The 144,179-nt window shown below is 35.9% G+C and overlaps 11 protein-coding genes and 1 pseudogene across 15 annotated transcripts; 4 read left to right on the forward strand and 8 right to left on the reverse strand.

The window, feature by feature from the left end:
• Window positions 1-2,899: 2,899 nt before the first annotated feature.
• On the reverse strand, window positions 2,900-3,693 carry LOC112026649 (F-box/FBD/LRR-repeat protein At1g13570-like; annotated as a pseudogene).
• A 1,379-nt stretch (window positions 3,694-5,072) lies between these two features.
• LOC112026632 (inorganic phosphate transporter 2-1, chloroplastic) lies at window positions 5,073-9,779 on the forward strand. Its single transcript, XM_024059322.2, has 3 exons — window positions 5,073-6,148; window positions 8,263-8,454; window positions 8,890-9,779. Exons 1-3 carry the CDS (start codon window positions 5,381-5,383, stop codon window positions 9,712-9,714), a joined length of 1,785 nt encoding a protein of 594 aa, XP_023915090.1. The 5' UTR covers window positions 5,073-5,380; the 3' UTR covers window positions 9,715-9,779.
• A 1,391-nt stretch (window positions 9,780-11,170) lies between these two features.
• Window positions 11,171-16,400, reverse strand: LOC136070907 (beta-arabinofuranosyltransferase RAY1). Its single transcript, XM_065781509.1, is given in 7 exon segments — window positions 11,171-12,922; window positions 13,273-13,519; window positions 13,903-14,138; window positions 14,141-14,675; window positions 14,755-14,783; window positions 14,786-15,006; window positions 16,285-16,400. Coding segments are annotated over 7 exon segments (1,824 nt in total). The 3' UTR covers window positions 11,171-12,482.
• A 3,929-nt stretch (window positions 16,401-20,329) lies between these two features.
• On the reverse strand, window positions 20,330-31,575 carry LOC112026650 (uncharacterized). 2 transcript variants are annotated; one of them, XM_065781508.1, is made up of 13 exons: window positions 30,931-31,573; window positions 30,526-30,574; window positions 29,202-29,423; window positions 28,986-29,123; window positions 26,106-26,458; window positions 25,808-26,011; window positions 25,531-25,719; window positions 25,274-25,348; window positions 25,131-25,197; window positions 23,923-25,003; window positions 23,785-23,841; window positions 20,938-21,012; window positions 20,330-20,788 (listed from the first exon to the last, which is right to left on the reverse strand). In XM_065781508.1, exons 1-13 carry the CDS (start codon window positions 31,330-31,332, stop codon window positions 20,743-20,745), a joined length of 2,958 nt encoding a protein of 985 aa, XP_065637580.1. In that variant the 5' UTR covers window positions 31,333-31,573; the 3' UTR covers window positions 20,330-20,742. The 2 variants fall into 2 exon arrangements, with proteins under 2 accessions (XP_065637580.1, XP_065637579.1); XM_065781507.1 differs by having other exon boundaries at window positions 25,808-26,008; window positions 28,986-29,423; window positions 30,931-31,575.
• Window positions 31,576-34,781: 3,206 nt separating this feature from the next.
• On the reverse strand, window positions 34,782-45,418 carry LOC112026657 (ABC transporter B family member 26, chloroplastic). 4 transcript variants are annotated; one of them, XM_065781513.1, is made up of 18 exons: window positions 44,651-45,418; window positions 44,446-44,573; window positions 43,662-43,704; window positions 43,083-43,127; window positions 42,865-42,987; window positions 42,672-42,775; window positions 42,208-42,262; window positions 42,046-42,116; window positions 41,781-41,883; window positions 41,005-41,215; window positions 39,485-39,558; window positions 38,841-38,897; window positions 38,679-38,753; window positions 36,553-36,627; window positions 36,197-36,478; window positions 35,986-36,050; window positions 35,852-35,912; window positions 34,782-35,397 (listed from the first exon to the last, which is right to left on the reverse strand). In XM_065781513.1, exons 1-18 carry the CDS (start codon window positions 45,113-45,115, stop codon window positions 35,317-35,319), a joined length of 2,118 nt encoding a protein of 705 aa, XP_065637585.1. In that variant the 5' UTR covers window positions 45,116-45,418; the 3' UTR covers window positions 34,782-35,316. The 4 variants fall into 4 exon arrangements, with proteins under 4 accessions (XP_065637585.1, XP_065637583.1, XP_065637584.1 ...); XM_065781511.1 differs by having other exon boundaries at window positions 44,435-44,658; XM_065781512.1 differs by lacking the exon at window positions 43,662-43,704 and adding an exon at window positions 43,359-43,401 and having other exon boundaries at window positions 44,446-44,657.
• An 8,016-nt stretch (window positions 45,419-53,434) lies between these two features.
• LOC136070911 (uncharacterized) lies at window positions 53,435-57,742 on the reverse strand. Its single transcript, XM_065781532.1, has one exon. The coding sequence runs from the start codon at window positions 57,740-57,742 to the stop codon at window positions 53,435-53,437; it is 4,308 nt and encodes a 1,435-aa protein (XP_065637604.1).
• A 1,097-nt stretch (window positions 57,743-58,839) lies between these two features.
• LOC112026652 (uncharacterized) lies at window positions 58,840-65,761 on the forward strand. The gene is given in 6 exon segments (XM_065781514.1): window positions 58,840-59,526; window positions 59,650-59,802; window positions 59,946-59,988; window positions 59,991-60,044; window positions 60,047-60,149; window positions 65,394-65,761. Coding segments are annotated over 6 exon segments (1,047 nt in total). The 5' UTR covers window positions 58,840-59,040; the 3' UTR covers window positions 65,602-65,761.
• A 1,186-nt stretch (window positions 65,762-66,947) lies between these two features.
• On the forward strand, window positions 66,948-68,127 carry LOC112026625 (protein CHLORORESPIRATORY REDUCTION 42, chloroplastic). Its single transcript, XM_024059314.2, has 2 exons — window positions 66,948-67,561; window positions 67,744-68,127. Exons 1-2 carry the CDS (start codon window positions 67,263-67,265, stop codon window positions 67,844-67,846), a joined length of 402 nt encoding a protein of 133 aa, XP_023915082.2. The 5' UTR covers window positions 66,948-67,262; the 3' UTR covers window positions 67,847-68,127.
• A 1,852-nt stretch (window positions 68,128-69,979) lies between these two features.
• Window positions 69,980-71,215, reverse strand: LOC136070912 (NAC domain-containing protein 41-like). Its single transcript, XM_065781533.1, has one exon. It carries the CDS (start codon window positions 71,213-71,215, stop codon window positions 69,980-69,982), a length of 1,236 nt encoding a protein of 411 aa, XP_065637605.1.
• Window positions 71,216-82,130: 10,915 nt separating this feature from the next.
• On the forward strand, window positions 82,131-82,788 carry LOC112035426 (large ribosomal subunit protein uL15x). Its single transcript, XM_024068253.2, has one exon. It carries the CDS (start codon window positions 82,224-82,226, stop codon window positions 82,662-82,664), a length of 441 nt encoding a protein of 146 aa, XP_023924021.1. The 5' UTR covers window positions 82,131-82,223; the 3' UTR covers window positions 82,665-82,788.
• Window positions 82,789-92,101: 9,313 nt separating this feature from the next.
• On the reverse strand, window positions 92,102-108,221 carry LOC111997202 (protein DETOXIFICATION 29). The gene is given in 9 exon segments (XM_065781498.1): window positions 92,102-92,258; window positions 92,601-92,687; window positions 92,942-93,060; window positions 93,230-93,340; window positions 93,343-93,467; window positions 93,578-93,634; window positions 101,698-101,784; window positions 106,418-106,959; window positions 107,070-108,221. Coding segments are annotated over 9 exon segments (1,554 nt in total). The 5' UTR covers window positions 107,418-108,221; the 3' UTR covers window positions 92,102-92,180.
• Window positions 108,222-135,589: 27,368 nt separating this feature from the next.
• Window positions 135,590-143,734, reverse strand: LOC112035431 (protein DETOXIFICATION 29). The gene is made up of 8 exons (XM_065781515.1): window positions 143,275-143,734; window positions 142,627-143,168; window positions 141,126-141,212; window positions 137,022-137,078; window positions 136,685-136,923; window positions 136,395-136,513; window positions 136,051-136,137; window positions 135,590-135,859 (listed from the first exon to the last, which is right to left on the reverse strand). The coding sequence occupies exons 1-8, from the start codon at window positions 143,596-143,598 to the stop codon at window positions 135,782-135,784; spliced, it is 1,533 nt and encodes a 510-aa protein (XP_065637587.1). The 5' UTR covers window positions 143,599-143,734; the 3' UTR covers window positions 135,590-135,781.
• Window positions 143,735-144,179: the final 445 nt, after the last annotated feature.

A 144,179-nucleotide genomic window follows, 5' to 3' on the forward strand; every position in this document is an offset into this window, starting at 1 on the left:
CATTTCATCCTCAAACTGATGGTCAAACTGAGGTGGTTAATCGTAGTCTAGGCAATCTCCTTCGGTGTCTAGTGGGTGAAGCCAATAGGAATAAGGATTCAATTCTTTCTGTAGTCCAACTTGCATATAATAGCTCTGTCAATAGGTCTATAGGCGCTAGTCCTTTTGAGGTTGTGCATGGATATACACCTAGGAAGCCCTTAGATCTTTTGCCTATGTCCCCACATGTTAGGGTGTCTGAGTCTGCTGAGGCATTTGCACGACATATTCATGATTTGCATAATGAGATTCGCAAAAAAATTCAGGCAAGTAATTCTCAATATAAAATTCATTCTGACACTCATCGGCGTCATGCAGAGTTTCAGGTAGGGGATTATATCATGATTCGGATTCGACCTGAACGGTTTCCCTCTGGGACTGTTAAAAAATTGCAGGCTCGTAGTGCCGAACCATTCAAGGTATTGAAACGAATGGGCCCAAATGCATATGTCATTGACCTTCCTCATGATTATGGTATTAGCTCCTCCTTTAATATTGAGGATCTAGTTGCTTATAAAAGCCCTACAGCTGTTCCTGATACCCCTTTTGATGAGTCTTTGCCTAATCCTATTGATGCCCCTATTCCCACCCCTTTACCCTTAAATTTACCTTATGCAGATAAAAAATCTATTGATGCTATTTTAGATGAGCAGATTGTTTCTACCAGGGATGGAGGAGTTCACCGTTTCCTAGTCCGGTGGTGAGGGCGACCAGATTCTGATTGCACTTGGATTACTCGAGATGAGCTATAGCAACTAGATCCTGACTTGCTGGAGTATTACCAGAGCTCTTCAGATTTCCACTCGACGGGGTCGAGTTCTTCTCACCCGGGGAGAGTTGGTGCAGACACGAGGTACAAGCCCCCAATTACAGGCACGTATAGGAGAAAGAAGACGGCCCAACCTGTGGCCTTATGGATGGAGCCTATCAGTTACTAGGCTTGAGTTTAAGCAAGCCCAGACATTTAATAATTAGGGTTTCTTTATGCCTTATTGTTGTTAGCTATTTAAACACTTTTTGGGATTATTGTAAGACAGTTTTGAGAATAATTAAAAAAAAAAAAAAAAAAAAACTTGTGTTTTCTTTTACTGGTGCCAACTCCAGTTTTGCTTGGTGCTAACTCCAAGCAACCCTTAGATGCTGACTCCTAGGATTTATCTTCTTATTCTATTGTTTTTGTGGTTGTCCTACGTCACTATCAACATTACTTTTAGTCACACGAATTGCTTAAATAATACAAGTGGATAGTTTATAAATTACAAAAACCCTGTCCTATTTGCAAATAAACTTCAAAATATCATTACAATAGAAAGAAACGTAAGCATAATACAACAAAAAATACAAATCTTCAAAATATCATTACAATAGAAAGAAAACATAAGCATACTACAACAAAAAATAAACCCCGTTATGCTGACGCAATTTGGATGTAGATGCTAACCAATTCCAGCTTCCATCCGTAAAGCCAAGTACTAGAGCTATTAATATGAACAAGGTAACTTTCCTAATCTATAGGCTAGAAACTATACTGCATTCAACCAAACAAAAGTTGCAAAAAACTACATGAAAAAACACCACTTGAAATAGGCATATCATTTTTATCCTATGCATTGAATGTCATGCAATAAAGAATGCACTGATTTTATTTGCAACAAACACTCAAAAAAAAAAAAAAAAAAAAAATCGTAAGAGAGAATGATCCACAACTTGCAAGTTCCCTGTGGACTGATTCAATTTGCTAAAAACATTAAAACATGATATTTGCTTTCAATGAAGGAAAGAAAAATTCTCACACAACAAACAAGTTGAGTGAGAGCCTTAGCAATTCCACACCAAATTCATGACTGAATCTAACCAACAAAACATGAGTTAGATAGTTGTACTTCCACTAGACATGGTTCACAATACACAATAAGGGTGGAACAAATACCCCAACATAGAAATGATTAGGATGAAGCTAAATAGAATGTAACCTTTATCAATGCTATGCATGCCATGATAATTGTCTTTTATTTATTATCTAATCCATTAAAACAATTTTTTTTTTTTTTTAAATAATTGATAGTTGAGGGATGAGGGATTTGAACCTTGGACATCACTGTTGGAAAAACCATGAGGTAATAATTGAGCTACAATGCCCTTGGCATGTTCAAGGCATAACTTTTAGTTAGTTAACTCTAATCACTTTGATATTGCAAGCATGTTGCATGATGATATAATCAAACAATGCCAACAATGGATTAGTCAACAAACACATTCATTTAAAAGTTTTTTTTTTATTTATAAGTGAACATTCATTTAAAAGTTAGTGATATTACAATGATAAATATTACACCAGGTGTGACTTAAACCAAGCCAATAAGCTCTATAGACAACAAAAAAAACACAAAATAAAAATGACATGGTAAGGGCTGTACAAGTAAATGACAAAAGGAGTTTGATAAACAATTGAGACAACAATAAAACATTACGTGGGACTTATCTACAATTGATACTTGATAGCAAAGCAAATATGTGGTTACATAACACATATGCATACTAAGATAATAAAATATACAGCTTAATTGAAGATGTAGATAATAAAATGTTAGCACAATAAAATCTACAACTCTAAATTTATAAGAGTTACCTTGAGCACAATTCTTTGCAACATAGGGGATGCCGTAAGAAAGGAAGTGCAACAAAGAATGCCATCCATGAAAAGTCGATGTATATCCAATTTCAGTAGCCTAAGATTTCTTAACTTAGGTAATTTGGGGAACCTGCAAAAGTGCTGAAAAATTGAACCAAGAAAAAATAGCACATTCATAAACAAACATTATCAGTATGAGAAAAATAAAATTATATATATATATATATAATTGGGAACATCACCTAGAAGGATCCTTGTTGTCCCACAACCAAAATATTCAAAAGAAACCAGATTTATAGCATGAATCTGAATGTGTTCGAGACATTGGCAGTATATTATCTTTAAATGCTTTAGCTTGGGCAAAGGGCAAGAAGTCTTTAAATTCATTAGAGTCCTTGATGCCTCCACATGTAATATTTCAATGAATGGGCAATTAGATAAAATATATTTGAGAACTTCACCAGTCACTTCCACGTTAGTCAAAGAGAGGTCTGTTAAGGATTCAAGACTGTAACTCTGAAGAGGCTGACTAGCAAGAGAATATTTACGACACCCAAGCGTCGACAAATTCAATGAAAGCTTTTTAACTTTTTTTCTCATTGAAAAGCTTATCCAATTGTCAAGTACCGTCGAGAATGTCCCGTCCATGTCAAAGAAAACTCTAAACTCATCTATAGTATCACCTTGATGCAATTCCAATACATCATTCACCCAAACAATAAACTTAGATCTTTCAGAAGACAATGCCGTCCTAAAGTCAGCAATAGAAATCTCATGACACTTGAATTTCTCCCACACAGGTTGCAACCTTGTTTATCGAAAACCAAGTTACAAGTCACAAATGTCCACAAATATCTCCACCTTCTTGACAGAATACTTGTTCTCTGACTTTCTTCCAACTTCAATAATGACAGAATCGAGACAAGAATTTCATCTGGCAAGTCACTTAACCGATCTTGGGATAAATTGGTTCTCTGAATATTAGAGGCAGTGAATATTAGCAAAGAATATACTAGTAACATATTTTTGTAACTTTTAATCAAATAACCACCACAAAAAAGAGAGTCAATAAAATTTTGATTTCGGGTAACGAAATTTATCACCTTTTGGTGTGTAATTTTTGAGCTGGGAATATACTAGTCTGTCTTTTCGCCATCTAGTATAGGACTTTAATAAATATAATAAAAACTGCAGCACAAAGAAAAGAAAAGATCAAAACTTTAGTCGATATTGGCTGAGACCAGAGTCTATCAGCCTTGGAGCTGGCGCCGCGCTGAACAACAAGAGGGAATTTCTGAATTGCTTATGCGTAGTGGACTGGATATGTCAAGACGGGCTTTAATTATGTTTCTTTTCTTTTGGGCCATAATGGGATGAGCCACTTAAATTGTTACTTCTTGAATCTAAATATTATATAATAAATTTTATGTTCTATATTATAATTGTGTTAAAAAGACCTCAATTCTTCTTCTATTTTTCAGCATTTTTTTACATTATTTATTTATTTACATATTTATTTTATAGAAAAAATAAATTCGGTACATTATAAGAATATAAGTTTTAAGTACATTAATATTATTAATAAAATTGTTTTTCAAAATGAAACTCTATTATCAAATTTCTAGATGTTTGAAAATGATTATTCCAATTTAAATTATTCTATTAATCTTCATAAGTTTTTGTGTTAATAGTAAAATTTTGGTCTCACGTGTCATGTTTTCATTTTAATGTTTGATTTCATATTCATATGCCCTTTATGTTTCAAATTTTTTTTTTTTTCAGTTTTTAGCCTTTTACATTTGATTTAGTCTTTTTGTTTGTTCATTCACGAAAATGAAAATTTTAAAACATAAAATGTCACACATAAAACTAAACCGAATATAAAGAGCCAAATAAAATGTCACGCATAAAACTAAACCGAATCGAAATGAAAATTTTGAAATGTAAATAGCTAAATTGGAAATGAATCAAATATAAAGGGCTAAAATAAAATTTTTGAAATATAAAGAGCCAAAATGAAAATAACTCCAAATTGTAAGAGCCAAAAGTTTACTTAGTCTTAAAATATTTTATATTGTTCACCTGCATTTTTTTTTTTCCTCAAAAGTTTTATTTTATATTTTTATAAATCAATTGTTACACCAAGTGGAAAAGAGAAATTCGAACATTGATTCTCCTCAAAAGTTATACCGTCCTTAAACACCTATATAAAGTATATTTCATGCAAATCATCTTACTTTCTTAACTTTTAATTAATAATCAGTTAATCATTTAATTTTAAGCAATAAAAGCAACGAAAATAGTATGTAACTATGGATAAAGCAGTTTCTCTCTCTCTCTCTCTCTCTCTCTCTCTCTCTAGTGGATATGGTATCTAATATCCAATTCTCAATTTTCTTATATAATTTTTCAGAATAGGACGTGTGGATTGTGGTGGTGATTGGTTGAGAGGCTCTCAAGAAAAACCACCACCACTCGTTCCAATCGACCAAGAGCAAGCAGCCAAATCCACTCACTTCTACCTCCCTTTCCACACACACACACAAAGAGAATCAAAATGGAAAAAAGAAAGAAATCCAATTCAAAATGTACAGTCTTCCATTCCTATTCCACCACCTAACCCTTCACCAAACTCCATGGCCAAGAATCTACCTGAATAATAAAACCTTCCATAATATTCCACTCTCTCATCCACTTATCTTTTGAGAAATGACTCCCTCTTATTGCTTATCTTCAACCAGAAACACTACTACATCTGGAGCAGCAGCATTCTTTCTGCATAATTCTCATCTCTACCTTCCCAAACATCGGTCTCTCTTGGTTCCCAATGAAACCCAACTCCCCAAGAGGGAGACTTTATTTCTCAAGCCTCAAGTACTATCACCCAAGTCTTGTTTTCCCACCTTGAGGCTAAAAAACTCTAACTTCGTACACCCTTTTGCAAGCATATCGTCTTTTGCTGAAGCTGAAGGAGAAGGAGAACAAAAAGAAGAAATCAAAGTTAATGAACATCGTCATGAAGTTGCGAAAAGTACAAAGGAAGATGAGGATGACTTGCCTGGAATGGCTCAGGCCTTTCATATATCTTCAAGCACTGCTTCTGCTATAGCTATATGCATAGCATTTATGGCTCTAAGTCTTCCACTGTTCATGAAATCTTTGGGGCAGGGTTTGTCCCTGAAGATCAAGCTGTTATCTTATGTAACTCTGCTATCTGGGTTTTACATGGCTTGGAACATTGGAGCCAATGATGTGGCCAATGCTATGGGGACCTCAGTGGGTTCAGGGGCATTGACACTTCGGCAGGCTGTGTTGACAGCTGCGGTGTTGGAGTTCTCTGGGGCATTGTCGATGGGCACACATGTGACAAGTACAATGCAGAAAGGTATTCTTGTTGCTACTATGTTTCAAGGAAAGGATACTCTGCTTTTCGCTGGCTTGCTGTCTTCTTTGGCTGCTGCTGGTACTTGGTTACAGGTACATCAATATATATTGTGGTTTTGTAAAGTATGTTTTGCAATTTAGTTGTGATTTGTGAAGTTGTGCTGGTTGTTAATTACTTTCTTTGTGGGATGATACATGGCTATCACCAACCAATCATGGCAATGCAAATCAAGTTAATCCAATGCTATAATTTTAGGCTATATGCTTATAAACGATTATGGGAGTCTAACGTCCACAGTCTATGATTGAAAAACTAGGAATTATATTCTTTTTTCTGCTTGTGGAATTACTCGATTAATTTGATTATCATTGGAGTAAAACTTAGATACAATTTGCAGTACATTAGGTTTCACAATTAAATTTAAACACATAACTACATTGAATTTAATTGTTATTGGGAAAGTATTACTTTTCATGTTTTATTGGTCAATGCAACTATGATTGAATATAATTGAAAAACTTAGTGTCTGTTTGAGAATCTTATTTAGCTGAAACTAAAAACTTTTTGCTGAAAATATTGTAGATAGAACTAAAAGGTAGTTAAAATAGTACAATAGAATTCATGAATAATACCAAAAAGTGTAATGGAACCTATGAATAAGAGCAAAAATAAGCTGAATAAAAAAAAATAATAAAATAAAATAAAATAAAACTAGCTTTTTAAACATTGCCAAACGCACACTTAATATATAAACCTAAATTTTATCCTGGTAATCAGAATATATTTGTCCGAATCATTGAAAGTACTTGCACACGTGCAGTCATGCTATATCATATTAGTTTCTTGTTCAAATTAGTATGTTCTTTCGTATTAGGTTGAAATTCTATCATATATTAGCATCTTGTTCGTTACAATTCCTTGGATTGTTGTTGTTTTTTATGTTAATCGCTAGATACTTATTAACAGCTTGGTTAGGTTGATTCTGTCTTAGGCCGTTTCGTTTGCTTTAAACTTAATGGAACTAATCACTCAACGAGACAGAAAGTGAATATAATAATATAATATCAATAAGTTTTGTGGATATGGCACAGATCTAAATGGGAACAAAAACTATGCGTGACTAAGAACATTTTGTTATATAAAAACTGTTCTCTATGGGATCAAACACAGTAGTTGAATACTAGGAATTCGTGTCTATTTATGTGCATGCGCACAGGAGTTTATTATACTGGAGGTAATATGTGGTGCTAGTCTTCCAGCTATGTCTGAAATTCCTTAAATGAGCATTTCCTTTTAATTTCCATAAAAAAATAAAATAAAATAAAAATGTATCTACCTTTAAAGCTATTTGGATCTTAAGAATATAAAGTTTCTTTAGTAACAGACTAAAATAGTTTACAATTTCTTTCATCTCAGGGCATTTTCATTTATTTTTAGTTTACTATTTATAGGCAAAGACCATAGAAAGGAGCATCCTGATACTAAGATGCATTTTTCTTACCTTGAAATCATCAGCATGAAAAATTCCTTGAGATCTACATCTGAAGACAGACGGGAATAACAATGAAATTTGGTTAAATGATCTAAACAAGTTGCTTAGTACAGCTTGTTTTTCTTAGCAAGATATGTCCCTATTCAAAATTCTTCCAAGGGTACTAGGAGTTTCATAATCTCATCGTGGCCTTGCAAGTCACTATTTTGGATATGAATTGCAGATTGATTTCTCCAAAGCTGCATGTATTCTTTAAGAAATGGAGAAAAAAGAAAATATGTCTTTGAACTTTATGAAAGTAGAATATAATTTTCAACATTCAACACTAGCATTTGTACCAGAGACTCCGGCTTTGAATAACATTCTACTAAATTCTTGATTAAACTTGTATTTCCTTTCTATAGTTCCTTTTCCATAGAATGAATATCCAGAACTAATGGCACCGAAGGAGGATGAACATCCTAAAATTTCATGATAAATAGTTATTGGAACTGCAATAATAGTCAATCGCTTCCTGACTCACAAAACATTATAAAATTTGTACATTTCAGCATTACTCACCAGATCAATATAGAGACTCCTCTAAATTAGAAAATTTACTCTTAGGTGTACTTGCTTGTCAGGTCACATGGGATATGCTAAATACGACTTCTCTTTAGTTTTACAGTTGAACTCTAGTCTTTGATTTATAATTATTTATCGGGGGTTTTGCAGGTTGCATCATATTACGGATGGCCGGTCTCTACCACACATTGTATAGTAGGATCAATGGTCGGATTTGGACTTGCATATGGAGGAGTTGGTGCCGTTTTCTGGAGTTCACTGGCAAGGGTGATTTCTTCATGGGTGATCTCACCGATAATGGGAGCACTGGTGTCATTTCTTGTCTACAAATGCATCCGTAGGGTATGTTCTCAATCTCCGGGACTTAGATAATAAGAAAGCTCACTTCCTTGCACCCCATGTGGATTTACCTTGACTAACCTGCCTACAGCGCTTCTGTAAGGAAGCATAAATCCTGCTCCTTAGTTTGCTGACTTTGAAACCTAGAGTCATTTTAGGCATTGCATGGAGATACTTTGTCAACAACAAAAAAATTATATATCAAATGACAAGAGGCTTGAATCTTAAGACTCCTAAAAAAAATCATAATCCATAAGCATTGTGGGTGACTTGTTGTACCTTATGCTTCCTCATTATAACTTTCAACAAGCGGCACAAGCCAAACATAAAGAAGCTACTCCTTAATCATAAAGTATGTATAAGCAGCTATTAGCTTTCATTGAAACATGAGTTATTGACAAAATAATTACATTCTTACAATCCTAATTTCTTTTCCAGTTTGTGTACAGTGCTCCAAATCCAGGACAAGCTGCAGCTGCAGCTGCACCAGTTGCTGTGTTTGCTGGTGTAACTGGAATCTCTTTTGCAGCCTTCCCTCTTAGCAAGAGCTTGCCTTTGGCAATGACTCAGGCTTTAGCCTTTGGAACTGCTGGGGCGGTCCTTGTAAACAGGATTATCCGAAAACAGCTAGGCCATCTCCTTCTTCAGCCAACTACATCACTAGCAGAGCCAAAAGAGGGAACCGTCTCCATCAAAAATATAGGGTTTCTCTCTGATATTGCAGGTCCGAAGGGTACCCAACTAGAGATAGTATATGGGGTCTTTGGGTACATGCAGGTACTATCAGCCTGCTTCATGTCATTTGCCCATGGAGGAAATGATGTCTCCAATGCAATAGGTCCTCTGGCTGCTGCATTATCCATACTTCATGGAGGTGCCAGTGGAACTGAGATTGTTATTCCACTTGATGTTCTTGCATGGGGTGGATTTGGTATTGTTGCAGGGCTTGCAATATGGGGGTATAGAGTGATTGCAACAATTGGGAAGAAAATAACAGAACTCACACCAACTAGGGGATTTGCAGCGGAGTTTGCTGCAGCCTCAGTGGTTCTATTTGCATCAAAGCTGGGACTACCCATCTCAGCAACCCATACTCTAGTGGGTGCAGTCATGGGGGTGGGGTTCGCAAGAGGACTTAACAGTGTTAGAGCGGAAACAGTGAGGGAGATTGTGGTTTCTTGGGCTGTGACAATTCCAGTTGGTGCTATTCTTTCTGTTCTCTATACATGGATCTTGACCAAGCTTTTGTCTTATATTTTGTGAGTGTACATTCAAAAGATTTTAAGCTACCTGCATGATTAATTAAATTACAAAAACTTTTTTTTCCAGTGATTTGTAGAATAATGTACTTGTCTGAGCTAACATGCTTTCCTCCATATGGAAGTCAAGTGTCACTATATATTTGGAACAGAGTAACAAATTTGGTTTTCTTGCATAATGTGTTCAAAAACCGTTCTTAATATCCTACAGTGTGTGATATACCTATATATCGAGCACCTTTTAAAGGACCACATATATATATATATATATATGAAAGCTACCAATATATAATAGCTATAACTGTCTCTAAAATTGTCATTCGAAACATTACATATGTTGGAAATTAAGGACTAAGAAGATATGACACCCATAAATGTTACATGGTAAGTTATCACTCTAGCAAGGAATATGTTCAAGTATCTGATAGGTAAGATGAGTTATCTATTTATTTCTGTTTTAGCCTCCAAATACTGTGTTAAAGTCAAGAGGAATGACTGTCAGACAGCATCTAAGTTTCATTCATTCCTGTTTAGATAATCCTCTTCGTTTTCTCTTCAACTTATGCACAACTATGACCTAGTCACATAAAGGGTTTCAGCAGCAGTATGGTGCTTTGCGGATAATTGTTGTTATCAGAGACAGTAGTAATCTCTAAACTACAAGTAAACTACAAGTTGATTTCAGCAAGCTCATGCTCTATATATGGTGCAGAGCAAGCAGGTTCAATGGCCAGTAGAGCTAAGAATGTAGTTTTTGAAGACACTAGGAGCAGTTAAATAAGTACTATCTCAACATTGTTATCATTGCTAAAACCCTACTATATTCACAAAGAGAAACCATTGTGATCACTTTTGCTAAACATCTTTAAACTGCATGTCATTAAAATCCAGTAAAGCTTGATATTAAATAATGATCTAAATTCTTAATAAAATTTCCATATATTTGGACTACTTTTATGTTTCTTGAACTCAGATAAATTAATATAGGCAACCTTGGAGCCATGCTGTAGGACCATATTTCAAACTATGGTACAAGAGAACAATTCCTAAAAGAGATGAGCTAGTTAGTAGAAGCTAGTACACTAGAAGCCAAGCCATAGCTACAAGGCTTTCATCCTAGGCAGAAATTTAATTTTACTAGATAAACTACCTCTTGGTCCAAAAATTTAAGCTCCTACTTCAATACTATGGTAAAATACCACTAATCTCAAAAGTTTAAGCTAATAGGAAATGATGAATTTCACTGTATAACAATTTTTGTTAAACACATTTTATATTTTTTGGGACAAGCAGGATAAGTAGACAAGGAATAACACTAGTAATATGTGTCATATAAAAACTACCATAGGAACAAAATGAAACCAAATGGAGGAAAATTAAACAAAAAGAAAAAGAATAAACACTTAGAGATCCAGTGAAATTTTGGGATACCAGAAGATTTTGACAAAATTTATCTGTAGTGTCTAGAAATATGGTAATAAATATTATAAATAAATAAAAAAACGAGTTTAGAAATATACTGATGAGGCCTATAATCTAGGGTACAGCACCTTAAGCAGATTATAGCACTGAAAATAGTGAACTTTCAATTCATCATAGTGAGTACATTTCCCTCTCAGGTTTCTCCATGCATTTTTTTAAAAAACTGTATAAATAATCAGAATTTTATTCAAAAGAGGAGACTCCTTACGTACACAAAGCACATATAAAAGCTCTCGTAACCTTCTCCATGCAATCAACACATTTATATTAGCAATTCACTTGCTCAGAAAGACCACGTACCACATGTGGAGAAGCATCTCATAGAACCAAGTCATGGAGAGAGCTCCTGTACAGAAGTTAGGCTGGGCTCCCATGGAAATCCTCTGAATGATTTTGCCTTTGGGAGGGGGGGTACAAAAGGTGTTTTATTTCTTATACCTTTTTTCTTTGAACATTTTGACCACCTCTCCCTGGAGAGATAAAATTCTTTTGCCGAACAAACAGATTCCTCCATACTTACTTCACCTGCATCAATGATGATCTTTGAATCCCACTCTTCTTCTTCAGAAATTTCTTTGACTTGGGCCTTCTCTAGGTATCTACACTTCAGTTTCTGTACAGTCCTGGATGGGATTATATAATATTTCTGACCAGGCAAGAGATTCTCTTCTGGGTGTAACAGGGACTTATGTGGATTTGTGAAAACTTCTGTCCGGGCAACAAACATCCCAGGATATTTTTCCATCAATCGAGATGCAGGAACTGCATCTTGATACCACTCCTCTCACCCACCTGCATGAACTATCCTCACAAAAATATTCTTTGATTGTAGGCTAATGTCCAATAATATGGAAACTCCCGATATTCTTCTAAATTCTGTGTCCTTGGAAGCTCCTTCCAAGTATTTCTTCCTTCAAGTTTCTCTGTTGTGACCCATCCCCAGCAACTGAATACACCCCTTCATCATAGCCAGCAATCAAATGTCGTATATCCAAATGTTTCATTATATGCCACTGGCAGGGAATACGGAGCACTTTTATTTGCCAGAGGTATACTAGCACCAATAAGCATTGACAAATGTATATTCTATTTTATTTTTCATGGCCGGCTCTTATAATTAATAATTTCCAATAGGCAGCAGTGATGAAACCAAGGCTCAGCAAAGTCAAAAACATGGAAGAAGGAACGGCTTCATCTGTATCTCTTCTTGGAGTAACTTTTGTCTCTTCTTGGAAGTGAAAACCAAAGTGACCCCTGTAGAAAGGATGATAAAGCATCACCTAGGCCCCATTAGCTTGTCAATTTGAAATTGTGCCAACTTTGCAAGCACATCCTTGTACCAGACTCATAATCCCATAAGCCTGACAATACTTGGCGTTCCAGCTTCTTCAGTCTCCCACTAATCCAATTGTTGTGGAGAACAAGACAACCCTTCTTCACACAGGCAGCTTTAACATTTTTCTTCCTCCACAGATCTAGGTAAGCACCATTGGGGAAGAGGTCTCTGTCCAAAAAATAAACAGTCAGATTTGTTTTGGGTTCCACACATCTATTGTCACCCACACGATAGGATCCACCTTCCCCACATAACGTGTCATAGAAGCTTGGCTGCTCAGAGAGGCCAGAAGTTGCTGCATGCTTCACCACCCTCTCCATAGCAGCAATTGTTGAATCATCACAACGAGCAAAGTAGAAACCAGAGTTTAAGCGCCTAGGTAAGTTTATTGGTCCTGCATATTAGCAAAGAGGGATGAGCATGTCACACTAAATATAAATTAATCCTCATAATGGAAGAATCACTAAAAAGTGATCCCACTAAAAAATATTTCGGACTATGAAGAATAAAAATAATAAATAAAAAATAAAAATAAAAACTCCATCTATTTCTGTAAACCTACCAAACAATAGAAGAAAAAAAAATAAGAAATTTGATTTTTAAGTGATCACACCAATGTCAACCAGATATTCAAGTTATCCAATCAATTATTATTTTCCTCCCTTAACTGTATATTTGTATTCTGTACCTTTTACCCATCCAAAAAGGAGTGATTATTATAAGTTTAAGATGCTTAGAGTATACCTGTTGTTTTATATTCATCTGACTGTGCCACAAGAAAAGCAGGGCCAAAAGTGTAAAGCAATGGCAATGGATTTTCAAACCAATATACATCCACATCACTAAGCAGTACATTGTAACCAAGCTTCAGTATCGTCAAAACCAATCTGGACTTCACTTTGGTCACCCTTTGAAAGCATTTTGTTCCGAAGTGGCAATCATTGAAGCTGATGTTACTTGGAGCTAATGGATCCTTGAAAACTGGCAGGCCCTATCAGTAAATATAAAGTACTTAAATTTAGATTTCACACACCTTAGGGGCAATCTTCCAACAGCATGATGGAATGCAAGGCACAACTCAACTATTCCATTTGGACCCATTAGAAGCTATTTCCCCCCCAACCCCCCACCCACCTCCCCCCCACAAGTTTTCCCCAGACTTGGCTGCAATATGTTGTCAACCCAACTCACTCTGCTTGATGAATACACTAGATTCCTTTTTTATTTGAATGTGCATATGCATGTACATAAACACGTGCAACAAAAGAAGTTGTTTAGATAAAAAAGAAAGTCAATCAGCAAAATAATTAAATTTAATTATCAAAAAAGTGCATAAATAAATAAATAAAACGAACAGCAGTGAAGCAGAAATACCTGTAAAACAGAGAACTGATAGGTTTCCTGGTCAAGAGCACAAATCATAAAATTTGTAATCAGGAGTGGCGTGAACCTGCACACCCAACTCATTAACATGTCCTTGTAACTATATCCAGCAACTGCAAGAACAATTGTCTTGTTCTTGTCTGCAATAAAAGGAAGGAGCGACTCCAAGGAGAATGAAAATTCTAATGGTGTTGAGAGCTTCATATGATCCTTCAGAGAGCAATCCGGTATTTTTCCAGTGAATTAATACCATCAATACAAGCCATGATCCTCCTTTTCCTCCAGGGATGCAAGATCCTTTCCTTCCATAATCTGAATGAACTCTGGTATCCATAAGGATAAACAAAGTTTTCCGTTGGGTTGAAGAAAATATATTTTCTGTCACACTTCAATAGTTTTACAAGGCTAGAATAATTAGCTTCATGATACAACAAGGATCCATACAGTGCCCCAATATGGGAATTTCCAACATACTCCCAGCTTCTCATCTCAATACCTGAAACTTTGGAATTTCCGACTACTCCACTAGACCAAGGCTCTGGATCATATAGGTGGAAACTTGAGATGGTCCAACTGGAGTCAAACACAAACCTGAAATCGGATGACATGGCCTCATTAATAAGCCAATTGTTGTGAATCCCTTTCCCATACAAGAAAGGAGGAAGAACTCCAGTATGTAAGGGCAAATCCCCGCTGTTCCATGCCATAAGCATTCTCCCTTTACAATGATTCCACTGCCAACTTTGACATAGTATCTCCTGCAACTGAATGAACAGAGCACAATTAAATAGAGTTGTCTCACATGGCCCAGTAACTTTCAATCTGGAACAGGTTCTTTTGTACCTCCTGGGTTCTCATCCACTTGCCATCCCTCTTCGCCAACGTTTCCCAGCCTCATCCAAGTAGAATGGGAAGTGGGAAATATTTCGTGAAGAAGCAACAAGGAGCCAATCACGGTCAAGTTCATAAGCATAGTTAAGAGTGGAAATGAAGTCATTGAGAAGAATGGTCTCAGGATCGATAAGAACAAAAATATCTGATGTGAATGACCGCGATCTTGCTATCATGGAATGGAAGAATGGAGTACCAAGAAACCTAGATACATACAGGCAGATCATAAGGCAACGTATTCAATGTTTTTCCTATTAAATAAGGCAAGAAACAGTTCACTAATATGCAAGAGTACAAGATCATAACCATTATCTATCATATCTTCTCATATCTTCTTTAAATGTTTTTTGTAAAGTTTAATTATAAAAAATAAAATAAAATAAACAATGTTTTTTATAAGAAAATCTCATAGGATGCTGTTCATTATTGTCTATAAGATTGTATAATATAAGCATCTGGGCATTCAGTTCATACGCCTGGTAGACTTGCTCACAGGATATATTGTTTTAGATGTTTCATGTATTTGAAATCAAATTAAATCAATAACAAAATCTTTCCTAAAACAATATATATTTGTAGATATCATAACAGGGGGAATTTTAGTTCAAAATGACACAAGGTTAAACTAACTGTGCAATAGAATCTGAACACCAACAGGCTTTTAAAATTATAATTATACAGTAATGTCATAATATTGAACAAAATCAAGTTTATTTTAAACATGCTACCTGCATACATCTTCTCAAGGACTACTTTGCCCTAGTATTCTTACATAACCCATATTTGTTTATCCTTATGTCAACACCAAATTGTTTTATGTATATACTAGGGTCTTTGAATGTAGAACCTAATGCTGAAATTTCTATCAAACATATTTGTTTACCCATATTTGGACCACAGATTGATGCTGTGCCTGCTTTGTCTTTAATGAAACCTTAGAAACAATCTAAAGCAACCACAGCAGACTATCTGTGTCAAGCACATGTCTAATACCATTTCCACCATGAATTACAGAAAACATAAAGGCTTTTTATCTTGAATCTTCTGATGTACATAATATCAACTTCTATATTCATCGGAAAAAAAAAAAAAAAAAAAAAAAGGTATCCAAAATCTTGTGCTGGAAAACAAATTACTTTCCCGTTTATAAAATACCAATTATCCTAGAAGTGTAAGCTGTTAAGAATTGGTAAATGTAATCATTTATAATACTAGAACAAATTACAGACTGTCCCAAAAACTTAAGCGGTTAGGACGTAGGTAATTTAATCACCATTATTTTAACACTATACTGTCCCAGTCAGACAGCAGTCTGCTATGTTAGCAACTAGAGGGAACTACATCCATATATAAACTCATCTAGTTATTCTGAAGCCCAGCACAAGATACCAATTGAAGCTCTATAATATAGCAATTGCCTTCAAATTAATCAGTCAATCAACTTGATGGATAAAGAAATCAAAAACTAACTCATTTGCTTACGTGAAATCAATGTTGGGTTCAACCAAAACCCGTGAACCGAAATCACCAGCGAAGGAAACAACAGAAGGGTGTTGGCTGAAGAGAACAACAGTAATTTGTGGGACAAAGCAAGCCATGACCNACCCCCCACCCACCTCCCCCCCACAAACAAAAAGAAAAGAAAAGAGCAAGTACTATGTGAAGATACTGCACTAAAGTAAGAACAGCTTTAACAATGATTACAAACATCAGATTCTATTAAAAATATGAAGACATATGGAGATTAGTCCCAAGCCCCAACAACACAAACAAGCTTCAAGATGTGAGATCAAGCAGAGTGTTCGTAGTAATATAGTACACAAGTTTCCCCAGACTTGGCTGCAATATGTTGTCAACCAAACTCACTCTGCTTGATGAATACACTAGATTCCTTATTTTATTTGAATGTGCATATGCATGTACATAAACACGTGCAACAAAAGAAGTTGTTTAGATAAAAAAGAAAGTCAATCAGCAAAATAATTAAATTTAATTATCAAAAAAGTGCATAAATAAATAAATAAAACGAACAGCAGTGAAGCAGAAATACCTGTAAAACAGAGAACTGATAGGTTTCCTGGTCAAGAGCACAAATCATAAAATTTGTAATCAGGAGGTGGCGTAACCTGCACACCCAACTCATTAACATGTCCTTGTAACTATATCCAGCAACTGCAAGAACAATTGTCTTGTTCTTGTCTGCAATAAAAGGAAGGAGCGACTCCAAGGAGAATGAAAATTCTAATGGTGTTGAGAGCTTCATATGATCCTTCAGAGAGCAATCCGGTATTTTTCCAGTGAATTAATACCATCAATACAAGCCATGATCCTCCTTTTCCTCCAGGGATGCAAGATCCTTTCCTTCCATAATCTGAATGAACTCTGGTATCCATAAGGATAAACAAAGTTTTCCGTTGGGTTGAAGAAAATATATTTTCTGTCACACTTCAATAGTTTTACAAGGCTAGAATAATTAGCTTCATGATACAACAAGGATCCATACAGTGCCCCAATATGGGAATTTCCAACATACTCCCAGCTTCTCATCTCAATACCTGAAACTTTGGAATTTCCGACTACTCCACTAGACCAAGGCTCTGGATCATATAGGTGGAAACTTGAGATGGTCCAACTGGAGTCAAACACAAACCTGAAATCGGATGACATGGCCTCATTAATAAGCCAATTGTTGTGAATCCCTTTCCCATACAAGAAAGGAGGAAGAACTCCAGTATGTAAGGGCAAATCCCCGCTGTTCCATGCCATAAGCATTCTCCCTTTACAATGATTCCACTGCCAACTTTGACATAGTATCTCCTGCAACTGAATGAACAGAGCACAATTAAATAGAGTTGTCTCACATGGCCCAGTAACTTTCAATCTGGAACAGGTTCTTTTGTACCTCCTGGGTTCTCATCCACTTGCCATCCCTCTTCGCCAACGTTTCCCAGCCTCATCCAAGTAGAATGGGAAGTGGGAAATATTTCGTGAAGAAGCAACAAGGAGCCAATCACGGTCAAGTTCATAAGCATAGTTAAGAGTGGAAATGAAGTCATTGAGAAGAATGGTCTCAGGATCGATAAGAACAAAAATATCTGATGTGAATGACCGCGATCTTGCTATCATGGAATGGAAGAATGGAGTACCAAGAAACCTAGATACATACAGGCAGATCATAAGGCAACGTATTCAATGTTTTTCCTATTAAATAAGGCAAGAAACAGTTCACTAATATGCAAGAGTACAAGATCATAACCATTATCTATCATATCTTCTCATATCTTCTTTAAAATGTTTTTTGTAAAGTTTAATTATAAAAAAAAATAAAATAAACAATGTTTTTTATAAGAAAATCTCATAGGATGCTGTTCATTATTGTCTATAAGATTGTATAATATAAGCATCTGGGCATTCAGTTCATACGCCTGGTAGACTTGCTCACAGGATATATTGTTTTAGATGTTTCATGTATTTGAAATCAAATTAAATCAATAACAAAATCTTTCCTAAACAATATAGAATAGCTAGACTCTGCCTAGCGCCAACAGAGCCATTAAATGGGCTAGGAGCTGAGAAAATGGTAATTCTGGGTTTTCCCAGATCACCAAGATTGAGTTTTGGCACTTTGATCCGATCATTGAGAGAAGGTAACCTCTGAGTAACATAGAGGGAGAGAGCAATCAACACAAACCCAGATAGCCAAATTGAGCATAGTCCAACTTGGAATACCTGTGAAACAAAAACAAACTGCTTAGCAACAATGCATATGAACCCAAAAAAAAAAAAAAAAACATAGAGAGAGAAGTGAAAAGAGAAAGAACCTTCATTGTTGTATTATGGAGAAGAATGAAATGAAGTTTGTGATGGATTTGTTTTGTTTAGTTTATTTATGAAGCCGGTGCTGAGTTAGTGGGAGAGAGAGAGAGAAAGAGAGAGATACGGAAATGAAACTTTAACTGAAGGAAACAAAATGGACAAGTGACGAACTTGCCACTACTGTACTATGACTATCAGCGCCACCAAGTCCGGCAAGACCATGAGCCATGTGAGGGCTTTGTCGTTGTGGACACGTCAGTTTCCACTTTCCATTGAAAAGTGAACCTTCTTTTTTCTTTTTTTTTTCAATTGAATAATCGAACTCCATCAACAAAGTCAGAGAATGAGATTTTTTTGCCCGACGGAAAAATGATATGAAATTCACTACTTTTATCATAACTCGCACGTGACAAATTATGACCCGTTAGTGAGGAAGAAAAATTAGTAGGTCTATAACTTCACTCACAATTCATCGCATGGGTGAGTTATGGCAAAGTTGTGTTTTTAGGATTGTTCTTGTTTAAGAGGTAGAGCGGGTTTGAAGTTCGGTAACGGCTCTTGTTTTTGACAAAATAGCTCTGGTTTTTGACAAAATAATGTGTTCGAATCTTGTCTAACTAAAAATTAATACCAAATCTTTTTATACCCAAAAAATAAAATCATTTTACATAGTTCCTTAAAAAAAAAAAAAAAATCTTTTTACACATTTCCTGTTGCACACTGTCGTACACTTTTTGTAAAATCATTTTAAAATTGTGAAATTTTGAACTTGTGTTTTAAAAACACAATTTTAATTGAAACACAGCAGTTTGTGTTCGGTGAATGCCAAAATATGTACAATTTTGAGACATATCTTCATAGAAGAATAGAATGAATAAATTATTGAAGAATGAAATGAGATGATATATTCAATTTTGTATAAGGGAATTTATAAAAGGAGATGAAAGTTAATAAGTATATATTTTTACCATTATGCTCAATGAGATGCGGATTGTTTTGAAGTCGGTGTCCTTTGTATCTGCTACCAATGTTACTAGCCCGGTCTATTGTGGCTGATTGGAAGGCCATTGTCCAAGTTTTTAAGGAAGCCGAACTCCAGCACTGCTACAGGGAAGTTAGAGGCTGCTGATGCCCTTTCCAGAATTGGTTTTAGGCAACCAGAATCTTTTATTGCCTATTATCACCCTCCTTTCGTGTTTATGGAGGCTTTACATTTGGATTTAAAAATACAGGGATAAAGGTATAATTTGATTACTTTCTCTCAATTAATGAGGGGAAACGTCAAAATTCTCATACAATGAAATATATGTAAACTATTTCCTAATAATTATTTCTCATTTCATTGGAAATAATTATTTCTCATTTCATTCCATTCATTTCGCAGTTTCCCTTTAGGCCTAGTAGTGTTGCAGAGGTGGGTGAGGGGAGACTGGAGAGAAATGAAAGAAGTTGGGTCAAAAGAATCAGAGGTAGGGCGTGGACCTTGGGTCGCAAAAATGGACGTAGTAATTGCGATTGAAATTGAATGAAAAGATTTTTTGAAGCCAAAAAAAAAAAAAGAGAGAGATAATGAAAAGATTATTATGATTGTGAATCAAAACAAATTTTGTGTTTTGTTCTTTAAAAAATGTCCTGTCCTAATCTCACACACCCACACACACATATATGATGTTGGTTTTCTCCTTCAAGAACAATTTTTAAGAACATAACAAATCAAAATAAAATGGAAATACAATAACCAAAATCCTCTGGGAATGCCTTCCACGCTGTAGATACAGTTACAAATGATAAACACTAAAAAAGGTGCAATCCTAAAGACCACAAAACTGGAATACAAATTTCTCCAGAAGTAGGAGAGCTAAGAGATAGACATCTGCCTACCTTGATGCATCATTAACCTGTCTAAAATGTAATTTTCATGCAATTATACTACCAACTAAAGATTACAGGATACCAGGACTCATTCAAGTTCCCTCACATACACCCACATGATGTCAACCAAGTACATCATTCAACCCCCGATGCGCACCAGATTTACAAGTGCAACTCGAGCTTCAAGGCTGATCTAGAAAATATTTCCACCAGAAATTCCCATCAAAGCCCATAATCTTTCCTTTTCTTCAATTATCTATGCCGTCGAACAGGTGATCTGGATCTTGACCTTCTTCCCCTGCATTTAAATTCGTAGCATAAATAGACTAGATGATGTTAAGAGTTAAAATTCAGAAGCCTAACACTTTCACCTGATTTGCTTATTGTTATGATGATGGGTGTGTGTGTCACAAAAATAACACAATCTTAATTTAAGAGACAACATACCTGGTGGTATCAAGAGAAGAGTAGGGAGAATGCCTGCGCTGAGAATGCTTGCTATGTGGGGACCGCGAAACTTGTCTAGAAATGAAAACACCCATCATACTGATTTGGTGAGTTAAATGTATTCAGAGGAGAAATGTTCAACCTTTTGCATAGCCAAACTTGATAAGCAGCTTCCAGTTAGCATAAAAATATTATGCTTCTAATTATATAAAACTGGAGATATATAATTAAAACACCAAAACGAAAAATGGGAGCATGTTGCCAAATCCTGGACAAGAACTGTAGATCCACCTACTGAGGATTTTTGGCTTAACAATCAAATGAAAACATGAGAAATTTGCTCCATAGAATCCAGCTTTCACATTTACTAAGAATTGCACTCACTTGCAACTGTCCATATACTTTAGCCTCAAGCACAAATGACACCTCATTCCCTTGTAAGAGCAAGGTGAGGGTGACATCATAGGTTTGAGACTCAAACGTGTGTGTATAGTTACCAATAAAACAAATTGTCCATTTATTATCAGACAGAATAAACCACATGCACATGCCAGATGCATAAAAATGAAATGACGAAACTGTAGATATATAATGCTGTCCATACCTCACCATATCACTAAATTTATGATGATCAATTTTTAAGTAGAAGAACGCAGTGAAAAGGTAAAACCATAATCAGTAGCACCAAGAGTGGTAGAAATTATAATAATAATAAGAGATTAATTGATTTAAGAAACACCCCAAATTCACCAAAAAATAAAGAGTGTCCTCTATAATGATGAGGGGGAAACTGGCCTCATGCCTATAATCAGAAATTTTTTTATATTAAGTAAATTATTTCAGTAGAAAGTGCAAAAGGGGCATAACCATGGTTTCGAGGACTGGACCCACCAGTTTGACCCGTTCCACTGTGAACCAGCTAGTATTCCAGTCCGATTATCAATAAAAATTGGAAATATCTCAGAATTGCTGAGAACCGGAGAATTTACAGTTGAATCATCAAAACCGAAAACTGGACAGGTCAAACAGGTTGTCAAGGCAGAGTGATAACTAAGAAATTATCAGATAACCTAAAGTGAAGAGGATCCAGTGGAGAGTCGGTAAAGTCTTGCCCTCCTTATCAAGAAAATCACAGTCAATCCCAACTGCATGGACTCTACCATTGCTTGGAGAGTCAATCCAGAGGAGAATTAACTGCTATTACTAGAGATTTCTTGGATCTGTTAATTGGCAACACCTTTCTCAATGGTGACAATCCCATAACTTCCATAGTGGTGGCGGCTTACCAGCATGCTTTGTGGAGTGCATCTGTGCACTGTGACGTTCAAAGAAACAATTGTGGCATCTCAGGAAATTAAAAAGTTAACCTAAAGTCTTATTGTGGGTGGCTTTATATTGGCCATTGGATAGGAGTGAAGTGGGAATGGAGGGTGGAGACTAGGATGATATTGTATTTGTTTAATATTTTTTAAATATAACCGTTTGTTATATATTTGTTTTTGGTTAAAATAAATGAGGATTTATTGTTTGCCACATTTTCTTTATTTGGACAGTTAGAATATATGTATTGATTTAAAAATATATATTATTTTTCTAATGATAATTTGGTTATTTATAGTTAGTGTTTTGTTATTTCCACTTTCTTAATTTAATAAGATTTAAGATTCACTTACAAATTGTTTTTAAGTTTTTGAATTTTTTGGTAAATATTGTTAGTAATTATTTAGTTAATATAGAATTATTTACTAATTATTAATTAAATTATTTTATTTATGACATCACCGGTTCGATCACCAACCTTGGTTGAACCAGAAAACCGAGAGCCACTCTATTTTCCAATTCTTTGTCCGGTCCAGTTTTTAAAACCAGTCCACTCCATACAAGATATACACCAGAAACTAAGAAAAAAAATAACAAAGAACAAGCATTTCAAGTAAATTGAAGAAGAAAATTTTCCCTGAAATGTTCATCCACTCAAATAAAGATTTGAATAATGAAAGTTTCAGGTCTATAATTGAACAGCTATAATTAGAATTTCAAGATTAATGTTGAGTGTTTATATATAAACAGAAGGGCATGGGTCACTATTTGCAACCAAATAAAAATAGTGATGTAGGGGGGAGAGAATATGTATGGGAAAGAGAGAGATTTGCCAACACCTTATGCAGAATTAGCAAATATATAAGATATAAGAAAATGGTTAAGTCAACTCAACTAGGTCTTATTCATTTAAAACTAGGCATAAAGTAAGTCTTTATAGCACAAACCTCACAACTCTCACAAATCAAATAACAAAAACTTCTTCTTTTTATAAATACAAATCAGATAACAAAAAACTAAAACTGAGACCAATAATTCTGTTTTCATTAAAATGTATCTCTATGCAAGATTGCACCACTAGCTGCCTCCACAGAAAACATGATTGATATCATAAATTAATGATAAATCTGCCTTTAAATAGAATTTAAAAAATAAACCTTTACTGAAAATTGAATGTGTATTACCACTAATAAATGTACCGAATCGATTAACTTCCCAATTTGAAACCACAAAAGAATTTGCACATAAATTAAGTAATATGCTGGATTTAAACATTGAACAGATGTTGAACTAGACCATTGCATTTTTGGTTCCTTGAAAAATACAAAATAATAAAGCTATTCAACCCTTTTTTAAATTAACTTGGTGACTATGATAATAGCTCCATGTCATACAATCAAGTATTTTGTTTTTAGTGCTACTTAAAATATGGGCTCAATTTGATATTCATAGGATGTCCAAACACTCCCTTGATGTTTCACAATGCAAACCTGGATAAAAAGTAAAGAGATCTTAATAAATACATACCTTCTCCTAGACCTAACAGGTGATGGTGATAAGTTACGTTTTCGCGATTGCAGCTTCCTGCAGTATATGATCATGTATAAGGACCATATAACAAAACAGAAAGAAGAGAGGCAGAATCAGAAGATTTTAATGGTGAACCTTTTAGAATTGTCTGATGCATCATCACTTGAATCATTGGCATGACTAACTGAGTTGTCTTTACTGTTTCTACCCTTACTGCTGATGGAAGAAGAACGCCTTCTTTTGTGCCTGCTTGAATCGCTTGCATTTTTATGTCTTGATCTATCTTCCTCCTCATCCTTTCTGCGTTCTTGTTTTCTTTTGGTATCTTCTTTAGCACTAGCTCTATGGAGCCTCTCTGTTTCTTTTCTGTCATCCTTGACCTCAAGACGGTCAGACCTTTTTCTTGACTCAGAATCCTTTGTTTTTTCCCCAGGCCTAGAACTTTGAACTTTCTTTCTCTCCTTTGACCCATCATCTTCTTTTTCCCTTCTTGAATGCCTTTCATCTTGTCTCCTGCGTTCATCTCCATTCTCATCTGCCCTTATCTTACTACCATCTTTCCCAGAACTCTTTTTACTCTCGTGTCGATCACTTTTATCTAACTTCCTTCTCGATTCACTGTGGTGGGGATCATCTGTCGATGCTCTCTTAACATTGACATACTCTTCAGGATGTTCAGATTCCATTACTCCAGCAGTGTTCTTCGATCTAGAGGAACTGGTTCCATCTAGCATTTTTCCACTAACACTAATTCTGTCATCAGTATCTTCAGAAACCACTTTGGAAGAATATGAGTGTCCCATATCTCTATCCACCCTATTATTATTCATCTCACTAATAGTATCACCATTGTTGCTCTCCTTTGTTTTCTGACTTCTATTGTCCTCTTTCAGTTCTACCCTGGAAATTCCATTCTCAGCGGCACCATGTGCATCTTCTGAAAGCTTTTCAATGCTTGACTGCTGAAGAACAGGATTAGAATTTGGTACACTGGAGCTCTTGATTTCATCATCTCCATCATCATCATCAGAAGCATAATTTGCAAGACCTAAAATATTTCCTGGGGAACTGGTACTAGATTTTTCACTGACACTTTTAGTGTCAGAATCCTTTGCTAGGGTGGGAATTAGAACTTTTGCAGATGGCTTAGGAACTGCGACTGCTGGGTGAGATGATGGCGATACCTTATGATTGGAAGTGACAGTGTTCTGATCAACTATAACAACAAAAAATCACATCATAATCATTATTTTTTTTTAAATGGCAGAGACAGAGAACTTCAAATCCAGCATCAAAGATATATAGAGACTGACAGAAAAGTTAAGAGGTCATGATACAATTACCATCAGCTGTTAGATCATCTTCACTAAGAACTTTAGTTGCAATTTCATCAAACAGCTCGTCAGTAACCTAATAAAAACATTAAAGTTAGCACTACGGTAGAAAGAAATTAAAAAAGGCAAACATCACTCTCAGCAGCTGTAACCTTTAAAAGAACTTCAGTTAGAACGCGTTTTATTTCCTGGTTAATTGCTGCTGTTCTTGCTGCTTCCACATAATCCTGCAGAGCAATTATGGAAACTCAATAACCAAAGACTAATGAGTGCAACCAATAACTATATTATAAAGGGGAAAAAAAAAACCCTAAACCAAAGAGGGAGGGAGGGAGGGGGAAAGCAAGGGAGTCTTTTTTAATATAGATAAACAACGGAGAATCACAAGGCAAAACAGGTAAAATAAAACCTCATCATCATCATCTTCTTCAGTTGACCTAGAAGAATCAACGCTTTTACTATCTGCCTGATCAGCCTTCCCAAAAGATTTATCAATGCCTTCATCCTCATTGGATTGTGTTTCCTCCTTAAGATGGTCTACAGAAGTTGTAATGACTGCTTTCTTTATTTCTTCTTTAATCCAATTAGGCACTGACGGCTGGCAACAATTCCAAAACATTTTAAATAGTGAGATAAATTCAACAACAGCTATGCCGCTTTTAAAGCATTAACACTTACAAAATTACCTTTTTAGGGCGCTCAGGAATAGTTGAAATTCCATATGCATCAGCAGAGAAGGCTGTTGTAGGATGAAGTGCAGTTCCAGCACTTAGGGCAAAGGGTGCACCACCAGATGGAATTGTAGGCTGACCTGGTCCAGGGAATCTTCCAAATGGTGGTGCAGCATGTGCAGGAATGGAGGAATGCATGGCTATGGAAGGATCATGCTGCTACATGAAACAAATGTCAGCAAATTCTTTGATACGAAGGTTCTAGAGTCTAGAGTCTAGAATTGAAGGACAACTCAGAAAGCCAGAATAAGACCTGTGCCCCTGATGCAATATCTGGAGAAATTGAAGGATAAAGCAAACCAGGTGTAACAGGGGGAGTCCAATTATTTAATTGCCCTGCTGCAACAGGGTCAACACCTCTTACAGGTCCAACTGAATCATGATGAGCATAACTGGATTGCATGTGTGAATCATAATCATGGTTAAACCTAGGCACAAAATCCAAAGGCTGATCAGCAGGATTAACTGTGGAATCAGCCGACTGATTGCCATACATGAAGGGTGCAGACAGTGGATGCACATGGTGCTGTCCCTCCTGAGCTGAGGAATTTGGAGGAGGCAACAGTTTGTATGACTGCTGATTTTGATCTGCAGTATCTTCTTTACCTGCCAATTAAGTGAGTAGTCAAAAAGCAAACAAGAAAAAGTATCAGTGTGTGCACGTGCCTGTATTGGGTGGAGTTATGGGGGATTGAAGTTCAAACGGCTATCAAGAATCACAAACATAAGGGTAATGAAGACAAATCTTGGCTTTTTTAGACTTCAAATTTTGATGTGATTGAAAGTCGAGTGAAGTAACTTTCCTCTAATGAAATTCTCTGATGTAGGCCAATAGAAGCTTACACTGCTTCTCATCATAATTACAGCAAAAGTTGTAATTAAACTTGAAACATAAAATAATTTCTTTTATAAGTGTAAGAACAAAGTTTCTCTCCAAACTAGTTTAGAGAAACTCTACAAACTCCTCATATATCTCTATATTAAGTGTGAATTTTGAAAATCTAACCATTAGATTGCATGTTCTTATTATATTTTTCATGCATGTAAAATTTCAAGAAGATCAAAGATCAATTGCTATCTCATCAAACAATGTTAAAATTTCAAATTTTTATTATCTAAAATTGTGTATAAAAAATAAGTTTATTGATCGAATAGTAAATAATATCCAATTTGAACGAAATTTAACATGCATGTTAAGAACATAAGGAACATGAAATTCAAAAGTTAGATTTTCAAAATTCACCAAAAATAAATATATATATATATATATATGAGAAGTTTGAAAAGTTTCTCTCCAAACTAGTTTGGAGAGAAACGTTGTTCGTAGTCAAGAGTACAAAAGAGTCAATAAACTCGTACAAAGTTGGAGGTCTACCCCCATCCAAAGATATCCAAAAGAAAGAGACCAAACAAACTGAGATTTCAATCTTGCCCCTCAAAAATCCTCATTTTCCTCTTCCTCCAAATTTGCCACAGCAAGCACAATGGCACCACATTGTCTACACGACTACTGAAAGATTTAGGACTAAAACAAAAGCAATGAAGCAATTCACAAACCAGTCTTCAGCATAACCCATTTCACTCCAAAAATTACAAAGACAAAGGCTCATAGCTCCCTTGCTATTGAGCAATGCAACAACAAATGATCAACAATCTCACCACATTACTTACACATACAACTATGATTCACTTTTTTTTTTTTTTTTTTTTTTTTTTTTTAATTATGAATCACTAAAGACATAACCCATTTTACAAGCTTGTTTATAGTTAAAATCTTCCCCAATGAAGCAGTCCACAAAGCTACACTCAAAGAAACATTCACGCACCATATTGCCTTCCATGGAAAATCTAATAGGGTCAGACCCTCTTAGCACCTCATACTATGATCAAACACTAAAACAGCCAATTTTGCTCAACTTTCACCACATATCTTTCCTCTCTATTCTTGCACAAGCTGAATACAACATCTAAAAGAAATTGGCACAAATCCACTTCCCAACAGGCCTCACAAACATAAAATAATTACAAAAGAAGGCAGGTCTCTATAATCTGTATAACCCATTTACATTGCCATGCATCAAACAAAGCAATTTTCCATTATTATAAAATAAATAAAAAATAAACACTAATGCACCATTATTCCATACATTCATAAATCTTCACCACTAGTTGAGTCAATTCCACATGGATAATTTTTTTCTAGGAACAAAGATCAGTCTTCACAACTTTGGATGTTCTAATATAATGCCAGTTAACAAACTCAACGCTTGTTACAAAATAAAAATTGTCAAATTATTAAATTTTATTTTTTATAAGTAAAATTATTAAATTATTGTAACAAAAAGGAATCCACATATGGGATGTAGACCTGCAGAAGAGTATGTCAATGTAAAACATCACAAAGCACTAGATAACATGATATCACTAGTATAAATTATTCTACAAGAATTTCCAATTGTAAAACTGCATGTAAAGAAGAGAGCATGAATCATGCATAGAGCACAAAGAGAACTAAAATAATGCAAATCATTCAATATAAGAAGGGCAAGACTTAGATATAGTATTTAGATGTTGTTCCTTAGGTTCCCTTTTTAAGATTCTGCTATGTGGATTTTTTCTTAGAGGGTAGAAGTGTATTTTTTAATTAAGTAGCCACATGGTAGAATCTTAAAAGGAGAACCAAAGGAACAGCACCTAAGATATTGTACCTAAGTTTAGTCCATAAAAGAAAGTGTCACAAGTGTTTAGGATAGTAATAGAGAACTATTATTTCAAACAAACTTTAAGAAAGAAACACTTCATACCACAGCTTAGATATCTGTTAAACAACCACTCGCCAATAACCATATTAAATAAAGGACGGAGTGATAGAAGGAACTACAGAAGGAGAACCAACATCACCCCATCTCCAAAACCCACCAAAAATAAAGGTGAAAGGAAATTCCAATTAAATATAACATACATGCACATAAGAGTCTTGAAAGTCAAAAAATTCATGCGCTTCAGTGATTGCTCTATGAAAGTCCCAATTATGGATTAATGACAGAATTGGAAATATAGAATTAATTAGTAATAGCAGCATTTCTTCAAAACAAGTTTCACATGCAAGCTCAATATGCTAGTGAATTATTACCTGTAATAGAAGAATAACTAGAAGGTACCTCCTGCTGATGAACAGATGAACTTGCAGGCATATTTCCTTGTTGGTGAAACATAGCACTTGAATCTCCAGCCAAAGTCCCGTCTCTAACATTGTAAGGCAGATGTGCATCTGGAACATGAGAAAATGGTTCAGAACTGAATGCATTCTCCTGGGTATGAAGTACTGATGGCCAGAGTAGAGGCGCACCTGATACTGGAAACTGTTGATAGCTTGATGCAGGATGAGATTGATTTTGAACGTCTGAATAATGAGAATCAACAGATTGTGGATACTGATCATAATAATGACTTTGGTCTTCTAGCCTGCCAGCTGGTGTAAATTGAGACTGTGAATGCTGATTCTCCATTGCAGTTTTAGCATCTGCCCATGCTCTAGCCCTAGCAGCCCAATCTTCTTCATTGCTATGAACTGTCATTATAAAGATCATGAAAAGTTCAAGCCAATTTCATTGACATACAGAAGGGGATGCCCAATTTGAGATAAACCTAATAAAAGTATTACTTAAAAGGTAAGATATGGCTCACCCTCAAACCATAAGTAGCAGAACTAGATAATTGTTTCACATTAAGAGTCTAACAGATTGCAGGTCAAACCACTTATATGTATTGGTTATTGTGATTAGAAATTCTTTTTTGATATATAGGATTCTCACTGTGAGAACCTATAGAAAGTAACATGTATGATGAACATCACCACTTTAATAATCAAGCCCTCTCTTTTACCTATCAAAAAACTAAAACCCCACATCCTTCCTTCTACCACATAAACATCAAATAACTCATCAAACCACTTATTAATTCCTAACACAACCACAAAAACACAATCCTTCACAATACTAAACTTTAGACCCACAAGTTCTCCTAACCCTAATTCCACCCCAAGCACACAAAGACAAATTTCCCTTTCCCTATTTTTCCTACATCAAATCAGGGACATCTAGAAATTCTGATAACATTGGTGCAGTGCATATTCTCACCATCAACACCTTAAACACATTGCATACCCCTAAAACTTAAGAAAATAAGGGGTACCAGAATATGTCAATCATTCATTTCTACATCCACAGATATCAACCCAACTAAAGAGATGCCAATTTAGCAATCACGCATGTTATATACATCACCAACACTCATCTCAAATGATGCAGCCATCCTTCTCAATTTCATTCAAAACAGAACAACTATCATTCAGTCATTTCAGAACAAGCTACCGACACATCAGTCCAGATGCAGAGTTAAGACTTGAGACAAACCAATAGCAAAGTTACTCAAAGGGCCCAAATTTGACACCAAAATTTATGTTTTCCATTAACTTGCAAGTTGGTCAAGGGAAAACATGGTGAACAATAACAAAGCAATGCATTTCCATGTGAACATGGCGAAACAACTTGTATACAACAAATTGCCAGGATAATTCCACAATTTTTGGTCAAAGGAAAACATAACAAACAATAACAAAGCAATACATTTCCATGTGAAAATGACGAATAAACTTGCACACAACAACTTACCAGGATAATTATAACTTTGTTGTTGACCCCAATTTGAAGTACCCCATTCCTACAAAACAAGATTATGAATTAAAAACCAGTCAATATGCGAAATTACTTAAGATTCAACTAAAAGAACTAACAAATCTACCATTAAAAAAAAATGGCTACTAATCACAGCTCAATAAAGTTCATAATCAATTTATCAAACATGAAAGTCTAGAGATTGATAGATATAAATGACAGACTCAAGTCAACACCAGAGTCCTTAACATACATAGCATTATGAAAAGAAAAGAAAAGAAAAAAGAAAACTGGTAAAGAAAACTAAAACCCTAGAAAGAGAATCACAAAGGCAAGATTAGAATAAAGCCAAAACCAAAGGGTAAACGACAAAAAGTCTTTAAAAGAGAAAGCAGGTAGTACCTGATTAGGATAAGACTGAGGGACCTGGGAATGAGGTGGCGGAGGAGGAGGAGGAGGGAGGTGTGGACGAGGCGGAGGAGGAGGAGGAGGGAACTGGCTGTGGTGGACGGGGTGGTGCGTAGGATAAGGGTTAGGTGGAGGTGGAGGATAAGAAGGAGGAGGAGGGAGGTGGTCGGAGTGAGGAGGAGGAGGAGGAGGTGGTGGTGGCCACTGTGGCGGAGGCGACGGGGACTGGGAAGGGTGGTGGTACTGGAATTGGTTGGGGAACCACGGGGCTTGTGGCCTCTGCGGCTGGAATTGTTGGTGGTGGTGGTGGTGGTGGGGATCCGACGTCGATGGCGGAAGTGGTGGCTGTGGCGGTCTCATATTCATGTACATCTGAGACTGTTGGTACGCGTCCATGCGGTTTCAGTTTTTTTTTTTTTTTTTTTTTTCAATAGTGGGATGGGATAGCTTGGAGGGAAGGGTTTACAGGAGTGGTAGTGCAGGTGGTGAATGGATGAATGAAACAACGAAGGTTAAGGCAGAAAGGGATTATTAGGGGGTGAGGGAGTAGGGAAGTTTTCAGTAAGGTTTACAGTTTGGAATTACTACTCTTTTACAACTTTGGAGGACTTTTAGGCCTACTAGGTCAATGGACCATTTTTTGGAATCCTATAATCACATCCTGGGATGGGAGTTAGGATGGATTGATTGATTTAGATCAAATTACTTTTTCCTGTGATAATCTCTCTTTCCATTGCCCTTAGAGTTGCGTTTGAGCTTATTTTATTATTTAGATTATTTTTATTTTTGTTATTATTTATAAATTTTAACTTATTTTTATTTTTATCTATGGCATTTTTAGCAAAAAAAATTTTAATTCCAGTTAAATAAGCGACAAACCGTTAACTTTCTAGAATTATCCACAATTCAGCACAAAAAAAAAAAAAAAAAAAAAGAATTATCCACGGTAATCTTTTACCTCATTGTTTGAGCTTATTTTATTATTTAGTTTATTTTTATTTTTATTATTATTTATAATTTTTAATTTATTTTTATTTTTATTTATGGTATTTTTAGCAAAAAAATTTTTAATTCCAGTTAAATAAGCGACAAACCGTTAACTTTCTAGAATTATCCACAATTCAACACCAAAAAAAAAAAAAAAAAAAAATTTCCACGATAATCTTTTACCTCATTGCATTTAACTTTCTAAAATTATATGAGTTCTGATTAGTTTAACTAATAAAGTATCTTGTAGTTCAATAAGAGATTTGAAATTCAATCTCTACTTACACCAATACCAACTGGTATCTTGATGTGATGATAGAAAGCAATCATCAAAAGCAACATAAGTCAAAATTATATCTTTTAAAATAAAATAAAATTTATAGAATTAAAGTTATAACTCTATTTTGATGTTCCCTACATTTTTATTTTGATGTTAAATCTGACACAATTGATGTTAAATCTAACACGATTTAGTATCGAGAAACCAAATTACCCCTCTTTTCCCATAAAAATTAAAAATAAAATTGACCCCTCTTTGTCTTAGTAAAAACGTGACTCACTAAAGACAAATAATGTTTTCATCAATTTATCACCTCCATTACAAGTCTTACAAAAGCGCGCGCGCACACACACACACATATATATATATCCCTGCAAACAAGCGTGTTCATGTTACCAATTGCACTATGTGATGAGATGACTTCAATGGTTCATAAATTTTGGTGGGGGCAAAATCAGAAGCGATCTAAAATAACATGGCTAAGTTAGGACAAGATGTGTCTACCTAAGAAAGCAGGAGGTTTGGGGTTTCAAGATTTAAGGGCATTCAATACTGCCTTATTGGCAAAGCAAGGCTGGTGTTTACAAACATGCACAAATTCTTTGGTTCACCGAGTGTTTAAAGCTAGATACTTTCCTAATGGTGACTTCATATCTACTAAATTAGGTCACCACCCATCATATGCTTAGAGAAGCATTTTCTCGGCTCAATTAGTTGTCCATAATGGTCACCGGTGGCAAGTGGGGAATGGGGAATGTATTAGGGTTTGGCATGATAGATGGCTTCCAAATCCATCCACTTTCAAGCTCACTTCACCACCGGTTGGACTCCTTTTTGATGCACGGGTAAGCTCCCTCATTGACCCTTTGGATAAACGCTAGCATATAGACATGGCTAGACAAACTTTCTCTCTCTAATGATGCCACCTCAATCTTAGGCATCCCCCTGAGTGCTATATTATCAGCTGATCAATTAGTATGGGCTTATTCCACCTAAAAAAAAAAATTCACGATTTACAGCACATACAAGGTTGCTTTATCCTCTACTTTCGGTTCGATTCTCGGACCTTCTAATGAGCAGAACAGTAGAGCACCCTGGAAATCTTTGTGGGACCTTAATGTTCCTAACAAGATTAAAAACTTTGCATGGCATGCAAGCCGTAGTATACTTCCAACCAAAGCCAACCTTTGTCATCAGAAAGTCTTAGAAAATCCAACATGTGAGGCTTGTGGAATGGAAGCAGAAAGCAATGAGCCCCTATTTTGGGAATGTGACGAAGCTCGAGAAATATGGACAACCTCTGGAATTCAATTGACCCAGGTGGGGTACATTTCAATGAATTCGTTGATCTCTTATGGCATTTAAAGTTTGTGCAGCATGTTGGTGATGAAATCCTAGAATTAGTCATCACTATTGCTTGGAGCATTTGGTTTAATCGAAATCAAGTTTGGCAAGGGAAAGCTGATCAATCGGCTAATATGATTATTCACAAAGCCATATCAGTGATTGAGGAGTTTCAGGTGGCAAACTTTCGCCCTTCAGGATCATCTATGAAAGAAGTGAAACTGTGGATCAACCCAAAACCTCCATGGTATAAAATCAACATAGATTGAGCGGTTTTTCTTCAACAGCATGCAACGGGTGTCGCCGCAGTTATTCGTGATCATGAAGGCAGGGTGGTGGCTGCATTAAGCAAGAAGCTGCATTACCCTTTGGGGCCTTTAGAAGCTAATGCGAAAGCAATGGAGGAAGCTGTGGAGCTTGCTTGGGATGTTGGTATTCAAGATGCGCACTTTGAGAGCTACTCACTTATACTCTCTAATGCTATTCAAGGCCTGTGAAATCCACTAGTAGCCATCTCTAATGTCGTCACTAGGATTTGTCATAGACTGCAAGTTTTTAGATTTGTGCTTGTTTCCCATGTAGGCATAGCAGTAATAAATCCACGCATATTTTAGCTCAAAATGCCAAAGGCTTTAGTAGTTTTTTTTAACTTGGGTGGAGGAGAATTCAATTGTCATTGAGTCAGCTTTGGCTCAGGATATATTGAATTTCTCTTTATCTTAATAAATTTATTAGTCTTTTCATAAAAAAAATAAATTAAAAAAATTACAAATAGTATGTGCGACCACATATCCGGATCACTAGTTTCACACTTTCACAAACAAAAAAAATTAAAAAAAACATTTCTGGATCACTAAAGCGGCTTGACTATTGATGGGATGATTCCACGAATAATTTCTTCCGCACGCTCTGCAATTCATTTGGTAATTTTGGCTGCTGTTAAAGAAGAGAAAATGTTTGTGTTTACCAAAAAAAAAGATGTTTGTGCTATAGGTATAGAAGCAACTGATCTATTCCAAGTGTATCTACACGAAATTTCATAATAATCAGAAGTTGTAATAGCTAATTAAAAAAATTATCAAAATATGGCAAAGAATCATAGTGTGCTGATTCTGGAACATCTGACCAAAAAACTTGAGTCCACAAAATTATCAAATCATTTCAAATTAAAACTGATAACAATATCTGAAAGAAAGAGACCATGAGCCAAAACCAGATTGCCACAATCAGCCAATCATATGAACTTTTAGCATTTGTATAATAACTACGTTAATTACTCAGACAAGCTTCCACAGTGACTAGTGAGTCTTTGTACAAAGCCTAATGGAAGTCGAAAGTATGATTATACAATTACAACAAAAAATGACAGTGCAATAAAATCAATGAAAGCATGATCCAGGGACCAAATTACATTTATCAGCACCTGTACGCCTGATACATATGCTGCTAATCAAGATTTGACGGTCATACTTGTCTTGCCTGGCTTTCTTACCTTGGCATCATAAATAATGAATTGAGAATATGATACTGCATATTCTGTTGAAGCTGCCTCCCATAATCTATGGAGGCTAAAAATGCATAGCTGCAACTGCTTCAGTAATAAATTTGTATACACTCCTTTCCTCTTTTCCAAACCATGCCGAGTTTTTTTTTTTTTTTTTTTGGAATATTATGAATATATGTCAACAGTGAAAATGATGCTTGAACCCTATGTCACATCAAAGAAGCCTGTGTAGAAATAAAAAGGGAACATCTAACACAGTCCAAGATCATGCCACGGCATCAGCCTGTCTTCTAGTCAGTCTAGCATATATGCCATCTTGGAGGAGAAGATCCCTGTGACTGCCCATCTGAGCATTGGAATAGAGGTAGAAGTTACATTCACAGCTTACTTTTTTTTTAGGTGGGTTTGGGGGAGAGAATGACAGGGGCACATTAAATTTAAAGCTTACACTACAGAACAGAATAGAATGTGCACAAAAGACAAGCCATCACAGTTTTTCAGTTATCTCACTGTAAAGCCATGTAGCTCATGCTTATAACTCTTTCCACAATCTTATTATATTATAAGAGGGCAACCCTAATATGAGTTCTATATCTACTGAAAAAGGACTATGACACAAATTATTGGCTTCATTGTCCAGTTATATCTGTCTCAAGTTTAGGAACGGGGGAGTGCGGGATCAATTCCCAATAAGGCTTTTTGGGCCTCAATGGACACTAGTGATACCCTTTAAGCAAGGTTTCCCTTGGGTGAACTCTGCTTTGTTTTAGAGATTCAAAATAAATGGACAGAAAACCAACCTCAACAACTTGACCACCATCCATTACCACAATCCGGTCAGCGGCTTGAATTGTAGAAAGCCTGTACAAAATGGGTAATGAAAAATTCAGGTTCAAAATTAAAACACTTGAAATGAGCACTTTTGAGAACGCACCTGTGTGCAATAACTATAACACTTCTCTTTGTCGATAAGTCACTTCTGATAGCACGAAGAACACCCTAGACACAAAGGTAAATGATACATCAATATCTTGCTCCATTTTTTCATAGGTAATGATACAGAAATATCTCTCTTTATTTTTCTTCCATGTGAGAATCTGAGTGTGTGAGTGTGTTGACATGGAGTTATTGCTAGACGCAGCTACCTTGACATTGTGCTCACTCTCTGCATCTAATGCACTAGTGGCTTCATCAAGGATCAATATGGTAGGGTCCCTAAGAATGGCCCGAGCAATAGCGATTCGCTGCTTTTGTCCACCACTTAGCAAATCATCATCAACGAGTGTTTGGTAACCATTAGGCAGTGACGAGATAAAGTCATGGGCATATGCCTGCTTGGCAGCCCACTCAATATCCTCCTGCTTTATATCTCGAGTACATCCATATCTGATATTTGAACTAATATCCATACGGAAAAGTCTGGGTTCCTGTTCAAAATTCTTAGTAAGAAGAAAATATCTAAAATTAACTGAATTTATTTGTGTTGAAATTAGATCAGAACCTGTCCCACAAATCCAATTCTTTCCCTCCACCACATGACATCCAACTCTTTAAGAGGGAAACCATCTATCAAAATCTGCAATTAAAATCACAATTACAAATGAAAGAATCAGCTGATGGGCATCTGGACACCAACTATTATAAAGAAAGATTAATAAATGGCTACCAACGATTATATCCTAAAACCCTCCAAGTAGAGCAGCAATCAAAATCTAGAGTTACTAGTAACTGGTAATTAGAGGTTCAACTGATGGACATCCACACCCTGGTTACTTGAGTGTAAGTAAAAACAAAGAAATGTTGGAATTTGGGACTAAAGGAGGTGTATTCACACAAATAAGAAATTATAACATCCACATAAAACAAAAAAGTTTGACGCAGTTCATCCATGTCTGAATCCACGGGTAATACTATATAAAAAAAACAACTATCAACTATACAGATTAAAATTACACTCAACCAACCCTCAGAAGCTATGCTCACAAACAATACTCATAGACCTCATAAACTTAAACACACTCAAAACCTCTCACAAACACAATCCAAATCCCAATTCACTGAAAATAAACTATCCATACCAACAAACAATCTCACAAAAAAGATACTCAAAATCCCAAAACCCCAGTACACCCAATGTTACTCTCTCATTCAAAAAGAATAGACAAAAAAAGCTTTGTTACAAACCTGATTAAAGCAAAGACCTGTGATGAAACTACTGAACTCTTTAGTTCATGTGGTACCTCCGCGAGTACTAAGTGCTTGGGGACTAAAGGGTTCATGTTGTAGTAGGACATTTCTAACCAATATATAATAAAATAAATAAATAAATAAATAAAGACGATCATATGCAAAAGAGCCAAGCGCAATTACATAGAATAGGAAATACTTAGAAACCCGTTCTTCATTGCTGAAGTTAGGTCCAAGAATTTTATACATGATGACTTGGTTGAGAAGCTGACATTAATATGTTTGTGACCAAGGGTAATCCTCAACAACTTACTCTTAAATGATTCAAGAAGTAATATTTAGCGTAAATACCATATCCTCACGTAATTATTTGCTTTCTTTTTAGACCTTTTCCTAAAAACACAAAGCAATTATTTAAACACAAAATCCTTTCAATTTGATATTATTAGAATTGTGGTCAAGTGATTAAATTCACCATTTCACAATAATTTAAGCTTTTTGGACAATTAATAATTTATCATGATATCAGATTAGGTGATCTTGAGTTAAAAAATAAAAAAAAATAAAAAAAAAATCCCACATGTTGGGCGCAGTGTAGTCAAAGGAAAGCCGAATGCTAGCCTAGATGCCCAGGTGAGGCAAGGTGCAACTAAGGAGCCTTAAAGGCTCTAAGGTGAGGCTCCTTTAATGAGGCCCTCGCCTTTTCAGCCTAGGCGAGCAAGGCGACTGCCTTAAGCCATAAATAAGGTGCTAAGGCAAGAGCCTCAATGTTGTTTTTTAATTTTTTTTTTTTTTTTTTTAGTTTTAAATTTTTAATAGAAGGTTGTTGTAAAACCTATCATTAGATTATTAATTTTAAAAAGCATGTTATAAAACCTATTGATAGATAAATTAATTTACAAGAGTTTGTTGTAAAACTTATTGTTAGATTAATTAATTTCTAGTAGAAGCTTGTTATAAAACCTACTGTTAGAATAACTAATAGAGCCTAGACTATTTAATCCTACTTTGAAATCATTTGATAGATCTAATTTTTCACGCAACATATTCAAAAACACTTTATTATAATACTTCAATACACTAGGAGTTGTATATGTATAATAAATATATTTAGAATTTGGTGTCTCACTTTACTCAGGCTAGCACCTTTTTGTTGCCTCACGCCTCGGGCAATAAAAGGCCTTGGCGCCTTAAGCTCGCCTTTCGCTTTTGACTACCTTGTTTGGAACCCACTTATTAAGGGGAGTCTAAATTCACTCTTGAGGAAATGACTAGAATTATGATTAAGTGATTAAATCTCCATTATTTCCTAACAGTTAGCTTTTAGAACAATCCATAATTCATCAAATATGCTAGTGATAAATAACTATCAAAACAAAAAATATATTATATATATATATATATGCTAGTGATAAATATTACAATGGCTAAAGAAATTACCTGACCATTTGTTGGCTCATAAAGACGAAGCAAAAGATTCACCAGTGTGCTTTTTCCACTACCACTAAGACCAACCTAATCAATATTAAAACATAAGTTTATTTCTTATGATCATTGTGGGACACAAAGGATCAAATAACGCAAATAGGAGCACTTTCTTACAATTGCAACTACTTCACTAGGATGCACTGAAATGTTTACATGTCGCAGCACAGGTACCTGTACAGATGTCTAATTATTAGTTCATTCTGAAGTAGCCACACTAGCAATTTTGAGCAAAAGTCCAATCATATATCCAATTCGGATCAGGTAGCCTAATCAAATAAAGCAAGAAGCATCAGAAGTGCTAGTGGAAGACTCTTATAGCCTGAATTATTGGATTTAACCATCAGCTAGTTTGAACTAGGCTAGTGCCAGATGAACTATGTACTGTTATGATAGGAATTCTTCCCACTAAATGCATTGCAACGAGAAGTAATGACATAGCATCCTAAAGCACTATTGGAAATGCCTTACAGACTACATGAAAAGCTAATTAGCTCCTAGATAATTAAAGATAGTCCTCTTGATATTGGCTATGTATGCATGTTCCTAAGACAACCAACACATTGAGATACTCTACCATTTGACTAAAGTTTTTCCTGCACCATAGGCTAGGAAACATCTTCTGAATGCAAGTATTCTTTTCTACTCTAGCACCTCAAACTCAAAGATGTTGTAGAGCATAAGAAATGTTATTGAAAACAGGGGTTTTGAAAATCATAAGTCAGATGGAGTATTTATAATATTGAGCATGGGAAAAGTACCGTTGGCCTTGAAGGATAATGAAAAGAAACATTTACGAACTCAATATGTCCCAATATCCTATGCAACTTCAACCCTGTAAAAAAATGACATTAAAATTCACAATTTCACTATTTAAAAAAAAAAAAAAAAATCTTATAAGTACAAAATAAGGATTTCTTTCAATTGATTGAATTAAAATTTTGATGCCTCTTTTTTTCCCATATTTATGCCTCAATTTCCTGTTACCAAGATATTAAGTACCCTACTAATAAGTCTTCTTACTGGAATCATCTTACTGAGATAAATATTCAAATTGTAATCTTAAGCATCATGTGCAAACATCAAATGAAGTATGGTCACCTCAAGTATCCCATTATAAGTTAGCATCATGTCTAAATGGCAGCAAAATTATTTTATTTAAATACAGTTATATAATTAAATAAATAAATAAAGTTAAAGTTGTTCAGTGCACTAGGTCAATTAGAGAAATGGAGCTTTTTGAACATGAAATTTAAAAAAAAAAAAAATGTTGATTAGTAAGTTTATATTGTTTGAATTCACATGTTATCTTCTTCCTTCTTATATCTTTTATCAATTATTTTTAAATATCAGTTCCCTGCTTCATTCATGCAAGCGCCTTTATCATGTCCTGCCTTAGGCAATCTTGGGACCTATAGCCGCAGGGCTGCCTTCCATCTTTGAGTTTTTGATGTTCAAGAAATTATGTTGCCAAGGAACATGCAATGAGGAAATATTTCATGAGACGTACACATTCCAGCAGAAAAACAAAAAATGCAAAAGGAATATTCCAATCCAAAATATATAGGATAAGGCTATGATGGCATTTAACTAAGGCAGGACTATTACGTGATGGTCTACATTTAAATACTTGTAGTTCCCTGCTTCATTCATGCAAGCGCCTTTATCATGTCCTGCCTTAGGCAATCTTGGGACCTATAGCCGCAGGGCTGCCTTCCATCTTTGAGTTTTTGATGTTCAAGAAATTATGTTGCCAAGGAACATGCAATGAGGAAATATTTCATGAGACGTACACATTCCAGCAGAAAAACAAAAAATGCAAAAGGAATATTCCAATCCAAAATATATAGGATAAGGCTATGATGGCATTTAACTAAGGCAGGACTATTACGTGATGGTCTACATTTAAATACTTGAAGAACTTCCGAAGAAACAACATTTTGACCATGAAAAAAAAAGACTGTTTAAACTGAAAACTTAAATATAATTGACAGTTACATATTCCTAGTTGGAAAATACTTCAATCACCAATACTTCTTTCACAGTGGTCATTAAGAAACATGTTAAACGAATGCATCAACAGCACATTTGTTCCTCAATTTGAAAAACCATTGCGATACAAAAGTTAAAGGAAGAATTAAGAATGCATGTGCAGTTTAACTCCACAATTCATAAAAGATAGGTCAATAAATGAATTAAAGAAAGCATGGAAAATGGACTAATTCAACAAAAAACAATTTAATTATGTGAGAGCTTCCATTTAACTCCATAAAATCCTTACCTTTTGATACGAATTGATTACTGGGCAAGAGATCCATCAATTGGAAGACTTTTTCACTTGCCCCAACCGATTGCATCAATGATGATAAATTGTCCCCCACCCACCATGTTGAATAAATTAGCCATTCACTATACAATATAAACTTTGTAAGTTGCTCTGCTGTTATATGACCAGCTAGAATAGATGTTCCTCCTAACAGAACAGCAATAACCTATAAATCAAATTCGCAAATGAAATTATAAGTACCAAAACTTAAAATGGACCCAAAAACACAGAAAATAAAATTCTCATCTGAGTCATCTGATTTTTAAAATAAGTAATATTCCAAAGTTGCTAAAATAAGTAATATTCCAAAGTTGCTAAAGCTTTAGCATTTATCCATCAAACTATCCATTCATTCATAATATTTGATTTTTTATGCACTAATGGCGAATTAAACATGCTTCTTTTTAAGTCCAAAAGATTGCAGCAGAAAATTATTTCTTGGATCCAAGAAACACTTTTCTTAAAACACGATTAGAGACAATAAAAACAAAAACATATTAGCTGATAAATACTGCAACATAGCTCTATCTGTACCAATAAGAAAATCTGATTTGAAGCCAAAATTCAGAGCAGAAAGCAAAGACTTACATTTAAATCACATAGATTATTGAGTGTCAATTGAAACTTTTCATTCAAGAATTTTGAAAATTTTGAGCAGGAAAAACATGCAGAAGTGATTATCTGAAACACTAAAAATCTTTTAATTTTGAAAATCACTCAGAAAGCAAGACCTGTGTTGAGTGATAAAGAGTATTGAAGCTCAGGTTCCAAAAACCATATGCAACACTTTGTCGCAAGCTTATATCAGCTAACTTCCCCAGCCAATGCTTGTACCTATACATGTGTTTGGATAATTATCTGTCAAAATCAGTTAACAATACAGCACATGCATGTTTCCATATGTTTCTAATTAAAATGTTTAAGTGCACTGTGGTACAGAAAATTAAGTTTGGAATCGCCATGGAAGAAAGACATGACCACTAATAGCAATTTTACCTTCCAAGTTCATCTTCCTCTGTTCCATAAACGCGAACAGTTCTCATCAGAGAGAATGTCTCTTGAGCAACCTGAAATAGATAATGAAATGCAGCCTTTATAGAAATCATTGAGGAAGCAGAATTTTCAATAACAAACTATAGACAAGGAGTCTTATTCTACTTCATTAGCAGAAGCAGTACATTCTTGGGTTAACTTTGCTGCCTTCTTCTGGTAACTACAAAAAGGACACATGAAAAGTCAACAAAATTTCCGCAGAAACAGAAACAAAAAAAATGAGAGAGAGAGAGACATTGAAGGAAATAAACAACAGATAAGTGTGTGCGGATGTTTTGTGTCTCAGCATGTTCAATCAATATCTTCCATAAAGTCAATAGGCATCCTTTTCTCTTAAGCCTTCCCTTCCCATCTCTTTGGGAATCCTATAATTTGTAGAAAATTTACACCTTAAACTGGAATATTCTAGTGTCCTTTACACACATAGGTCATTTCTAATTTTGGATTTTCTTATCTTGACATGCTCCCACCTAACTCATTCAGATCACACCATGTTATTTACAAGTACATTCTTTAAGGTAAGGTCACATTCAACTTAGAAAATCTCAAAAGACAAATTAAAACCTTACCTGCCATAGAGCAGCATAATTGCTGCTAAAGTAGAGCATATCAACAATGTACATAAACCAAGTGGCCAAGACAGAATTATCAAGTAAATCAATGCACCCGTTCCCTAAAACAGAATAATGAGAAACAAAAAATTAATCATCAAATTGAATGCAAAATCTGAAAGGCATTAATTATTTGATCAGTGAAAAAAACCTGTAAGAGATTGCGTAATATCAGATTAAGATCATTCCCAATAACCCGTGACACTTGCTGACAATCTGCCCCAAGCCTACTTGTCAAATCACCAACCGTTTCAGTGTCAAAAAAGGATATATCCTACAACAAAGATACTGCCAAAATAAGTTAAACTATGCCAACTCTAAACAGATCTAACTTGCTTGATAGGTGCAAATGACAGCATATTTCAGAACCTGTAGGAGAAGGCAAGAATATAATGTTTCCCTCATTCGCTTGACCTGTGGAATGTTATAAAAACTCTGGTCACTATCAAGCCAATAATTAAAAATTAATGTTTGAACACAAGTAGCAAGTGATGGTAAGATAGTGAAACAAAACAGAAACTTAATTCATTTCACATGACCTTATACATGACTGCACTAAGAACAAAAAATGGCATAGCAATTTACAATGTTGAATATTTCTTGGATAAATAAAAAAAATGGTAATTTTGGTTATAGTAGACTCACAAGAATCATATTTGCAATGCCAAAGCAGCAACCTCGGACACCACTGAAGTTCAAATAAACAGAGTATGGGGTCAGCAACTCAGTCACATCATTCATCAAGATGGCTCAAATTTCACGCATTGAGAGTGATAAGTATTATTATACACAGCACAAGTTCAAAGCAAACAACATAAAATAATATCAATAAATAGCCCATCATAGCATGTATATTCATGTTCAAAATCCAAAAAAACTGCAGAAATGTTCTTCGGTACACACTTTTTAATTTAAAAAAAATGGTAATTTTGGTTATAGTAGACTCACAAGAATCATATTTGCAATGCCAAAGCAGCAACCTCGGACACCACTGAAGTTCAAATAAACAGAGTATGGGGTCAGCAACTCAGTCACATCATTCATCAAGATGGCTCAAATTTCACGCATTGAGAGTGATAAGTATTATTATACACAGCACAAGTTCAAAGCAAACAACATAAAATAATATCAATAAATAGCCCATCATAGCATGTATATTCATGTTCAAAATCCAAAAAAACTGCAGAAATGTTCTTCGGTACACACTTTTTAATTTATATTTTTTATATTATAAAAGAAATTAACAGATAAGAATAGGTAGGTATCGTACATAACTTCATGTAAAAAAAAAAAAATGTGTACCATAGAAAGATGACATAAAGAATATCCCCATCCGTCAAATCAAATCCTTAGTAGGTTGTAAACTAGGAAGCACGGACAATTAATTTAGAATGTTGTATTCATATCGTACCAGTGTCATGCCGGCGTCGTATCGGCTATTTCATATTATAATTTTTTCAGAAATTTTTTAGAAATTGTTTGTGTCACTGTATCATACACATCCGTGTCCATGCTTCCTAGGTTGTAAATGAAGTGAGCTATTCATAAACAACTTGGGTTTGGCGCAGAAAAAAAAAATCATGCTAGGTTCACAATGAAATGAAATAAAATAATAATACAGGATCCACCACAACTCAAAAAAAGTAAAGTTTATCTCGAAAAAAAAAGAAGAAAAAAACAGTAGTTTGACCAAACAAGGAAGAAGGGTACTTTGACCATACAAGATTTTGACCTGCATATTCCTGAAGTGATACACAACACAATCAAGAGACGCACATTCCGATGGAACACCGCGATTTCACGACTCTGTGCCGTAAATATTGAGGCAGTCAAGTAATGCGGTATCGAAATCTCCGAAAGCTGAACCGCCACACAAATTATACCAATTCAATTCCAAGCATTTTTCTAATAGAAATATGTTAACGATTTACAAAAACCAAAAAAAAAAAGTACGAAACCACGCACTTAGCAAAAGCTGTAAAAATAACCCAACGGTCTTGCGCAACGAGGTGCCACATTCGAATAAGAGCTTGCAACACGGTGACCGGTTTGGCCAATAACTTGACGTCGACGTCGTCGGAGAAGCTCCACCAGCTGCCGCCGGGGAGGACTGTCCTAGCGGAGCCAATCCACCGCCGAACTCGCTCGAATAGCTCGGCATTCCGGCGGTCTCTGGAGACTTCCGGAGCGTTCTGGATGGGGAATCCGTTGATTGAAGAAGCCGATTTGAGAGGAGGCAGGAGAACGCGTTTTGGAGCAGCGGAGGAATTGGGGCTGGGAAGAGAGAGACGGGGTTTTAGGTTGTTGGTGGTTCTAAAACGGTGGCGTTTGTGGTGAGTTTTGAAGATAGGAAGAGAAGAGTAAGGGGCGGCGGGGTGTATATTGCAGAGAAGCAGAGCCATAGCCGGCGAAATGTAAAGCGCGATAGAAATGGAAGTTAAGGTGGAGAGAGCGAAGAAAAGTGAGATATAGAGTAGAGGAGATATGGGTGGTGCAAGCGTGGCGGAGACGCAAGAAGAAGAAGAAGAAAATTGGGTTGAGGAATCGCTGGCGTGCAAGAATTGCTAGCTTGGTTGCTAGTTGCTACTATTTTCACGCGACAGTAGCTACAAAAGAAGAGAAGAGAGGCAAGAGAGCGAGGGACCCGGTGCGTTGGTCGGTCCTATATTCTGGGCCAATATTTTGTGTTATTTGACGAGAGGGGAAGATGGAGTGACTTTTTTATGGTTCGTTTGTTTTTTTACAATTTTTTTTTTTCAGGAACGTTTGTTTGTTTGCGCTTACTTTTGTTTCCAGAAAGATTTTCCCATGGCGGAAAGGTTAAGTGGACTCCGTTTTTTTGGTTTTTTTAAAAAGAAATACGTGGCCTACTTGGACCCGTTTACTATTTAATTTAGAAAAATTTAAGTTCCGCTTTTTAATCGTATGTTTTTAGTTTTTTTAATAATATTATATGTATTTTTTATATACTTTTTTTATCTATATATATTTTTAAAAAATACAAATGATGTTATTAGAACAACATTATCAAACGATCATTTATTTTTTAGACTAATATTGTGAGAAACATATGGAGATTTGAGGCATCCTTAGGGGGAGAATTAGTTGAGAGAGAGAGGGGGGCAGATCGTTCACAAAAAATACCGGATTGGTGACACAGCTCAACAGATTAGCAAGAGAGAACTTCAGTTTTGATACTTGCTAGTTTGATTTGCACAAATCGAGCTCTGGGGCTTCGAAGGTTCAAGAGAAAGAGAGGAAACAAGAAAGAAAAAGAGAGAAAGCAAGTTGGAAATTTTTTGGCAATGAAGATGAGGGTAATGTTTGGCGGTGAGGATGAGAGTAACTTTCGGCGTGGAGGTGGGTGTCGGTTCAAGCTCTCCTCTCTATTCTCTCTCTCTTTGTTTCGGGTATGTAAGAGCGTGAGTGTGATAAGTGAGGTTGAAAATGAAATGTAGGAAAATAAAAGTGTAATTCATTTCACACCAAAACTAACTCTATTTTACAGTCAAAGAGAAAATGTTTTTAAGTTGACTAGATTTTTGGTCCAACCAAACACTTGTAAATGTGTAAAAATGTTTTTTGTAAAACCTTTTCAATCGAACTATACACAGCTTTAGATGTGAAACAATAATTTTTCAATTTTTAGACCTCAAAAGTCAAAAAGCCCAAATTTTACATTTCAATTGTCTTCCTAGTTCCCACCAACGGAGTAGGCAACAAACCAACGCCTTTTCATAAGCATCCATCCTTCCAAAACTCCTTCCAGAGTGAATGCTTGCCATTATTTCATAACCCTGCATATTTTGTTGGATCTGTGCGCATAACATTATCCATTTCAACTTCTATATGTGCCGATGAGTACCTATCCATCAAAGATTTGGCCTAATAACGTTTCTATAGTTGAACACATTTTTCTCTTGTGGACAACTTGGTTTCTATTAAACCATAAAAGTTAAAACCCACATACTTATCAGAATGTTGTGCTGTGTAAGTGTAATCCTGGCCAGTCAAATTTTATCTGCCCAACTAGTTTTCCAGCCATGAATTTAAGGATCCATAGTGGAACATATCAATCCTTAATGCTAAATCAGATCCCGCCATGTTGCTCTTGAGAAAAGCCATTTTAATAATAAATGCTCCAAGGATTTCTCTCCCATATGCAAGTTAAACACACAATGCACTTACAGTTCTCACTATGTTAAATAAGTTGCAAACTATGTGGTCTAAAGTGGACCATTTAAAACACCACGTTTAATATTAAAACATAAACATCTTATATGTTCATCTAAAATACTTTTTGTTTGTTTAACTCGAAAAAATGCCAAAATTTTAATTTCTTTTAAATTAATAATGGCATGGCATTTTTATAATTTTTAAAAATGAAATTTAGCCTATGTTTGGATGGAAAGAGATGAATGGAAAGAGATGAAAGGAGCTTAGATAAGAAGAGAATGAAAAATGACTAGATTGTACTAAATTTTAATATATTCTAACCAGATTCCTCTCTACTCCATTTTCCCTCTGTCTACTCCAATTTCAAAACATGCTACTATTTATAGTTTGGACTTTGGATTCAAGGATATTATGGTTTAAGAGTTTTTCAATTTTCAACATTCATAATCTATTAATCATATCCAAGACAGAAGTCCCTCATATACAAAAAAATTTTAAACCACAGGCTACTCATTTACGAATCAAATTTTTATATATGAATCTGGATAGTGAGTGTCGAGCAACTTTCAGTTAAAAATGTATTTTTTTTTTTTTATGATCTTTTACAACCTTTCAATGCAATCTTTCCTATTGAGTGCAATCAAATAACTGTTGTAAGGACTCAATTTGGAAAGGCCCTCAAAAATCAAAAGGAAAATGATCCAATAAGCCCAAACAATACATTTTTAGAGAGTGGGTTCAAGAACTAGGCCCTAACAAACGGACAACGCCCAAAACAGGACTCACACTCGTTGAAGGTCGGCGTGCCAAAGTTACTCCTCAAGATTTCTCCTCGGCACCGATCCGAGGAGCTTGACAGAGGTCCCTTCCTTTCCTCTTTTTTTTTTTCCTCTCCCCCTAACTGTTCTGTTGGTTCCCCTTATATAGTCCCCTTCTCACCATCTCTCTTTTCCACCTGTTGATCATCCACGCACTTTCCTCCTAATTACCCGTCCCCACCGCTGCATTATCAGTGCTCGTGCGATTTGCAGTGGCCAGGGTTGCCATGTCCAGGAGTCACATCTCCATTAATGCGGCCAGAAGGTTAGGTGAGCGCATTTAGTGTGGAGGTGACAACCTGTACTGGACTCTTTCCCCCACTTGGTGTTAGTCTCGGTCCACCGAGGATAGGGCCATCCTCAGCTAGGGTCCTTGCAGCTCAGGCCTTCATACGATGTCCTCGGGTGATTCTTCATCCTCGGCATGGGCCTTGGGCTGGATGTAAGATGGGCCGATGCTACTAAGTTCTCAGGCCCCACACTTGTTAACATATATTACTAGTATAAGAGAGAGGTCCCTCTTCAGTAGTGGCTCCAAGATTATTTTATAGGGGGTTCGATAAGAAACATAAGCTATACAAAATTTCAAATAGAAAGATAAATTAAATATATCGACATCACAAAAAAAAAAAAAAAAAAAAAAATCTTAATACATAAAGTTTTACAATTGTCTTCTACGATGTTTCGTATTCTAAAATTGTTGCATGATATTTTCATTATCAATCCTACTAGCTATATCTGTTTCAATGTACATAGTCAAGTAATCATTTATCTATTAATTTTCTATTTGATTGATTTATTTAAAATTTGTTAAGATTTAAATGAGCTTTTTCTAAGGTTTAAGATTAGCAAATTCTAGTTTTGTTGTTGGGCTAATTAATTTTTTTTCCATATTTTAGATCAACTTGGTTTATTATTGAGATTTTTCTTTATGTTTAAAAAGGTTAAGATATTGTAAAGAATTAAGATGATCATATTTAAGTTTTGATGAAGTGTGACTTCGTCAGTCGATGAATGCGACTAGAGACGATCTTAAACCTCGTGCAAGACCATTTCCTGAAGGATGGTCACCGGTGTGGTGCCTGCCACAACGTCTCCGATGCTAAAGTCAGTGTCAAGAATTATATGAGAGCAAAACAACCAAATAGCATCAATGTAAGAGAATGTTCCTACCTCTCTCGTGGGGGGATGTGAGGGATTTATATATGTTGTTGCAGTTTTTAGCCGTTGGGTGATTTATGGTGCTTTAACTTCCCTCTGCGTAACGCCTGCTGGCATTATTAAGTGGCTTTAAGTTGGTCCCAACGGTCTGTTCGTCTGGATGTGTAACCGCCCCTGTCATTTACTGATGGTAATGATGGAGGAGCTTTCCTCGTCATTAACGTGTGTTCACGTCACTAAAGACTTTCCTTGTCGTCAGCCTTACCTCTTGTAGGATCTACTTCGTCAGTCCCATCAGTTGCCCCCAGATTCCATGGTCGTTATGACGCGTCGTGTTGACCAAGGAAGGTGAAAGGTTTCTGGGCAGTAGGCGGTTGGGTTTTTGAGCCGCATTTAATGTGCTGCGGCGGTTCCTTTTGGGTTGTGGCCCACGTGGCACCTTTTGGTTGGAGGAGTTAAGGCTGCATATGATGAGCCTCCTTGATTTTCCCGCTGGTTTTTCAGCTTCCCAACATTTGGTTTTTAAACTTCCCCTTTCCCCATAATTTTCTTTTCACTTTTTCGAAAACTCCCTTCCATCGTTGCTCTGGTGTTCTTCTTCCTTTCTCCCCAGCGATTTTCTGCGCAGCGCCATAGTTGTCTTCTCCGAGGTAAGTTTTTTCCTTTGGCTTTCTGCTTCCCTTGATCTCTTTTGTTATTGTAAATTTCTGATCTTTTATTTTTTCCTTGCTGGTTTCTTCTTTGCTTTTCTTCTTCTTTGGTTTTGGGGTGCTTTAGACCTCTTGTTTCCTAGCTTTCCATGTGCAGTAGCTTTAAGGTTAGGTTAGAGTGCCCTTCGATTTCATTCTTTTTCGCTCGATTAGGGGGGGCTTTAGGGACTTTCCCTCACCTAGAAAACTTTATTCACGAGGGCAATAGTTTGGCTGTTGTGTTGGCTGATTTATTGCCAATCCTTCAACAACCCGTCGAGTGGTTTGAAGAATTAGTAAGGGAAAGGACGATGTCAGAAGTTAGGTCTAGCGAGCTTGAGACTGGGCTGTCGTCTAGCGGCGGCCCAGCAGAAAGGGATACGGCTGTCTTCGTCCCTCGTGAGGTTAGGGCTTTTCATGCCCTGGAGGAGAGGTGTGGATTGGACGATGATACCCTTAGGAGATTTCATGATAGATTCCAATTCCCAGATCGGGTTAGGGTTCGTCTGCCCAACGAGGAGGAACGGGCTTGCCACTTCTTTCCAGGCGAGGTGTGCTTCTATGAGTCGGCCTTCGTCTGTGGGTTGAGGTTTCCCGTCCATCTTGTCGTGATGGAGTTACTGAATCAGTTTGGTATTGCTCCCGGGCAACTCATGCCAAATTCGTGGAGAATATTGGTTAGTTGTATGGGCATATGGCTGGCTGCCCTGGACGGAGACATGCTTAGCGTAGACGAGTTCAATTATTTGTATCGTTTGAAAGCGTCAAAGGAGCACGGGTACTATGAACTGGTGCCGTGGGAGAGGAGTACTAGGATCGTCAAGAAGTTACCCTCGTCCTTTAGATACTGGAAGTCCAGGTTTTTCTTTGTATCTGGGGACGATTTCGAAACCCCCTCGGGCGAGGTTTGGGGTGATCTCCCGAGATTGCATCGTCGGTGGGGAACCCCGACTTTAGGTGCGTCAATATTCCCTTTGATATACTAATCCTCCTCGCCTATGTCCTTATCGTCACTGAATATCTTGCCTCTTTTTTTTTGTGTAGTTAAGAGACGACCCAAATTGAAGAGCAGGTACAAGAGTCGAGTTCAGAAGGCGATCGAATATGCGCAGACGATCGAATACTGGGACGACTTGGTTGATCCCAGGACACTCGCCTTCTATTGCCTGGGGCCAGATCCGTCGGACTACGTTCTGCGAAATATTGAAATTGAGGGAAAAAAGAGTAAGTATTGAGTTCGTCGGTATTTATACCCTACGCAGCAGTTTTTTTTTTTTTTTTTTTTTTTTTAACAAGTGTTTCCTTCTTTGCAGAAATGATGACAAAATTTAACAAGGAGTTGTATGCTAAAATGAGATCCAAGAAGAGCGAGCCTTTGTCTAATTTAGGAAAAAAGGCTGTGCGTGTCACCGGGAAGAGTAGTTCGGCGCTTCCTATTTCCTCTGTCAGCCCAGTCGTGTCAGGGGTCGCGACGACGAGGACCGCTTCTCCCACGACCTCATTGGAGGAGATTGAGGCTACTCCAGCTTCAAAAAGGCCGAGGTTGTCTGAGAAGGAGAAGGAGAAGAAGAAGAGTGTGCCTCGTCCATCTACCCTCTGGACTGACGAGAGGCTGGCCGTGGATAGGGCCCACGAGGTGGTGACCGCTGCAAATCTGAAGGTTTTGTCAGGTGTCCCGTTTAATGACGTGGCGGCTCGACACGTCCATAAGCTCGTACAGGTAAACTTGTTTATGTTCATTCCTTTCTCCGTTCTCCTCTTTGCTTCATTTCTTTTGTTAACGATTATGAACGTCTTTCTTCAGGTACTGGGTGAGAGTATGCACATAGCTTCTGAATATCTTACTCAGGAGACGAAGGTAGCATCTTTAGCGTCCAGGATGGAGACCTAGGAAGCGGAGAATTCCACACTGCGGAAGAATCTCATTGATTCTATGGGCGAGTCCGCTTCCTTAAAGGAGAAGTTGAAAACACTGGATGACGAGCTGAGGGTGGAGCGTCAATTGACACAAGAGAAGGATGAGCAGCTTATAAGTACCAGGGAATCGCTGAAGACGATAGCTGCGAGGTCAGTTGAAGCATTCCAGACAACTGACGAGTATAGCACCGTCTTGTTCAGCTGGTACTTCAAAGGATTTGAGCTATTGAGGAGGTACTTGCTGAAGCATCCTTCTGGGGTGGATATGGAGAAGCTGGACTTGGAGGAGGTTGACCAGGAAATGGCAGCTGACGAGGCTGGCCAATCTTCTGCCATCGTGCCTTTTGCCCGTGAGGATGCTCCTGTTGACGACGCTCCAGCTGATGACGGTGCTACCAATGCCTGACCCTGATACTTAGGAAAACTTTTGTTGTGAAAATTCCACATCTTTTTTTTTTTTTTTTGGGTGCCCATTGTGTTTTCGGGCCAGATTTTTGAACAACTTTCTGCTTATTTTATTTTGGTAACCCAATGTTTATGGGTTTTATGTAAAAACAATGGTAATTACCCTTCAGTTTGGGGTTTAACTGAATTTACCTCGTACTTACTTAACTTTGTCATATGCCTGACTGTTCATATGTTTGACGAGTTTTGCTCGGGTCCACATGTTATGAAGGTTTCTTATTCTAACTTTCCTCTTTCCCGTCAATAGCCGTTCTCTTGCTACTTAGCCTTTTTTGTCTGTTTAGGGATTTACAATCGTCAGTAGTTTACATTCGTCAGTGCGGAATCTTACTACTTAGCCAATTTTTTGGCTGATATAACTTGTTATCGTCAGTAGTTTACATCCGTTAGTGCGGAATCTTACTACTTAGTCAATTTTTTGGCTGATATAACTCGTTATCGTCAGTAGTTTACATCCGTCAGTGTGGAATCTTACTACTTAGCCAATTTTTTGGCTGATATAACTAGTTATCGTCAGTAGTTTACATCCGTCAGTGCGGAATCTTACTACTTAGCTAATTTTTTGACTGATATAACTTGTTATCGTCAGTAGTTTACATCCGTCAGTGTGGAATCTTACTACTTAGCCAATTTTTTGGCTTTTGTTAAATCCATTAAGCGAGCCTGTATAAACACAAATATTGGCTGAATAATCTGTTTATTGAGTATTATTGATGAATACGTCCTTACATTACATCTACTGATGGTATTTCTTCAAATGTTCAATGTTCCATGGTCTTGGGAGTCTTTGTCCGTCTAAGGTCTCCAGATGGTAGCTGCCTTGTCTAGAGTAGTGGATGACTTTGTATGGTCCTTCCCAAGTAGGGCCGAGCTTTCCTTGGGTTGGATTTTTGGTTGCCGGGGTTACTTTGCGCAGGACGAGGTCTCCTATGTCGAGTCGCCTGAGCTTCACCCTTTTGTTGTAGTATTCTGCCATCTTCTTCTGGTATTCCGTCATTCTGCTGAGGGCTTCGTCTCGTACTTCGTCAAGGAAGTCTAAATCAACTCGCAACAAATCGTCATTCTCTTCTTCGTTGAACGCTTCCCGTCGAGTACTGGTGACTCCGACTTCGACAGGGATCACTGCTTCTGTACCATATGTAAGTCTGAAGGGGGTTTCTCCCGTTGGTGTCCTGGCCGTGGTTCTGTAGGCCCACAGGACGTTGGGTAGTTCTTTTGGCCAGGCACCTTTCTCATTGTCCAGCCTGGCCTTTATGATCCTGAGCAACGTGCGGTTCGTTACCTCCGTCTGTCCATTCGCTTAGGGGTGGCCTGGTGATGAGAATTGGTTCTTGATGCCTAGGCCTAAGCAGAAGTCTCTGAAACCCTGGCAATCAAATTGTCGTCCATTGTCTGATATGATCGTCCTTGGGATCCCGAATCTGCATATTATATTCTTCCAGACAAAACCCTGGATTCTGGTTTCGGTGATGGTCGCCAATGCCTCTGCTTCAACTCATTTAGTGAAATAATCAATAGCAACTAGCAAGAATTTTACCTGACCTTTGCCCTGGGGCAGAGGGCCAACAATGTCGATTCCCCATTGCGCAAACGGCCATGGGGATGTTATCGTCGTCAGCTTTTCTGATGGCAGGGATTGGACATTCCCGAACCTCTGACATTTGTCACATTTCTTGATGAACCTTGACGCGTCGTCCTGCATGGCTGGCCAGAAGTACCCAGTTCGCATAATCTTTCTTACCAGGGATCTCGCCCCAGCATGGTCCCCGCAAATTCCTTCGTGTACCTCTCTCAGGATGTATTCTGCTTCTCCTTCGTCAACGCACCTCAAGTAAGGCATGGAAAAACCTCTCTTGTATAGGGCGTCATTAAGAATCGTGAATCTGGCGGCTCTTTTCTTGATCTTCCTGGCTTCATCTGCGTCCTGGGGCAGGTGTCCATCCTGGAGAAAAGACATGATGGGCGTCATCCAGCTGCTTTCGCCTCGGACTGCGAATGTTAAAACTTCTTCTATGCTGGGGTTTTTCTGCGTCTCCATCATCAGGTCTATCTTTGACTCTGCTTCGTCTGATGAGGCTATTTTTGACACTTCGTCTGCGGCCCTATTCTGGCTTCTTGGAATTTGGGCGAACTCCACTTTTTCGAATTCTTTTGTCAAGTGGTTCGTCAATTTGAGGTATTTCTGCATTCGTTCCTCTTTTGCTTCATATTCCCCTTTTACCTGACCGTTTACTAGTTTTGAGTCGTTCTGGATCAGTAGGTTCCTGGCCCCAAGCTCTTTTCCTAGCCTTAGGCCCGTCAGGATTCCTTCGTATTCAGCCTCGTTGTTAGTCGCAGGGAATTTTAGCTGGACTCCGTACTTCAATATTTCTCCGTTGAGGGTAGTTATGACTACCCCTACTCCCCCTCTTTTTTGGGCTGACGAGCCATCAGTTTGTATCATCCATGTCTCGTCTTCGTTGGCACGATTGGACTCGTCTAGATATGTAAACTCGGCTATGAAGTCTGCTAGAGCTTGTGCTTTAATGGCCGTCCTTGGATGGTACTCTACGTCGAGTTGGCTGAGTTCGACCGCCCACTGGATCATCCTCCCCGCGGCTTCTGGTTTGCTCATTGACTTCTTGATGGGCTGATTCATCATCACTAAGATTGGATTCGCCTGGAAGTATTGCCTGAGCTTGCGCAAGGCTACAATTAAGGCGAATGTGATTTTCTCGATCTTCGAGTACCTGGACTCAGCCCCCTGGAAGGCTTGGCTGATGTAATAAACTGGGAGCTGTTTCCTATCCTCTTCTTGGATTAGTGCTGCACTGACTGCTGTAGATGATACAGCTAAATACAAATACAAGTTCTCACATTTCTTTGACGGGCTCAGGAGTGGCGGGTTGCTGAGGTAAAGTTTGAGCTCCTGGAATGCTGCTTCGCATTCGTTAGTCCATTCGAAAGCCTTCTTCAGGGTCTTAAAGAAGGGTAAGCATTTGTCCGTTGCTCTAGAAACGAACCTGTTCAGCGCGGCAATCCGGCCCGTGAGCTTCTGGACCTCCTTCACGGTCTTAGGGGAGGCCATGTTGATTATTGCCTGTACCTTCTCAGGATTCACTTCTATCCCTCTTTGGAACACCATGAATCCCAGAAACTTTCCTGAGGCAATGCCAAAGACGCATTTACCAGGGTTCAGCTTCATCTGGTATTGTTTGAGTGTTTCGAATGTTTCCCTCAGATCGTCCAGATGAGCAGGCTCTTCTTTTCTCTTGACGAGCATATCGTCAACGTACACCTCCATGTTCCTGCCTATCTGCTTGACGAACATTTTATTTACCAATCTCTGGTAAGTTGCTCCAGCGTTCTTCAGTCCAAACGGCATTACATTGTAATAGTAGAGCCCTTGACTCGTGATGAAGGCGGTTTTCTCCTGGTCCTCGTCAGCCATTTTTATCTGGTTGTACCCCGAGAACGCGTCCATGAACGTCAATAGCTTGTGTCCAGCTGTGGAGTCTACGAGCTGGTCTATCCTTGGGAGGGGAAAGCTGTCCTTCGGGCAGGCCTTGTTTAGGTCCGTGAAGTCTACGCACATCCTCCATTTCCCAGTGGCTTTCTTTACCAAGACGACGTTTGCAAGCCAATCTGGATAATATACTTCCCTGATGAAGCCTGCCGCCAATAGTTTGCTCACTTCGTCAGCGACAGCTTGGTCTCTTTCTGGTGCAAAAGTCCTTCGTCTCTGCTTGACGGGCTTCCTTTCTGGATTCACATTCAACCTGTGTTGGATGGTTTCGGGAGATATGCCTGGCATGTCGTCATGGTTCCAGGCAAAGACGTCCAAGTTCTCCCGAAGAAACTTTACGAGCTTCGTTCTCATCTCGGGACTTAGGGTCGTCCCTATTCTGGTTGTTTTTGTTGCTTTCCCTTCAATCAACTCTACCGTTTCCAGTTCTTCCACTTTTTCTTCCTCTTTTTCTTCTACGATCCACGTGTGGTTCTCCTTAGCTACGAGAACAGCTTGATAACATTCTCGGGCCAGCACTTGGTCTCCTCTGACTTCGCCAACATCGTCATCCGTTGGAAATTTCATCTTCAAGCAGTACGTGGATGTGGACGCCTTCCACTTGTTGAGTGCTGGCCTTCCAATGATAACATTATAGGATGACGGACTGTCTACTACCAGAAAGTCTATCTGACGAGTTAACTGTTTTGGGTCCGTCCCTACTGTGACTGTCAGCGTCACTATGCCCCTAGGATACACTCTATCACCGCTGAAGCTGACGAGCGGAGAGTCGAATGGACGAAGTCTCTTGGGTTCCAGCCTTAGCTGTTGGAATGCTGAAAAGTAAATGATATCAGCAGAGCTGCCATTGTCCACGAGGACCCTCTTTGTGTTGAACCCTTCTATTGTGAGCTTTATGACCAGGGGGTCATTGTGGGGTTGTTTCACTCCTCTGGAGTCACTCTCGTTGAAGGTCATATCTTGATAAGTCCGTCTCTGCTTTGGCAGGGGTGTCATGTGGACGCTATTCACTTGCCGTTGATGTGTTTTCTTGAGTGACTTGAATGAGCCCCCGGTGGTAGGTCCCCCTGCGATAGTCTGTATTTCCCCAACCACATTTTGAGGAGGTAGTGACCGACGGCTGTCGTTCCTGGACGATGACCCATGTTGGCCCTTGTTTTCATCTCGAAATTTATTGTTTTCCCCCTTCTTTATGAATTTCTGAAGTTTCCCCTTTCGTATCAATTCTTCTATCTGTTCTTTGAGATCCCTACAATCTTTGGTGTAATGGCCATGATCTTTATGGAATTGACAGTACTTGCTTTTGTCGCGGACGTTAGGAGATGAGTGCAGTGGCCGTGGCCATTTAAGGTAGTGCTCGTCTTTGATCTGCGTTAAGATTTTATCAACAGGCATAACGAGAGGGGTGAATTTTACCGTTCGCGGGCTTTTCTCGTCTTTCCTTCTGACTCCGTCACTGACTCGACGATCTGATCGATCCCGCTTTTGCCCTCTACGATCGTCCTCTTTTCTTCCTTTGTCTCCTGGTCTGTCCTCATCCTTGATAGCAGCCAACGCGTCCTCGGCGTTCATGTACTTCTGCGCCTTGAGGAGCATTGCAGCCATCGTCTTTGGGGGATTCTTCGCGAGCGAACTGACGATATCTCTGGACCTCAATCCGGCCTTGAAGGTCGTCAGTTGCACCATATCGTCGGCTTCGTCTACCTCCAATGTTTCCCTCGTGAAACGTTTTACATATGATCTCAAGGTTTCCTTTTCCCCCTGCCTGATGGTGAGCAAGTGGTCGGCGGTCCTCTTTGGTCGTTGTCCTCCAATAAAGTGACGCAGGAAGGAGCTACTTAGCTGCTCGAACGTATCGATTGACGATGTTGGCAACTTCGTGAACCATTCTCGGGCAGCTCCCCTAAGCGTAGTTGGGAAGGAACGACACAGTATTTCGTCTGGTGGCTGTTGAAGTCCCAGGGTCGTCTTGAAGGTGTTCAGGTGGTCTTGAGGGTCTTTTAATCCGTCGAAGGGCTCGAGCTGAGGTAACCGGAATTTTGACGGTACTGGGTAGTCGAGGACCGCCGTTGTGAATGGTGAATCCGTCGCCCGGACCATTCGATCCACGCTCCGGTCTGTTTTTTCTTTGATGGCATTCCTTAGTTCGTCCATTTCCCCCCTCATTTCCCGAAGAGTTTCTGAATTCGGCTCGGCGGGAGCGTTTAGCCTTCGATGGTCGCTTCTTCCGTTGCTATCTCCCTCATTTTCCTGGTTACCCCTCGAACGATTTTCTTCCTGCTGAAGCCTCAGCCTCATTTCTTGGTTTTGCCTGGTCAGTTCTTCAACTGTGTTCGCAAGGGCTTGTACTTGCTGAGCTAGAGCCGTAGAATCTTAATTGGACTCCATCCCAGAGAAAATAAAAACAAGGAACTATTATTTCGAGTTTGAACAAGAAAATGTCGTTTCCCACAGACGGCGCCAAACTGATGAAGTGTGACTTCGTCAATCGATGCATGCGACCAGAGACGATCTTAAACCTCGTGCAAGACCGTTTCCTGAAGGATGGTCACCGGTGTGGTGCCTGCCACAACGTCTCCGATGCTAAAGTCAGTGTCAAGAATTATATAAGAGCAAAACAACCAAATAGCATCAATGTAAGAGAATGTTCCTACCTCTCTCGTGGGGGGATGTGAGGGATTTATATATGTTGTTGCAGTTTTTAGCCGTTGGGTGATTTATGGTGCTTTAACTTCCCTCTGCGTAACGCCTACTGGCATTATTAAGTGGCTTTAAGTTGGTCCCAACGGTCTGTTCGTCTGGATGTGTAACCGCCCCTGTCATTTACTGATGGTAATGATGGAGGAGCTTTCCTCGTCATTAACGTGTGTTCTCGTCACTAAAGACTTTCCTCGTCGTCAAGTTTATTTCGGCAGGGCTTAAGGTTAAGGTTTTTAAATTTTTATCCGAGGTGTCAAAACAGAAAAAATTAGAAAAAAAATATTATAATAAATTTTTTTGGGTCCAATTCAGGGGTTCATTTGAACCGTTGCCCCCTGGGCTCCAAGCGGATCCCCCCGTCCCTCTTTCCTCTTTAAAAAATAGTCTCTCTGTGGGCATCCAGTAAAATTTGGAACGTGAGGAATAATCAAACACAGAAGGGACTGGAACATCAATCACGGGACGGCGCACACACAGGTAATTGGCGCGTCAAACTTGATCATTAGACTATTCATTTCATGACACTTGAACGACGTCGATGCATCACTGTCTAAAACGGTGTCGTTTGTCCGATTCGCACTTCCACAGTGACGTGTTCAATTCAACGTAATAGTAAAGCTTCCGTTTCCGTAAACACAAAAGCTCAAAGGCCGCAACAGTTGCCACACGGCTCTCTCTAGTCTCGCCTATATAACGCCACGTTCACATTTATGTTCCAGACAATAACACCCTTATCAAATCCACAATTTCCAAAGCCATTGTAAGCCAAAAAAGGGCCATTTAGTCATTTCGAACTTCATCAACTACCCAAATATCTACCCCAACTGTCTTTTCAGCGGGAAACCCCATCTCTCTCCCTTCACTCTCTCTCCCTCTCTCTCTCTCTTTCTCAATCCATGGCCGTGGTTATCGGAAATCTAGCTCTGTTACTAGACGTGATATCGCCTCGTACCGTAATACTAGACCGAAGAACTCGCCCGGTGTCGCTCGACTTCGTTTTGAATTTGCCGAAGAGAGACCCTCACCACCACCAAGCTTACTACGCTTCAATTGCTTCCAAGAGCTTCGATTCGGACGGCGAAGCTCGGCACCAGCGAGTGGTGGCGCGTGGAAAATCGAACTCGAAGGTGAACGGCGTGGACTTCGACGCGAGCTCGAGCGACGAGGAAGGGAATGGAAACGGCGAGGGAGACGAGGAGAGTTTCGATTGGGAGAAGGAAATGCGGAGGAGAGTGAAGGAGATCGAGGAGAGGAGGGAGTTGGAGAAGAAAGCCGAGGAGTTGCAGAGTCGAATGGAGGAGGAGGGCAGTGAAGGCGGCGACGAAGGTAAGGAAGAGACCGAGGAAGAGAAGAGAGCGAGAGTGAGAAAAGAGCTCGAAAAGGTTAGCTAGCTTGTAAATTAAATTCCTCTTCACGCTTTGTTTGGTTCCTCAGAAAAAAAAATTGCGAGAAAAAAGAAAAGAAAGTAAAATTCAGAGTCTTTTTTTTATGTATTTTCTTTGCAGGTGGCTAAGGAGCAGGCAGAGAGGAGAGCAACGGCACAGTTGATGTTCGAATTGGGCCAAAAGGCTTATGGGAAGGGGATGTACGGACGGGCAATTGAGTTTCTTGAAGGTGCCCTCACTATTATCCCTAGGCCCACACTATTAGGTGGTGAGGTTGGTTTGAATAATTTGATACCCACTACGGATTTTTTTTTTTTTTTTTTTTTTTGGGTTTTGAGATGTTTGATGATTACCTTACTGATAACCGAAAGATGTGTTTCGATTGCGGTTTTTTTTTCTGTTTCTCCATTTTGCAGATTCAGATATGGCTTGCTATGGCTTATGAGGCCAATAATCGCCACGCGATTGCATTGCTCTTTACAAGCAATTGGAGATGCAGCACCCCAGTGTCAGCATCCACGCCAAGCTTCAGAACTTCGCTACATTTTGCAGGCACCAAAGCTTAAGATAACTCAAGAGGAGATGGTTACCATTCCTCTGATTGGTTCTACTTATGACAGGTATGTTTGGTTTTTTTTTTTTTTTTTTTTGGGCTAATTGTTAGGATTTGTTCTAGTGTTTTTACTTTGTTGGTGCTAGAGAAATGGATCATGTGAGGCTTGAAGTCACGTTCGAGAGTTTTTCTAGAAAGGAGGGGGATAAGAATGATTTGGTCACCTTGTACCCTTTCACGAAGAGTTTCACTGTCATGAAGGGTTGCAACTTTAGGAACAAGTCAACCCTTTGTAAAGGTCACCTCTATTCAGTAGAGAAATAAACTACATTAGAAGTTATCAGTTATCACCCCTTCTTTAAGAGACAGAGCAGGAAATCTAGTGTGAGGGGGTCCACTATTATTATGGTGTGATCGCTGATCCCCCCTATAATACAAACATCTCTCACTTGATCACACTATAACGATTGGTGATAAGCTATATTTGGTTGGCATGAATGCATTGATACCATCTAGGCGAAAATGCTAAATCTTATCTATGACTCATCATAGATCAGCATTGGATAGTGACGGAGGCCATACATGCGCATACTATTATCAGTTTTGATTGCAACTTTTCTAATATACTTATTTTACTAATAGCATACTTTGGATGTCTTACAATTCACTATCATTCAAGCGATCAACATCGGTTTTCAGTCCTATTAAAAGCATGCAACCGAATAGTAAGACCACAACAGAACACAGTCCACACTCTTTCAAGAATTAAAAAAAAGTTAGTCTTACACACCAAGCTATGTGTCTATTTCTGTTTTTCAAGTACTTCCTCTAATGCCCAATTGACAAAAGTTTTCATTGAACATCTTATCAATGACTTTGGCACAGCTTGGGCTTAGATATCATCCGGTATCATCATAATTTAATTAGTGGAATTTTTTTTTTTTTGGATAACAATTAGTGGAATTTAAATCCATGTGATCTGTGAAATCTGTACTCCTTCAGTGTCCGTCTGCCTTTAACTGGCCAATTACGTCCTCCCGTATAAGATGCATAGAATTGTTCATCCAAGCATCCTTGGATCCCTCCAACTATGCAGCCATCCATTAATCATATGGAACATGTAAATTCAGCCCTCACTCCCTTGAGCCGTGTCACCATGCCACTTCATCATTAAACATGTTATGCATTATACTCCTGCATCAGATTCAATCTGTTCTATTTAGTATTCAAGTCTATTGTTTCTGTTTATTGCTGAATAGTATGCAACTGTATTAGATCAGTGTCTTTCTGCTCTCAAAGAGGGTCTTTTTTGATGATGTGGAACCTCACCAAGGCAGGGCCTTTTGGACCCATCCTTTGGGACTAAACCATGGATACACAACCCCATTCGCTATAACTGTGTATCAGGTAATCTAAGGAAACTCTTAGTAGGGCTCAAAGTCAGGATGTCTGGGTCTGTAGCTCATTCTAAGCCTCCAACTACTAGGCTGCATCATGACGGGTCTCCCAGAGCTGGTTGTTAAAGACATGGAGCAGAATTTTTGTAGTTTTCTTTTGAATGCTTGGATGGCATGACCACTAGTGTTAAGGTGGCTGGGAGTGCAGTTTGTTGCTCAAAGAAGGAAGTGGTTTAGGTTTATAATGATTGGGGGATTGGAACAAGGTGGCCATCATGACGCACATTTGTTTGCACAGGCTGGAGCCTGAATCTATTTGAATTGTCTAGGTTAAAATTTGGTTGTTAGAAAACAAATTTCTGGTGTGTTCCCTCAGAACTGTCATGGGGTTGGGAGGAAAATTCTAAAATCTCAGGGAGTAGGTTTGGTCCTTCCTAATGTATCAGGTTGGTGATGGGGCCAACATATCCCTCTGGCATGATCACTGGCACCAAATGGTGTCCTGTATTTTAGATATGACCATTGTGTGATCTATGATGTAGCTAGCAGTTTTAATGCTAAGTTGTCAAGTGTCCTGCAGAACTGAGCTTGGATGTAGAGGCTAGTAAGTTCAGAAGCATTAGTAATGATCCAAAGCAAGCTCCCAATGGTGCCAATCAGGGAATCTGATAGGACGATTTGTATTACTTCCAAAACAGGAGATTTTTCTTGTGCAAAAGGTTGGGTACAGATTCCTTTTAAAGCTGCTGTGGTAAATTGGTGGAAGATGGTCTGGATTTCCAAAATAATACCCAGGCATGTGTTTAGTGGTTAGCTTGCAATGAGAAAAAATTTATAACAAAGGGTAGATTGGCAGCCTGGGGGACTATAAGGGTGACTTGCTGTGTGTATTTTACAGATTAAAGATGGAAAATAGAAGCCATCTCTTCTTTTTGAGTGACCTTTTTCTAAGAGAATTCAGAAGGCAGTTATGCATCTATGCCTTCTTGAGGACCCTAAGGTTGACTGGGAGAAACTTGTTGAGTGGATGTTTACACCTGGAAGGGAAAACACTTGTGATCTTTGGTCTGCAGGTTGAGCTTAGGTGCTGTCATTTCTAATGTCTGGAAACAGAGAAGCACTATTAACTATCAAGGGTCTATGTGTTCTGAAGAGAGGGAGGTAGCTGCTATTTAAGCATGAAGTGTAGGCAAAGATAGAGGAAAGTGGTACTTAGCCAGAGTCTCATCATAATAGGACTGTTTGTTGTAAATGGGGTTGCTGCATTTGTTATTTAAGAAATGGAAGGTAGCCTTTGTAGCTGTGTTTGTTCCTCACAGGATATCTAATGAGAACTTGTTCATAACTGTTTGTTTGTTTCTGGTTTCAGCGTGTTAATAAAATCCTTCTTGCCAATTAAAATAAAAAGTTTGGGCTTAGAGAGAACTTTCATATTCAGAGTCAAATGTGCCCCCTTTATCAATATTGATTGGATCCAATTTTGTAAGATTTCACAAACATGGCCCAATGACTTAAATGTTGACCCATGAATCAAAATGGCATGTCCGTTCATCAAAGCATCCAACCAATTCGGTTGTGTACTCTTGAGCATTTTCTTCTTTTCTTATGTATGTACTATTATGTCATTCATCACCAATACATCTTTTCCATCAGTTAGTCTCACCATCCTGCTCCCCATGCTTGCCTCCTTTCTGCATCTTTAACTGGCCTTTCTTCTTCATCAGTCCAGCATAATTCAAGACCGGTTTTTTGTTGGTCATCAGTTCTCAAGTACTGTCGTGTCTTCACCTTCACTATGTAAGCGACTGTTAGGCCCTTCTCCATCGTGGTGTTCTTCTTGGCCTTTGCAAGTGCCACGCAGGATTCATCACAAACACTTCAACCTAGATGATTGTGGTTTATTTAAAATGGTTGCTTCCATACTTGTTCCTCATTTTCCTACACTCTTCCTCATCATCTTCTCCCAACATTATCATCACACAACACTATTGTGATTTCGTTCTAGACGGTCCATAGGTTCCATTGGTTGTGGTCCACTTCTTTCCTTTCTCTTTGTCTCACCGGACTTGAATGGCAGGTGGCACTTTGAGTCAAGGGCTGTTGTACTTCCACCAATGCCCATCAACCCCATGGATTTATGGTGCCTTTTGAATTCACAGATTAGGACTGCTGTTATTCACATGTTCTCCATCATACAGTGCTGTCGTGCGTACCATGCAAAAGTTTTGCAGTTGAGGTTTATGATATCTTCTTCTAATTGCCCCTCTCATCCACTTTTTCACTACACATGCTTGATGGCATTACCAACACATGCACAGTAATGGTTGCAACAATTCTTGTTAAAGACATTGTGTCTGAAACCTGATACTCTAATTCCCCTGTTGATCCTAGAGAAATGGAAGTCTTGTGAGGGTGGAAATCACATGCATTGAGTTTCTCTATAAATGAGAGGGGGAAGAATAAATTCTCCTGAAGACTTGGGGTCTATTTATAGACACCCTTGTATCCTTTCATTAAGAGTTGCAACCCTTTAAGGCTTGCAACTCTAGGAACAAACAAAACCCCTTGTTAGGGTCATCCATTTACTAAAGAAACTCACTGCATGGGAGTTATCACCATTTCTTTAGGAGACGGAGTTGGAAATCTAGTGTAAGAGGGGTGCAATATTGTTACGGTGTGATCACCCTCTATAATACCAAAATGTTCACATGCACTGTATGATACTATTGTTGGTTCTAGTTATGACAGGTGACTTAGATTCTGTATGTTGTTCCATCTTTATTGGGCTATGGCTGTGCCTAAATTGCCTACTGAAGGTTTCTTGTCTTACCCAAAAATCCCTAGTGCCCGTGTCAGTGCTCTCATTTGTCCGTCGGTAGCATTGTCGTTGATCAACCTGTCAATCATCAAGCATGAAACAGAAATTTTGTGGTGCTAAAATAGCTAACTGAAGCGCCCCCAACCCCCCCCCCCCTCTTCTCTCTCTCTCTCTCCCTCTTCAATTTCCTCTCATTGACATGCCCATCTTGTCTCAATTCCCCCACCCCCCCCCCCCCTCTTCTCTCTCTCTCTCTCCCTCTTCAATTTCCTCTCATTGACATGCCCATCTTGTCTCAATTGACTCTTTTAGTATGTAGGTCCTTGACCAGTCAATGTACTTAATATGTAACCAGTTTATTTCAGAGGCTTGCTCCATCAATTCTAGAACTTATGAGAGATGCTGTTCCTTGTTGGTATTATTTTGTGAGAAGATATGCTGTATATGATATGTGTTTACTTGACTTGAACAGTGTTTGTAGGCAGCCACCATAACTGAACCAATGAGAAGTATCAAGGACTTCAAGTGGCTCCAAAAATGATATAAACTCATCTTAGGGTTACCCAGTTACTTGGATACTACTATAATGCCTTCTAGTGAAAAACAAATTCATTTTTATGGACCATCTGCAATTTATATCAAACGTTAAGACATGTGATGAATAAGTGAATACGACATTCTTGGATTATTTACTGCCAACAAGAGGGAGCAAATGGCGATGACTTCTATGTTACTTTGTGTATGAGTTTTATTTCTCTGTGGAATGGGGTGGGGGTTGTCCTGGTGACTGGTGATCAAAGTTGCTGTAAGATTACTGAACTTAAACATTATTTTCTTTTTGGTTGAGTTTATTTATTAAATAGAGGATCTGTGTATATTACCTTTTGCAAATACTTTTCATCAGTTCTTTTGCTTGTTCATAAATTGAATGACATTGGCCTTGATTAATGCCATCCATGACTTTGTCCTTGTACTTTTACATCTGAGAAGTATTTGAATGCACGTTCACTGACCGGACATATTTCAGATACTGATTTTTGTGACTTTGATTACATTCCAAACTAATTGGATATGTTCTTTTGTATGATTATTTTAGCTACGCTGGAACATGGACTGATAAATACAAGGACAAGGATGAAAGGAGAATTGGGTCAACAACCAATCAGCTTCCATCATCTAGAGATTATCTAGGGGACTTTCTGGTTTGGCGACCTCCTATTGGATTGGAGAAAAATGGAGCTTTCTGGGCAGCTTTGACATTATGGTTGGGCTTGGTTGGAGCTGTCATCTTTCTTCAGAGATAGATCATACTTACATATGTCATTTGTATTTGTCAATTCATCGTATGTGTCCAATCAAAATTATAGTAGTTGTTCTCAAGTTCTTTGTGTAATATTATGCGTCTTTGTGAAAAAGTTGTATGTCTGAAATAGAAAGATTGTTTATATCTTAGTTTTCTTATAATGTGTGTTCCGTGTGTATTCTTTTCATCTACTCTAATAAGTTCCTTCTTTACTAACACTAGCATCCCTGAAACCTTTATTGATGCACGGCTGAACTTCTTCAAAGAGTGTCTAATTTTGTGAAGGAATTCTTAGGGCATTCACAACAGACTCCAAACCCCAAACCCAAAATTTGTGAAATTTACAGTGCCTTGTTCCATCGGGCAAGACTATAGCTCAATATTTATTTTTGTAATGGTTTTTTCCCACAAAATTTATTTATGCTAATGATTTTTTCTTCTCTTAACCATTAAAAATGAGAATTTATAATGCAATTGGTTAGGTATAGTATCACCATAAAAATATGTAAAAAGCCCCATCCCCATGGATCCCATTCGTTGCCTCTATTGCCCTTTCCCATGGATCATCCAAATTTGTAGCCTCAAAATAATTAAAAGACTTAAATTCATTCTCTGGCTCCTCACTAGGGAAAATTTCCCAACCAACATGACATTAGGCGGCAAGTTCAATGTCTTCACTCTTCAATACCCTTAGCACATGCTGCATTGATCAGCCTAAGACTCATGAACACACTTTTTTCTTAACTGCTTATACACAAATCATTGTTTGGCACAGCTTGGTAGTATGGTGACCATACTATGGTCCCTTAACCTGGCCTCCTTCCAACCCAGACCAGTCATTGTATGACTCACTTTCAATTAAACTTATGTGATTGCTTAAAATTCTAAATAGCTCCCTTTCAATTTAAATATTGCCTCTCATAAAAAAAAAAAATAAAAAATTTAATACTGCCAAATTAATAGCAAATTGAAGAGAGTTTTTGTTACATCTTGTTTAATTGCTTATTATTTTCGGAGTGTTAATTTTTTTAGTTATGATTTATTGTTTGTTTTTATTTTTGGATATACGATATGAAAACTTAGTGGAAATTGTTTAAATTTTTTATTAGATAATTTTCAGGAAAAAAATATTATTTGTTATATTTATTTGTATTATTGAATAAAACAGTAATTTACTTGTTTATGATGTTACGGATCGGTTCAACTGATCAGGCTAGAAAATCAAAAATCACTCCTTTTGGTTAAAGATGTCCAAGTCCCTTTTGTCATCACCCTATTTTGAAGCTCTAATTTTCTTAAACTATTTCATACTATTGGGTGTCATAAAAAATGACATTTCACCAAGAAAACCAAAAAACATTTTGAGGTTTAACTGAAAATTCAACTGTTTTATAATCGGAGTAAAAGTGATTCCAAACCAAAAAGTATTAAAAATTTCTTTCGGATTTGATAATTCAAAGTTCAAAGTAGGATTTAAATATATAACTAAAATAAAGAAATTAGACAAATTAGCCAAATTTACAATATAAAAGACTATAAAATGTGTTGTTCACTGCAGATATTATAAGACTGGTATGAGCGGTATAAAAAGTTGAAACATTAGCTTCTTTTGACAACCACATACATAATATCCTATTTCTTTGACAGATAGATTTCCTGCTCATGGCTGCATTATCTCTATCATTTACTACCTTTATTCCATGCTCTAAGTTTCGTAGTTGTTCAACATCACAATTTGATAGCTTAAACAGTCAGATTCGCCGTCCAAGTGTGGTTACATTTGCAACAGTGTGTGAATCGAAAGAGCCACCAGCTGAGGCAGGGCTGCCGGGAAGAAATTCAAAACTTGAAATAGGGTCACCTGTTATTGTCATTGAGGCTCCCAAAATGATAAAGACTTTTGCATCAGTTCCATGCCTTAGGGTGAATTCTGGTTTAGTAAAGCCTGGTGATGTGGGAAGGTACTCTTATATCTATCTCTTCAATGTGTGAATTGTTGGTTTTTTTTTGTGTTGTCTTGTGGTCTAGCATTGTGGTTCATAGTTAAAGTTTTTTCAACATGAATGTGAAAAAACTACATCAATGTGTGAATATGATGCACACTACATATTATTACATTCTTATTCAGGTGAGACTATTGCAGGATTGTGTCAAGAAAGCCTAAAGATGTATGGGCAGTTCGTCTTACCATTGGTACGTATCTCATAGACGGGAAATATTTCAAGCCCTTGGAGCTTGATGAATGATTTGGTAGGCTATGAAAAAAGTGGATTATTAGAGGACACCATCTTCAAGCATAAGTTGTGACAAACTTTATGGGTAAAAGATGATGATATTTTGGGATTGTTTTCTTTCTGCTCTAGATTTTAGGTTTTTTATTTTATATTTTATATTTTTATTTTTTATGGAAATACTTTATACTAGTTGTCCTCCTATTCATGCATTCAAGGCTCACGGCTGAGCCCTTTGTTTCCACAGAGGCACATAGCATGTAATTCGTTTTATAAGACCTTGTTAACATGATGCATTAATGGTGCAAATATCTTTATTGATGTATACAAAAAAATGCGACATACTATAATGTTGACTAAAAAAAATAAAACACAGAAAACTAGTTGCAAGAGAGTGGCCTCAAAATATAAATCTATTTCGATGATGATTCCATCATGCTAATTAGCCAACTAAAGTATACTCAATACAATTGTCAATAAACAAATTATTGTTTTTCTAGAGGCTACTGTTTTTGTATTTAAAGTGGCTTTACCTTTGTTTCCTAAAACAAAAATTCTCTTCTTGTACAGTTTCATGTAACTAACTATTGACTCCTGGACAAATATGCCAGAGTTCCAAAGATTGATCATCTGGTTACATCAATGATGGAAAAAAATAAAAAAATAAATAAAGAACTAAAACTGAAAAGAACAAAGAATCCGTCCAAGACCGAAAAAAGAATCTGTCCAATACCATAACAACTCATAAAGAAAATAATCAACTCAATGCTTCATCCGGGATGTGAGATCAGCAAACCATGCAGCAAGTTATTCATCAGTATCAGCATTAGCAACAGGGTCAGATTTGGATTGACTGCATACTTCAACCAGGGGCAGTAGATCAGAAAATATTTGAGTCAATGCTTCATCTGGGGGTGTGAGATTAGCAATCCATGCATCAAAATCTTCATCAATGTCAGCATCAAGAACATGGTCAGATTTTGATTGATGACATACTTCAACCATGGATGGTAGATCAGAAAATATTTGACTCAATGCTTCATCTAGGGGTGGGAGATTAGCCATCCATGCATCAAGCTCTTTATCAATGTCAGCATCAAGAACAAGGTCAGATTTTGATTGATGACATACTTCAACCATGGGTGGTAGATCAGAAAATATTTGACTCAATGTTTCATCTGGGGATGGGAGATCAGCAGTCCATCCAGCAAACTCATCATCATCAACACCAGCATCCAAACTTGGCATCTCAGGCTCAAGGCGAAGCCTTTTTCTGTGTTCTTGGGCTTCGGCATCTACTTGTTCATGTGATATCACAGCAGTTGTATTGAAGCTTGAGGCCTCTTCAGCAGCAGCAGCAGCAGAATAAAAACATCTTTTGAACCCTCTTCCTTTGGCCTCCTCACAAACTGAACCTTTATTTTGTTGATCACCAATATTCCATGCAACAAGTTTTTCACAACTTACAAAAAATGCGACATACTATAATGTTGACTATCAATAAAAAATATATTAAAAAAAAAAAAAAACAGAAACTAGTTGCAAAAGAGTGGCCTCAAAATATAAATTTATTGCGGTGATAATTCCATCATGCTAATTAGCCAACTAAAGTTACTCAATACAATTGTCATTAAACAGATTATTGTTTTTCTAGAGGCAACTGTTTTTGTATTAAAAATGGCTTACCTTTGTTTTCTAAAACAAAAATACTCTTCTTCTACAGTTTCATGTGACTATATATTTCTGAGTTTAATATGCATTTTAGGTATATCAATATATTTTCACAGGCTTCTTCTCTCTTAACTCCATGCCAAGACCCAGCTAAGATGGATGTGCATCATTAAGAATTGTAAATTTCATGAAAGCATTCTTAAAAAGAGAAAATTTCATTGAGAATGTTTAAATTTCATGAAGATAAATCGACATGCTAACTATTGACTCCTTGACAAATATGCCAGAGTTCCAAAGATTGATCATCTGGTTACACCAATGATGGAAAGAAAAAAAAATAAAGAACTAAAACTGAGAAGAACAAAGAATCTGTGCAAGACCAAAAAAAGAATCTGTCCAAGGCCTTAACAACTCATAAATAAAATAATCAACTCAATGCTTCATCCGGGATTTGAGATCAGCAAACCATGCAGCAAGTTATTCATCAGTATCAGCATTAGCAACAGGGTCAGATTTGGATTGACTGCATACTTCAACCAGGGGCAGTAGATCAGAAAATATTTGAGTCAATGCTTCATCTGGGGGTGTGAGATTAGCAATCCATGCATCAAAATCTTCATCAATGTCAGCATCAAGAACATGGTCAGATTTTGATTGATGACATACTTCAACCATGGATGGTAGATCAGAAAATATTTGACTCAATGCTTCATCTAGGGGTGGGAGATTAGCCATCCATGCATCAAGCTCTTTATCAATGTCAGCATCAAGAACAAGGTCAGATTTTGATTGATGACATACTTCAACCATGGGTGGTAGATCAGAAAATATTTGACTCAATGTTTCATCTGGGGATGGGAGATCAGCAGTCCATCCAGCAAACTCATCATCATCAACACCAGCATCCAAACTTGGCATCTCAGGCTCAAGGCGAAGCCTTTTTCTGTGTTCTTGGGCTTCGGCATCTACTTGTTCATGTGATATCACAGCAGTTGTATTGAAGCTTGAGGCCTCTTCAGCAGCAGCAGCAGCAGAATAAAAACATCTTTTGAACCCTCTTCCTTTGGCCTCCTCACAAACTGAACCTTTATTTTGTTGATCACCAATATTCCATGCAACAAGTTTTTCACAACTTGGCATTTCAAGCAGTCTTTTTGTATGTTCTTGGGTTTGAGCTTCTTCATGTTCATCAAGTGACATCATAGCAGTTGTTCCGTTGGCCTCCTCACAAACCGACCCTTTATATTGTTTATAGATGACGCAAAGGACTGTGTTGGGTCTTGCAGATCCTTGAACTGCTTTTTTGCCAGCAAGGGAGAACTCATGCATTATCCAATTAGTCTTGTTGAATTTTCCCGAACCAACATCCTTGGCTTTAAACGAAAGCAACCTGTCGATCCCAATAAGATCGCCCTTAGAATCATGGATTCTTTTGGGCTTGCCTTTTGCAAGCCAGGTTCCACTAGAGGCAGCCCTGCACACACGATTGCTGGTTGTTTTGAGGTTGGTGAACACGTAGAGCTTGCGTTGGAAGGTATGTAAATGATAGTACGAATGAGAATCATATATTTCCCATGGAGGAATTTTGCCGTATACCTCACAATCATTGACAACACAATGATTTAGGCGTCGGTGTTCTGTACCGTCTACCTTGCTATTCAAAATGTTTATCAACTCCACATCCTTAGGATCAAATCTAAAACCCACACTCATCTTTCCACCAAAACAAAAGAAAATTTCAAGAAACCAAAGGAACCATCTTTTCACTGATAAAATAAACAAAACCCTCTTCTTGAATTCTTGCCTTGCGTAGAAAGTCTCAAACAAGAACTGCGTTAGAAAAAGATGTATCATATATATAGCAACTTAGGGCGGTTGGGATAAAGGGCGGTTAAAAGTGATTAAAACTTAGTTTAAAAAATAATAACTTTTTAAATAATTATTTAATTATTTAATTTGTTTATTAACTGATTAGGCTAGTATTATTTATGAGTGAGAAAATTGAACTTTAGTTTTTGAGAAGGACTAGGAATAAAAACTTATCAGCGTAAGAAAAAAAAAAAAAAAAATCCTAAAAACGTGTCATTCAAGTAGAATGAATTTGAGTTAGTATAGCCGAAACCCTTCTTTTTGCTGAATTATAGTCCTATATTCTTTTGGCTCTCGAATGAATAAAGAACTCGTAACAATTTCTCAAAAAAAAAAAAAAAAAAAAAAAAATCTTAAACCACCCAAAACACTGACGCAGTCATTAGAGTGTGTTCTTCATGGCACTATTGAAATTTCGGAAATTCAATGTGCCTTTACGTTAGAAAGACCGATTAGTGACAATATTCTCATTGCACACGAGACATTGCACTATTTGAAGGCTAAGCAAATTGGAAGGATGGGATACATGTCCATGAAGCTTGATATGTCAAAAGCTTATGACCATGTTGAGTGGGTCTATTTGGAAAAGATCATGGTAAAATGGGATTCAATAGTAGATGGATTAATCTGATTGCTGGTTGTATTCAATCTGTTTCGTACTCAATTATGATTAATGGGCAGCCTCACGGCCTTATTACTCCAAGTAGAGGGCTGCGTCAAGGCGATCCATTATTGCCCTATATTTTCCTATTGGTGATAAAGGGGTTACATGCTCTTTTTGAAGAGGCTTTAGAGAATGGAGATATAAGGGGAGTTTCCTTATGCCCGGCTGGACCACGAGTGTCTCATTTATTGTTCGCAGATGATAGCTTGGTTTTTTGTAGAGCCACAGTTTCACAAAGTGTGAAGATACAATCTATTCTGTATAAATATGAGCAAGCTTCGAGGTAGAGCATTAATAGAGGTAAGACCAAACTTTTTTTTTAGCTCCAACACTCATCCTGAGGTTCAAGAATCCATTAAAACCGTCCTGGGTATCCCTGCAATTCAGAGATATGAGCAGTATGGGATTGCCTTCACTGGTTGGCCGAGCGAAGAACTCCTTTAGTCTCATCAAGGAAAGGATATGGAAAAAACTTAAGGGGTGGAAAGAAAAACTATTTTCTCAAGTTGAACATGAATTCTCATTAAGGCTATAATTCAAGCAATCCCTACATATACCATGTCTTGTTTCAAGTTGCCAAAAGGTCTTATTAGAGATATCGAGACTTTAATTAGAAAGTTTTGGTGGGGATATAGAGGGGACCAAGAAAGATTCATTGGATTAACTGGGACAAATTGGGCCAACTGAAAAATGAAGGAGGGATGGGGTTTAAAGAGCTGAGTAAGTTCAACGACGCACTACTGGCTAAGCAGATTTAGAGATTGGAAAATAATGAGAGGTGCCTTTTTCATAGAGTTTTTAAGGCCAAGTTTTTCCCACACAGTTCTGTCCTAGATTGTGAAGTCTCAAATAAGGGTTCCTATGCTTGGAAAAGCATTATATAGGCCAAACATATAATTGACTTGGGCTCAGTGTGGAGGATAGGGAATGGTCAATCTGTGAAGATTAGGGGTGATAGGTGGATTCCACACATTTCAGCTTAAAAAATTATCTCCCCTGTCTTGGGTTTACCACTTGATTCTAAGGTTTGTGAGCTTATTGATAGAGAGGAGCATCAGTGGAAAACAACCTTGATTGAGCAAGAGTTTCTATCCCATGAAGGAAACATAATTAAGGGTATACCTTTAAGCATACAAGAGATTCTAGATAGCAAGATTTGGTTAGCCTCAACTCATGGTGAGTATACAACTCGGACTGCATATAAGTTAATGGCTCTGTCAGAGAGGAATAAAATACCAAATTGCTCAGCCAATAGAAGTAGTAGTTAGCTATGGAAGGGCATATGGGACTTGCAGGTGCCTTACAAGGGGAAGCATTTAATTTGGAGAGTAGCCAATGAAGCTTTGCCTACTTTGCACAACTTGATGCGTAGGAAGGTGGTCCAAACAGATTATTGTCCAAATTGCAAAGCTGACTGTGAGGACACAGTACATGCATTATGGGGCTGTAACAGGTTGTATGTTATTTGGGAAGCTGATGTGGAACTAAAGAAGAGTATTAAACAAAAGTTTAGTGCATTTGTTGATCTGTGGGAAGTGCTGTTTGCGCTAAGGGATAGAACTGATGTGAATCTTGTTGCTGTAGTAATGTGGCTAATCTGGAAAACGAGGAATTCTGCCAGAATGGGGGAATCTGTCATCGAGTACCATAATATTCGGGCTAAGGCAGAGGTTCTCTTGCAGGATTTCAAATCAGCTCAAGGGCAGGAGCAGAGGGTCTCAATAGCTTGTTCAAGAGTTGTTAGGTGGATGCCTCCCATCTATCCACTCTATAAAATAAATTTTGATGGAGCCTTTTTTAGAGATCAGGGTGCTGCAGGATTAGGTGTGGTGATACGTGATTCAAGTGGTCAAGTTGTGGGTGCTTTGGCCACTCCCCAAGTCAGCTGTAACCATTGAAGCACTAGCTTGTCGTCGAGCTCTAATCTTTGCAAAAGAGTTAAGTATCTATGCGATAGTTTGTGAAGGTGATGCGGAAGTAATTGTTAGAGCTTTACTAGCTAGAGAGGTGGATAATCCATAATATGGTCATGTGCTACAGGACATTTTGGTTTTAGCTTCTGATTTTTAATTTTAGGCCTAAGGGTCTAGATTCTCCAAAAAAAAAAAAAAAAAAAAAAACTGTTAATCTACACGAAGGTAATATTCTATAATTATATATCCACCATCTCCTATTAGCAAATTAAGGGAGATTTGAGAAGATTTGTTTATATTTAAATGGGATATATAGTAATATTTTTTATGCTACATGTTTTTCATGTTAATTATGAGTAATTTTTTATCTAAATTGGACTTTCCAAAATGTCTAAGAAAAATTTGACATAAGAACATAATTTTATATCCACTCTTACTTTTTTTAAATCTTTTATTCTTACATAGACTATCAAAAACAAATTTGGCAGAAAAAAATAATTTCCTTATCATTGGAATCTATAGTTATATTTTATATTTTCATATTTATTTTTTTACAAACATATTCATTGTCTTTTTTTTCCATACATATACACACACAAATATTTGTACTACCAATAACGTATATGAGAATAAATGAATTGTCTTCATCATTGACTCATTGTGGGAAATAATTAAAAAAAAAATTAAAGATTATATAAAAATTAAGGAAAATAATACTTATTAATCATAAGGTTTTGGATTCTCAACTTTGTAGGACTTATCATTTGAAAAGCTTACTATCTTAGATCTATAATTTGAAAATAAATTAACAAACCCCAAAAAAAATTAGTGCAACAACAAAAATTACCAATAACAAAGCTAAAAAGACAAAAGCCCTATTAACCAATTTTACCCAAAATAAACAACCCAACACTTTAAAATTTTTAAATAAAATAATTTTGCCTTTACCCTATAGCAGATGCACACATTGAAGACACACACAAAAAATTGAATGCGTCTAAGCAACCTAACTGAGAGAAGAGAGAGTGGAAACTACAACGCGAGCACTTTCAGCAATGAATATTATCAAAACTAACTTTCACAACAAAAAGGAAGATGTGTATTTTTATTTATTTATTAATAGATGCTAAGATGTTATTCATTGAAATGGGACATCATTGTGACGATTATTACATATTCAATTGTAGATGACTTTGAAAATTTTTGAAAAAAGTACTAAGATCTCTTTTCATAAATAATTACATTAATTGTAATCTATTACAAAACAATGATTTTGTGTCTTGCTTTTGTTGACAGTTTCTTAATACAAAATAAATGCTAATTTGGAGTTTTATAATGATTTTATTTATGCTTCCCCCCTCCCTCCCCTAAATCAAAGTTTTGCCAATTACCTAAAATAAGTCATTGATTTCACTATTGACATTGATACCTTTGTAAAACTTAAGCCACAATATTTTTTTTTCTCTTTTTGAAATACATTAGATAGGCTCATAGACATTAGGACAGAGGTTAAAAAATTCATGAAACTTATGCCACAACAGAAAATTTCATTACTTTTTGAAATAAATTAGATGTACATTAGAACTTTGCTTGAAAATTCTTACTATATATGACAACTGTTTTTCAAGATAGTTATTTTAATATAAGATATATTTAGGAAAAGGGTATTTCTAAATTTAAGCTAAGCATATGGATAGGGTATCTAACTAAGGGGAAATAATTATATTAATCTTTGGAATAATTTAGAAGGAACATTTATAAAAGGCTTGGTAGTCATAATAGAATGAAAGTTGAAGCCAAGTTTCATTTTCCTAAATTTGTGTTTGTCATAAGAGGATGAAAAACGAAAGAAGGATGCATTTCTTTTGATAATATTTTTGTCTATAGTTTGTGAAAGATCTAATGTTATAAGATTTGAAATAATCTTTTAAATTACCATAAATAAATATGCAATATAAAAAAAAATTATAAAATTATTCTTTTTAAAATCTTATTTTCAATAGTTTTCCTGTATATCGCACGGGTTAGCGACTAGTTGCTAGAAAAATAAAACTCTTAAAACTCAATGAAGAGTTGTTGTAATGGATTTTCTCTTTAGGTTTTCTCTATTATTTTTTTTACAATTGTCCCTAATAATTGATTAGGGATAAAATATGGTTTAATTGCAAGTAGGCTTTGGGATTGAGGTGGCTACAAAAACAACCGTGGGAAGCCAAGTTGGTGCTTTCCATAATAAGATTAAAAGTTAAAAGTTAATTTATTTGGTAAAATATAAATTACACCCTTAAAGTTAAAGAGTGTTTGGATTTTACATCCTAAAATTTCAAAATTTAGAATTTACCTCTTGAAGTTTGGGGGTATTTGTATTTTACACTAACGTTTCAGAATTTGGATTTTACCCCCTAAAGTTTGGTATTTGAATTTTATACCACTAAATTCTGAAACTTTAGAGTGTAAAATCCAAACACTCCTAAAATTTAGTGGTATAAAATCTAAATACTCCCAAACTTTAGAGTGTAAAATCTAAACACTCCTAAAATTTAAGAAGTAAAATCCAAATTTTAAAACGTTAGTGTGTAAAATCCAAATTCCGCCGAATTGTAGGGGGTAAAAAACTAAATTTTGAAAATTTAAAGTGTAAAATCCATATACTCTTAAACTTTAGAGGTGTAATTTGTAATTTACTCTAAATTATTTACAAAAAGTTTAAATTATTTGAAATAAAAGTGAGACAAAAGGTATCATTTAACTCAAAAATAGTACATAAAACTAATCGCTAACCCGTGCAATTCACGAGAAAGCTATTGAATATGAGAATTTTTTTTTTTTAAATCATTAATTTTGTTTACGTTGCATTTTTTAAGGTAGTTTAAGAGATTATTTCAAATCCTCATTTCATTATAATCAACCACTACTGCCAAATCTCATCACTTTATAAAGTATAAGGAAGAGAATATTTTATTCAATTTAAAAGTGTGTCAACACAAAAACCATCACCTATTCATGTATCTTTACATTCGATATTTACAAACTTTGTTCAGAGAGAGAGAGAGAGAGAGAGAGAGTACAAACTTTGAGAAGAAGATATCTCACATTTATATTATGGGGATCATGCATTTTTATTTTTTCATTGTGGTAAAGAAAGTGTTGGTGCAAACACAATAATAATGGAAACAACACTAAGAGAAACTGAATAGTACACTGAATATTATTAATTTAAAGAGAAAAATTACACAACACTATTTGGACTGAGGCGCGGCACTCGCTCTCTTTAAGGAGATTCAAGCCCTTGGTTGGCTAATCTTTGTAACCGGTGCAGACCTTCTCTGACTTGTCTCCCCCAGGATACAACAGCCCAACAAATGTTGTATGGCTAGAACAGCTTCTGCACAAAGTGTTCAAGCCCAAATCTCCACTAGAAAAACACCTTTCTTTGGCCCAAAATTTCTCAAGTATTAGGAATATTATTGAATTCACTCTCTCACACAACACTCTTTGCTTTTAACTATTTTCTTCATTCACTCTTGATATGAAATTAGTCCATAGCATAGCCGTATATATAGTCTTCCAACCCTTCACATAACCTACATGTTATTTATTAATTTAGAAAACTTCTCTTAATTTATTTAATCTAACTTACATACAAGTAACTATTTCTTTAACAAATTATAACTCATCTCTTTATTCATCTTCAGTTATTTTAAGTTTCAACATATTTAATTTAAAATGTACTAACATTCCCCCACTCATTTTAATATTAAATTCGGAAAATGAGAGATTACCGGGCAAAGAGGGATTATTATGCATCATGAAGGTGTGCTCTGCATTGAACCTTCACTTAGTGAAACAACAATCTCTACTCCAGAGTCAGTAGTGGTCTCCGACTTGAACTATGACTACTTAAGGGAAATAAAGTATTACTGCTCACACATAATGATCCAGGTGTTGACATGAGCTTTTATAGCTAGCACTTTACAGCCGTGTGCTGATCCCAGTTTCATGAGTGTATTTGAGATTAAGTCCAAATCTCATAGGGAGCGGCCCCACCCCCATACTCACATAGGTGAAATTTTGTCAAGGGTGCCCCTGTAATTCTGACACCCCACTCATATAAGCTACAAATTTCATTAAGAGTTTTTTACTCAACCTCTCCACATTACAGGATAAATGCACTTACATCATAGGGATGAACAATTAAAAAATTATTTACAAAATAAATAATTTTTTTAAAAAAATGAATAGTGCATTTTTTACGACCATCGTATGATTCGTTTTTCCCATTGAACCCAATTCTCAGGATCTCTGGTCCTTGGGTTGGGTATCCTCATACATGGCTCATGATTCTATGGACTTTAGTCCCATCCCCCTCGATGTATTCCAGACCCTATCTTTTGCCAAGGCCTTGGTAAATGGATCTGCAAGATTATCATTAGATTTAATATAATTCACAGTTAGGATGCCACTACTCAAATAAGATCGCACGGTACTGTGCTTTCTTCTTATAGGTCTGGATTTACCATTGTAATAACGGTTTTTAACTCTACCAATTGCAGCAGTGCTATCTTCTTCCAACCCTTCACATAACCTACATGTTATTTATTAATTTAGAAAACTTCTCTTAATTTATTTAATTTAACTTACATACAAGTAACTCTTTCTTTAACAAATTATAACTCATCTCTTTATTCATCTTCAGTTATTTTGAGTTTCAACATATTTAATTTAAAATGTACTAACAGAAAGTACTAAGAAATGCAATGGGATTAACAGGGCAAGAAAAAATCTCTATAATTAGTATTGCATGTAACATTGATTGTCTTTGATTCTGCCAAGGTAGAAAGCCTCTTACCTATAAAGATATCCCTCCACCTTTATTGCTGATTGAGAAAATAATCCAATAGAAGCCGTGCTATGTTGCCTTTTGCATAACCTCTTGTCAAATTGACATTTGGCCACAAAAGTGAACACCCTTCAAATAAATCTGCAATTACTTCACAATCCACACCATTGATTCTACTATAAGATGTCACTCCTACCATACTTTTACATATTTTCGGCTTCAGTCTTCTTAGAACCAAATCCTTCTTACATAACCACCATCAACAAAGGCTTGTTTAACATCAAATTATTATAGCAAGCAACAACCTAGTACCAAAAAAAATTTAAATAAATCTACATAACCTCTAAATAGAAAACAAACTGAACCAATTTCCATATTAAAAAAATCATGTTTGCACAACATCTAACCAAATGTCAGCAATTTTTTTTTTAATTTTTTTGTTAACTTTGTAATGACTATAAAAAACCTTACAGACTTTGATCACCACCACAATTATAGATACTGTAGCTTATACATGTTATTATGTGATATTCAAAATTAGGGCAATAGATGCGGCTGCCAAAAATTCAGTTGGAAAGACTTTTATGACATAATGATGCCGCAGCCAAACAATATATAAATATATTGTTTAACAACATTTAAGAAGAAAAAAATTTTATAATAAAAAAATGTACACATTGTTTTGAACTATCTGAATTCTGAATCAAAATATAACTAACTAAATTTAGTAAAATGGTTTTCATATAAATACAGCTTTATATGTAAAATGTGAGTTGAATTCTAATTCAAACCACCTAAATGCAATGCAAATCAATTTAAAAAGTCAAATGCAAATCAACTGTAGAGATCTAGGATTTAGGGGTTATTTAAGGTGATAAGCATAATTGTTCAATTATTTAAAGTAAAAATTAAGCTAATCAAACAATTAAATAATTCACTGTAAATCTGAATTGGTGAAAATAAGCAAGAAGCACTTAAATGAAAGTGGAAGTGCACTAACAAACTCCCTTCACAAACACAGTAAATCTATGAATTAAAAACCTCAAATTTCCACTACAAACGCACAAAACTGATAAAACCCAATTAAATACTAAACCCATAAAGCCACAAGTTCACTAAAAAAAACTCAACTTGGTGAGCGGAGGCCGGCTGGAGAGGTGAGGAGAAGGAGGAGCAGATGGAGACATTGCCGGAGGAAGAAGTGGATTAGAAGTTTGATGGTTTTGTGAGAAGAAAATAAAAGAGAGAGAGAGAGGCAAATTGTTGTGCGTACATTGAGGCTTTGGTCGAAAGGTGGAGATATCGTAAAATAGGAACGAAATTGGTAAATAACCATAAAATCTCAACTATATAGTTAGTTGTCAATAGTTTCAAACTACATTTTTTTCTAGCATTTCGAGTTTAAGAAACTCGATGTAGGGGCTATAAATCGAGTATTTAAGGGTTGATTTTCATATTTTGATCGGGTTTGAATTGGCACTTTTTCTACATGGCATCCACGTGGAAATCGAGTATCTGAAACTCGATTTCTAAGCCAATATATCTATTAGACCAGCTCCACCGAAAAAAAAAAAAGAATGAGACTCGATTTATAGGCCAAAATCGAGTCTTAAATACTCAGAGCTGCTATATAATATAGTTTGCAACCGGATTACTAACTAGATAGTTAAAAAAAAATTAATTTACTATTTTCCCCTCGTAAAATAGTCAGATTGGTTTTTTAAGAAGAAAATTAAATCTTAGGTGGCACAATATAAGAAAATGAACAAAAGTAAAGGTTTCGGTTTTAGTATATATAAATAATTTAAATTTTAACTTTTTGTAAATAAATTAGAGTAAATTGTAAATTACACTTCTAAAATTGAGGATATCTAGATTTTACACTTTGAAGTTTCAACATTTGGTTTTTACCCTCTACAGTTTGGGAGTATTTGGATTTTACATTCTAACGTTTTAGAATTTAGATTTTGCTTCATAAATTTTAAGAAGTTTTGGATTTTTCTCTCTAAAATTTGGGATATTTGGATTTACACCCCTAACGTTTTAGAATTTAGATTTTGCTTCATAAATTTTAAGAATCTTTAGATTTTTCTCTTTAAATTTGAGATATTTAAATTTTACACCATAAAGTTTCAAAATTTGAAAGTATAAAATTCAAATACCTTCAAATNAAAAAAAAAAGAAATCAGAGCCAGAAAGAAAAAAAAAAAAAAAAAAAAAAAAAAAAAAAAAAAAAAAAAAAACCGAATAAGAAGGAAAGAAGCCGAAACAAGAAAAAAAAAAAAAAAAAAAAAAAAAAAAAAAAAAAAAAAAAAAAAAAAAAAAAAAAAAACCAGAAGCAGCCCCAGGCCTGCGAGCATCAGGCTAGCGCCAGCCCCAGGTCGCAGCGCGACCCAGGTTGCCGGGCAACCCAGGTCGCCGTGACTAGGTCGCATCGCGACCCAGATCTTCTGTTTCTGGGTTTTTTTTTTTTTTTTTTTCCTCTGATGAACACATGCATTTGAGCTTGATCATTTTCTGGGTTGTTTCTCTGTGATCTGATTGTATTTCGGCGACCCAGGTCTTCTGTTTCTTTTTTTTTTTTTTTTTTCTCTGATGAACACATGCATTTGAGCTTGATCTTTTTCTGGATTCTTTGTCTGTGATCTGATTGTATTTTTTTTTTTTGGGTATTTCGGCTTGTACATGAGACTTGGAGAGTTCAAATTTTTCAAATAATTTTGGTTTGGAAATCGAGTCTTAGAAACTCGATTTCCAGGTGGTCTCATGTGGAAAAATTGCCACATCAGACCATATAAATCGAGTATTTGAGACTCGATTTATAGGCCAAAATCGAGTCTTAAATACTCAGATGCTGCTATATAATATAGTTTGCAAACCGGATCTACTAACTAGATAGTTAAAAAAAAATTAATTTACTATTTTCCCCTCGTAAAATAGTCAGATTGGTTTTTTAAGAAGAAAATTAAATCTTAGGTGGCACAATATAAGAAAATGAACAAAAAGTAAAGGTTTCGGTTTATAGTATATATAAATAATTTAAATTTAAATACCTTCAAATTTTAAGAGATAAAATTTAAATTCTAAAATTTCAAAAGGTAAAATATAAATACTTCGAAACTTCGTTTTACCTGGGCTTTTTCTTGGGTCTAGGAAACTTAGAGCCGAATATTAATTGGACCAACCAAAAATATCCAATGCGGCCAGTCTCAGGCCCAACCCAACACTCTCTCCATTTTCAACCCATTTCAAAATTCCACCACTACCCCCACTCACCCCCAAACCCTAAGGGTAAATCCGTCACCCCAAAAAAACCCATCCCCTCATTTCTCACATAAAATCCCCAAACCCTAGCCCGCTTCTCTCTCTCACTCCTCTCTGAGGCGCGCCGAAAACCCCAACACACAGAGAGACCGAGAGCGAGGGATCCCAACAATGGCGACACGTTTCAAGAAGAACAGGAAGAAGCGCGGACACGTGAGCGCCGGACACGGCCGTATCGGCAAGCACAGGAAGCATCCTGGAGGTCGCGGAAACGCCGGAGGCATGCACCACCACCGGATCTTGTTCGACAAGTACCATCCTGGGTTCTTCGGCAAAGTCGGTATGCGCTATTTCCACAAGCTTCGCAACAAGTTCTATTGCCCAATCGTTAACGTCGACAAGCTCTGGTCTCTCCTCCCCAACGATGTCAAGGACAAGGCCTCCAACGACTGCGCTCCTGTGATCGATGTCACTCAGTTCGGCTACTTCAAGGTCTTGGGCAAGGGTGTTCTTCCTGAGAACAAGCCTGTCGTTGTTAAAGCCAAGCTCATCTCGAAGATCGCGGAGAAGAAGATCAAGGAGGCCGGTGGTGCTGTGGTACTCACTGCTTAGGTTTCGGTACTTTTTTAGGTTCTTATATGAAAATTTTGGTTTATTCGCGAACCCTTTTGAGACGTGTTTGGTATTATTATTGTTATCTGTTTAATGAAAGTTTTGAATCATGGGATTATTGTTATATGTTTTTTTTTTGGAATGGTAGATTCAATCGGTTTATTATGCATGATATATGATATTTTATTGTTGTTCTGGATTATTGGCTTGGTGGATTTTATGTTATGAGATTTCATTTTGCTTTGTATCGGCTGTTTTGAGTTGATAGAAATGGATGAATACGGTAGTCTTTTTCGGATTCTTAAATGTTTCATATCTGATTTTGTTAGATTGATGATGATGATGATGGTTTGGTGAGTGTGAGTACTGAGTAGAGATATTAAGATGGTTTGTGATATTGTACTGGTGGATTTTGTTAGGCTCTTAATGTTTCACATCTTATTCGGGTTGATTGATGTGATGATGATGACACTTTGGTGAGTAGGGATTTTATTTCCCTGTGAGAGTATATGCTTTAGGGTACATGGGTCATGGTGTTTCAGATTTGTGGAGAAATATATTAGTATAGAGTTTGTTTAATTGGGATTGGGCACTTAAAAAGTTGTAAGGATTGTTATGCGTAATGAGTGTGGTTCTAAAAGTGTTGTGCTACAATTTTTGTTAGAATGATGGATTTATGAAATTGCATTTAGCCATAGAAACCTCTTTTAGCCAGTCAATTGTTTCTTTTGTATAACTCGGGGGAAGTGTTCCTATTTGTCTCTTTATTTCTGTCTTAAATTCTCATTTCAATCTTTTTTGTCTTGTTTTTACTCTGAATCTGTTGCTCATGTGCAATAGATTCAGAGTAAAAACAAGACATGTTATGTTGACTTGCTGACAGTTCTTTTGGATCAGGGTGTGATACTGTTATCTGATGGGATCAATTAGTGTAAATTCCATGTAGTGACATGAGTTCTGATACATTGTCATGCTATTGAAGGTTGTAATTTTTTGTATTGCATTGCTTGTGGGATAGAACTAAAAGATATGAAGTTCATTGTTGCCATAGTTACATACTCAAATTCATTTCTCAACCTTTTGTTTTGTGCTCTTTATATTTTTTCCTTGGATTACTTTTTGCTCTCTGCTTTCTTTTGGCCATTTTAGTTTTGCTTTAATAGGAATTCTCTGCTTTCTTGTGGCCTTCAGTTGTATCCATCAGCCAGAATTTGCACCTATTTGTATCTACTTAGTGATTAGCCGGCAAGTTTCATTGATCCCTCTCACTTCTCCTTTTCCACTTGCTTCCTTTAGGTCAACCTACCCCGAAAAATTGTCTGCCTACACAGTCTACCAAGGCCTATCAACCATGGGCTTCTTTTTTCAACTAGTGATTTTTTTTGCCATTCTTGGCATTTTGATTCTAAAATCTGTGCTTCACTTAAGATCATTGTTGGTATGCTTAAGTTCGAAGCATGAATCCCCAAGGCTTGAACGCATTTTGCCTCAAAAGCTAGGCTCATTTAAAGCACACTTTAGCGGCACTCAAAGCTCACTTTTTGGCTCTTTTTTATATTTTTCAAAAAAAAAAAAAAAAAAACCAAACTGAATTAAAACTATAGGATTTTGACATTATTGTTATAAACCATTTATTTGACATATTTTTAGTGCAACTTATTAAAAAAAAATTTTGAGTGTAAATTGTCTTGAAAAAAAGTATGATATAATATATTTGTGCTAATTGTTTAATTACTTAAGTGGTTGATGTTGAACGGACTAATTCTTATAAACTTATAGTCATTAAGTGATTAAATTATTAACTAATATTTTAGTCATAGGGCATTATGGATATTGGAGATTTAAGAAAGGATATTACTCATATTTAGCTTAACAAAGTTTATTTCCAAACTAATCTGGAGATAAAATTTTCAAACTTCTCATATATAATATATATATATATATTTTTTTTTTATGTGAATGTTGAAAATTTAACCGTTAAATATCATGTTTTTTATGTTCTTAATATGCATATCAAATTTGGTTCAAATTGGATATTATTATTATTCGATCAATAAACTTATTTTTTATACATAATTTTAGATCATAAAAATTTGAAATTTTAACATTTGCTTGATGAGATAGCAATTGATCTTTGATTTTTTTTAAATTTTACATAGATGAAGAATATTATAAAAACATGCAATTTAATGGTTAGATTTTCAAAATTCACAGTTAAATAGAGTTACATGAGGAGTTTATAGAGTTACTCTTCAAACTAACTTGGAAAGAAATTTTGTTCAATCAAACATGGGCTTCAAACTAACTTGGAAAGAAATTTTGTTCAATCAAACATGGGCTTGCACTTAGGCTCCAAGAGGTACTTGCACACAAGTGTGCCCCTCCTTTCACCAACACTGCTTAAGATGTTTTATGACTAGCATTTGGTAAACGGTGACCATGTGAGTGTATACAAGTAATTTTTCCAAATGTTTAAAGTTGGAAAAACTACTTGTGACTTCTTCCACCATTATTCTTGCGTTCTTGGTGATATTAAGAAATCATGTCACGGGGATGAGGCATGATTGGATTGATATCATTCTGTATTTTTAGATTTGGATTGGTATCATTCTGTACTTTTAGATCATGGACTCGTGAAGTTATTGTGTTTGTGATGTTGGAATAGGCAATAGAGCATTGGTAATTTGTTGTTGCTTGGGAGGAGGTGACCAATCAGTAAAGTGGGAAAAAAGTAATGCAGGATATAACATAAACTGCCTAAAAGAACCAAACAACCTTAGGCTGGCCTAAGCAAAATTTTAGTCAAATTATAGAACCAAACACGTGATGGGATGCTATCCTAAACATGGTATTTAGATCATTCATGTTGGCCTGAGCTAGGGTTGTAAACGAACCTAGCAGTTCATGAATAACTCGGGTTCAACTCGATAAAAAGCTTGTTTATATTCATTTGTTTATAAATAAGTCAAAGTTTAAGCTTTAGTTTTAGGCTTGTTTGATAAACAAGCTGAGCTTAAGCAAAAAAAAATTGTTCGTGAACAAACTTGTGAACAGTAGCGCTCGATATAAAACATGTTGAGCTTTGGCTTGTTTATAGCTTGATATATGTTTACTAAATAAACTCTTTATTATAACATTACACATGTTTTGGAATGTTAATTTATAACTTGTTTATTCATATATGTTTTGAAATGTTAATTTATTTAGATTTGTGAAAATTATAGCTGCACCGACGACAAATGTGGATATAAAAATTGTATTTTGAACAATTACTCAAGCTATAGACAATGAATAATGAATGAATGAATTTAATTATGTAAAGTTGTAATTTGAATAATTTCTAATCACGGGTAGAATTAGAAGCATGATAAAATGAGTATATTATTTTATTATTTTTTTGGGATAATTACAGTAAACCCACTTGTGGTATAATCCGTTTTCACTTTGCCTACCTATGGTTTAATCATTTACACTTTGCCCACTTGAGGTTATTTCCGTTAGAGCTTTGTTACCCACCTTTGGCTTCTTCTGTTAATAAACAATTTTTACCACCAAAACATACCATAACAGGAATAAAAAAGTTAAGAGTTTGAATTTTTTTTTGGAAGAGCTGGGGTTTTGTGTCTCTATGCAAATTACAGGTCCTTTGCTGAAATTCCTTTGAAAAATAATCAAAAAGGAAGAAGGCAAGAAAGATATGATTATTTATGATGAACCATTAAAAAAGGTCTACATTGGGACATTTTTTAATATCTTTTTAACACAATAAACCCCATAACCCAAGCACAGAAAATATCTCTCTCATCTCTCACGCTAAAAATAAAATCAAAAATCTCTCTCATCTCGGTAACACATTAAAATTGTTTCAATGCCGTGAAATCGAGGTCACCATCGCCATTGGTGGACGCTGTATTGAGTTTCCTCCGAACCCACAGCCGATTCTTCGCCACAGCCTATCTTTCCTTCGCTGCCACTCCTCTTCTCGCCGTAGAAACCCCCTCTACTTACACTCCAACAACGACTCTCGATCCTTCAACGTCTCTTGGTTGTGGGTTCATTTGATTTTTGTGGTTTTGGTTGTGGGTCATCTGATTTCCTTCGTTTTCGCATCCGTCTCAGTCTTAGCCTCTATCTTGACGATTTGGAGCAAATCTAGGAAGAGGGCCAGTGGTGGTTTAGAGTGTATGGAGCTTGATCTTGACCTTCGTCCCGGTTTCGGCCAAAATGGGGCTCGATCTTGGCCTCTACTCGGTCCATTGATAATTGCAAAATCCCTCTTCCTTTCTCTTTTTTGATCAACGATGGTGGTAGTGGGTTTGGTTACTTTGTTGGCTTGGGTTTGTTGACTGATCGGTGGGTTTGGTGACTGATCGGTGGGGTGGATTTTTGGTTTGGTCGGCGAGGTGGTGGTGGTTTGATTGTGTTGGTTAGTGGTGGTGAGATTTGGGTTTGATTGTGTTGGTCTGGGTTTGATTTTGTTTTTTTTGGTTTGTTGTGATTGGTTTCTTGATCTGGATTTGATCTTGGTTGGTTTGTTTACTAGGTTTATGGGTTTGATTTGCTGAGAATTTGGTATTAATTGTGTTAAAATTTGGAGAAGAACATGAAGAATTCAAAACACCAGTTGTAAAATGAAGAACAAGTTGAAGATTTAATGCTCTTCAAGTTGTGTTAGATTAGATCATTTCCTATTATAAAGAAAACAAAACACTAGTGATGTTCATACCTTTCTAATGTTCATACTTTTTTTTTTTTTTTTGTAAAAATTGGAAACCTTTCTTTCTAATGTTCATACTTTTTTTTTTTTTTGTAAAAATTGGAAACCTTAGTTTTTTGATTTGTTTTATGTTTGTTTTTGTTTAAAAATGTGTTTGTTTAACTGCAAATGGAAAGGTAGGTAATGGATCCTTAATAGAGCAAATCTCAAGTGGGCAAAATATAAATGATTAAACCACGGGTAGGCAAAGTGAAAACGGGCTTAACCACAGGTGGGTTTACTATAGTTATCCTTTTTTTTTTTACTTGATTTTTGGTGATATAAGCATTTGATGATGCAAATTTTTTGGATCCCAAGCTAAAAAGCTTAACTTGAGCTCGAGTTTAAGCTTGATATTAAGCTCGAGTTTGGCTTGGCTTAATTAAGCTTGGCTTGGCTAATTAATTAATTAGGTCAAGCCAAGCCAAGTTCAAGCTTTTTGGCATTCTTACAAGCTCAAGTTCAAACATTGTTTTAAAGCTTGTTTTAAGCTCGAGCCAAGCTTGAACATTTGATTTTTATTGATGAGCCAAGCTCAAATACACACTACTCGACAAAGCTTGGCTCATTTATAGCCCTAGCCCTGAGCAAAATTTTAGTCAAATTGATCATGAAAGCTCACTTTTCTACTTAATGTAGTTTGTTTTTCACTTCCATTTGCATTGAGCTCTTTTTTTTACTACTCTATTTAAGTACTACTTTTTTTCTTTTTTCTTTTTTTAATATATATATTTTATTCACAAACTCTTGTACCTCTTCTTCATCAACTCTGCCAAGCTAGGCACCATTTTGTTTCCTTGCCTTTTTCCTCAACATTCCTGTCCCTCTTGATCTGAGTCCAACCCTAATCCTAACCTCGCGAAATTAAGTTAATTGTTGTAGATCTTGTTGAAGATACAATGCTAGTTATGTTTGACCATGTGTTGTATGTTAAGGTTTATGCCATAAAATCCAATTTATTGGCATGTTATAAATAATTAAATTGTTTAATTATATAAGATTATTTGTAAATGAACTAATTGGACATTATCATAATCCTTTAGATGTATTGTATGCGATTTAGTTACAGAAGATATAAATCACAAGTTCCTGATAAACTCAAAATGTAGTTCATAGTCGATGATGAAATTAGGCATTTTATCTGCGAAGACTATAACACATCAACTAAGATGGTTTATTTTGATCATAGAAGTGGAGACTTCTAGTCGATGTGTCTTAAGTGTGTAAGACATATTAAATTGGATTGCTGTGCGATTAATTATTCAATTAACAACTGTCATTTGAATAATATGTTAGGATTAGTGCTCTTAAACTCTATTGTATGATGCTATGTATGATATTAAGTGTGACATTATGTATGACTTAATATTGTGATTGATAAAGTTGTTTTATTATTATATAAAATAATGGTAACATGAATATTTGGACATTATTATATAATCTATGAAATGCATAATATGTGATTTATGTGAAAAGTCACAGAAGATATGAATCACAAATTCTTTGTAAACTCAGAATTATAGTTCGTAGTCAGTGATAAAATTGGACATTTCATCTGTAAAGACTATAACATATTAATTAAGATGATTTGTCTTGATCATGAAAGTGAAGACTTTTAGTTGATATGTTGATATGTTTTAAGAGTTAACACATATTGAACTGGACTGTTGTGAAATTTATTATTCTCTTAACGACTGTCAAATGAATAATAAATCTCATGACTTATATTTGCATGAACTCTTAATCCTGAGAGAATAATGGACCTGATCATGAGGTGTAGGTTGCTTTGATATATCAGAAGTGAGATCTAAAATCATGGATAAAATTTCAGTATGTTGGGTAGCCACATTTAGTGTTGATGGAACATATATTCTCAAGATCGAATTCATAGTCTCTTAATGGAGATACTTCTATTGAGATAAGTTTAATGAATTTGTTATTCAGAATGTTAGGCCTAACTACTTTAGTAAATAGTTACTAAAGTATATATTCATGAAATTGGATTTCATAAATATATGATGAATAACTTAAAGGATTAAACCGGGTACTCAAGAATTAAGATATAGTAATTTACAAAGTGGCAGTCTACCTTCATGACTTTGTATTATTACGAATATTTTATGAAGGGATTGCATGTATAATAAAATCTTACGATATAGTTTATTAATAAAGCCTAGAGTGCAATTATATTTATATAGTAGTATTAAATATAATTAATGGTAACTTTGAACTTGTCAAGAATTAATAGAAAAGCTCAAGGCCCATTGGAGCTAGTGTTTTATTTGTTTCCTTTTGATCTCACTCCAAGCCACATACTAAAACCCAATTGGAAATGCTCAAAAGGCTAGCCCAATTAGATAATCAGTTATTATGAGAAAAATATACAGAATTTTATAATAACAACAAGTACATGAAATAGTATGTATGTAAGTGTTGGACACTCTTTTTGATTCTCTCTAGAACATACACATATAACTGATTGAGAGACCACACTTCTTGGGCATTAAGTGGAATTGGAGTGAAGATTAAAAGTTTTCCCAAGTACTTCTAATCTTTGATTTTGAATTTCACCGCATCAAGGTACACTCTCTTGTTCTTATATTTTGAAACTTACATAGCATGTGTTATCAATTGTGAATGAAGTAGATCCGTTAATTTTCCGTTGTGTACATGCATATTTCCATCATAATAAATCACATGACTTCTAATTTCATAGATTCTCAATCCTAAAATCACAGTGAACCTAATTATGAAGTGTAGGTTACTTTGATATATCAGGAGTGAGATATAATTTAACGGTCAAAACCTCATTATATTGGGTAACCGCACGTAATGTTAAGGGAACATATATTTTTAAAATAGAATCCATAATCTCTTTTTATAAAGACATGAAATATCCCCTTGAGATAAGTTTAATAGGAACTGATTATTCAGATCCTGCTACTTTAGTAAGGAGTTACTAAAGTTTATATTTAATAAAATTAGATTTCATAAATATGAATAACTAAAAGATTAAATCGGGGACTCAAGGAATAAAATAATTGTTTACAAAGTAATAGTTCATTATGACTTTGTTCACTATGGATATTTCATAAGAGGGTCAAATGATATCATATTAGAGTTTTGGGATATAATTTATTAATAAGGCCTAGAGTGCAATTATATTTCCATAATAGTACTTTTTATATAATTAATGGTAACTTTGGACTTGTCAAGAATTGACAGATAAACCCGAGATCCATTGGAGCTAGAGCCTTATTTGTCATTTTGGTCCCATGCCAAGCCATATACTAAAGCCCAATTGGGCTGGCCCAAAAGGCTAACCCAATTAGATGATAAGTTTTTATTTAATAAGAGTTACTAAATAAAGTAACTGCCCAGACAGTTAAAAATATATGTATGATTAAAAGAAGAGAAAAATAGTTTTTCTTTGCAAGATCTTTTGAATACATTTTCCAAAGAAAATTCAACGAACTTAAGAACTGATTGAGAGACTATTCATCTTAGGCACTATGTGGAATTGGAGTGAAGATTTAAGATCTTCTCAAGTCGTGTTTTTGAATTTCATTGTATTAAGGCACGCTTTCTATTTTTTATTCTAGAATTCAAAGTTATATGTTATCTCTCATGATTGAAGTAGATCATTGTGTTGCTTCTGCTGCGGGTTTTGTATGAGATGCAAAACTAGTTTTTCCAACACTGTATGTAACAATTTTCTTAGTGTTGACCTTTCTTCAGTTGTATGGTGTAATTTGCCTAGATTAGGAGGATGTCTAATCTATTTCTAATGCTCTTGCATTTTGTTGATCTCTCTCTCTCTCTCTCTCTCTCTCACTTCTTTTCCCTTGTATTTTGTTGATCTCATTTTCTCCATAGCAATAGCCAGTAGGATTTAAATGCAGTGTGTTGTGCAATGCCAATTGTTGCCTTAGCTAGCTAAACATCACTCAAGTTTTTGATGATGCTGTTTTGGTTACTGGGTGATCAAAAATTCTAAAACCACATAATAAACCACAACCTTTGCCATAACTGTCCACGTGAGAAACTGTGAGTAGTAGATAAAAACTTGTGGGATCATGTGAAAGTGATATTATGTAACTAGTCACAGTCTGCCACATAAGATAATTGTGGCAAAGTTGTGACTTTTTATGTGACAATAGAATTACTCCTAGGTGATAGGTGGGTGGTTTGGTTTTTGAGGATATATATTTTGTTGAATGAGTAATAATGGGACATTGTTCTACATCTTGATTTAATGATTTATAGTCTAATTGGATTAATTAATGCTAAATACATCTTTGATTTATAGTCTAATTGGAATAGTGCTAAATACAGAAATATAATTTGAAGAATATTTGCATGAGTATGCTCCAGTTTTGTAATTTAGTACATGGTTATGAATTTATGTTGCTTTTGTTGTGTTTGCCAGAAAGAAGGAGGGGGTTGAATTGGCAACACAGATTAACCAAACACTAGCAAGTTGGAAAAAGGTATAGGCTAACAAAAACCCAACCCCTTTTAGCTTAGCTTCACTAGAAATTAGCCGATCTTAAAATTGATCTAGATCGTCAGGCAATACGAAGAAATTTTATTGCTTCTAGCAAGGAAAGTGAAATCATGAGCTCTTCGGCCCAGACCAAAAAAGTTGAATCAAATTAGAGTGATTAGCTTTAAACTGCTGATGTCAAATACTCATTAGCTGAACAATGATAATCTTATTATTCTGCAAAAAAAAAACTCAGGCATGTTTCCTTGAACTCTCAGCTCTCGTTTGTTTTCTCTACATCACTCTCTTTCGGCCCTCCCCATTTCCTTATTCTGTCTTCAGCAATTGATGCCTGCATTTCACACCAATTTAGTCAATCCTTCCATTCTTAACACGGGCTAATTGTTGAGCATTGTTTGTATAATGTAACTATTTAATATGGGCAGTGTTAATTACACACACCATTTTGCACACATGTCTATTCACGACGATTTCAGTTCAAATTCACTTGTGTATAGATGTATGCGCAAAATGGCATGTGTAATAGGTTTTACCAATTTAAGATTATTATTCCAGTTAGAAAGATTGAAGACAACTGTCTTTCGTTTTCTTTTTCTTTTTCTTTTTTTTTTGGGAGTAAAAGGAATTTCATTAGAAGCCACATATACATAAGACAAATGTGAAAGAAGTTTACCTCTTTGTTCCAGTTGGTCCTATAAACTATAAAGAAAAGGACACAAGTTTGTACAATTGTTCCTGCTATCATGCCGTACCAAATCCCCTGCAAAATTGAGAATGACACAATTGTTCATGTTTCACATTAAAAAAAGGGACAAGAAGTTCATTTACATGGTGATGCATGGCTTATCTGATGCAATAAGATCCTCTTGAGTATTGCACGTTTGTGATTGTTTTCACTTTTCATAATTTTATCTCATAATTATTAAAGATTACTAGTATGCTTGCTTGCTACTTCCATCATTTTCACTTGGAAATAGAAATGAAATAAACAAAAAATAGGAGAGCAAGACTTACCGTGACACCCCAATCAAGCTTGTAACCGAGAATGAGACCCAAAGGGATCCCAAAAACGTAGTAACATGCAATGTTCACATAAGCAACAATACCTTGCCATCCTGCTCCAATGGCCACCCCTGTGAAAAAAACATTATTCACCCAATTAATTAAAATCTATTTCCATTTCCCTCAAGAATCTGAATTTTTATTTCAATGAAGAAGATAATATGATATAAAGACTAAAGAGGACGTATTATAAAACAAAAGATCGAAAATTTTTTAACTAGAAAATTCTAAGTTTCTAACCAGAGAGAACAGGTTGAACATTGTCAATGACGATGCAAAGAGCCAGTATTGGTGTAAGCTGTTTAACGAGAGTTTCAACACTTGCATCACTCGAAAACAAGGATGGGTACAGGTTCGTGTCAGGATTAGAATGACCGAGATGATTACACCGATCAAGAATGAGGTTATCACGGCCACTACTAATGAAAATTTAGCTGTTCTTGGATGAGCTGCTCCCAATTCATTTGACACTCTCACACTGCAAAAAATATATTTTGGTTCTAATTTTTCAGACATTTTGTAATCGAGTACAGAAATATATATATATATATATATAGCTTTATTGAGGTGTGTTTCTCTGTCACTAACCTTATAGCTGCATTCATTCCAAGAGATTCCATAATTGTCCAGACCAATATGTTCATGCTACGACAAACATTGGCATTGCAGGAAATCGTTAATCAAAAATAAATTATATTCAAAGCACAATAATGATAGAATAGCTTTAGGCCCATGTATTGCACTGGCTTCATATATTCAAAGCACAGTAATATTATAACGATTAAATAACTTTTTCTGCTCGCAAAAATTGTTATTCCAAATACAAATAAAATTTTCTTAGACTTTATTAAAAAGATCTCATTAAGAAAACATAGCTAATATTTTCTTACACTTTATACAAATGATATTGTAAGGACTAATAAAGTTGATACAAAACCTCCTCAGTTCTTGTACACGTGGAAATACCATGCCTTTTCTTTTTTCAAAGATAGAGTATGGAAGAGCTACAAGGGTGAAAAGGAAAACTTCTTTCAAGAGCAGGAAAAGAGATTTTAATCAAAGCAGTGGTACAATCGATTCCAACATACACTATAAGTGTATTTCAGCTGCCTGTTAAATTGTGTGAGGAACTTCAATCCATGTGTGCTCGGTTTTAGATTGGAAATGAGAGGAAGATTCATTGGCTAAGCTGGGACAAACTAACTAGACCAAAACTTGAAGGAGGGATGGGGTTTCAAGGATCTACTATTGGGCTTTGCAGAGCCTAGTTGTGTTTAATCCGGATGACGATCCAACCCAACCCGAATAATGTTGCGTGGTTTTTAATGGAAGATTTTCTGAGACTTAGTCCATGGAGCAGAGGTTTGAGCCAACAAGAAATTTTTTTTTGGCCCCTTTTGTAGCCCATTGTGTATCCTATGCGCAGGATGTAGAAAACATAGCTTGATGATTAGCATTTGATTGTTGCCGTGTTTTAAAAAGAGAAAAAACACTGTACTGCCGTACTTTGTATTTTTTCCTTGATAATAGTGAAATTCCTACAACTCCATGGACATAGGCAAATTGCCGAACTACATAAATACTGTCTTGTGCGTGTGATTGTTTTTCTTTGACGTATGTTTTCTCTATTTTTTTTGTTTCTCACAGGTTGAAATTTCGGTTGAATTCCCTACATCTATATCAATTCAATCTAGCAATGCTTGCAAAACAAGGATGGAGGTTAATGCAAGATCAGGAATCATTGCTTTTCCAATGCCTGAAAGCTCGGTATTTCCTACAAAGCCAGTTTTTGGAGGCCACTGATTCGCCTAATAGCTCCTACACGTGGAAGAGCATTATGGCAGCCAAACCTATTCTGCAGAGGGGGTCATGCTAGAGTGTAGGTAATGGAAGCCACATACGGGTTCTTAATGATGCATGGATCCCTAACCACCCTACTAACAGAGTACTCCATCCAGCACCAAACATTGAAGAAGAAATGACAGTTTCTGAGTTGATAGACCAGGATTCAAGGGGGTGGGATCAAGAATTCATTTGGCAGAATTTTCATCGTGATGATGCTGAAGCCATTTTGCATATACCATTGAGCTACAGAGTTATACCTGATACATTGGTCTGGATTGGTGAGAAATCGGGTGAGTATTCTGTGAGGTCGGGGTATAGTGAGGCACGAAAGGCACGTAAGGAATTGGACTAGATTGAAAGCTCTGGGGGAGTTGTGGGAGGAGGGGTATGGAAAATTCTGTGGAAGCTAAAGGTGCCAAACAATATTAAAGTTTTTGGCTGGTGGGCTTGCCGTGGTATTCTGCCAACACGAGTAAATCTGTCTAGAAAGCGGATTATTGCAGACAACCAATGTGAAGTTTGCAAGACGGAACCAGAGATTGAAATCCATGCATTATGGAACTGTGGCGTGGTGCAAGACATCTGGGTTGGTTGCTCGGCTAGATTGCAAAAGTGCCATGTGGGACAGGATGATATGTTACAATTATGGGATAAGCTAATTGCAAGGCTCTCCATTGATGAGTTAGAACTGTTTCTAGTGCAAGCTTGGATAATATGGACCCAAAGAAATGCAATGATCCATGGAAAGCAGCTGCAGACGCTTGGTGTTTTGAATAGATGGGCAAAAGACTATATGCAGGAATATAGAATTGCTCAATCTCGCCTAGTCACAAGACCCCTAAGCGTAAACTCAATCAGTTGGAGATCACCACCACTGAACCGGTTTAAGCTAAACTTCAATGTGGCAATTTTTAAGGATGAAGAAGCCTCTGGGTTTGGTCCCATAATTCGGAATGAACGTGCAGAAGTTATGGCTGCTTTTTCAGGCAAAGGACCACTGGTTTCTAACAGTGAGGAAGCAGAAATTCTTGCGTGTCGTAAAGCGGTGGAGTTTGCGTTGGAGTGTGGCTCTATGGAGATCGTGGTTGAAGGAGACAATTAGTCGGTCATGTCTACTTTGGAGCTGAAGAGAAGTCTGTCATCTCGCGTAGGCCATATCTTACAAGATGTGCTCTATCTGCTTAACGAAAAAGACTACCCTGTTTCTGTTGCATGCATCTTGTCCCTCACATGAGGGTGGACCCTAAGTGTGAGGGACAAGATGCATGCAACGGAAACAGGAAATACTATCTCCTGCTTAATAGGTTTAGATGGTCACAAGTGCAATTTGCTAAAAGGAGGGCCAATACAGTAGCACACCTACTAGCTAGATATGCCAAACAAGTGTCACATGATGTTTTCTGGACGGAGGAAGCCCCTCCACCTGTAGTGCAAGCTGTGTATCTTGATACTATTTCCATTTAATGAATTATGAGGATGTTTTCCTCTTAAAAAAAAAAAGTTGATACAAAACAATTAGAACAAGATCTCATTAAGAAAACATAAATAAAAATTGGTTTCAATAAACGAAATCAAACAATCTCTGACATTCTACTCATTGAATGCACATATTTGAAAACGCCAAGAGCAAGAATTAAAGATTGAAATTTTGTCACCAATTGATAAAAAAAAATATATATTACCTCAAAAAACATAACAGAAAAGTACACCTCAATATATATATATATATATATATATTAAAAAAAATATAAACAAAGTTTTCCTTAAGTGTAGTTAGCATGAGAACTTGTCCAAAATTGACATGAGTAGGGGTGTGTGGTGTGGTGCGTTTTGTGCTATTTTTAACATCACGGTGCAGTTTAGATTTTAGCCAAAATTATAACTGCACCGCATCTCATTTTTGTGGTCACATGTATAGTATAGTGTATAAGATGCAATTTGAACAGCTTGAAATCGATATATTTTTCAAATTTTGGGCTTTTCCTACCCAATCTAAAACTAATTTTTCCCTTTATTTTGAGCCAAATTTTAAACTATTGAATTAGTTTTTCTTTATTTTAGGCTGACTTTCCTAGTCAACACTTGCTAGGTTATCAAACTATTTTTTTTTTTTTTTAAAACTAGGATTATTAAACTATTAATAATATATTTAATATTAAAAATAAATAAATATATTAATATATAAAGAGGGTGCGGTGCGGTTTGTACAGCTTTTTTTATTATAAAACTGCAAACGGCACTGTACTATGCAGTGCAATGTTACTTGCGGTGCGGTACGATTATGCTATTGTATTGGTAATTTTGATGCAATTTTTGAGGTTTGGTAAACACTCTATGAGTACTTACAGAAAAAGACGAAAAAGGAAGGAAAGTTGCTAGCATGATGGGTACTTACTAGTTATGACTGTACCCAGAAAAAAGCAGAGTTTTTGGTGGCATGAGTACTTACCAGAAGAAAAAGGGACAACATGAGAAACGTGATAAAAGAAATAATGATGAAGAACGAACTAAATACTTGTAAGAAAATTACGGAGAAATATATATGTTAAAATACAAAACTCACCCTCTGAATTTTACATTTTGTTATTTCAGTTCTTTAAGTTTGAATTTTGTCATTTCAATTTTTTAAGTTTCATTCATTTTAAATTGAGTCTTCCGTTAATGTTCTTTTGGTGGCTGTCCGTCTTAGTTAATATTTATTTTTTATTTTTATTTCTTAATTTCTCAAAAATGTTAATTAAAAGAAATTAACATTTCTATATCGTCAGAATGGGTTTGAATGCAACGACGTTGAAACCAATTGCCAATCCTACCTCACGTTCTGATTCAATCCTCCTTACGATTCTCCACTGTCCATTGGCCCCCCCCCTTGGGTGCTGATTTTTCCTTCATCGCCGATGTCAACAACATCACAATCTCCTAGATCGTCCCCACCAACACCCAGACCATCATCGCTATCGGCTGTTCATGTTCGGGTCAGTATTTCTAGCACAATAGCTCCTACACGGTGCAGATCAACTCAGAAATTCCTCATGGCCAACAACAGCTTCCAGGGCCTCACCACTTGTTACGCATTAAGTCGTCAGAATCCTAATGAGAGGCTGACGGTGGTTGTGAATCTAAATGTTCCACTAAGGTGTGCTTGTCCCACGCTCAACCAGATGATGGGTGGGGTTTCAGATTTTGTTCTTAAGGCTGGGCAGGAAGCAACGTTTGGATTTAGTTGATGTTTTTTATTATTAACATTTCTTTCTAAAATTTAGAAATAAAACAATATTAAATATTAACTAAAGTATAAAATGGCTTTATTTTGGGAAATTTAATAGATAGTAAACGGAGAATTAAATTGAGTTTAATTGAAACTTAGAGGATTAAAATAACAAAAGTCAAACTTAAAGGACTGAAATGACAAAAGATGAAATTTAGAAAGTAAGTTTTACATTTTGGCCAAATATATATAGGAAAATGCTAACGAGTGCTCTTAGGGCANAAAAAAATATAAACAAAGTTTTCCTTCCTTACACTAAATAAAAAAATAGATTTATATATTTACTTATATTTGTACATGCAATGTCGATGATCATATTTTACATATGAGAAAGAAGTTTTATGAAAAAAAATGAGTGTTAAATTTAAAATTTCATCAAGTTTTTAATATTAAAAAAAATCTAAAATTATAAATCTATTGATCATTGATTAAATTATTTTAAAAAAATGCAATTTCACAACGGTATCGATGAGGCTTATATTCCATGAAAATTCACAAACAGAGAGCTCGACTCAAGTGCTCCTTGGACCCCATGCTCTAAGTGCATTATGAGTCTATGACATCTCGAATTATTAATTTTATTTTTACCATCTATTCAACTACACTCAAAGCAAATAATTTTTGTTCAAAAAAAAAAAAAAAAAAAAGCAAATCATTTTTGACCAACCATTGAACAATCTTTCGAAATCTGAGTAACAGTGATTTATTCCATTTTTTATATTGTTCAATTGTTATAAATAGTAAATTAAATAATTCGAGATGTCACCAACTCTTAGATAGGTAATTTGTGGGATGTGATTTGATGGGAACAAGCCTCTATATATAGTCTATTCAAAATCTTTATAAATAGTTGGGCAACTAATCTTGAAGAGTCTCTAACAGATGCTAATGGGATATCATGAATGGTTAATTGTCCTTTTTTTGTTCGCATTGTGTTGAAGTGTAGTTAGCATGAGAACTTGTCCAAAATTGACATGAGTAGGGGTGTGTGGTGTGGTGCGGTTTTGTGCTATTTTTAACATCACGGTGCAGTTTAGATTTTAGCCAAAATTATAACTGCACCGCATCTCATTTTTGTGGTCACATGTATAGTATAGTGTATAAGATGCAATTTGAACAGCTTGAAATCGATATATTTTTCAAATTTTGGGCTTTTCCTACCCAATCTAAAACTAATTTTTCCCTTTATTTTGAGCCAAATTTTAAACTATTGAATTAGTTTTTCTTTATTTTAGGCTGACTTTCCTAGTCAACACTTGCTAGGTTATCAAACTATTTTTTTTTTTTTTTAAAACTAGGATTATTAAACTATTAATAATATATTTAATATTAAAAATAAATAAATATATTAATATATAAAGAGGGTGCGGTGCGGTTTGTACAGCTTTTTTTATTATAAAACTGCAAACGGCACTGTACTATGCAGTGCAATGTTACTTGCGGTGCGGTACGATTATGCTATTGTATTGGTAATTTTGATGCAATTTTTGAGGTTTGGTAAACACTCTATGAGTACTTACAGAAAAAGACGAAAAAGGAAGGAAAGTTGCTAGCATGATGGGTACTTACTAGTTATGACTGTACCCAGAAAAAAGCAGAGTTTTTGGTGGCATGAGTACTTACCAGAAGAAAAAGGGACAACATGAGAAACGTGATAAAAGAAATAATGATGAAGAACGAACTAAATACTTGTAAGAAAATTACGGAGAAATATATATGTTAAAATACAAAACTCACCCTCTGAATTTTACATTTTGTTATTTCAGTTCTTTAAGTTTGAATTTTGTCATTTCAATTTTTTAAGTTTCATTCATTTTAAATTGAGTCTTCCGTTAATGTTCTTTTGGTGGCTGTCCGTCTTAGTTAATATTTATTTTTTATTTTTTATTTCTTAATTTCTCAAAAATGTTAATTAAAAGAAATTAACATTTCTATATCGTCAGAATGGGTTTGAATGCAACGACGTTGAAACCAATTGCCAATCCTACCTCACGTTCTGATTCAATCCTCCTTACGATTCTCCACTGTCCATTGGCCCCCCCTTGGGTGCTGATTTTTCCTTCATCGCCGATGTCAACAACATCACAATCTCCTAGATCGTCCCCACCAACACCCAGACCATCATCGCTATCGGCTGTTCATGTTCGGGTCAGTATTTCTAGCACAATAGCTCCTACACGGTGCAGATCAACTCAGAAATCCTCATGGCCAACAACAGCTTCCAGGGCCTCACCACTTGTTACGCATTAAGTCGTCAGAATCCTAATGAGAGGCTGACGGTGGTTGTGAATCTAAATGTTCCACTAAGGTGTGCTTGTCCCACGCTCAACCAGATGATGGGTGGGGTTTCAGATTTTGTTCTTAAGGCTGGGCAGGAAGCAACGTTTGGATTTAGTTGATGTTTTTTATTATTAACATTTCTTTCTAAAATTTAGAAATAAAACAATATTAAATATTAACTAAAGTATAAAATGGCTTACTCATTAATAATCTATTTAAAGAAAGTTTTTATAGGAAATGAAAAAAAAAAAATTAATATTTTGACAATTTTTTTTATTTTTCATAAAAATTGTATTAAAATTTTTCTAAAATAGATTATTAATAAGTGCCCTTAGGGCACTCGTTAGCATGATCCATATATATAAGGATTTTACTAATGTGTGTCCTAAAGGCACACATTAATATACTATTTTAAAAAAAAGTTTTATTGAGAATTAAAAAAACTGTCAAAATTTTTTTAATTTTTGATAAAATTTTTTCAAAAATAGATTTGTTAACCAGATCCTATATATAATAAGGATATATGCAAAAAAAGAAGAAGAGAATTCCTTTGATTTTGTGGTCATGTCATAATGTGCGTAGTTGCAACAACCAATGTCTTAATAGTTTATTGTTTCGAGTATCGTTTATCGATGACCATTTATTTCTAGTTTTGACTATTTTGTGATGTTGACGATGAAGATATTATGGAGAATGGGAATACATAGGAGCTGTTTGGAATGAGATTTTGAGCAATAATTTTTAGTTTTTAAACAGTATTATATATATTTTTATATATTTATATATATATATATATATATTCAAAAATTACAAACAACATTACTAGAACAACGTTATCAAATAAGTCATAATTTTTATGATATATGGTCACAACTCACAAGGGCTACTAGAAAGTAAAAGCATTGCTTATTCTTACTCTTATTAGAGGGGAAGAAGATTAAGAAGAAAGAAAAAGACACGCATGATTAGCACAAATTATAAGACATAGACAGATCCAACAGCATAACATGTGGATGTGGTAGTAATTTCATAAAAAAAAAAAACATGTGGTAGTCATCTTTTTGCTTATAGAGAGTGTTCAAATTACTAATTTAGAGAGTTTTGCTTAGAAAAAGATTGAATGCAGTGAGACAAGAGTCGTCCTATTCTAAGTTATGTCACTGCATATGTCACAGGCGATTTGACCGTTGACATATTAGAATTTGACGCTCATTGCCGGTGTTAAGTGTATATGATATATTCATATATTGGATGCATTGAAAAATTTATATGATTAATTAGAGAGAGAGAGAGAGAGAGAGAAAGAGAGAGTTACCATATGGACAAGGCATCTACTGAAACTTCCGCATTTTTTAGATATCCAGCAAAGAGAATTAGCGCCATGAAGTACCACACTTCCAAGCTGCACAAGATTAATTTAAATATATATTCATCATTTCAAGGATTACATTTAAAATTGAATGATGTGAATCCCACAAATCAAAGTATAATCGTATATTAAAAGAAAGGTATGAACCAATTGAAAAAGGGAGATCTCATTGGGTGCATGTGACCCATCAAGGATTTTTTTTTCTTCTGCTAAATACTCCTCTAGTAGTAATATAATCATATAGGGTTATTGTTTAATGATAAGATTATATGCAAAGTAAAAATACTAATAATTTTGAAAAGTACAATAATAAACTACTAAATTATTTCTAACCTTTCAGTAAAATAGAAAAGAGAAGAGAAAAAGAGTAATAATAATAAGGTCAGACATGAAACAACTTTGTTCAATAATAGACTAGAAAGAATAAAGCATTTTATACTAAATAGTAGAAGGGTCATGCTAACGAGTGTCCTTAGGGTTCTCATTAATAATCAATTTCAGAAAAGTTTAGATACTACTTTTATGAGAAATAAAAAAAGCTGTCAAAATATTAATTACTTTTTTTTTATTCCCCATAAATTTTTTTTTTAAATAGATTACTAATGAGTACTTTAAGGGCACTAGTTAACATTTTCCATAATAGAAATTATACTACAAACTTTATTCAGCAATATATATATATATATATATGGGTTCAGTTAATAAATATTCTTAAAGTATTTGCTAATAAGTCATTTGAAAAAAATAAGGTTAATATTTAATACTACTTTTATAGAGAGTATAAAGAACCGTCAAAAAAAATCAATTGATTTTTTCTTTTCATATAAAAAGTTTTTAAAAATATTTTCTAATCAATTCCCTTAGATCAAGAAACTTTCAAGTTTCAGTAATGTGACAACAGACATTCAATAATTGGGTACACAAGTCAACTCAACTCGAGTTTAAGAAAATTTTCTTTTTTTTTTAAGGGCTATGAACACGTATCGCAAGGTGCACGCTAACAATAATTTTTTTGAAATTTTTCTGACAATTTTTGTCTTTTTTACAATTTTATTTTATTTTTTTAATTTCATAAGTACCGTTTGATGCCTTTTGACTTTTTTCTGACATTTTTTCTTTTCTTTTTGTGTGTTTTTTTTGCACCTTCCATGCTTGTTAATATTTCCCTTTTTAAAATTTAGGAGGGAAGGAAAGTGTGCACCCCAGATTGTATTCAGCAATATATATATATATATATATATATATATGAGTTCAGTTAATAAATACTCTTAAAGTATTTGCTAATAAGTCATTTGAAAAAAATAAGGTTAATATTTAATACTACTTTTATAGAGAGTATAAAGAACCGTCAAAAAAAGTCAATTGATTTTTTCTTTTCATATAAAAAATTTTTAAAAATATTTTCTAATCAATTCCCTTAGATCATGAAACTTTCAAGTTTCATTAATGTGACAACAGACATTCGATAATTGGGTACACAAGTCAACTCAACTCGAGTTTAAGAAAATTTTCTTTTTTTTTTAAGGGCTATGAACAGGTATCGCAAGGTGCACGCTAACAATAATTTTTTTGAAATTTTTCTGACAATTTTTGTCTTTTTTACAATTTTATTTTATTTTTTTAATTTCATAAGTACCGTTTGATGCCTTTTGACTTTTTTCTGACATTTTTTCTTTTCTTTTTGTGTGTTTTTTTTGCACCTTCCATGCTTGTTAATATTTCCCTTTTTAAAATTTAGGAGGGAAGGAAAGTGTGCACCCCAGATTGACCATAAAGAGCAGAAAACTAAGGGCTTATTTGGTTTGTATTTTTAAATAATATTTTTTAGTTTTTAAATAATATTTTACGCATTTTAACATATTTTTTTACTCACACGTATTTTAAAAAACTACAAACAACAATTTTCAAACTACTCTACCAAACACCCTCTAAGCATCTTAATACTACGGCTGGATCAAGATTCCATTTATTTTTTTTGAGAGCCTCTAAGGAATGTTAAATAATTATGAACGTCCACAATACAGACAAACAGGTTCTTTAAAAAAAATTACTATAAAAATAAAAATAAAAATTAAATTAAAAATAAAAATTTAGTTTTATAGGTGCAAATTCAAGATCATTTATATGGGTTTTCATTCGTGTACAATTAGATTGTTTATCTGTAAAAATTATTTGATGTTATATTAGATACATGTTCTAAAAACAAAAATAAATGTAGATACATTTAACATGTATCCAATATACTTGATACTAAATTCAAGATTATATATGTTTTTCTTGGTATGATTTGGCTTAAATATAGTATATTTAAAAAGAAATTTTTTTAAATATAGTATAACTGATGCTTAATTATGACATGATTAAACAAAGGGAAATTCATTCTGCTTGAGTTTGAATTTGTGTGTCTTGTTAATTTCGTGTCTAACAAAGCAGATGAAATTAAGTGAGTTTGATATCTCATATTTTCATTAGCAAATTTAGTATTTACTGAAAGGTAAGACCTAAAAAAAAAAGTTAGCTTATTTTTCAAAATAATTAGTCTATTTGTTTATTTGTAAAGTTGAAATACATAAACACAAAATTGGTTAAAAACTTTTTCTGCGAAAAACAGCGACTAAATTGATAGTTGATACTTGATACATTCATGTCGCAAAGTGGCATCCATGGACCAATGCCACCTAGTTTTCCTTTAAAGTTAGAATACGACACAAGTTCGAATTTTCCAAACGAAGGTACAGTATCTTCACAAAATTCTACAATGTGTTACTTATAAGGTCACCCAAATTTTTTGAACATATAGTATATTTTCTCAAATAAAACATAGCATTTTGTAAAAGCCATTTTTATAGGATATCCAAACATGATTAGAAGAAGCAATGTTAAAAACTGAAGGAAGAAGCTGAGGACTCAAGAGTCTGTAGTAAGTAATGAAATTGTATAGACAGCCCACACGTACATTAAATTGTCTTTGTCAAGTAGTGCCCTCCACATATAAGTTCAGGGTTTTTTTTTTGGGTAAAGTTCAGGAATATTTAATAATATACTAAATGATGTTTTTAATATTTATATTTTTAAAAAAATGTTAAAATCTACACGTATTGAAAAAAACATGTGAAAAACCTGCAATTTAATGAGTCATTGACAAGTGACAACTCATGTTTTCAATGTAAGCTAGGGAAGGTCGGAAATTATTCAATGTAAGCTAGGTTAAAATACAAAATTAACTCTTTAACTTTCTTCAAATTTTATTTTAGTCTTCTAACTTTGCGTTTGTTCATTTTAGTCCTCTAAGTTTCATATTTATTCATTTAAGGCATTTCCGTTAACTTTTGTTAAATTTGTTTGAAAAGCAAAATCTAGAGAATATTTTTCAATCATTAATTGAATTTTTTTTATTTAAAAATTTGAAGAAAAATTTATAAAATTGAAAAATTAACCACAACATATAACAAAAGTTGATGCAAAAGCCTTAATTGAATAAATTTGAAAGTTATAGGACTGAAATGAACAAATGCAAAGCTAGAGAACTGAAATGAAATCTAAAAAAATTTAAAAGGTCAATTTTGCATTTCACCATTATTTTTTTTTAAAGATATAAAGTCCTAAAATAGTTGTGTCTAACGTCTCCTTCAGCGCATAGGATTAATGGATAAAACCCATAACATTAATTATTTCACATCAAAAAAATTTATACTGAGTACATTCTATATGTTATAGGCTTGGAAACATGAACACGAGTACTAGTATGGTAGGGACGGAGCTAAGCTTGGACTTTGGGGGACAATGGCCCCCCTAATTTTTTATATAAAAAATATTAGTATATATATGGGTATTAATTTTAGTAATTTTTATTTTATAAAATTACACTTTGTCCCCCTAACAAAATCATTTATTATTTTAAGAGTAATACTATAGTCACAAACTTTTCTATAATATTTGTACAAAGTGTTGAGATAGCAAATTTTTATTGGTTTATATTTGGATCCACCACTTATATTATTTTTTTACTTACTAATACCACTCACCACATCATTAATTTATAATAATAATATAAAAAAAAATTGTATCTTTAACATTTTTCTCCTTCTAAAGACCATAAAAAATGTATAGATCTAAAATCTAAAACAAAACATACAAGCCCCCCCTTTTTTTTTTTTTTTTTTTGCTCAAAAACAAAAATTACTAATAGCAAAACTAAAAAAGAAAATTAAGTCTAACCAATAAATTTTACCCAAAACAAACAACCCACCCTTCTAAAAAATTTGTAGCAAAATAATTTTATCCTTACCTAGTAGCAAACACACCAAAAAAATAAAAAAAATCCTCAGTGTCTAAGTAGCAAAGTTGTAGGCTGAAATTACTGTACGTAACAAGCAGCAAAACCGCCCCTCTAATTCTAAGTTCTGGCTCCATTGTTGAATACAGGTATAATACGATAACATGAGTAATATCTGAAGAATTATAATATAAAACGGCTGATCGTACGATATCAATATGACATGTGTGAAACAAATACAACATGGGAACGGTATTTTAAATGAAATGTACGTGATTATTAGGTTACATATAAAATGTAGATACTAGGAGTCTAGGATATCTCTAAATGTGAAGTAATAATTTTCCTAAACAAAATAGTGTTAACAGTGACATTACATGAGTTTCTTACCAGATCATTACTGCGGAGGCCAGAGATAACTTAACGAATCCCCAAAGATTATGAAACGCCTTCAATGAGAACCCAGACCAAGCTCGACCACAACTCCCACTTAAAATATACAACAGCTGCACTATCACTATGATCCACCAGGCCGAGTCCAACACCACCGCCGCACCCACCAGACCCCAACCTAACTTCAAGATCAAAAGCCAGCTAAACACTGTGTGCAGAACCAATGTCACAGCCGCTATCAAAGCTATCACAAAGATCTTGCTCTGTGATTGCAGAAACTTGACCATCGGAAAATTTAGAGCGTAAGCAAATAGCTGCGGAAGCATATAAAGAGCGAACTCTCCCGCTGCGTCCGATATTGCTTCAGTCTGTCCAATCAGTTTCAACAGTGGCGCCGCGAAGATGTACAAAAGACTGAGAAACAAACCTGTGGTGGTCAGGATCACACATGACCTTTGCATGTAAATTCCTAGCATATCAATCTGTCCTGCTCCAAACGCTTGCCCACATAGTGTTTCGAGTGCGCTTCCCATTCCGAGCTATTGAAATTCAATTTTGTTAGAGTAGATATACACAAAGAAAACCAATTGAGATACAAAGAATCAATATTGTTAACTGTGTGTATTGTAATATTAACAGTAGAGGGTACCATGATGCCCAGCGAAAAGCCGGCGATGACAGAGTTTTCCATGGAGAAAGCGGCGAGGTCGAGTGTGCCCACCTGGCCCAGAAAGACTTGAGTGACGGCACCGAGAGAGTATTGGCATAAGGAGGTGAAGATGGCTGGGCCTGCGAGGTACCAGAGCTTCTTTGATTCAGTAAGGAACGCTCTGTAGAAATCGACAGGACTCTTGATGGGAGGGATGTCAGCAGCATCGGCGTTAAAGGTAGCAGTAGAGGAAGTGTGTATTGCTACAGGAAGGGACTGTAGCTGGTGTTCTTGCTCTTGGTCCACTTCTCTGGAGGACGAGAGAAGTGGTTGATTACCATTCTCCATGATTGTGAGAGAGAGAGAGAGAGGGATAGGACTTATAAGATGGAGAGGACTTTTTTTTTTTTGTGTGTTGGAGAGGACTTATTACTAGTAAATTGTAGTAGGAAATGATTTGATGTGAATTGCATTAATTCAGACGAGTATATATAGTGTTTAAGCTCCATACTTCTAGGTTTTTATTTTTTTTTATTTTATTTTTTATTTTTTTTTATTTTAAGGGGTTCTTAATAGATTTCTTGATATGTTAGTGCACAACATATTTTTTTAAGTTTCACTGCTTGAACCACTTAATTATTGTCAAATAACATGTGAAGTGATTAGAGGACTCATACTACTTATCCATACCTTTTTAGTTTGTTTTTATTGACAAAGATAAGATTTATTGGAACATGAATTTATTATGAGATAGCTTTTGTTTAGTTATCATAAAAGGAATTGATATAAGGTTGTTTACTTGTATAAAAAAAATTAGTAAGATTTTTTTTTTTTTTTTTAAAAGACTATGACCACCATCTTTCTCACAATTATTCTATTTGGCAAACTATGAGTAATAAAGAAAAAATGGTTAGTTCATGTGAAAATAAAATATCTAGCATGCAAACCAATGGGCCATGCACATCTTGTTGGTCGGGAATGAAAAATTAATAAATATAAACCAATTTAAGTATCAAATATATTAAAAAATTAAATGACACACCGCAGTTTGATCACGGTTGAACCTCGATCCGACCTCAAAAACCTTGAACATCTACCTTTCCTGGTTCATTAAACAGTCCAAGATTCAAAACCATGGTTTGCAATGCACTCAATGCTTTACACTTTAAATTAATTTTGATTGAATTTTTTTTTNAGGACCATGCAATACCTTGGTTCTGTCTACCACTTCTATTTTTCTGTAAGTATCTAGTTTCCCCATAGGTTTGAGTCCGAGGACCATGCAATACCTTGGTTCTGTCTAGTACCCAGGTATAATGGTGTGAATAGTTTTACCATAGGCTTGGGTCCGAGGACCATGCAATACCTTGGTTCTGTCTACCACTTCTATTTTTCTGTAAGTATCTAGTTTCCCCATAGGTTTGAGTCCGAGGACCATGCAATACCTTGGTTCTGTCTAGTACCCAGGTATAATGGTGTGAATAGTTTTACCATAGGCTTGGGTCCGAGGACCATGCAATACCTTGGTTCTGTCTACCACTTCTATTTTTCTGTAAGTATCTAGTTTCCCCATAGGTTTGAGTCCGAGGACCATGCAATACCTTGGTTCTGTCTAGTACCCAGGTATAATGGTGTGAATAGTTTTACCATAGGCTTGGGTCCGAGGACCATGCAATACCTTGGTTCTGTCTACCACTTCTATTTTTCTGTAAGTATCTAGTTTCCCCATAGGTTTGAGTCCGAGGACCATGCAATACCTTGGTTCTGTCTAGTACCCAGGTATAATGGTGTGAATAGTTTTACCATAGGCTTGGGTCCGAGGACCATGCAATACCTTGGTTCTGTCTACCACTTCTATTTTTCTGTAAGTATCTAGTTTCCCCATAGGTTTGAGTCCGAGGACCATGCAATACCTTGGTTCTGTCTAGTACCCAGGTATAATGGTGTGAATAGTTTTACCATAGGCTTGGGTCCGAGGACCATGCAATACCTTGGTTCTGTCTACCACTTCTATTTTTCTGTAAGTATCTAGTTTCCCCATAGGTTTGAGTCCGAGGACCATGCAATACCTTGGTTCTGTCTAGTACCCAGGTATAATGGTGTGAATAGTTTTACCATAGGCTTGGGTCCGAGGACCATGCAATACCTTGGTTCTGTCTACCACTTCTATTTTTCTGTAAGTATCTAGTTTCCCCATAGGTTTGAGTCCGAGGACCATGCAATACCTTGGTTCTGTCTAGTACCCAGGTATAATGGTGTGAATAGTTTTACCATAGGCTTGGGTCCGAGGACCATGCAATACCTTGGTTCTGTCTACCACTTCTATTTTTCTGTAAGTATCTAGTTTCCCCATAGGTTTGAGTCCGAGGACCATGCAATACCTTGGTTCTGTCTAGTACCCAGGTATAATGGTGTGAATAGTTTTACCATAGGCTTGGGTCCGAGGACCATGCAATACCTTGGTTCTGTCTACCACTTCTATTTTTCTGTAAGTATCTAGTTTCCCCATAGGTTTGAGTCCGAGGACCATGCAATACCTTGGTTCTGTCTAGTACCCAGGTATAATGGTGTGAATAGTTTTACCATAGGCTTGGGTCCGAGGACCATGCAATACCTTGGTTCTGTCTACCACTTCTATTTTTCTGTAAGTATCTAGTTTCCCCATAGGTTTGAGTCCGAGGACCATGCAATACCTTGGTTCTGTCTAGTACCCAGGTATAATGGTGTGAATAGTTTTACCATAGGCTTGGGTCCGAGGACCATGCAATACCTTGGTTCTGTCTACCACTTCTATTTTTCTGTAAGTATCTAGTTTCCCCATAGGTTTGAGTCCGAGGACCATGCAATACCTTGGTTCTGTCTAGTACCCAGGTATAATGGTGTGAATAGTTTTACCATAGGCTTGGGTCCGAGGACCATGCAATACCTTGGTTCTGTCTACCACTTCTATTTTTCTGTAAGTATCTAGTTTCCCCATAGGTTTGAGTCCGAGGACCATGCAATACCTTGGTTCTGTCTAGTACCCAGGTATAATGGTGTGAATAGTTTTACCATAGGCTTGGGTCCGAGGACCATGCAATACCTTGGTTCTGTCTACCACTTCTATTTTTCTGTAAGTATCTAGTTTCCCCATAGGTTTGAGTCCGAGGACCATGCAATACCTTGGTTCTGTCTAGTACCCAGGTATAATGGTGTGAATAGTTTTACCATAGGCTTGGGTCCGAGGACCATGCAATACCTTGGTTCTGTCTACCACTTCTATTTTTCTGTAAGTATCTAGTTTCCCCATAGGTTTGAGTCCGAGGACCATGCAATACCTTGGTTCTGTCTAGTACCCAGGTATAATGGTGTGAATAGTTTTACCATAGGCTTGGGTCCGAGGACCATGCAATACCTTGGTTCTGTCTACCACTTCTATTTTTCTGTAAGTATCTAGTTTCCCCATAGGTTTGAGTCCGAGGACCATGCAATACCTTGGTTCTGTCTAGTACCCAGGTATAATGGTGTGAATAGTTTTACCATAGGCTTGGGTCCGAGGACCATGCAATACCTTGGTTCTGTCTACCACTTCTATTTTTCTGTAAGTATCTAGTTTCCCCATAGGTTTGAGTCCGAGGACCATGCAATACCTTGGTTCTGTCTAGTACCCAGGTATAATGGTGTGAATAGTTTTACCATAGGCTTGGGTCCGAGGACCATGCAATACCTTGGTTCTGTCTACCACTTCTATTTTTCTGTAAGTATCTAGTTTCCCCATAGGTTTGAGTCCGAGGACCATGCAATACCTTGGTTCTGTCTAGTACCCAGGTATAATGGTGTGAATAGTTTTACCATAGGCTTGGGTCCGAGGACCATGCAATACCTTGGTTCTGTCTACCACTTCTATTTTTCTGTAAGTATCTAGTTTCCCCATAGGTTTGAGTCCGAGGACCATGCAATACCTTGGTTCTGTCTAGTACCCAGGTATAATGGTGTGAATAGTTTTACCATAGGCTTGGGTCCGAGGACCATGCAATACCTTGGTTCTGTCTACCACTTCTATTTTTCTGTAAGTATCTAGTTTCCCCATAGGTTTGAGTCCGAGGACCATGCAATACCTTGGTTCTGTCTAGTACCCAGGTATAATGGTGTGAATAGTTTTACCATAGGCTTGGGTCCGAGGACCATGCAATACCTTGGTTCTGTCTACCACTTCTATTTTTCTGTAAGTATCTAGTTTCCCCATAGGTTTGAGTCCGAGGACCATGCAATACCTTGGTTCTGTCTAGTACCCAGGTATAATGGTGTGAATAGTTTTACCATAGGCTTGGGTCCGAGGACCATGCAATACCTTGGTTCTGTCTACCACTTCTATTTTTCTGTAAGTATCTAGTTTCCCCATAGGTTTGAGTCCGAGGACCATGCAATACCTTGGTTCTGTCTAGTACCCAGGTATAATGGTGTGAATAGTTTTACCATAGGCTTGGGTCCGAGGACCATGCAATACCTTGGTTCTGTCTACCACTTCTATTTTTCTGTAAGTATCTAGTTTCCCCATAGGTTTGAGTCCGAGGACCATGCAATACCTTGGTTCTGTCTAGTACCCAGGTATAATGGTGTGAATAGTTTTACCATAGGCTTGGGTCCGAGGACCATGCAATACCTTGGTTCTGTCTACCACTTCTATTTTTCTGTAAGTATCTAGTTTCCCCATAGGTTTGAGTCCGAGGACCATGCAATACCTTGGTTCTGTCTAGTACCCAGGTATAATGGTGTGAATAGTTTTACCATAGGCTTGGGTCCGAGGACCATGCAATACCTTGGTTCTGTCTACCACTTCTATTTTTCTGTAAGTATCTAGTTTCCCCATAGGTTTGAGTCCGAGGACCATGCAATACCTTGGTTCTGTCTAGTACCCAGGTATAATGGTGTGAATAGTTTTACCATAGGCTTGGGTCCGAGGACCATGCAATACCTTGGTTCTGTCTACCACTTCTATTTTTCTGTAAGTATCTAGTTTCCCCATAGGTTTGAGTCCGAGGACCATGCAATACCTTGGTTCTGTCTAGTACCCAGGTATAATGGTGTGAATAGTTTTACCATAGGCTTGGGTCCGAGGACCATGCAATACCTTGGTTCTGTCTACCACTTCTATTTTTCTGTAAGTATCTAGTTTCCCCATAGGTTTGAGTCCGAGGACCATGCAATACCTTGGTTCTGTCTAGTACCCAGGTATAATGGTGTGAATAGTTTTACCATAGGCTTGGGTCCGAGGACCATGCAATACCTTGGTTCTGTCTACCACTTCTATTTTTCTGTAAGTATCTAGTTTCCCCATAGGTTTGAGTCCGAGGACCATGCAATACCTTGGTTCTGTCTAGTACCCAGGTATAATGGTGTGAATAGTTTTACCATAGGCTTGGGTCCGAGGACCATGCAATACCTTGGTTCTGTCTACCACTTCTATTTTTCTGTAAGTATCTAGTTTCCCCATAGGTTTGAGTCCGAGGACCATGCAATACCTTGGTTCTGTCTAGTACCCAGGTATAATGGTGTGAATAGTTTTACCATAGGCTTGGGTCCGAGGACCATGCAATACCTTGGTTCTGTCTACCACTTCTATTTTTCTGTAAGTATCTAGTTTCCCCATAGGTTTGAGTCCGAGGACCATGCAATACCTTGGTTCTGTCTAGTACCCAGGTATAATGGTGTGAATAGTTTTACCATAGGCTTGGGTCCGAGGACCATGCAATACCTTGGTTCTGTCTACCACTTCTATTTTTCTGTAAGTATCTAGTTTCCCCATAGGTTTGAGTCCGAGGACCATGCAATACCTTGGTTCTGTCTAGTACCCAGGTATAATGGTGTGAATAGTTTTACCATAGGCTTGGGTCCGAGGACCATGCAATACCTTGGTTCTGTCTACCACTTCTATTTTTCTGTAAGTATCTAGTTTCCCCATAGGTTTGAGTCCGAGGACCATGCAATACCTTGGTTCTGTCTAGTACCCAGGTATAATGGTGTGAATAGTTTTACCATAGGCTTGGGTCCGAGGACCATGCAATACCTTGGTTCTGTCTACCACTTCTATTTTTCTGTAAGTATCTAGTTTCCCCATAGGTTTGAGTCCGAGGACCATGCAATACCTTGGTTCTGTCTAGTACCCAGGTATAATGGTGTGAATAGTTTTACCATAGGCTTGGGTCCGAGGACCATGCAATACCTTGGTTCTGTCTACCACTTCTATTTTTCTGTAAGTATCTAGTTTCCCCATAGGTTTGAGTCCGAGGACCATGCAATACCTTGGTTCTGTCTAGTACCCAGGTATAATGGTGTGAATAGTTTTACCATAGGCTTGGGTCCGAGGACCATGCAATACCTTGGTTCTGTCTACCACTTCTATTTTTCTGTAAGTATCTAGTTTCCCCATAGGTTTGAGTCCGAGGACCATGCAATACCTTGGTTCTGTCTAGTACCCAGGTATAATGGTGTGAATAGTTTTACCATAGGCTTGGGTCCGAGGACCATGCAATACCTTGGTTCTGTCTACCACTTCTATTTTTCTGTAAGTATCTAGTTTCCCCATAGGTTTGAGTCCGAGGACCATGCAATACCTTGGTTCTGTCTAGTACCCAGGTATAATGGTGTGAATAGTTTTACCATAGGCTTGGGTCCGAGGACCATGCAATACCTTGGTTCTGTCTACCACTTCTATTTTTCTGTAAGTATCTAGTTTCCCCATAGGTTTGAGTCCGAGGACCATGCAATACCTTGGTTCTGTCTAGTACCCAGGTATAATGGTGTGAATAGTTTTACCATAGGCTTGGGTCCGAGGACCATGCAATACCTTGGTTCTGTCTACCACTTCTATTTTTCTGTAAGTATCTAGTTTCCCCATAGGTTTGAGTCCGAGGACCATGCAATACCTTGGTTCTGTCTAGTACCCAGGTATAATGGTGTGAATAGTTTTACCATAGGCTTGGGTCCGAGGACCATGCAATACCTTGGTTCTGTCTACCACTTCTATTTTTCTGTAAGTATCTAGTTTCCCCATAGGTTTGAGTCCGAGGACCATGCAATACCTTGGTTCTGTCTAGTACCCAGGTATAATGGTGTGAATAGTTTTACCATAGGCTTGGGTCCGAGGACCATGCAATACCTTGGTTCTGTCTACCACTTCTATTTTTCTGTAAGTATCTAGTTTCCCCATAGGTTTGAGTCCGAGGACCATGCAATACCTTGGTTCTGTCTAGTACCCAGGTATAATGGTGTGAATAGTTTTACCATAGGCTTGGGTCCGAGGACCATGCAATACCTTGGTTCTGTCTACCACTTCTATTTTTCTGTAAGTATCTAGTTTTCCCATAGGTTTGAGTCCGAGGACCATGCAATACCTTGGTTCTGTCTAGTACCCAGGTATAATGGTGTGAATAGTTTTACCATAGGCTTGGGTCCGAGGACCATGCAATACTTTGGTTCTGTCTACCACTTCTATTTTTCTGTAAGTAGAGGTTTGTCCTCAAACCGCTTTACTGGAGATGATTCCTCCTTGGGTCAGATTATGATCTTTACACATGGCGTTGATCTCGCCTCCAGCTCGAGGCCCCATCTTTTTCATTTATGAAGCGCCCATTGTCCGTTCGTGTTCCGCGCTTGACGCTTCGGTGCGCGAAACGCGCCTTCGTTAATGTCCTCGTGAATTAACATGAGTCCAACGGTCTACTGCCTCCTTGGAAATTGGTAGCTTCATTATTAGCCTAGCTGATAATTCTCTTTTCAAACTCTGCATGAATTAATTCTCACCAACCCCCATCCCCTATATAAGGTGAGGAGATGGTTTCTCCACAATCCATGAACTTTCCAACACAAACAGAAAAGACACCTCCTTTCAGATTCCCAATCCTTTTTAATAACCCCGCCGGAATTGTGACTGGAGTTGGCAAATATGAGACGGCTCCTTTCAGATTCCCAATCCCTTTTAATAACCCCGCCGGAATTGTGACTGGAGTTGGCAAATATGAGGCGGCTCTGGGCAGGTGTGAGGACATCCGTGCCAACAGCCATTATGGCTGCAGCCCCCACTAGGCTTCCGGTGCGGCAGAATCTAAGCGTAACCCCGATGGCGCCATATAAGGTGGCCCGTAGGGATGTTGTTAGAGTACCTAACGTCTCTCCTCGGAGCGCACCCCCGACGAAGAAGACGTGCGAATTCACCTCATGGGAGGTGCTCGAGTGTTGCCGTCTCCAACGGCCAACACTCGTGAGGATTGGAGAGAATCAAGGGAACATTATGGGGGAAGGTATCCCAGAGCCCCTGCATCTGCTCCTCTCTTTGTTCCAGCTTCGCCGCGCCAAGAAGGGAGTTGTTGGTGGCCTGGAAACATGATGGCCCTCCCCCTTCCCTGCCTTTTGTGTCAAGCTCTCTCATTCTCTTTATACCAATAAAGGGACGACTTGACACTTCCCACCGGCTAGGTTTTTTAGGGCGGCTCCACCTGGGCCTCTAATTGTAGAAATAGCTGGTAGGATTAGCTTGTAAATTTGTTTGTGAAACACACCTGCCTGGGCCTCTGATTGTAACTTGTACTGTTTCTATTTATGAAATAATAATATCAAGATTTCTCTTTTCGCTGTCGAATCTTCTATTTCTTTTTTTTTTTCTCTTTTTTTTTTTTTTTCAACCTACTGTAAAACGACTACTTAGAACAATCGCCTGGTGCGCCGGCCAGCACCCTAATCCTTCCCACAGACGGCGCCAATTGTAGGGACTCAGTTTGGATTGACCCTGAGTATGAATGGGTTTTCAGCCCAATAAGCCAAACAATAAATTTATAGAGAGTGGGTTAAAGGTTTAGGCGCTGGCCGTCGTTCATCAAGTATAAACTCTCTTTTATAAAAAAGACACTTAGAGTTTCTTTACAATTGGAGGGATGCTTCTCGGCCCATGGCCGAGGAGACCTTTTTCTTCCCCTTTTTTCCCCCCCTCTTTTACTTTACTTGCTTTTCTTATATAGTCTTCATCTTCCTATCTCCTTATTCCATCTGTTGATCATCCATTTGCCTCTCTTTTGGCCATCCGTCCCATCAGAGGCCTTATCAGTACTTAAGTGGTTCACTCTGATCAACGTTGCCCTGCTTAGGGGTTATATCCCCATTAATGCGGCCAGGGGGGTTAGGTGAATGCATTAAATGCGATCGTTACAGCTTACTTTGGGCCTGGTCTTTCCCAAAAATCATCATTGTCAGGGCGAGGATGAGGAGGTCCTCGGCGTGGATTGGAAAAAGAGGTGTTCCCCAACTTAGCCTGGAATGGTCAGTATTCCTCGACGTGGGCCTTGGGCCTGCTACATAATGGGCCGAGGCTACCAAGCCCACGGGCCCCACAACCACTATTTCTCATATATATATATATATATAGTCAAAGTTAAGAGTAAATTTCAATTAAATTCTAAATTATAGTTTAATTTTGCGCCACGTGTCCCATCTAATATTTAAATTTATGTGCCAAGTGAATTATTAGATACAAAAATCAAAGGGTCTAAATTCAATTAGATTCTAAATTGAATTTTAATTGAAGTTTAATTTTTTGCCATGTGTCTCATCTAATTTTTTTATTATTTTTTTTTTTGTAATAAGTGAATTATTGGGTGCAAAAACCGAAGAGTCTATATTCAATTAGATTCTAAATCATGTCTAATTTTGTGCCATGTCTCATATAATTTTTAAATTTGTGTGTCAAGTGAATTATTAGATGCAAAAATCAAAGTAATTGGATCTAGACTCTTCAATTTTTGCAAAAATTAAATGAGACACGTGACTCAAAATTAGACTCTAATTTAGAATTATATATATATTGTTGTGAAATGATAGAAATATATATAAAACAAAGTAAGAAGAAACAAGAAATATATATTGATAAACTCTTATATTCAAGTGGTCATCCACAATTCTTTTGATCTCTCTTAGATGTCTATATCATAACAGTAAAGTAATCCCACATATATATAGGACATTATAATGCTTGTAGAGTTTAAGGAATAAGGTTGTAATAATGAATACACTTATAAATATACATCTCTCCTATAGGTTTAATACATTTCACCCTTTACACATCCCAAGTAACCTTTTCATTCCCCAAAGTTTACACATTCCAATCAGACTTTATTTCTAACACTCCCCCTTGGATGACCACTTTCTAAGAATATGCCTCGTTAAAACCTTGCCATATAAAAACCCTATGGGAAAAAAAATTTGGCTAAGGAAAAAGAATACAATATTCTTGTATAACTTCTAATGCCTTAGGATTGCCTCATTAAAACCTTGTAAAGGAAAACCCAGTGGGAAAAAACCTTAGCGAAGGAAAAAGAGTACAATCAGCACACATCCTTTAAAAAATTTACTCCCCTTCATGAGTACATAGAATTTCCATTGTTCATGGTAAAAATATCCTTAAGTCAACGCATACCAATGTTGTGCACCATCTTCTTAAAATTTGTAGTTGGTAATGGCTTAGTGAAAATATTGGCCAAATTATCACATAATTGTATCTGCTTGACATCAATATCACCACTCTTCTGGAGCTCATGTGTATAAAAAATTTTTGGTGCAATATGCTTGTTTCTATCACCCTTGATATAGCCTTCTCTAATTTGAGTGATACAAGCTGCATTATCTTTGTATAATATCGTTGGACTATTTATGATTGATGATAATCCACATTTCTCACGAATATGTTGAATTACCGATCTCAACCAAACACACTCATGACTCGCTTCATGAATTGTGATAATCTCTGCATGATTTGAAGAAGTAGCAGAAATTGTTTGCTTAACAGATCTCCATGAAATATCAGTATTTCCATAAGTAAATAAATATCCTGTTTATGATCGGCCTTTGTGTGGATTAGAAAGGTAACCTGCATTAACATATCCAACTAACTGTGGTTTTGATTTATTTGGATAAAATAATCCCAAATTCGTAGTTCCACGAAGATAACGTAAAATATGCTTAATTTCATTCCAATGTCTTCGAGTTGGTGCAGAACTATACCTTGCTCGTAAGTTAACTGCAAATGCTATATCAGGTCGTGTCTAATTTGCAAGATACGTCAAAGCACCAATTGCACCAAGATATGGTACTTCAAGACCAAGAGTTTCTTCATCATCTTCTTGTGGTCTAAACGGATCTTTCTTGACATCAACTAACCGACCCACCATTGAAGTGCTCAAAGGATGAGCTTTATCCATATAAAATTGCTTCAGGACTTTTTATGTGTACGTTGATTGATGAACAAGAATTCCATTTGAAAGATGTTTAATTTGTAGGCCAAGACAAAATTTTGTCTTGCCAAGATCTTTCATCTCAAGTTCATTCTTTAAACAATTTACTTTTTTTGTTAACTCTTCTGGAGTCCCTACAAGATTTAATTCATCAACATATACTGCAACAATAGCAAATTCAGATTTTGATTTTTTTGATAAAAACACATGGACAAATAGGATTATTTTCAAATCATTCTTCCAAAGATATTCATTGAGGTGATTATACCACATGCATCTAGATTGCTTTAATCCATATAAGGATCTTTGTAACTTGATAAAATACATACTTCGGGATGTAGGATTATATGTTTCAAGAATTTTATATCCTTCAGGAATTTTCATGTAGATATCATTATCTAATGATCCATACAGATATGCTGTAACAACATCCATTAATCGCATATCCAAATTTTCTTTTGCTACCAAGCTAATAAAAAATCTGAATGTAATTGCGTCCATTACAGGAGCATATATTTCTTCATAATTAATACCAGGTATCTGCGAGAAACCTTGTGCTATAAGTCGCGCTTTGTCCCTTATAATTTCATTTTTCTCATTTCGTTTGCGTACAAATACCCATTTGTATCCAACAGACATTACACCTTTAGGTGTTTGGACTACAGGTCCAAAAACTTCACATTTACTTAATAAATTTAATTTTGCTTGAATTGCCTCTTTCCACATTGGCCAATCATTTCTACATTGACATTTATCAACGATTTGTGGTTCATATAAATTATCATTACTTCTGGTAATATCAAAGGCAACTTTATATGAAAATATGTTGTCGACAACAATTTTATTTCTATCCCATATTTCTCCATAATGTATCAAGATCTCATTATTTTCAGGTACCTGATCCTTTTCAGGGGATAACTCTTTAAGGGGTTTATTTTCAGGAGATTTTTGTTCATAAGTTTTGGATAGATCAATTATTTTAGTGACTTGTTTCCTGGGTATAGCCTCTTTATAGGCTGCAACTTGTTTTTCTTGTACTTTTCTCTTCCGGGGAATTTTATCTTTAACACCAATAGGTCTTCCACACTTCAAGTGTGGCTTTGTTTCATTTGTTGTTGTATTAACTGATTGTCCTACAAGGACTTCAATCTGTGCTGGAGTATTAGCAGCTGGAATGTGAGATTTCACTATTTTCTTATTGTCGGTGAATACATCCGGTAATTGATTTGCAATTCCTTGCAAATGAATAATCCTTTGAACTTCTAGTTCACATTGATTTGTATGAGGATCAAGATGAGATAATGTCGAAACATTCCAAGTAATCTCACGTGATGCTTCAGGCAACAACTTTTCTCCCCCTAATGATGGGAAGATTGTTTCATTAAAATGACAATTCTCAAAACGTGCCTTTAAAACATCACCAGTTAGAGGTTCAAGATATCTAATGATAGATGGGAAATCAAAACCCGTATAAATTCCAAGTCTACGTTGAGGACACATCTTAGTGTGTTATAGGGGTGTAATAGGTACATATACAGTACAACTAAATGTGCGCAATTGAAAAATATTTGGTTGTTAGCCAAGTACAAGTTGCAATGGTGAGAATGTATGATAAGTAGTTGACCTAATGCGAACTAATGACGCAGTATATAAAATAGCATGACCCTAAGCAGAGACTGGTAATTTTGATTTCATAAGCATTTGTCGAGCAATAATTTGAAGTCTCTTGATAAGTGATTCAGCTAAAGAATTTTGAGTATGTGTATAGGCAATAGGATGTTCAACATCAATTCCAAGTGACATGCAATAGTCATCAAAAACTTGAGATGTGAGTTCACGAGCATTATCTAAACGAAATTTCCTAATTGGATAATCAGGAAATTGTGCCCGCAACCAAATTATTTGGGCAAAAAGCCTAGCAAATGCAACATTTCTAGAGAAAGTAGACATACATGTGACCATCTAGTTGATGCATCAATTAAAACCATAAAATATTTGAATGGACCACAACGTGGGTGTATTGGTCCACATATATCACCTTGAATCATTTCTAGGAAAGATGGACATTCAACAACAATATTTGAATGTGATGGTTTGGTAATTAATTTACCTTGAGAACATGCACTATATGGATAATCACTTGGTAAAAGAATCTTCTGGTTCTTTAAGGGATGTCTGTGAGAGGTTTCAATAATTCGACACATCATTATTGATCCTAAATGTCCAAGACGATCATGCCAAAGCATAAAAACCTTTGGGTCCGAACACTTTTGGTGTATTGCAACATTTGTTTCAATTATTCTCATTGTAATATAATATAACACAAAAAAAAAAAAAAAAAAAAAAAACAGTTTTTCTAATACAAGCTTCTGGCCCGATACTATTGAAGTAATATAAAGAAATTATTAATTGCCTTCATTATTGGTTTCAATATGATAACCATTATAACGTATATCCTTAAAGCTGAGTAAATTTCTACTTGATTTATAAGAATACAAAGTATCATCAATACAAAGTTTTGTGCCCTTTGGCAACATGATAATCGCTCTTCTAGAGCCTTCAATTAAGTTCAATGAAGTTCATATGGTATTGAAATTGGCTTGAAATATTTTTTATCTTTAAGGATTGTATAAGTTGTTACATTATCTGCTAGACAAAAATCTTCGCTAGTCATCTTGGAATTAATTTTTTTTACCTGTAAGACCAATGCTACTTTATATATGCAAAACATAAATTAAACTTTATTATTTTAAACTTAAATAAAACAAAGCAAAGTAAACTTATTTATTACAATAAAATAATATAATAAAAAGAAAACAATTAACTTGTATGGAGATTTCCATCACTAATCAAATTATCAAATTTTCCATCAACGACATATCAAGATGAGTCATATCCACTCCATTTGAAAAAAATCAAGATAATTCATAAGATCTTCAAGATCATTATGATTAGCAAAGTTCATTTCAAATTCCATTTTCCTTTTTCTTTTATGGAGGCTTGGTACAAATCTACCAAATGTTTAGGAGTACGACAAGTACGTGACCAATGACCTTCCATACCACACCTATAACACTTAATTTCATGGCCCTTTGATGGTTTTCACCAACAACTCATTATTTTGTTAAGCCATTAGAAGATAAAACATTAGTTCATAACACTTTATGAACATATGCATTTAATATTGCTACTGTAGGCGTACATTCGAAACATGATATATGTGTATTCTATTATATAATTTTAATTGTGGGCTGATTTTAAAGTGCCAGATTAATTCACTTGCACCTTTAGTTTATTGCAAATTTAGTCATACTATGCATTTAAGATGATCAAGTTCTTCTAGAACTTGTGATCCTCCTAAGGGGTCTTTTATTGTAAAGTACTCAGTTTTTATGTAAATAATAACAAATAAAAATTATTGCTTTTGGACGATCCTTCTAGGATATTCTATGGCCATCCATAATAATATCTTCAGGATTTATTACATCTACATAGATTTCATCAAAATTCATTGCTTCCAGATGAATCTTAGTATCAAGGATCCATGATAAGAAATTATTGCTTAAGATGTCAAGGGCAACAAATTTAAGTTTTGTAAGGTTTGACATCTATATCAAATATATAATTACAAAAGAAATTATATAACTAATTTTTTTTTCGTACACAATTTTAATGAATCAATACTACATATATATGTTCAAATTTAATTGTAATGAAACAATACTTGCATTTTTAAAGATTATTAGTACACGTAATATATAGTTATAGGTATAAGTAAACTTTATGACAATATATAACAATATATTACTAACCATAACTAAATAAATGTGAATCTCTCAATATATAATAATAGGATAATGTGAATCTTATGACAATATACAACAATAGGATAATGTAAATCTCATAACGATTTTAATCAATTAAAAATCACTAAAAATTATGAGCATAAAACGTAAAGACAAACAAATAGGATAATTACTAATTCCTTAAAAAGAAAACTTACAGTGAGTTGAAAGAACTACACAAATAATCTTTGATGATTGAAGAACAATAGAAGGACAACTTCCTTTCCAAAGATTGGGTAGAAGCTCGTGCTGATAACATGTTTTGAAATGATAGAAATATATATAAAACAAAGTAAGAAGAAACAAGAAATATATATTGATAAACTCTTATATTTAAGTAGTCATCTACAATTCTTTTGATCTCTCTTAAATGTCTATATCATAACAGTAAAGTAATCCCACATATATAGGACCTTATAATGCCTGTAGAGTTTAAGGAATAAGGTTGTAATAATGAATACACTTATGGATATACATCTCTCCTATAGGCTTAATACATTTCACCCTTTACACATTCCAAGTAACATTTTCATTCCCCAAAGTTTACACATTCCAATCAGATTTTATTTCTAACATATATATATATATATGTATGTATGTATTTAATTGTGATTTGTTTTAAATATACCCGTACATATGCACGAGGTTGCACACAAGTGATTACTAAAGGTTAAGACTTTTTTTTTAACATAAATTAAAACTATTAGATTTTGACATTATTGATATAAACCATTGATTTGACAAATTTTTAGTGCAACTTACTTATAATATATATATATATATATATTGAGTCTAACTTGTCTTGAAACCCACAACATTTGAGTACCTTCTCTATTTCTATTTTTATTTTTTCTTAATTTTTTCTACTTGAAACTATACCCCACCCAGCTTCGTCTTCCTATTCAATTTTTTTTCCCTTTTTTGGATATTTGCTTGGTATCAATTACAATATTGCTATTGTAGGGTGAAAGACCCAAAACATATATTAGGCCTTGGTTGAAGAACATGGGTGATCTGAGGACGATTAAACAGTAGCTAGGGGTGTAAGCTCAGACCTTCATGAACATGATATGACTGGGAAGGTGGTCCGAGGAGGAATAACTCCTCGGACAAGCTAAGCACGGACCAGATATGGATCCCATTGATCAAAACGACCTTTTAGGAAGCTCCAGTGACAGGAACATACATCTCGAGTGTTCCAAAAAGTGGAAGCTAGGAGGAACCTAAGGAAAAACTATTACCACCACATTTAATGCACTGTAACTACTTTTATGGCCGCATTTATATGGAGAAGACCCCTGAATAGTGCTGCCTCGGCTACCACAACTCACAGAAAGTCAGAAGGGGTGTCTGGATGGACAAGCACTCAACTGGTGGCTTAGATGATTAACAAATGGAAGACCAAGATCATCAGGAGGGAGATATATAATAGAAGAGACCCCTGAAGGAAAGGGAGGGTTAATAACGCTTCAAAAGCAATATATAAAAATTAGTCTCCTCGGACTTGGCCGATGATGATTTTCTTTAGAAAACGTCTATAATCTTTCTCCCTTTGTCATCAAAATCCATTGACTTGTTGCTTAATTCACTGAAACCTAGTTTTCCAACTCATTCTCTACAAATTTATTGTTTTGGGTTTTTTGGGCTTGAGTCCATACACCTTTTGGGCTAAGAGTTCAAATCGGGTCCTTACAGCTATGTCCTCATATTCTTAACTCATACATGAAAAAAAAAAAAAGGTATGATATAATATATTTGTGCTAATTGTTTAGTTACTTCAATGGTTGATGTTGAACATAACAAACTAATTCTTATAGTGTTATAGTCATTATGTTATTAAATTATTAACTAATATTACTAATTAGTTATAGGGCATTATGGATATCGGAGATTTAAGAAAGGATATTATTCATATCTAACTGATCCAAAAAAATAAAATGACTTGACTTGTAATTTATTTGTTAAAATTTCAAAAGTAGGGTTTCTCTAAATGTTATATGAATTATATAACAAAAATTTATTTCAATTTACATGATAATTTGATTGTTGTATCTCTTATAAATTATAATTTTAAGTTATTTTTAAAAATTGTGCATTTCACTTCAATACCTAGACTCCAAGAGGTCTTTACGCTTAAGTGCACCCCTCGCTATTACCAACACTACTTAAGATATTTTATGACTAGCATTTGGTAAACAATGGCCATGTGACTATATAAAAGTAATTTTTCCAACTGGTCAAAGTTGGACTTGTGGCTTCTTCCACAGTTCCACCATTATTCTTGCGTTCTTGGTGATATTAAGAAATCATGTCACAGGGATGAGGCATGATTGGATTGATATCATTCTGTACTTTTAGATTTGGTTTGGTAATTATTTTGTACTTTTAGATTATGGACTTGTGAAGTTATTGTTTTTGTGATGTTGGAATAAGCAATACAGCATTGGTATTTTTTTGTTGCTTGGGTGGAGGTGTCCAATCAGAAGAGTGGGGAAAATGTAATGCAGGATATAACATGAGACTAACCTGCCTCAAAGAACCAAACAAGTTGTTAACACGTGATGGGATGCTATCCTCAACATGTGTTGTACAAATAGCACCTCACAACTCAAATCAATAGTAGTAAATAAACGAAAATTAAAAAATAAGCACACACAAAAAATACAAAAATTTACGTGATTCGGCAAACTACCTACCTCCACAGCAACAACGGAGAAATTTCACTATGAAAAATAAGGAGATACAATAGTACACAAGAACACTCTCAAGAAACACAAATCCCAATTACACCCTAGCACTCTCTCACAGAAACAATAAGAATAGAAGTTGACTGCCTCTCTTTTTTCTATTTTCTCTTATGCTGCTGCACTTACTAGGTTATTATAATTCTCAAATTCTCTATTTAGTGCCGCACATAACAACATGTGTGTGTGTGTGGGTTATTAACCAAGTTAGCAAAGGAGCAATCCTTTTACAATTTGGATTCGGTCAAATAAGGAGACCAAATTTTAGGCTTAGCAATTCAAGCCATACGGACCCAATATCAATAAATCTCCACCTTGGCTTGATTGATCAAGCTACACGAGCAAACTCCTCCATCGCCTCTACCTTAGCCCTTTAGGGCTCACAAGCTACAAAAATCAACCAAGTCCAAGTAGCCTTTGAACTTATCTGTTAGAACTGGCTTTGTCAACATACTAGAGGATTCGCAAGTCTTATTCTTCTATAGTGACCACATCTCCTATACATCCTAGTAAGACAATGAATCTCCACTGCTAGTTATGAGAGCAAAACTAACCATGTTTTCAAAGCCATATCTCTGTGATGTTTTGTGAACCCGCTTCTCTCTACCTTTAGCAATTGAATAAGGCTCTTCTTGTTGTTGTTATGGATGAATCTCAGCATCACCCTTATCACTGGGTGAACTATTTTCGTCAAACTCCACTTCAACAGTTAATTTCTCTTGTGGACTTTCATCACTTGCCTATGCTTCATTCTATTTCAACATAAAGGCTTCATCAAATATGATATCTCTACTGGTCACCATTTTCTTTGAGATTGGATCCCAAAGCTTGTAGCCTTTAACACCTTTTTCAAAACCAAGAAATACACATTTTCTTGACTTTGAATCCAATTTCAAATTTTCGCCACTTTGCACATGCACATAAGCTGGACAACTAAAGATTTTTAGATTCGAATAATCAACTGGTCCACTTGACCAAACCTCTTCTGGAATCTTGAAATCAATGGCTATTGATGGAGATCTGTTAATAATGAAGCTTGTTGTATTAACTATCTCTGCCCAGAACATCTTAGGCAACCCTGCATCTGGCTCTTTCTGCTAATGTTCTGTTCATTCTCTCTGCAACCCCATTTTGCTGTGGAGTTCCTTTAACTGTGAAGTGACGAGTAATGCCTTCTAATTCACAAAATCTTATGAATTCTTTATCTCTATACTCTAGTCCATTATTTGTTTTAAGGTATTTTATTTTCCTGCCAGTTTGATTCTTAACCTATGCTTTTCTCTTTTTAAATATGCCAAACACATCAGACTTATGCTTCATAAAATAAATTCATACCTTTCTAGAGTAGTCATTAATGAAACTGATGAAGTACTGAGCACTGCTATAAAAAGAAACTGATATTGGGCCTCAAACATCTGAATGAATGTAGTCAAGAACACCTTTATTGGTATAAGATCCTGTCTTGAAACTGACTCTATGCTGCTTCCCATACACGCAATACTTGCAAAAGTCTAGCTTGCATGTCTTCACCCCCTTCAATAAATTTATCTTGTGCAACTCTAACATACCACATTCACCAATATGGCCAAGTCGCATAAGCCATAATTTTGTGTCGTCAGTGCTGGACTCTATCGGAGTGGTGACTGCAACTCTTCCTACAACTGTGTTCCCAATCAATCTATAAATTGTGCTTACTTTCTATCCCTTCATCACCATCAAAGCACCTTTGGTAATCTTCATGATTCCACCCTTTGATGAGTATGAATAGCCCAAATCATCCGATACTCCTAAAGAAATTGAATTGTTTCTAAAATCTGGAACAATGCTAACATTACTAAGAACTCTCATAACTCCATCAAACATCTTGATCTTCACGGTACCAATCCCAATAACCAGGCATGTAGCATCATTACCCATTTGGACCATATCACCGTTATAAGGCTTATACATGTCAAACCAATCTTTCTTTGGAGTCATATGATGTGAACATGCTGAATCTAAAACCCAAGATTCCAATAGAACATTGTTACTTGATGAGATTGAAAGTAAATCTGAACCAACTGCACTGTCATCTAATATTTCTTCAGCAACACTAGCTAATTCTAGGGGCTTCTTTCCATTCTTCTTCTCCTCTAAATGTTCTTTCAACTCTTTACACTAATTCTTATAGTGCCCTTTCTTGTGACAATAAAAACACTCTACATCTTTCTTTGCACGTGATTTAGACTGTGATTTGTTTCTGTTGGAGTTCCATCCTCTTGATATGCTTCTATCCCCATTACTTGACTTAGACTTTACAATAAGTCCATCAGCCTGAGAACCATCACCATCTTGCTTCATCTTTATGTATGACAAGAGAGCACTAGTCACCTCCTCAAGTACTATAGTCTATTTCCCGTACATTAACGTAGTCACTAGATGATCAAAAGAAGCAGGAAGCGACGCTAATAAGAGTAACGCTTTATCTTCGTCCTCATAATTCACCTCAACACTTGATAGTTGGGTATTCAACATGTTAAACGTGTTGAGATGCTCCAACAGATCTGAACCCTCATTTATATGCAAACTATATAATTGCTTCTTCACGTACAACTTGTTCATCAGATTCTTTCTCATATAAAGACCTTCTAGTTTTTCCCAAACCTCCTTTATAGTCTTCGCTTCTAGGATGTTGTGAATAACCTCATCACCTAGGTTGAGACGAATAGTGCTATCCGCTTTCTCATCCATCTCTACCCATTCTACATCCTTCATCGTTTCCGATTTCTTTTCCTTCCCAAGCAAGGCTTTATGAACTCCTTGTTGAAGTAGGAGATCTTGCATCCACCTTTGCCAAAGTGAAAAATTTCCCTTACCACAAAACTTCTCTACATTATACTTTGTACTTGATATCTTTCCTGTATTAAAAGGATTGAATCCTAACTTGGCTTTGATATCACTTGTTGTGCAGATAGCATAAGGGCGGCATTAAGTGTTGTTCTTCAGAGGGTTCAAATGAACCCCCTGACTTGAAAATAAAAATATTATATATAAAAAATATTTTTTTTATTAGCTTACTTTACTTTAAAAAATATTTTTGAACATCCTGACTTAAATTTTGCACACCTTAATCACAGATAAGTCCAACTCAAAACTAAACAATAACACAGGCCAACCTAGTCCAAAACTCAAATAATACAGATCAACCCGTCCTAAAACCAAACAACACAGATCAACCCGTCTTAAAACCAAACAACAGCACAGATCATATAGATCTCTCTCTCATAAATCTTATCTCATCTTAGTTAATTATCTAACTATCTTGGTATCTTCAATTCTAAGAATAAAGATTGAATATTTGTGAGTTGCAAGTGTCTATTTTACTATAAATTTTTATTATATGTGTGAGTGTGTTTAATATTGATTATGAACATTTTTTTTAATAACTTTTTTTTTGTGTAAATTGTGATGTGTGCGAATGTGTGTATGTATAGTATAAACATGATATAACTTTATATAATTTAATTTTTAGGAAATATGGAGGGTTTGTAATGATTCAAAATATGAAAACTCGTAGAAAGAAATTGTAAAACTTTATGCATTTGTGTGTTTTTTTTTTTGTTAGTAACTCGATATAATCAAGTTTTATTTTAATTAAATTTTGTTTTAACTTATATTTCTTAATGAACCCTCTGGATAAAATTCCTAGAGCTACCACTAAGATAGCACCCCATGACTCAAATCAATAATAGTAAATAAGCGGAAATTAAATAATAAGCACATACAAAGAGTACAAGAATTTACGTGGTTCCGAAAACTGCCTACCTTCATAGCGACAATGGAGAAATTTCACTGTAAAAAATAAGGAGATACAATAGTACACACGAACACTCTCAAGAAACTCAAATCCCAATTACACCCTAACACTCTTTCATAGAAACAATAAGGGCATGTTTGGTAGACTGTAATGGTGATTACATAGGAATAGGAATATGTATTATAAGGAATATAAAATATTGTAATGTAATACTTATTACTATTCATTTATTTGGTGATAGAACTTTGAAGACAATGAAATAAAAGTATTTTAAAGTAAATTGTCTAAAATACCCTTATTATAAAATTACAAATACACTTGATAAGGATTAGTTTAATGAACCCAATCTTGAACAAATGACCTCCAACAAACTCAATCTCTCTTCTTCTTCTTTTTTGTAAATTAAATTGGTCTTTCAAAAATTCTTGTGGGTCTTCAATCAAGTATCCCACAATTGTAAAATTTGACCAACAAACAACAATCTTACTTGAACAATGGTAAAATGCTCAATTTTTTCAAAGTCCTCAATCTTGATTCGATATCTGGTTTTGCTTTTAACCCAGTAATAGGTAATTTGGTAGAAATCTTTAGTTTGCCTATTGTACTAGGGTGATTTTCATTTAATGTATAAATAGCACTTTACAATTTACGATAACTCTATAATTTAAATAAATTTACAAGTGATAAATAGGCATATTTAAATACAAGTTTGAATCCTATATATATATATATATATATATCATCTATTATCTATCTTCTGGCGTTTATCTTCTTAGCAGACTTTGAATTTTTTCCAACCCTATCCTCTTTATCTGCTTGTGGCTGTCTTTCAAACTCTTATCTTATCATCTCCTTTATTTTTTTAATTTGCTTATGACTGCTTGTATAATCCATACACGACAGGTTGGTTAACACTTACAGAAATCCTATTTTATTGTTTTTGAAATCGCATAAAGAACACCAACAAGTTTTTGAAAACGCAAAAAATAGTTGAGAGAGAGAAAAGGGGGAGACAATACCTGTGGAATCGCAGAGATGTAGTAAGGGAGAAAACTAAGAACAGAGAGTAACAACTGAGGGGAGAGAAAGGCTGTACCCGTAAAAATAGGAGATCTCTAGTAGTAGGAGATTAAAATTTATGAGAGAAGGACATAAAATATTTCAAAAAGGAGGGAGATAGAAATTTTTTGAGACGAAGATGAAAATTTTGGAAAAGCGGGTAAGAGGGGATTTTTTGGGAATTTTTTTAATTCAGCGTGTTATTAGGTGAAGGAATAAGAATTCAGATCTTTTAGTAAGGAATGACTATTCCTCATTTTAAGGAATAGCTATTCATAAGGAATAATTATTCCTTGTAATAAAAACTTTACCAAACAATCGTATAACTAAACCATAGGATTAGCTATTACATTACAGTGTTTATTATAGTCTACCAAACATGCCCTAAGAATAGAAGCTGCCTCTCTTTTCTCAATTTTCTCTTATGCAGTTGCACTTACTAGGTTATTAGAATTCTCAAATTCTCTATTTAGTGCCGCACATAACAATATATATATATATATATATGTATGTATGTATGTATGTGTGTGTTATTAACCAAGTCGGCAAAGGAGCATTCCTTTTACAATTTGAATTCGGTCAAATAAGGAGACCAAATTTTGGGCTTGGCAATTCAAGCCATACGGGCCCAATATCAGCATCACGGTATTTAGATCATTCACGTTGTCCTAAGCAAAATTTTAGTCAAATTTAACGGAAAAAGCTCACTTCTCTACTTAATGCAGCTTGTTTTTTACTTCCATGTGCGTTGAGCTCTTTTTTTTTGCTACTCTATTTAAGTACCGCTTTTTTTTCTTAAATATATTTTATTCACAAACTCTTGTACCTCTTCTTCATCAACTCTGCCAAGCTAGGCACCATTTTGTTTCCTTGCCTTCTTCCTCATAGATCTTGTTGAAGATACGGTACTGCTAGTTAGGTTTGACCATGTGCTGTATGTAACAATTGATCTTTTTAGTGTTCACCTTTCTTGAGTTGTATGGTGTAATTTGCCTGGATTAGGAGGATGTCTAATCTATTTCTAATGCTCTTGCATTTTGTTGATCTCTCTCTCTCTCTTCTTTTCCCTTGTATTTTGTTGATCTCATTGTCTTCATAGTAGTAGCCAGTAGGATTTGAGTGCAGTGTGTTGTGCAATGTCGATTGTTGCCTTAGCTAGCTAGACGTCACTTAAGTTCTTGATGTTATTGTTTTGGTAACTGGGTGATCAAAAATTCTAAAAATCATATAATAAACTAGAACTTTTGTCATAACTATCCATGTGTTAAACAATAAGTGGTAAAGGAAAACTGGTGAGACCATGTACAAGTTACATGTTGATGCCACTAGTCATAGTTTGCTATATAAGATAGTTGTAACAAAAGTTGTGACCTTTTATGTAACACTAGAATTAGTCTTGGGTGATGAATAGGTGGTTTGGTTTTTGAGGATATATATTTTATTGAATGAGTAATAATGGGACATTTTTCTACATCTTGATTTAATGATTTATAGTCTAATTGGATTAATTAGTGCTAAATACATCTTTGATTTATAGTTGTAAGGACCTCTTTTGAATTCCTAGTCTAAAATGTTAATGGACTTAGGTTCAAAAAGCCCAAAACAATGAATTTGTATAGAAATGAGTTAGAAAATTGAGCTTTAGGCTGTGTTTGTTTCGCGTAAAACGTTTTCCGGAAAATACATATTTTCCGGAAATGCTATTTTCCGGAAAAGGAAAATGTATTGAGGTTGTTTGGCTGTCTCGGAAATCGATTTATGGAAAATCAATTCCGGTGTTTGGTTCGGTCAAATATTTTACGGAAAATGCTTTACGGAAAATCAATTTTTATGTTTGGTGCAAGTAAACATTTTATGGAAAATAAAATCCATTTTTTCCGGAAAATCAATGTTCATGTTTGGTTTGTGAATTAATTTTACGGAAAATGCCTTACAAATTTCAACTCCTTTGTCATCTAGACAAACCTGTAATAATTAGAAACTAATCATTCACTTCAACATACACCTGCATTGCGTATACATATCTGTAACAGTACAAAAATAATCATCCACTTCAACATCAAAAATAATCATTTAAATATACCGATAATATTAATATAAAAATAGCCACATTCATCGTTCACCATTGTCATTACACCTCCATGGTGTACAAAAATGATACTTACGGTACTGCTAGTTAGGTTTGACCATGTGCTGTATGTAACAATTGATCTTTTTAGTGTTCACCTTTCTTGAGTTGTATGGTGTAATTTGCCTGGATTAGGAGGATGTCTAATCTATTTCTAATGCTCTTGCATTTTGTTGATCTCTCTCTCTCTCTTCTTTTCCCTTGTATTTTGTTGATCTCATTGTCTTCATAGTAGTAGCCAGTAGGATTTGAGTGCAGTGTGTTGTGCAATGTCGATTGTTGCCTTAGCTAGCTAGACGTCACTTAAGTTCTTGATGTTATTGTTTTGGTAACTGGGTGATCAAAAATTCTAAAAATCATATAATAAACTAGAACTTTTGTGAGACCATGTACAAGTTACATGTTGATGCCACTAGTCATAGTTTGCTATATAAGATAGTTGTAACAAAAGTTGTGACCTTTTATGTAACACTAGAATTAGTCTTGGGTGATGAATAGGTGGTTTGGTTTTTGAGGATATATATTTTGTTGAATGAGTAATAATGGGACATTTTTCTACATCTTGATTTAATGATTTATAGTCTAATTGGATTAATTAGTGCTAAATACATCTTTGATTTATAGTTGGAAGGACCTCTTTTGAATTCCTAGTCCAAAATGTTAATGGACTTAGGCTCAAAAAGCCCAAAACAATGAATTTGTATAGAAATGAGTTAAAAAATTGAGCTTTAGTTAATCTAACAACAGGTTAAATAGGTTTGTGATGAAAGAGTGAAGATAGACAAATATAGACTGAAGAATAAATGTCCTCGGCAATATCCAAGGAGACTGGTTCTTATATAATGTGGTTACAAGTTTGGTTCAAGATTACTATAGTGTTTCTTCTCTGATTTTTTTATCCTTTCACCGTGGAGTGTTTCTTCCATTATATAGCACTCTCTAGACAATCTTCGCCCTCCACTTGTTAATCATCCTAGTTATCACTTGAGTGTTTGTCCCATCGGACACCCTCTTAAGCCTTCTGCGCATTGAGGTAGCCAACGCTGCACTGTTCATGGGTCTTCTCTACATTAATGCAGCCAGGAAATTAGCTGTTGAGCATTTAATACGGTGGTATTAACTTTCCCCTAAGATATTTTAGGACTTCTCCTTGTTTGGTGCCTCAGTAAAGTTTATCCAATCCTATAGAACTTCTTGGAACGTTACCCTGGAAGATGGACTACCTTCTCGAACCTCAGCTTTGGCTGGCCGAGGATGCATTCATCCTCAGCTCACCTTCCTAAGCTATAATGTCTAGGACAAACCCCTTTTCTTACCGACGTAGTCTCTTTTGTCCATGTTTTCTCCTACTCGGACAATCCTTTGTCCTCAGCTTGGGCCCCAAGCCCAATGTACAAATAGATAATGAACTCTTGGGCCCAATATCCCTCCAATAGTCTAATTGGACTAGTGCTAAATATGGAAATATAATTTGAAGAATATTTGCATCAGTATGCTCCAGTTTTGTAATTTAGTACATGGTTATGAATTTATGTTGCTTTTGTTGTGTTTGCCAGAAAGAGGAAGGAGGAGGGGGTTGAATTGGCAACCCAGATTAATCAACACTAGCAGTTGGAAAAAGGTATAGGCTAACAAAACCCAACCCCTTTTAGCTTTGCTTCACTAGAAATTAGCCGATCTTAAAATTGATCTAGATTGTCAGGCAATACAAAGAAATTTTATTGCTTCTAGCAAGGAAAGTGATATCATGAGCTCTTCGGCCCAGACCAAAAATGTTGAATAAAATTAGGCTAATTAGCTTCAAAATGCTGATGTCAAATACTCATTAGCTGAACAATGATAATCTTATTATTCTGCAAAAAAACTCAGTCATGTTTCCTTGAACTCTCAGCTCCTGTTTGGTTTCTCTACATCACTCTGTTTCGGCCCTCCCCATTTCCTTATTCTGTCTTCAGCAATTGATGCCTGCATTTCACACCAATTTAGTCAATCCTTCCATTCTTAACATGAACTTGGAGGTTGGAGCTCGTCGGAGTGGGGATCGGAGCTTGGAGGTCGTCGGTCTGGACCGGAGCTTGGAGCTTGGAGCTTGGAGATCGGAGATCGGAGCGGAGGTCTGGACCGGAAAAGCTTGGAGCGGATCGGAGCGGAGGTCTGGACCGGAAAAGCTTGGAGCGGATCGGACTTGGAGCGGAGGTCTGGACCGGAAAAGCTTGGAGCGGATCGGAGCCGAGGTCTGGACCGGAAAAGCTTGGAGCGGATCGGACTTGGAGCGGATCGGAGCTGATGTCTGGACCGGATCGGAGGTCTGAACGTGGAGCTTGGGTCTGGACCGGATCGGAGAGTGAGTGTGAGAGAGCTTGGAGAGTGAGTGCGAGAGAGAGAGCTTGGAGAGTGAGTGTGAGAGAGCTTCAGAGAGCTTGGAGAGTGAGTGTGAGAGAGCTTCAGAGAGCTTGGAGAGTGAGTGTGAGAGAGAGAGCTTGGAGAGTGAGTGTGAGAGAGCTTGGAGAGTGATGCTGCGTGCGTGAGAGAACTTGGAGAGTGGAGAGAATTTCCGGAAATTGGTTTAAGGGAAAATAGGGGGTGAAATGAATTTCACCCAGCGGGAGGCATTTTTTCGGTCAAAGCAGAAACCAATTTCCGTTGACCAAATTTTCCCAAACACAGAAATTTTCCGGAAATTGATTTCCGGAAGTGGTTTGAAGTTGAAACAAACGGACCATTAGTTAATCTAACAACAGGTTAAATAGGTTGGTGATGAAAGAGTGAAGATAGACAAATATAGACTGAAGAATAAATGTCCTCGGCAATATCCGAGGAGACTGGTTCTTATATAATGTGGTTACAAGTTTGGTTCAAGATTACTATAGTGTTTCTTCTCTGATTTTTTTTATCCTTTCACCGTGGAGTGTTTCTTCCATTATATAGCACTCTCTAGACAATCTTCGCCCTCCACTTGTTAATCATCCTAGTTATCACTTGAGTGTTTGTCCCATCGGACACCCTCTTAAGCCTTCTGCGCATTGAGGTAGCCAACGCTGCACTGTTCATGGGTCTTCTCCACATTAATGCAGCCAGGAAATTAGCTGTTGAGCATTTAATGCGGTGGTATTAACTTTCCCCTAAGATATTTTAGGACTTCTCCTTGTTTGGTGCCTCTGTAAAGTTTATCCAATCCTATAGAACTTCTTGGAACGTTACCCTGGAAGATGGACTACCTTCTCGGACCTCAGCTTTGGCTGGCCGAGGATGCATTCATCCTCAGCTCACCTTCCTAAGCTATAATGTTTAGGACAAACCCCTTTTCTTACCGACGTAGTCTCTTTTGTCCATGTTTTCTCCTACTCGGACAATCCTTTGTCCTCAGCTTGGGCCCCAAGCCCAATGTACAAATAGATAATGAACTCTTGGGCCCAATATCCCTCCAATAGTCTAATTGGACTAGTGCTAAATATGGAAATATAATTTGAAGAATATTTGCATCAGTATGCTCCAGTTTTGTAATTTAGTACATGGTTATGAATTTATGTTGCTTTTGTTGTGTTTGCCAGAAAGAGGAAGGAGGAGGGGGTTGAATTGGCAACCCAGATTAATCAACACTAGCAGTTGGAAAAAGGTATAGGCTAACAAAACCCAACCCCTTTTAGCTTTGCTTCACTAGAAATTAGCCGATCTTAAAATTGATCTAGATTGTCAGGCAATACAAAGAAATTTTATTGCTTCTAGCAAGGAAAGTGATATCATGAGCTCTTCGGCCCAGACCAAAAATGTTGAATAAAATTAGGCTAATTAGCTTCAAAATGCTGATGTCAAATACTCATTAGCTGAACAATGATAATCTTATTATTCTGCAAAAAAACTCAGTCATGTTTCCTTGAACTCTCAGCTCCTGTTTGGTTTCTCTACATCACTCTGTTTCGGCCCTCCCCATTTCCTTATTCTGTCTTCAGCAATTGATGCCTGCATTTCACACCAATTTAGTCAATCCTTCCATTCTTAACATGGGCTAATCGTTGAACACTGTTTGTGTTATGCAACTATATATTTAAGATTGAAGATGATTGTTTTCTCTCTTTCATTTTTATTTTTGGCAAAGTGAATTTCATTGAGGATGGTTTTGCTAGTGTCTGCTATGTGAGAAAAAGGTTTACCTCTTTGTTCCAGTTGGTCCTATAAATTATAATGAAAAGGACACCAGTCTGTACGATCGTTCCAATCATCATGCCGTACCAAATCCCCTGCAAAATTGAGAATGACAATGGTGTTCATGTTTCACATAAAAAAGAAAGGGTAAGAAATTCATTTACTTGGTGATACGTGGCTTATCTGAAGCAATATGATGTCCTCTTTTGAGTATTACAAGTTTGTGATTGTTTTTTCTTTTCATTTTTGTTTCATAATTATTAAACATTACTAGTATGCTTGCTTGCTACTTCCACCATTTTCACTTGGTAATAGAAATGAAATAAACAAAAAATAGGAGAGCAAGACTTACCGTGACACCCCAATCAAGCTTGTAACCCAGAATGAGGCCCAAAGGGATCCCAAGAACGTAGTAACATGCAATGTTCACATAAGCAACAACACCTTGCCATCCTGCTCCAATGGCCACCCCTGTGAAAAAAACATTATTCACCCAATTTATTAAAATCTATTTCCATTTTCCTCAAGAATCTGAATTTTTATTTAAAAGAAGAAGATTATATGATATACAGACTAAAGACGCAGATGTGTTATAAAACAAAAGATCAAAAAATTTTAACTAGAAAATTCTAAGTTTCTAACCAGAGAGAACAGGTTGAACATTGTTAACAATGATGCAAATAGCCAATACTGGTGTAAGCTCTTTAACGACAGTTTCAACACTTGCATCACTTGAAAACAAAGATGGGTACACGTTTCGTGCCAGGATTAGAATGATTGAGATAATAACACCGATCAAGAATGAGGTTATCACGGCCACCACTAATGAAAATTTAGCTGTTCTTGGATGAGATGCTCCCAATTCATTTGACACTCTCACACTGCAAAAAATATATTTTGGTTTTAATTTTTCAGACATTTTGCGATCGAGTACGGAAATATATATAGCTTTGTTAAGGTGTGTTTCTCTGTCACTTACCTTATAGCTGCATTCATTCCAAGAGCTTCCATAATTGTCCAGCCCAATATGTTCATGCTACGACAAACATTGGCATAGCAGGAAATAGTTAATCAAAAATAAATTATATTCAAAGCACAATGATAGAATTAATTTCTTAGACTTTCTAAAAAGATCCTATTAAGAAAACGTAACTAATATTTTCTTACACTTTATACAAATGATATTGTAAGGACTAATAAAGTTGATACAAACAATAGAACAAGATCTCATTAAGAAAACATAAATAAAATTTGGTTTAAATAAAAAAAAAAATCATACAATCTCTGACATTCTACTCATTGAATGCATATATTTGAAAATGCCAAGAGCAAGAATTAAAGATTGAAATTTCGTCACCAATTGATAAAAAAAAATATATTACCTCATAAAACATAACAGAAAAGTACACCTCAAAAAAATTCTTTTTTAAAAAAAAGTATATACATCTATTTATAATTGAAGTTTTCCTTCCTTACACTAAATAAAAAAATAGATTTATATATTTACTTATATTTGTACGTGCAATGTCGATGAACATATTTTACATATGAGAAAGAAATTTTCTGAAAAAAAATGTATTAAATTTAATATTTCCATCAAGTTTTTAATATTAAAAAAATCTAAAATTATAAATCTATTGATCATTGATTAAATTATAAAAAAACTTTACCATTATATATATATATATATATTGTAGGGCGTCCAAGGACCGAAGAGAATGGAACGTGAAGTATCATATAGTTCCACCCGCAAAGGTGTATCTGACCCGAGGACTTCATCGACCCGAGAAGGGAAAGAGATGCGAGATAACGTTTTGAGAGGATCTATTTGGAGGAAAAATGATCATGGAAGGGGGCCAAGACGGAGGTAGGAAGCTTCCTGTAAAGGGTATACCTTCCCCCACTACATTGAATGCACTGCAATAATCTTATCAACTGCCTTAATGAGGAAATGACACTTGAATAACAGTTTCACAGCTAGCAGCCTCTTCTACCACCTTTAGCAAAACTCTAATGGGACAGGTGACCTAAGAAAAGCCCTGGAGCATACAAGTGGAGGGTTAGGATGCGAAGAGGAAGGATGTATAAGAGAAGGGAACCTCCTAGTTAAGGGCAATGATAATTCTCTAAGAGTAGAAAAAACAAGAAAGTGAATAGTGAACGTTTGGTTTAGAATTTGTGTCATTCATCTATAAGAACTAGTCCTAGACTTACTCGAAGACCGCAAAATCCTTAGTTATTACTTGAATTGTCTTTCTCTATTACTTCTAGTTCCTCGGCTTAGACCTGAACTTAGTTCCAAAATTACATTAGAACTTTTTTTCCACTCTCTTCAGAAATTCTATAATTGTGTAGGCTTGGTTTGAGGGATAAGGTGTCATTGTTCTTAATGGGCTTGGGCCATCAATTTCCTAGTACTTACACACACACACACACATATATGGTGAGAAAGAACAATAAGATGCAATTTCACAATTTAGCTATAAAATATATGTGTGTGTGCATGCGTGCGCAATTTCACAAACGGTGATGAAGCCATTAAGTCTTATATTCCATGAAAATTCACAAACAAACAGACAGCTCGACCCAAATACTCCTTAGACCCCATGCACTTAATGCATTATGACATCTCGAATTATTAATTTTACCATCTATTCGACTACACCCAAAGCAAATCATTTTTGACCAACTATTCAACAATCTTTTGAAATCTGAGTAACAGTGATTTATTCCATTTTTTATATTGTTCAATTGTAACAGATCACAAGTTAAGTTTGCCATGGTAACCATTATATATAGTAAATTAAATAATTCGAGATGTCACCAACTCTTAGATAGGTTATTTGTGGGATGTGATTTGATGGGAACAAGCCTCTATATATAGTCTATTCAAAATCTTTATAAATAGTTGGGCAACTAATCTTGAAGAGTCACTAACAGATGCTAATAAGGATATCATGAATAATTGCAAACCCAAAAAGATATATATATATATATATATATCACAACTACCTGCTTCAATCAAATGAAAATCTATAATTTTATTCTTTTTTAAAAATTAAATATAATACTTCTAAATTTATTACTTTAAACCTCCTACTTTAATTATTGTACCAAACAAAACCACATAGCATATAGTGTTTCAAAATTTTCAAGCTTTTGACAATAATGAAAGTGTGGACTTTGAAGTGGCACATTTGAAATTGTGGGTTGTATTTCTCACAAGAATAAAAAATATAATTTTTTTTCCCATTAACTTTCCCCTTTATGTTATGTTTGTCAAATATTGGTTGCAGCTTGAAAGAATTATTTATTTATTTTAATTTTTAAATAAGTGAGTTTTCGACTCCCAAAGGAAGGTGCTTTTTTTTTTTTTTTTTAAATTTAATGTTAAGAAAGTTTTTCATTCGTTTTTTGTGTGCTGAATAGTAAGTTTGTTTCTTCAAGAAAAAGGGAAATGGGTCCGCTCATTAGATTTTCACAGCTTATTATTTTGTTTGTGCTATGTACCTTGATCTGATTTATTGTCCTTTTTGTTCTCATTGCGTTGAAGTGCAGTTAGCACGAGAACTTGTCCACAATTGACATGATTACTTACAAAATAAAACGAAAAAGGAAATGAAAGTTGCTAGCACGAGTTCTGACTAGTTACTAATGTACCCTAAAAAAAAAAAAAAAACAGAGCTGCTGGTGGCATGATTTCTTACCAAAAAAATAAGGACAGCATGAGAAACGTGATGAAAGTATAAGAAATAATGATGAGGACCGAACTAAATACTTGCAAGCAAATTTGTTTTTTTCGCTGAATACTTGCAAGCAAATTAATTAGGTAGAAATATATATGGGTATGAGGGATGTATGCAAAAATAAAAGAAGAGAATTCCTCTGATTTTGGCATTTTATGGCCATGTCACATTGTGTTGTTGCAACAACCAATGCCTTAATTGTTTGTGGTTTCGAGTATCGATTATCGACTACCATTTATTATTATTTTGACTGTTTGGTGAAGTTGACGATGAAGATATTATGGAGAATGGGAATAGATAGATTTTATGATATACGGTCACAACTCACAAGGGCTACCAGAAAGTAAAAGCATTGCTAATTCCTATTCTTATTAGAGGGGACGAAAATTAAGGAAAAAAAAAAAAAGACATGCATGATTAGCACAAATTATAGGACATAGACAGATCCAACTGCATAAAATGTGGTTGTCATCTTTTTGCGTATAGAGAGAGTATTGAAATTACTAATTTATATTATTAGACACTATTTCGGTATTTTCTTGTCTTCTCAACTTGAAGTGAGTGAGTTCAAGAGTCGTCCTATTCTAATTTATGTCACTGCATATGTCACAAGCGATATGGTCATTGACATATTGATTATCAAAAAAATATGATCATTGACATATTAGAATATGACGCTGATTGTCCGTGCAAGGTATATACATACAAGACTCTTGATATATATCAAACAAAGGTCATGTTAATGAATATCCTTAAGATAATTATTAATAAATTATAATAGAAAAATTTTAACATCATTTTTATGAAAAATATAAAAAGCTGTCAATAACATTTATTGTTTTCTAATTCTCCTAATAAAATGTTTCTAAAAACTAATGCCTTAAAAGCATTAGTTAACATTTCCCATCAAATAATATCAACTATAAGATTTACAGTGGTGGTTGGTGTACATGGTATGTTTCGTTTTCCTTTATTAATGGCTAAATGATAAATTTTATTGAGGTAAAAAGGGATCAGTCCCCGAGTCTATACCTCCAAGATGTGGATTGATAGATTGGAGATGAAAAGAGCCCCAAAACCATTGCGAAAAGGAGTCTAGGCTGCATAGCACAGTGTGTGGTATGTATGGCTTGGTAAGTGAAAATTGTATGTTCGGTATTTTAGATATTTCTCACATAAATGTAGATTTTATGTGTGGAATTCACATGGATTCTATCTCTATATAAAGGAATGTATGATATATTGGATGCATTGAAAATTTTTATATGATTAATTAGGGATTCGGAGAGAGAGAGAGAGAGAGAGAGAGAGAGAGAGAGAGAGAGAGAGAGAGATACCATATGGACAAGGCATCTACTGAAACTTCCGCATTTTTTAGATATCCAGCAAAGAGAATTAGCGCCATGAAGTACCACACTTCCAAGCTGCACAAAGATTAATTTAGAGATATATTCATCATTTTAAGGATTAGATTTAAAATTGATCAATGTTGAATGATATGTGAATCCCACAAATCGAAGTAAAATCATGGATTTTTTTTTTTTTTTTTTTCTTTTGGCTGAATACTCCTTTCTTAGTAATAAAATCATATAGGATAATTGTTTACCTATAAGATTATATGCAAAGTAATAATACTAATACTTTTTGGAAAGTACAGTAATATACTAATAAATAATTTCTAACCTTTCATTAAAATAATAGAAAAGAGAAGAGAAAAAGAGTAATACGACACAAGTTAGAATTTTCCAAATGAAGGTACAATATTTTCACAAAATTCTACAATGTGTTACTTATAAGGTCACCCACAATTTTGGAACATATAGAATATTTTCTCAAATAAAACATAGCATTTTGTAAAGGCCATTTTTATAGGATATCCAAACATGATTAGAAGAAGATAATCAACGTTGAAAACTTTTTGATACAAGATAAAAATTTTACTCTAATATAATTTAAGTATATATGTGTGTGAAACTCCTTTCTGGAGACTTGAACCCTGATCCTAACCCCCTACATTCCACAAGTACTTACACTTGTAGAATGATTATCGCACCAAAAGTGTGTATTAATATTGAATACGGAAGGAAAAAGATGAAACTCAAGACTTAAAGTAATGAACCTGTATAAACAGCCTACGCATTAAATTGTCTTTGTCAACTAGTGCCCTACACATATAAGTTCAGGTTTTTTTATTTTTGGTAAAATTCAGGCATATTTAATACTATTCTAAATCGATTCTCAACAAAAAAAATAATAATAATAATAATACTATACTAAATCATGTTTTTAATATTTATATTTAAAAATATATATATTAAATTCTACACGTTTTGAAAAAACACGTGAAAAACTTGCAATCTAATGAGTCATTGACAAGTGACAACTCATGTGTTTCAATGTTAGCTAGGGAAGGTTGGAAATTATTAAAATTATCACAATTTTTTTTTTAAAGATGTAAAGTCCTAAAATAGTCGTACCTATCCTCCCGTCTAATGCATAGGAGTATTAGATGAAACCCATAACCATAATTATTTCATATCAAAAAAAATTTTGCTTGTGTACACTGTACATACTATATATTATATGTGAGGAAATACAAACACGGGTACGGATATAGATATGATATGATAACATGAACAATTTTGAAAAATTATAATATAAAACAGTTGGTATAACACCTGTATGACTTGAATACGATACAAGTAAGCATTTTAAATGAAGTATTTGTGCGTCCTAAGTTACATGTAAAATGTTGATACTGGGATGTCTCTAAATGTGTAGTAATAATTTTCCTAAACAAAATAGTGTTAACAGTGACGTTACATATGAGTTTCTTACCAGAGCATTACTGCGGAGGCCAGAGATAACTTAACGAATCCCCAAAGGTCATGAAACGCCTTCAATGAGAACCCAGACCAAGCTCGACCACAACTCCCACTTAAAATATACAACAGCTGCACTATCACTACGAACCACCAGGACGAATTCAACACCACCGCCGCACCCACCAGACCCCAACCTAACTTCAAGATGAAAAGCCAGCTAAACAGTGCGTTCAGACCCAATGCCACAGCCGCAATCAAAGCTATCACAAAGATCTTGCTCTGTGATTGCAGAAACTTGACCATCGGAAAATTTAGAGCGTAAGCAAATAGCTGCGGAAGCATATAAAGTGCGAACACTCCCGCTGTGTCCGATATTGCTTCAGTCTGTCCAAGCAGTTTCAACAGTGGCGCCGCAAAGAAGTACAAAAGACTGAGAAACAAACCCGTGGTGGTCAGGATCACCCATGACCTTTGCATGTAAATTCCTAGCATATCAATCTGTCCTGCTCCAAACGCTTGCCCACATAGTGTCTCGAGTGCGCTTCCCATTCCGAGCTATTGAAATTCAATTTTGTTAGAGTAGGTACACAAAGAAAACCAATTGAGATACAAAGAATCAATATTGTTAACTGTGTATTGTAAAATTAACAGTAGAGGGTACCATGATGCCCAGTGAGAAGCCGGCGATGACAGAATTTTCGATGGAGAAAGCGGCGAGTTCGAGTGTGCCCACCTGGCCCATAAAGATTTGAGGGATGGCACCGAGAGAGTATTGGCATAGGGAGGTGAAGATGGCCGGGCCGGCGAGGTACCAGAGCTTCTTTGATTCAGTAAGGAACGCTCTGTAGAAATCGACTGGATTCTTGATGGGAGGGATGTCAGCAGTATCGGCGCTAAAGGTAGCAGCAGAGGAAACTGGAAGGGAGTGTAGCTGGTGTTCCACTTCTCTGGAGGACGAGAGAAGTGGCTGATTACCATTCTCCATAGTTGAGATAGATAGAGAGAGAGGGATAGGACGTTTTTTTTTTATTAATGAACTTTTTTTTCTTTTTTTTGATGAACGAGAGAAGGATATAGAGGACTTATTATAAGTGGGAGAGAAGGACTTATTTATAGTAAATTGTAGTAGGGAATTATTTGAATGTGAACTGCACGAATTCAGACTAAGTATATATATAGTATTTAAGCTCCATAATTTTAGGTTTTTTTTTTTAATTATTCATTTTTATTTTAAGGGATTCTGTATGGGCTTTTCATTATGCACACAACATATTCATTAAAGTGTTATTGCTCGAACCACTTAACTACTGTTAAGCATCATGTAAAGTGTTATAAGGACTTATATTAACGAGTCATATCCTTTTAGTTTGTTTTTATTGACAGAGATAAGATTTATTGGAACATGAATTTATTGTGAGATAGCTTTTGTTTAGATAAATCATAAAAGGAATTGATATGAAGTTGTTTACTTATATAAAAAAATTAGTAAGATTGTTTGCTTTTTAAAAAAGGCTATGATCACTATCTCTCACAACTATTCTATTTGACAAACTATGAGTGATGAAG

Source organism: Quercus suber, unplaced genomic scaffold, assembly GCF_002906115.3.
Source record: "Quercus suber isolate HL8 unplaced genomic scaffold, Cork oak 2.0 scaffold_269, whole genome shotgun sequence".
In the NCBI taxonomy this organism is placed as follows: Eukaryota; Viridiplantae; Streptophyta; class Magnoliopsida; order Fagales; family Fagaceae; genus Quercus; species Quercus suber.

Bases quoted from the DNA above. Each gene is read 5' to 3' on its own strand.
- LOC112026632 (XM_024059322.2), top strand. From the start codon at position 5,381: ATGACTCCCTCTTATTGCTTATCTTCAACCAGAAACACTACTACATCT. The intron at 6,149-8,262 runs GTACATCAATAT...GGGGTTTTGCAG, and splicing joins CTGCTGGTACTTGGTTACAG to GTTGCATCATATTACGGATG. The intron at 8,455-8,889 runs GTATGTTCTCAA...TTTCTTTTCCAG, and splicing joins TCTACAAATGCATCCGTAGG to TTTGTGTACAGTGCTCCAAA.
- LOC112026650 (XM_065781507.1), bottom strand. From the start codon at position 31,332: ATGGACGCGTACCAACAGTCTCAGATGTACATGAATATGAGACCGCCA. The intron at 21,013-23,784 runs GTATGTATTTAT...TTTCATTTCTAG, and splicing joins CCTGTTAGGTCTAGGAGAAG to ACAAGTTTCGCGGTCCCCAC. The intron at 20,789-20,937 runs GTATGTTGTCTC...ATTTAAATGCAG, and splicing joins TCTTCTCTTGATACCACCAG to GGGAAGAAGGTCAAGATCCA.
- LOC112026657 (XM_065781513.1), bottom strand. From the start codon at position 45,115: ATGGCTCTGCTTCTCTGCAATATACACCCCGCCGCCCCTTACTCTTCT. The intron at 43,705-44,445 runs GTCAAAATCTTG...TTTGAACTTCAG, and splicing joins ATCACTTCAGGAATATGCAG to TGGTGTCCGAGGTTGCTGCT. The intron at 43,128-43,661 runs GTGAGTCTACTA...AACATTCCACAG, and splicing joins GCATTGCAAATATGATTCTT to GTCAAGCGAATGAGGGAAAC.
- LOC136070911 (XM_065781532.1), bottom strand. From the start codon at position 57,742: ATGAGGCTGAGGCTTCAGCAGGAAGAAAATCGTTCGAGGGGTAACCAG.
- LOC112026625 (XM_024059314.2), top strand. From the start codon at position 67,263: ATGGCTGCATTATCTCTATCATTTACTACCTTTATTCCATGCTCTAAG. The intron at 67,562-67,743 runs GTACTCTTATAT...AGACTATTGCAG, and splicing joins AAGCCTGGTGATGTGGGAAG to GATTGTGTCAAGAAAGCCTA.
- LOC136070912 (XM_065781533.1), bottom strand. From the start codon at position 71,215: ATGAGTGTGGGTTTTAGATTTGATCCTAAGGATGTGGAGTTGATAAAC.
- LOC112035426 (XM_024068253.2), top strand. From the start codon at position 82,224: ATGGCGACACGTTTCAAGAAGAACAGGAAGAAGCGCGGACACGTGAGC.
- LOC112035431 (XM_065781515.1), bottom strand. From the start codon at position 143,598: ATGGAGAATGGTAATCAGCCACTTCTCTCGTCCTCCAGAGAAGTGGAA. The intron at 141,213-142,626 runs GTAAGAAACTCA...ATCTTTGTGCAG, and splicing joins GCCTCCGCAGTAATGCTCTG to CTTGGAAGTGTGGTACTTCA. The intron at 137,079-141,125 runs GTATCTCTCTCT...TGTTTGTCGTAG, and splicing joins GTAGATGCCTTGTCCATATG to CATGAACATATTGGGCTGGA.